Below are 144,179 nucleotides of genomic sequence, written 5' to 3'. Positions count from 1 at the left end.
TGGAAAAACATGTATAATTATCATTCAAAACTGTGTTCCGAATGTGACATGGCTTGGCTACTTCAAATGCTATGTTGTCCTTTCCTTCCTTTGGAAGTCGTTTATCCTGAGTGGATTAGATCTGACTTTGTGATGGCGATGGTGCCCGACTCTGAGAGTGTGGGCTCGAAGCACGGGTGGAACTCAATCTAACAAAAGTACTAGAATCTGTACTTTACTGAGAAAGTGTAACCCACATATAACATATGTTACATATGACCATTTTCTAAGTGGCATTGGGTATTCATTGCACGTGTATGTTATCACATTTTAAGTCCAGAGAACTGTGACGTCATATATTCTTAACAGATACTCCTTTGTCTGGTATCATATTCGTTGATAATGTTTATTTGAAGTTAAACAAAGTTTTTTCCATAAACTGAATAAGTACCGATTCCCCTGCTGAATTTGGTCTTCACAGAAGTCACAGCAGCCTGATATATTGTGCAATAGCTGACTAACAGTTTGGTCACTAAGACGGTATAGAAGGCAACGTTTTCAATATGTCTTGTATTATGGAAGTGCATAATAAGATATGTTCCATTTTGTTCTTTTAAGCTGACCATAAACTAACATTTTCACTAGCATGTAACTGATTTCATACAGATGTAAATATATACTCTGCCTCGGTCGATGTTGCTACATGAAACATGTCTGAAAATTGATGAGATGAAATATCTTTTTACTTGCTATTTGACAAGCCCTCTCAATTCATTCTCAAATACTTGTGTGTTATTTGTTGGTTTCTAAGATATATGACTCCTCGTCTGCTTTTACTTGCCCGACCCCTGATTCCCGGAAGTCGTTGTGCCCTGTTTTAATTAACCATACTCATACAATTTATAGAGTGACATGGATCTATGAAGTGAACAAAACAATAGCATGCAAAATATAGCGTTTGATGACAATTTATCATAGATGGTTGGTTGTTAAACGCCGCACTCAGCAATATTCCAGCTATATTGCAGCGTTCTGAAAATAATCAAGCCTGCATCAGACAATCCAGTGATCAAGATCATGAGCATCGATCTACGCAAATGGGATACGATGACATGTGTCAACCAACCGACCCCGACCCCGTTAGTCACATCTTACGACAAACATGGGTTAGTGAAGACCAATTTTAACCCGGGTCTTCACGGGTACTATCACAGATGAGTTCTATTGACATAATTCATGCACTCTTTAGGAAATAGTTTTAGTGATGGGTATTGACATTCTCCTACATATTGGTAACAAATGAGCATTGATGAATTTTCAAAAATACAAATGATTCTATCTTGTGGGTCATGATGAATGATTCAAACAAGATTTTAAACAAACACATTTAGTGTCAGTAAAATATTTTGTAAATTCGTACAATTATTTAAAGTGGATTTTTTCCAGTTGCTATTACGTCATCATTACAATTTGAGTGATGCATATGGGTCCTAGTTACAACCAGTAAGAATATATCAGATATATGGAGTGATTTAAAGAGGAAGCTTAATAGTGCTAAAAATGATGCCTTCTGCATACACGTCAGTATTACAAATGTTCCCAGATAGATAGATAGATGCAATTTAGTTCCTTGATACGTTTATGTCGAAAATATCGTAATCATAATCCTTTATGCACATGTAGTCTTCTGTGGTCGCCTGTGTTATTCCCTAGTTATCTCGACCACTATTGTGTTATTCTTACGTTATCTCAACCACCACTGTCGTATTCCGACGTTATCTCGACCACTATTGTCGTATTCCCACGATATGTCGAAAACTATTGGGTTTTTCTTACGTTATCTCAACCACCATTGTCGTATTCCTACGTTATCTCGACCACTGTTGTTTTATGCTCACGTTATCTCGAAAACAATTGAGGTATACTAAAGTTATCTCGACCACCCTGTGGTACTCAGATGTTATCTCGACTATCAGTATGGTATTCCCTCGTTATCTCGACCACTGGGGTTGTATTCTTACGTTATCTCGAAAACAATTGAGGTATTCTAAAGTAATCTCGACCACCCTGTGGAACTCAGATGTTATCTCGACTATCAGTATGGTATTCCCTCGTTATCTCGACCACTAGGGTTGTATTCTTACGTTATCTCCAAAACAATTGAGGTATTCTAAAGTTATCTCGACCACCCTGTGGTACTCAGATGTTATCTCGACTATCAGTATGGTATTCCCATGTTATCTCGACCACTGTTGTTGTATTGTTACGTTATCTCGAAAACAATTGAGGTCTTCTAAAGTTATCTCGACCACCCTGTGGTACTCAGATATTATCTCGACTATCAGTATGGTATTCCCTCGTTATCTCGACCACTGTTGTTGTATTCTTACGTTATCTCGAAAACAATTGAGGTATTCTAAAGTTATCTCGACCACCCTGTGGTACTCAGATGTTATCTCGACTATCAGTATGGTATTCCCTCGTTATCTCGACCACTAGGGTTGTATTCTTAAGTTATCTCCAAAACAATTGAGGTATTCTAAAGTTATCTCGACCACCCTGTGGTACTCAGATGTTATCTCGACTATCAGTATGGTATTCCCATGTTATCTCGACCACTGTTGTTGTATTGTTACGTTATCTCGAAAACAATTGAGGTATTCTAAAGTTATCTCGACCACCCTGTGGTACTCAGATGTTATCTCGACTAACAGTATGGTATTCCCATGTTATCTCGACCACTGGGGTTGTATTCTTACGTTATCTCGAAAACAATTGAAGTATTCTAAAGTTATCTCGACCACCCTGTGGTACTCAGATGTTATCTCGACTATCAGTATGGTATTCCCTCGTTATCTCGACCACTGGGGTTGTATTCTTAAGTTATCTCGAAAACAATTGAGGTATTCTAAAGTTATCTCGACCACCCTGTGGTACTCAGATGTTATCTCGACTATCAGTATGGTATTCCCTCGTTATCTCGACCACTGTTGTTGTATTCTTACGTTATCTCGAAAACAATTGAGGTATTCTAAAGTTATCTCGACCACCCTGTGGTACTCAGATGTTATCTCGACTAACAGTATGGTATTCCCATGTTATCTCGACCACTGGGGTTGTATTCTTACGTTATCTCGAAAACAATTGAAGTATTCTAAAGTTATCTCGACCACCCTGTGGTACTCAGATGTTATCTCGACTATCAATATGGTATTCCCTCGTTATCTCGACCACAACGGTCGTATTCTTAAGTTATCTCGAAAACAATTGAGGTATTCTAAAGTTATCTCGACCACCCTGTGGTACTCAGATGTTATCTCGACTATCAGTATGGTATTCCCTCGTTATCTCGACCACTGGGGTTGTATTCTTAAGTTATCTCGAAAACATTTGAGGTATTCTAAAGTTTTCTCGACCACCCTGCTGTACTCAGATGTTATCTCGACTATCAGTATGGTATTCCCACGTTATCTCGACCACTGGGGTTGTAGTCTTACGTTATCTCGAAAACAATTGAGGTATTCTAAAGTTATCTCGACCACCCTGTGGTACTCAGATGTTATCTCGACTATCAGTATGGTATTCCCATGTTATCTCGACCACTGTTGTTGTATTCTTACGTTATCTCGAAACCAATTGAAGTATTCTAAAGTTATCTCGACCACCCTGCTGTACTCAGATGTTATCTCGACTATCAGTATGGTATTCCCATGTTATTTCGACCACTGTTGTTGTATTCTTACGTTATCTCGAAAACAATTGAGGTATTCAAAAGTTATCTCGACCACCCTGTGGTACTCAAATGTTATCTCGACTACCATTATGATATTCCCTCGTTATCTCGACAACTGTTGTTGTATTCTTACATTATCCGGACCACCCTGTATTATTCCTACGTTATCTCGAAAAACTTTCTGTTATTCCCACGTTATCTCGACCACCATTGTGGTATTCTTACATTATCCGGACAACCCTGTATTATTTCTGCGTTATCTCGAAACATCCTGTGTTATTTCCACGTTATCTCGACCACCAATGTGTTATTTCCACGTTTCTCTACCACCAATGTGTTATCTCCAGCACTGTAGAGATATTCTCAAGTTGTCTCGACCACGACTGTGGTGTTTTCTCATCTCCAGCACTGTTGTAGTTTATATGCTGAAGTTCACTGAAAGTACCAGCTCACTATAATGATCTTACTTCTCATTATATCATAGCATTTCTGTACCATTATTGTTTATATATTATTTTATCCTGTCCTATGATGTCATCTGTATTATTCCCATTGATATATTTTGCAAATCCGCGTGATCCATTAATCATATTTTTAACACCAAACAAACTGTAATATAGTACATGCATATCAATTATGACGTAGAATATCAAAATCATGGCCTTAATATCACATTTTAACCTCTTTTCCTTATTCCAAACCGGACATGATACTAAGAGCAATGTTCAATACAGGAAATGCAATTATCCATCGTATTATCTTGATATTGCTTCAAGAGTTTACACTTTCATACTCTTCCATGCTATTTTGGTATTATATACTACCCATCAAAAGTTTAGAGTGAGTTAATATTTAACGTCACATCGGCAATATAAAAGTTTAGACTCACTAAATGAACTCACTATATGTTATGTATATATATATGGTTCCATCTAAGATGAATTTCTCTACAACTTGGGGGAACAACCTTATGCAGATGATGTTGCAAGGGGATCATGCATCAAATTGCTCAAACGCATGTGCAAATATCGTACATGTGAACAGCTGGGTTTTGGTGTTGAGTTTTGTTAAGAATTCGCCAATTTTCACTGAGTTTTCTCATTTCATTTCGAATTTGTTTTACAATACAACAGTACCTTTGAAAAGTATGGAATATTTTGCAAAATCTAGTTTTGAACAGTTGACTGAAGTAAGTGGCTACATTTACACTAGTGAGTCTAAACTTTTGATGGGTAGTATACATGCCTTTTATACTATGACATGTCACTGGTTGGGCACCAAACGATCACCTTTCGCAAACACCTGGTGTCCTCACTACTTGATTGTGATTCATGAACACATGCATGTGATATAGTCGGAATCGTACTCCGGACACAGTAGGTAGATATTAGTTTTGATAAAGGACAAGGATTTGTCTCGTTATTTAACTTAAATATGACTGCAGGGAATCAGTTGTTTTGCAATCTAGTTATTATGGCAATGTGTGATTTGGCATTTGCAGATACAAGAGGCTTAATTTGTCATGATCCTATGATCGTGGGTTCAAATCCGAGAGTAGCTTCTTGGTCTGTCTATAAGATTGTCATGACCTTTGGTGTCTAAAGTGTTAACGTTTGCCAAACTTTCATCTAAAATCCCATACCACATCAAACTGACAAGTCAGTCTAACAGTCCCTGAACCATATTATATTACATTTCCTCATACGTTTCTGTAACGCAAATGGTGTTTTAGATGTTTCTTTGGTCTCACATCTCACTGGCACACCCTTTCAACTGAAACAATCACGGCTGAAAGGAATGGCACCATGATAATGATAACTGTCTTTAGTTTAACAGAACTCATTTAAATGGCAGACTCAAAATTCAAAATTATAGATAAAGAGTGAGTCTACAAACTGACAGGCACTGATATAAGTGAAACAATGTTCATTTTGATTCCAAGGATACCTCAATCGATTCTTTTATTGTTCTTTCTTTATTAATTAAAGACTTTTATGACATCTTACCACAATGAAAAAACGATGGCTATGATATCACTTACTTGAACGTCAGTTATGTTTTAATGAGATGCCACCTACAAGGTTCACAAAGTCTTTCACAATGCTGGCTAAATCATTATGAATGTCAGCAAGTAGCAAGTGTGTTTTTCGGGGCAAATTCAGTTTAAAAAACTATAAACAGAATAAATCAGAATTATTAAATGTATTCATTTAAAGTCTTTAATATTTTGTTAATAATATATAGATTTTAAGTTAATCTACACCTATATATATAACAGGTTTATGATGTCAACAACTGTGGCATATTTCAATCACTCATGGTACCATTCTGTTCAGTAGTGTGTTCATTATATTTAGTATTATCAGTTTCTCTTTGCCCTGACATGTTGTCTTGCTGTAATTTTAAGGCACTTGTAAGTCCTATGCACAGAAGTGTGGTGCAAATGTATATTAAGAAATACATTAGATCCGTTTCCCCACTAGAACCACAAATACCACGTTAATGCTTGCAAAGCCTGTGAATTAGTTCGAATTGGTCTTCAGCAATCCATGCTTGTTTAAGAGGCGCCTAAAGGAATCGGGTGGTCAGACTCGCTGACTCGGTTGACACATGTCATTGTATCCCAATTGCGTAGATCGATGTTCATGCTGTGGATCACTGAATTGTCTTGTCCAGACCCGATTATTTACAGACCGACGCCATATAGCTCGAACATTGCAAAGTTACACAACAGACAAACAATAATGCTTTCAAAGCTTCAAAGATTCTGGTGGAGTTTTCGAAGATTTAGACACAACAATGACTTCAGATGTTGGTTTCTTTCTCTTCATATGAGCGTTTTGCGGGATTAATGTTGGTTTACAGTATTGGGTTAACATGTGAGATGAATCATTTGTCCGTTTCATTTCAGAGATGTTTTATAAATGGTTAATGAATACTCATGATTGGTACTAATACAGGCAGTGCAATGTTTTTGACAAATCATTAGGAATCAACTCAGGAGATATACTTTTATTTTTGCTTGTTTGATGTTTAAAGCCGCAATCAGCAATATTCCTGCTATAAGGCCGGGACATAAACAGTTTGGGTTTTGTTTAATTTGACGTAATCTGTAGATAAGGTACCTCATATTCTAACTGGATTGCATCAAATGTATAAATAACATACTTTTCTTGTTTTACAAAAGTCGGGTTATCTACGATAACAGAAGCGTTTTAATAAAGGGTGTTTTCTAAGAACGTTTACCCTGATGGTAAAACTGCTATTAAAACATGACAATATATCGCGATGTGATAAAATTATTTAAAAATAACGAAGATAATATAAACAACTCGGTGTGTATGTATGTATGTATGTATGTAGTATGATGTATGTATGTACTAGTATGTATGTCTGTATGTACTAGTATGTATGTATGTCTATGTCTGTATGTCTGTATGTATGTACTAGTATGTATGTATGTACTAGTATGTATGTATGTATGTATGTACTAGTATGTATGTATGTACTGTATGTATGTATGTATGTATGTACTAGTATGTATGTATGTATGTATGTATGTATTAGTATGTATGTATGTATGTATGTATGTATGTATATATGTATGTATGTATGTATGTATGTATGTATGTATGTCTGTATGTGTGTATGATGTATGTGTGTATAATGTATGTATGTATGTATGTATGTATGTATGTATGTATGTATGTATGTATGTATGTATGTATGTATGTATGTATGTATGTCTGTATGTCTGTATGTATAAGTGTTTCTGTCTGTGTGTGTAATGTGCTATCGAACTTCTCCAAAGTAATATGTTACTTTTCACACTGCATGTTTTTCTTTACATACAACTTCATATCAAGTTTAAATTCATGTTCATAATATTTGACACTACAACTATTCAAGTCAACGGTTTAATCAGTTTCACATTTATTTCAACTGCCGAAACATCTCGTATGGCATGAAGGAATATTGCGAATAATAGATAAGAGTGTGTGAGTGAGTGAATGGGTGGGTCCAAAGGTGGGTGGGTTAGTGCGTAAGTAGGGAGAGAGTGGAGGGGGGTAGAGAGGGCGAGATTGGATAAATATTGACAGTGATCACATTGATTACTGCAGATTACATTACGTGTAAATATCCTTCTGTTCTCTCACTGGTATAAGCATTTTTACAGGCATTTACACTGGCATGTGACGTCTTCATCATGTGTCTTGCAATACTTGTCAGATTTTCTAATTTTTCAAAGTATGACATGTGACATTTGTTTTGTAAGAGCGCCAAAATTTCAAGTTATGCGTGTTATTTTTACGTTTTGAATATAAACAAAAAGTAAAGATGAACACAAGGACTCAAACACGTATAAACAATATATGTTAGTATTGGACGCTGAAGAATTCATTTTGTGTACAGTTAAAATCCATGGAATTCCACAATTTACAAATCACATTCATTCAGTGAGTGAGTCAATATCTTTACACAGTTTTTAGCAAGATCCAAACATATTTGACCCATGTTGGGAATAGAACCCGGGAGAACTCTTTACCCACCAGACAACCTCGCAGCACTGCTGATAAATTAACCGCGTTTCCAGTTTGTAATAAAATAGGTATGCATTTGTGTCCATTTCGTCTAGTTTTCAAGTAGAATTGTAAAACTGGCCAATATTTTCGTTTGCTTAAACTTCTGACGGTTCACTCTCTGATGGAAACTTCAGGAAATTAGAGACTGGCACGTGTCTTTACCGTCAAGTATTGCAGCATGCCATCCCTATTAAACTTGCATTATATCTCAGCGGGTATTGAATTGTAAAGGCAGTAAATATTGAACGAAGGTTTACAAATACGTTCACCATAGAAATGACCAAATGCAAAGTCTGTCGCTTTTAATGTATTTTTAAAAGGTTAGACCTCCAGTGTGACATCGAAGACCTATCGAATTTGTGGTTAGCACAAACGAGAAACACGCTTAAGTTGCATGATGTTATGCGCGAGTGCTAGCTTGCACACCGGATGTTTACACGCAAAATATAAACAGGGTAATTGATTTTGATGTGCCAAAATGAAGAAATTTCCCTAGTGTTTTATTCCTTGTGCTTTATTCAAGGAGATATATATTTTGTCACGTAGCAATCAGAGGACGAAACAAATGCCTACAGTTTAAAGCTGCATGGTTTATAGATCGTTTCATTCATGGAATAGGTGAAACAAATGTCTCATTGATAGCCTGTCGAGAACATATCTCCCAGTTTGAGGAGTTATGTATGTAGTTTATGAACATTATTTTCTTTCGAGGGCGATGATGGGAAGTCAGTATCATTTGTTGACGGCAAAAGTCTTAATCGAAACTTATATTTTGAAAAATGACATTTGTACTCACATGGGTCGACAGGCTCGAACTTGTTTCCGCACTCCACGTTGATGAACTCTCTACATCTGTTGATGTTGGCGTCAAACAGTTGCGGGTAGCGACATTCGGCGACAAACGGTTCACCATGCCTCCATTTAGGGATGAGAGCTGTCTCTGTGCAGTTAAAGTACCAGTGGCAGTTCTTTGGGTGGGGAATCAGCTTGCCGTGGTTTGTCCTGCAGGGGTGTCCTGGAAAATAACAGTGGTTTGTGAATGTGTTTGCATTTATTAACGGATTCCTAAATCAAAGTATAATGCCATATTTCGAAATATATTCCAAACTGAATAATAACACTTAAAGTAATCCTCTGACAATTGTAATACGTCGATTGTATGACTGAGCTCATGACAACCACATATGTACATGTGATGCATGAAAAAAAGGAGGAGAAATTATAGGATATCGTACATGTTCATCAGGGAGAAAAACAAGATTTACATATGTACGTGAGGGGTATATACAAGATGTTCAGGGAAGAAGCGACATCTTATTTTTTCTCATCTTTGACGCTACTGAAGAAATGATTTAACAAAAACCTCACAGCAATACATAAACAATCGCAGCAAATGGCAAAAACATTCGTTCATGCCAGTTTTTAAGGTTTCCCTGTCATTTTATTCGTGACTAATTGTCGTGTCTACTCGGTATTGAGAAGTTTACATTTCTTGATCTCGTGATATTATCTACAGCGGAGGTGTTGACAAACGCTGACCGACAGACGAATCACGGGTACAGTCTGCTGGTATTATGGCATGCTCAACTTTCCGTGAACACCTGGTGTCATCACGGATTTCCAGCGATCCCTACATATAAATTTCACCAATATTATACCATTTACACACTTTGAATCAATTTGGGAATAAACTCGAGACTTTTCTTTGCCCTTGTCTTCGTTGATGGACATTTTAGAAGTTGAGTTGATGGAAAATGATGACAATTTTTATGGATATACAACTTCTTTTATTGTGAAAGGTGACGTTTCGACGTAGATTCTAATGTCATCATTACTTGACAACGAAATTAGAATCTATGTCTTCATTCTTTGCCGTTGTCGTTTTACAGAATAACAGAAGTTTATTGTATTTCCGGGCCAGGAGGTCTAGAGTACACTTTAAGATGTAGTTTAAGATGTTAAATACATTTTCAGAGTGCTATAATCTTATGATACTACCATATGCACTACAGTACACAATGCCATTGAGAATGTGGTCAAATGCAATTTGGGACCACGCCCTCCCAGCAAAGCACAGACTCCAGCACCCCTGCCGGGTCGAGTCCAATCCAGGACCCGGACCTACACCCCACAGCCAGGCACCAACCGCCAGCACACAAAGTCAGCCGCGCACGCAGGGGTGTGGGCCCGAATCCCGTACGGGACCCAACCCAACAAAAGCACGAGAATCCGCACCCCCACCAAGCGGGCGCAATCCCAAACACAACATATGTTACTCTACAATCTTGATCTGAATACTTTATACAAGTAGGTGGCTAAGCGGAGTAAATAACAATGTTTAACATATCTATTACAATTCATACCGACTATCATTAACCAAAAGCTTATAACTCTTAGCTGTTGGTAAATAAACAGGGGATGGCGTCCACATTCGCCGAAAGTTGCCAAGTTGCTTGTGCGGTAACCAACTCTTAAAATGAATTTAAAAAATGTTGTGTGAATAATTTCTAAAACTTTTCTTTCTTTTGTTCCCCAAATTTCCCAACCGTACATTAAAATTGGCCGTTGTCGTTTTATATCCAGTTCGTATTACACACTGACGCATCAAACAGTAACAGTGGACGATGGGATGGGCTGCTTCACCATACCTATATATGTGTGCTGACAAACACTATGGCTAATAAGCCCTTTCTATCATTCGTAAACGTTGCTGTTTGATAGCTGTTTATATGTATCCAAATATTCCCAAAGTCCATATTTATTTACATTTACCTTAATGGTGAGGCGTTTTAGTAGGCATGGCGATAAAAGAGATAAAACATCATAATGAAATATCTGACCTGCTTATAGTTCTGAAAACACCCGATTCTTACAAATATACAACTATGAATCGCGCATGAGATGTCCATTACGGTCATATATATCAACACAGAATGGTTCCCTCATTTATTTTATTTTACTGTTCATTAAAACCAAACGTATAACAAAATAGAATTTAATATACGTGGACTATCTTTGGTGACTGTCTTTGGTCAACTTACTTTTAATACGTTGATAGCACCACAATGTTTAGGTCATTAAAGTTGTATTGGTGTGCGTATGGTATGTGTGTTTGGGGGTCGGGGGTGGGGGTTGGGGGTTGGGGGTGCATATAAATGACATATTTTGTTATCATCGGTATATGAATTATAAATGCAGAAAGATTTAAGTGTGCTGCTCGCATTTTGTTGTGGTTTAGTTTTTGTTTTGTTTCGGTATATGCAGGGAGGGGGTGATGGTTGGGTATTTGTTAGTTTGTTTGTTCGTTTGGGGTATAGCATCTACTGGGCGTTGTCGATTGATTGTATTGATGTACCGATGTACCGATGCGTTATTCGCATCCAGGGATGAATTGGCGGACACGTGAGAGGTATAGATCAGTTGTATTCTCTGCCAGATGTTTGTACCGAACATTCTAATCATGTCTGTGCTATGCAATACATCAGAAGATGGCATGGTTGGTCCTGCAGTCCAATGTGCCGCAAATCGCTGTGCAGAATGTTGCTCCTTAGGTGTGCATGAAAGCCCTGGTTCGAATAAGTTTGCCCTGATTGTGTTTCTTGGTTTGTCAGGACTATACCCTACCCATAGTATGAATTGTTCAGGACATCAACCTTACACGCCCTCATATAACTGACCACTCTCCTACCCAGAGTTCCATGCGGCCAGCCAGCATAGTACCTCTGCCACCGGCCAGAAAGATGTGACGATTCGTCACATCTTACACAATCCATTCAATATTATGTATATATTTCTTAACTCTTTTATTTTTGACGAGTCTACACATCTAATTGAACGGTTCAGTTTCACTGAGAAAATATCCCAAAACATGTAACACTATTTCGATTTGCGTAGCGATCCTTTGTTTACATTGGTTGTACGGCTCCACGTGCTGTCATCGAAGCCGACGGAGTGCAAACGATGCCGCCAGTTTGATATCTAAATATGTACTGTCATAAACCTTAAAATCGCAGTTGTGGAAGAATATATATGTAACAATGTAAAACATTGTGAAAAGCGCGCCGAAAAGCTGGCGTAAGGCCAGTCTCTTCATATTGTGAATGTGCGCGTTTGTTTACAAACAAGAGAACAAGTCCGGTCACGTGATATGCAAATTAGCCTGTGGCAGTGATGTTATGCTAAGTCATCACTGCGCCGGAGTGTGAGAACTGACAAATTGTTCGAAGAGGAGTTAAACCCAGCTCACTCACTCACTCAACATATTACAACGATATAGCCATGATGTTATACATGTCTTTAGATGCGTGGTGAAGGCTTCACACAATACATAGTACCATCACTATTCGATGGTGACTATTTGGGACATGCTTATTACATAGTTGCACGGTGGATTCTGCTTTTAGCAAACATTACTTGCGATTAAGGATGGATAACAATATGTGGATTAACAACTTCTTTATTACAATAATGAGAGCGACGTTTCATCACTTGCTTGATAACGGCGTTAGAACCTGCACCGAAACGTCGTTCTCACTGAAGTTGTTCATCCATATACCGTTATCCATCCTTACTGCCCCAACTTCTAAATGCCTCTCAAAGAAGTTACTCATGAAGATTATTGCAAACATGCTCAAACAGTTTATATAAAAGTCAATCAGCTTTCAATTTTATTTCGTTTCATTTCATTTTATTATATCCTACGAAAACAGATAATGATTCATTTTATTTCATTCAGGCTATGCAAACTGCATGACTGATTCCCAAAATATTAAATCTTTAAGATTCAGGTTCAGCGAAAATGCTTGGTGTTTCACATCAGATCTCCTCAATAAGTACACAACCATGGTTGTTTGAATATTGTATCTGATTTCATTGTGTCTTTACAGCAGGGGACACAGGTTAGGTCACAACCATGTCATACGTGAATAAGGCTTTGGTTATGTGGCAGTCAAGTTTCATGTCTGTGAACTGTAAATATATTGTGTTTATCAATCTAGAAATCATCTAAATATAAAAATACACAACTACAAACTATAGAATCTACACTAGCCACATCGTCTTCCATCAGTTGAATGTTAGAGTCTCATTTCTGGACACATGCTAAGATTTTTGCAAACACCAGGTATCATCACTATTTCACAATGAACCATAACCACATGCTTAGGATATAGTCGGAATCTTAAAATGGACTCTACTTTAAGCAGGGGTGTTGTTTGATTATTAAGCATTATAGCGAAGGGGAAAATATAATGTGATAATATCTCCTTTATTGCCAAGCAGATTTGCAATAATTCGACCGTTCAATATAAACGATCTAAATTTTTTAGAAGAGAAGAAACAAATGCTATATCACTGGTTAGAATTGTGGTGCACATACTTTCAGATCAATGACTGGAAGAGTCTTTTCTATAATATGTGTCCATCACTCATATATCAACATATCTTGTATCAAAGATTCGCGTTTGTGGTTGAACTCACACTCTGATATAACTCTTCACAATTATTTTATTGTTATAGGAATGACAAGTCTTTATGGATGATCAACTTCTTTATTGAACAATGGTGACGTTTCGGTATAGATGCGTATAAGGGTTTCCGCTATTGTACAATAAAGAAGTTGATCATTCATAATAACTTGTCAGTCCTATTACTTGCAACTTCTAGAATGCCTCTCAAACAGTTTGTTGCATTGTTGTTACTTATAAAAATTGTAGAATTAAGAAAAGCTAAAACAAAGTCTACTTGGTACAGGAAAACAAACACACCAACGTGAGAAGCAAAAACCTTTGACCCGTTTTTCCACTAAAAGTGACGTGTTTGAATAGGGGGTCCAACTGGTTGGGTGGCACATGCCTACCCTTCTCGGGGACATAGAGCATTATCTCTAAGTTTTAGATATCCATTAAATAATTATCTCCTTCTACTCCTATTTTGCTTTTACTCCCAGTGGAAATTTCGTTACACGTCCTGATATAACTGACATATTGTTCGAAGAGGCGTTAAACCCAACTCACTCACTCCCTCACTCAGTATCTTACAACGCTATAGTCATGACGTTTTAAATACCGATAGATGCGTGGTGAAGATTACACACAGTACATTGTACCATCACCGAATTTGCTGAGTCTAACAAATATACATCCGTGAGTTTTATACAAAAATACCAGTTATATGCAAATAGTCTTCCTCAATTGTCAAAATGTTTTACCGAAACCATCAAGTACCGTAATGTTATCTTGCATGTGTGTCGAATGTACGGTTTTCACGAAGGATTTATCACGTACGTAAAAACATTAAAGCTCGCAAATCCTGGTTGTTCATCACCACGTGGGATGCGGAGGAAACCCACCACGTTGTTTCGTCTACACATAGACCTGGGCCCTGGAATTTGTATAACCGCAACGGCGTGTTTGCATTACTTTTTGTCATGAGCGGTTTGAGGAAAAAAACTTGTTTGTTCTTCAGCTGAACTACCGTGTGACCAAAGAGCTTTTTCCTGAATCAGGAACGACCCCAACAAATGTCTTCCAATAGGACATGATTTATGCAAAGTGTGCAAAGACCGACTGCTATTCATCCTATAAAAGGTTGTACTGCGAACGCGAAGACCATACATAAGTGTAACATTTGCAATGATGTTTATGATCAGAATCAACCCACATATGGTGTCTGTTAGTAGTTTAACTTCATTCTAAGATTGTTGTAATGTGTGCGTCTGCATATATTTGGCATCAGTGCATTTATAATATGTGTTTCGGGACGGTAGGGTAGCCTAGTGGTTAAAGCGTTGGCTCGTAACGCCGAGGACGATTCCCGACATGGGTACAATGTGTGAAGCCAATTTCCTGTGTCCCCCTCCGTGATATTGCTGCAATATTGCTAAAAGCGGCGTAAACCCATACTCACTCACTCACAATGATATGTGCTTCAAAGTGTTTGCGTGGGACAATTGTTCTTTGTTCTTCAAAGATTTGAATGTCATCGCTAATCCCCAGAGCTTAACGACACTGATTAGCATGTAAACATAATAGGATCAAAAGGATCAACTTAGATTTCATGGACTTTACTTTGTAGAAAAGTTAATTGGTTGCACGTACGTTACTGTCGAAGACTGTCACCGTACATAATAACATAACTCTTTGAAGAATATCGCTATATGTTCAATGAGACTACAGTATTACAGCAACCACAGAGGTTAAATTGTTTAATCTTTATTGGTTTTTTCTCCTTTTAGTCGAGTAACTTAATGCATCATTACGTGCATGTAGATGATTATCTGAAAGAGTGAGTGAGTGAGTTTGATTTTACACCGCTTCTAACAATATTCCAGCAATACCCCAGAAATGGGCTTCGCACATTATACCCGTGTGGGGAATCGAACCCGAGTCTTCGTCGTGACGAGCGAACGCTTTAACCACTAGGCTACCCCCACCGCCCTTATCTGAAAGAACTGTCTTATGTTGTAAAAATAAGAAACAGTTGTTTTTAATTTAAATTATCAATTCAGAACACGCCAAATATTAAACTGTGATGATTTTGTCAATATGCATTGACTAACCACCATTCCACCAATAATTTGAGCTCCATGATGTGCATGATGGTTCCCTTACAGTAAATACAATATAATTACATTGCCCGAGTTTGTGCAAATATTTCTCTGGTCTTGCACCTCAATAGGGTTAAGAGAGCGCGACCATATCATTACCACACATTGTTGTAGTGTAAGTAAACAGCCAGACCAGTGTTGAAATAGCGCTATATGATTTATGATTAACTATTTACATTCATATCTGTAACAGTGGTTCCTGTAAACAACTAATAATACTGAGGTTCTCGTGGAATGGGCTAATCTTGTATGACCTGAATGTTTAAAGGTAAGGTGTGACGCTCCCTAAATCCTTTGATGGAAGGTAAACAATCTGTATTCAAGAGATCTCTGGACAAGTCCAGTTAGAGGCTTAACGGCGTATAGTTCTAATGGTTGAAGTCGAAGAGTCAATGACCTTTGTTGAACATAGAATTTGCGGATAACTTACTTTATCAGAACAATGCATTTTCTTCCATGGAACATTACTACGCCCTTGTAAGTTACACACGGAACAGTATTTTTGTAAATTGTGTAGCTTTCATAATGGGAGTGTGCTGTTCTTTTCAGGCAGTGGATACTGAAGTAATTCTACCGTTTGACATTCCCTAATAACGGATGTTTTGTTGGTTAAAACCCTACCGATTCAGAACAATGAGAGCTAATCCGTGGATTATGATATAGATGAACGTTAAAAATGTCACATACAGGCGCAATGAATTTCTTTATTCAGCCATTCAAGTACTCTTTATGAGACAAAAGAGAAGACTTTGTTTTTAATATTTACCAAATTTAAACTATGTCTCTGATTAAATATGTAAATGAAAGTTCTATGTCACATTTTATTCTTTTGATATATATCAACAATATGCAAGTTCTAAGCAAGCATATTAGATCCCCGTTTTCGAATATAGTGGGATTCGTCAGAACCGCATTTGCTTGAGACTAGTATGTAAGGCCAATATAGGTAGCAGTCGGATTGGACCCAAATGCTGGATCGTACATTTGTTGCAAGGACAGTCAAGGAGAGGAGTTCGGTGTTGATAGGTCCAAGCATATTTAACTAATTGAACGGACGCAGAAATGTCTATAATGTGCAACGTGTATGCCATTTGAATGTGACAGATACGATGAATGTGTTAGAGATGTGTTCATGCATGAAGCACACAGAGGATATCATACGGACAGACTGTCATACTGACACATTTTGCTTAGACAGTAGGTATTCGATTCTAAATATATACAGACTCGAAAATTACAAACGTAAATAGCAAAGAATGACCGTAACATATGTTATATTTGGGATTACACTTTCTTAGTAAAGTACAGATTCTAGTACTTTTTGGGGTTGAGTTCCATCTGGGATTCGAACCCACACCCTCAGAGTCAGGCACCTAATCGCCAGCACGGTGATCGGTTCGATCATCTATGTCACTGATATCACCCGGTGTAAAGAGCAGAAGAGTGATTTCTGAATGTATCCCCGACAATAATGATGAGATGAAGACTTGGCGGAAAGGTAAGGATGTAATGCTCTACGTGTAGCATCTCTCACAAACGAAGTATTTGTTTGTTGCAACGTCTATCAACACTCCTGACGACTACGACTGCGAACAGTGAAGTCCGGAACAGTCAGTGTGTGAGTGAGTTGGGTTTTACGACGCTTTTAGTGACTGAGACTAGTTTTACGCCGCTTGTAGCAATGTTCCAGCAATATCACGGCGGGGGACACCAGAAATGGGTTCTTACACATTGTACCCTTGTGGAGAATCGAACCCGGGGCTTCGGCGTGACGAGCGAAAGCTTTAACCACTAGGCTACCCCACCGCAATAATCCCAATACGCCTGAACAACAGTAATGATCCTAATATATCTTCACAATGATTAACACCATCGGGTTACAACACCAACACCATACAACACCAGGATATTCATCTATGGCTATATATGTGTGTGAGTGTTTATGTATGTGTGGCCTTGTCTCTGTGTCTGTGTGTGTATTTGGTGTGTCTGTGTCTATGTGTCTGTGTGCGTGTGTATTATGATGATTTGCGAGAGAGGTATTAGACTACGTACAGTATATATGAACGTACAGGGAGTGTGTGGGAGAAACTTGGTATGACTAACATAAAACATCTTAACACACTTTCTTAATGTGGACATAATTCGATCACATTCATGTCCCCTCTTTTCTTGTGTACTCAGAGGTTAAGTACTATGTTAATCTGAAACCTTAATTAAAAAAATGCCTCATTCGAAAGAAAATACCACCTTATGAAGGAAACATTTTAGACTGCCTCCACGACAGAGGAAAACCTTGAAGATGAGTAGGAACCTACATAACAGATAATACATAACAATTGCCATCTCGTCTATAAGAAAACATGTTTATCTCCACCTTTTTCATGTGACATTTCACTCGCCGCTCATCGAAAACATAACTTTTCTCAGGCAAGTCGATATGATAAGCATGTCATTTGACAAGAAATCCAAATATTCTCTATATACATGAGACTGAAGTTAGGCTAATGTTGTCATAAATCATCACTTCCGTGGTTTAGGGTTTGGCAAAAGCTCATGCAGGTTAGGGGAAAAACAATCGTCAAGCTCTGACCTGGGACTTGAAACACTGTTTGCCGTGCATATTCTCTATTAATATGATATCACTTTAACATATTGTAATATGCATATATTGTAATCGAATATAAACATTCCCAAATTCATATCTCATGACAAAGCAGAGTCGACTTTATCATAAGAGTGTGTTAATAAATCACTATCAAATAGTGCTGATAGGTATGTGTCGCTCAGCAATGGATGGAATTAATAGAAGAGAATAATTTCTTCCTTCTCCCCTATCGTTATTTAGCTCTGTCCAAGGCAAACTGTTATTCCGTAAATATCATTGCGGAAAAATTCCACATTCCTTAAGAATCTAACACCAGCCATCGTCTTGCGGTGGGCCATTTTTAAAAGTCTGCTTTTGTGAAGAATGGTTTATTTTTGCAACAATACTACGCAAGCAATGTATTGATATCGTCCAAATACTGAGAATATTTACATTTTCATGAGGAAACTGCTAGCTTAAGGGAAAAGGTATGTCCCTTGACCTTGATCAAAGTTATTCAAACAAGCAGGACGAGATTGATATCTTCTTAGTTGCTTTCTTTAATCCTAATCCATAGGAATACCTTAAATCTGAGCGATCAGCTGTTTGTCGTGAAATTCCCCACTCTACGACAACTGAACGAATCAAGCCTAGCAGTAGACACGTGAGCCTGGCATTGATCACATGGGTTAAATGATAATACGAGCGCTCAAACATCAGCCGTGGTCAGTGTTTATCCCGCGATGTGTGGACTGAAACTGCTAAATGACTTAGCCAAGACGTTGTGTAAAGTCCTACAACAACCAGAGTGATTGGTCAATGCTTGATGTTGACAGTGAGCGAAAGACGGGTTCAAATTAATCAATCTCATTGCAGCACAGGAAGTTCAAATCTCATCCAAATATTTGGTGTTTTCATTAATCAATCAAACTAGTTGACCCCTCAGTTAAATATTTAGGCAATTCATTATTACCTGTCATAATAAATATGGTTTATAAACACTAAACATTCTTCCAGTGGAACTAGCTGGACTGGGTCGTGTTCATTACCGATTTTACAAACATGTTCACAAGTGTAGTAGTATGCTATACACAAAAATCTAAATACAACCAGACCATGATATTCTTCTGTTTACATTATAAGTTAGGTTTCCAAATTGATGAGTATAACGTTGCTTTGAATAGTATCTCACTATGTCACGTTGTGTGAGTTTAGTGTGAGCAGACAGCCCAAAGCGATCCAGTGGTAGGAAGAAGTCAAAGCGATGCAAATGAATCTCAAGATAGTGAATCCACGTATAATATCAAAATGAGTGATTATGGGATTCGAACCCAAGATTAAAGGATCCCAGGGCGGACTTTTGTTCTGCGTCTTAATCTGCTGGATCACTCTTGTCGATTTTAAGATGGAAACAGTGAGTGGAAAAGTGTCAAACTTGTTTCTATGCCACATTGAACAGTGTTTGTCATGTCGAGGTCTTTCCGCTCAAAGTAGGAGGAACACTTACACAGGTACTGGTGTTAGACACTTAACAATGTGGGGAAACTAAAGAGTATATTATACTATAATAGCAACAGTTATACGCATGGACAATATGAAAAGGAAACTGCCAGGCTTCATTGTATTCTTTGATGAGCTTCAAAGTGTAATTATCGTCATTTACTCCAGATTGTACTGATGGTTGTTATAAACTACTGCTTCACATGTTTGAACTGATGTTTTTGCCAATCGTACAATGACAAGAGCATGTTGCCAAGTTGATGTATTGCTGTACACGGCTCTTTCTTTTTGCACATTTCATCGTTTCCCTAAGTGATTTCATTCACTGTGATATCACGATTTTTTTTAACATATGCGCATTCATCGGCTTCTAAAAAGAAATTTCGTATTCACACAACATTTTCACTGAAGAACCTTTTCTGTATTACCGGATCTGGAGATTAAAACGTGGACGACAAATATCATTCATCAAAAAGGTAACAGGATATGATTCAGACTCCATTAGGATGTAACAATATAGAATTTGGCAAGAATATAACTTGCATGAAAGTGCTTGAACCTAGCAGATACACTTCAATATATTTTAGCAGAAATGATAACATTCAAATCATAGAAATCAGGAATGCTTCAAGATCACAAAAATGTTCCTCATCCAACGATGGCATCCTATTGTTTGTTTCTTAGCGTCTGTTGGCATCTTCTCCCTCTGCAAAGAAGCTCCTAGCTGTAACAGGCAATGTTGACACTGGCCCACGATAGCGGTTTGGCACATACATGGACACTATTTCTAGCAACGTGATACATTCTCTATAGATTCAGTCTGGATTAAGTGCTCGATATTAGAAAACATAAACATTTTCCTAATGCCTCAATCTGTACAATTATTTCAATCCTTTAGCCTTGAAAATCAGGTGAAAGTGTTTTCAGTGTTCCAAAGCTTATTATCAAATATTTGTCAATGTATTTAATACATTGCTATCATCAACTCACCTACATTTAAAGTATAGACATGGAATAAGATCCAAATAAGCACGTAACCTGAACTAAGTATATTGGAACACCGGTGAACATATCATATGTGCTATAATTTCCAACAAAATATGTTTGGGTATTTTTAAACAATTGTTCATACGTACTGCTGAATAGGTTTGTATACGTCGTTTATCTTGTCCAAACAATCGAAATTTCAGATTACAGTTTCTTTTCCTTAATCTTTCCAGGTTCCTCTCGTGTTGTTTGAAAGACATTTTACTTTCCATTTATTATATATATAAATAGATTGCTGTGGTTTCCGCTATCACTGCGATATATTCGGAATTCTATGAGTAAAATAATTACAAACAAGATTTAATTCATCAAGCATTACTTGTGCCATTAATCGTACACGGTACCAAGTTTTAAAGGTATTCTGTCTTCTCCGAAAGACGTAGTTGCCACTTACATTGATTCCCCCTTAATAATTGCACGAGTTAAGTGAGCTGGGTATGCAACTATCATTAAACTACGATGTTAGCTTCTACGTAGTTATCTCTCATGTAAACAAAGATAAAGTTAAATGTAAACAAAATGTATAGTCATGTCATGATGATATTTCGAGGGGGGTAAACTCTAAAATGTTTGTTTGGTCATTGAGATCACTGAAAACACAAATAATACCGATAATGATGCTCTTTTTCAAACTATAACTGAAAGTAGTTAGACTGATATATATGTATGATAGTCACCAATCAGGAACGACTAAGTCATATGAATAAATACTAATGAGAGTGCAGTTATGTCTGTAATGAGTTACTGATGATATGGTCATATCTTGTACATAGAATCATGACTGTAGGTAGCTAAAACTTTCACGTATCTCAAGATTAAACTCAATGCCGCTCTTTGAAACTACAGTTTTGCAGCAGTATTTCAAAATGTTTCCACGCTATTATGTTGGCTTATTCATCAAAATGGATTGTACAAATTCTAATAAAGGATGCATTATTCGTGAATCATATGGGATGATGAATATGACCATGAAAGGTGATTTTAAATTGACACACAGCTTTTACATTTTAATGGAAAAGAAGGATGATAAAAAAGGCGCCCTGTATTAGCCCTATCGATGCTCTATTCATGTTGGAGTTGTCGAGATAATCCACTCGCAGAGGCGCATCGGCTTCTTTTGGCTGGAGGGAATATGTGACCTTGAATAAAATCCCTCACACTTGGCAGTCTTTCAAATAAAGTACTGGTTGGTGTATTGATTCAAGTTCTTCCAAAAAAACATCCGCCTTGTAAAACTTTGCTTTTTGGCAAATCCTACTCAAGTTTCACATAATGCAGATTGGTGGAACAGAAAAATGAATAACTAGTGTACACAATACGTTGTTACCAATTGATCGTCTTTAGTCAAACATCAATGGTCCGTTTTAACATCTGCAAGATATTTTTTTTTCAGTCATTTTAAATTTTATTCAAAAGTTCTTCACGAAACCCTAAAGCAATTCCAATGAGCATGTTACCTCCCGAATTTCATATTCTTAATAAGATCCCATAGGAATTACTGTGGACATTTGACTTCCCGAATTTCATCTTAAAGCGATGCCTTTGAAATTTGACTTTCCGAAATATATTCCTTAACATGACCCTAAGGAGATTCCTGCGAACAACCTCTTTGGATTAACTCCGTGCTTCTCATTTCCCAGGACAAAATAATGTTCTCTGCTCTTCTTCGTCGCCGAATATCACGCACGGTAAACATATTAGAGCGACACCGTTTGCTGTATACGTTAATGTAAGTATTGACATAAGCAATCGGCCCCTATCACCCGATCACACACGTTTGGCCATGTGACTAAAGTATCATATCACGTGTGTTTATAAGAAATAAACGTTCAAGAAGAGACCATATCATTTGCTGTAATGTCCACACCATGTTGATTTTATGACCACTCTGAGAGGCACAGCGTCTTCAAACACGGAGGGTCCCTTCCAACAGCAAACTCTGTTTGATTTTGTATGATGCGAGCTACTGTGTTTGGTTGACAAACATATGTCAATTAATTACAAACATGCATAGTTTAGGAAGACACAATTATGTTTATCCGGTTAATCATCAGTTTGACATTGTTGAACTTGAATTTTTTATACAGCTCATTAGGTACATTAACACAGACTTGACGTGGCTTGGTGTACTTAGATGAAAAACAGCATGATATTGTAAGAAATGCCGCGTTCCTTGTAAGTTAAAAATATGGCCCGAAAGGAGCACACATGCATGTGTTGTTGTGATTTGTGTAGTTATCGCCTACATAGACATTAAACTGTTGCTACCACGCTTTAAGTATCATAATTTGTGAATATTAAAGCTGGTTTACTGTTAACATCACATTTCCAAAGTAGTGATAAGTAAATTTCAGCTGGTATTCAGTGTTCATTTCTCAGTTGTTTTCAATACCAAATTATTGGCATCGAGAATATGATGTTTGCAGCAGGTTCAATTAATCTGAATATATATTTGCCATTTAGTGCGTGGGGTTCCAGAAAAGAATATTTTTGTTGCATGAGACGATTCAACCTACCCGTTCGGCCTGACTCGTGGTTTGTTTTGTACAAACTTAATTATATTGGCCATTTAGTGCGTGAGGTTCCAAAAGAGAATATTTTTGTTGCATGAGACGATTATTATAGGATATTTTTTTATAGGATATTATCAATCTCCCTGGGGATCATACAACTCTTGCAGCCACTAGACGCACCGAGTTACTGTGGCTTTCTCATCCAAACGAGGTGCCCATTCACAGCTGGGTGGACTGGGACACATAGTCACAGTATTTTGTACAACTTCACTGCACATTGCTGTACCCGCAACTAGGTGTTTGCACGTATTCATGTGGCCACCATCTGGTCATATACCAACGGATTCGTGTGTTCTTTTAAGTGCACAGGGTTGTGTACTGTACACTAGGGGTTGTGACAACACGGAAAGAGTCTGCACACAAAGTTTACTCCATGGTTTTTACACCCGGTCACAGGTGGGCTCGATCCCGGCACCTCAACCTCGCTGGATCAGTAGCCTGGCGCCTTAGCCAGCTCGCCCATCGCGCCTCCCAACCTACCCGTTCGGCTTGACTCCTGGTTTGTTTTGCACAAACTTAAAAATTATTTACAGACCTTGTTTAAAAGGTGGGATTACACTTACTGTGGCGTAAAATAACAAACTAGTGCATTTCCCGATTTCAAACCAAAGTTAGGATTTGGGGTTATAATATGTCTCCATCAAACCATGCTTGTCTTATTGCGTGTCATCCTACCCGAACAAACTATAGCAGTCACTGAACAACATATCAAAAAGAATGAGTTTAGTTCGAAGCTTAACGATACCAACTTGCAATTATATAGAGTCTCCTAAACAATGAGTAGAAGCGTGTAAATGTCTTGTGAGAATAGAGATATATCCACTTTTCAAATTTCTGCTCTTTCGAAAGATTTGCGAACAAATTGTCGATATGTGTGTAACTGTACCAAAGTTAACAGGTTCATTGCTTCTAAATTGATATAGTTTTGTCAGACATTCTTTCAAATGGTATGAAATACAAATAGTAGTTTAACATCATTCTCTCCGGGGTACTCCGACTCTTCTTTGTCTTATCATATGCCTTGTCAGATTGGCATTGAGAATATTAAATGTTACTTTCTTTCAATCTGATTCAGCCATTTTCCCCTGCATATTAACTTCACTTTTTGAACAGATAAACAGATGCGTCCGTCCACAGTGTGCTGACTCCACAGTATTTTAACTGATACAATATACGAGATACTCTGTCACTTGTTCAGTATGGCTGAATTATTGTAACATTTGTCATAGCTCTATTGCACTGAAATAAATATATACGGCAGTCTTCATGTCATCACATAATTCGTTTGAAGATAGAACTCGTTCACGGTGGAATAAGCTTTCTCTGACGTACATTTTGTAGATTTGAGGTAAGCCAGTCAGAATGTTAACAGCATTGGAATTACTATCATGAGTCAGAAATACATTTTCCTACTGACAAAATATGATGGACGTCTTTTGGTGGTAACATCTATGGCATGAACTTTTATGATTTTGTTTTCTCGCCTCTGGGAAGGCAAACAAGTGGTTGATATTATGTGTGATGTCTCTCCGCTAATACCCGCAATCAGTCAAGTGTAACTACCCCATCACCTGAAATCGGCAACATGGATAGGTTACACGGGACCATATATAACCATGCTTTGTTCCGGGGTACTGATGGAATAATCATAAGGGTTCAAGCAGAAAGAGAGGTTGTTTTCAACAAGCATGAATATCCCATGTAAGTGTCAATCAAGTAAACTGATATTTAATCATTTGGAAGTGATTCTAACCCGCGGGTTAACTGCCTGAGCTCACAGAACTACTCACAGAAAGAAGGAAGTTGATAACAAAACTTGAAAATGAATATCGATGCAAACATCAATCAAATCAATAGGTCTATTCAGTAATTCCTACCTCTTAACAGCTTCTCCAGTTTGCTCGCTTTGTGTTTGTCTCCTTGTTTTTGGGTGGTTCTCAGCCATGCACGTGTGTTTTTCACGGTTGGTAGTGTTGTCGGAGTTCTGGATATTGTAGTGTAGCGTCTTCGTGGAGATTTCCTGGTCGGCCATGGAGTAAACGGGGTACGCTTGGTCGGTGTGTGGGTAATGGTGGTTCTCACCGTCGTAGTCGTCCTTGGTGTTGTTTGCTGAGTTGTTGGTCTCAGTGATCGGGCTGTAGTTGGTCTGTACCATCGTTGGGTAGATCGGGGTCGCACAGGTCTCATTGTTCTTCCCCTGGGGCGAACGACTTTCCTTGTTGGCAATGGAGGGTTAGTGGTATATAGAATCATTCTCGGGGTTGTTGGTCTGGGTGTAAATGGTGATCCTCTGCTTCTTGATTTATTTGGCCTTTTGTGTTTGATTTCGTTGTAAACAGCTTTGGCGTTGATGTTGGCCTGAAGCGTCTTCTGTCAGGACTTGGAGTGAATGGGGATGTTTTTCTTGGACGTTTAGTAGCTCTTTCGGGTTTCTTAGTGATCGTGGGCATAGTAACAGTAAATTGTACGGCTCCTGTGACGGTATAGCCGGGTGTCACTAGTTTGTTGGTCTTCTTGGGCATGTCAGGAATGTTATACTGAGTTACATAACTTTCTGTAGATTTAGCACGCATGGTAACGGATTTCGATTCCTTGGTTGTTAAAGCAATTGGCTGAGTACGTATCACTATTGTATCAGGTTGCTTTGGTGCTGGTACATATTTCGGACCATTGCAGTCGTCCCAGCGAGATTTTTCCGGAACGCAGTTTTTGCAGCATTGCCCCAAATTTGACCAATAGGACATCTAGGCATGGCTAATGGTTGTCCGTAGTGGCAAATGTAGTAGATAGAGCAATCGTTAGGATCTCTTACCCATCGTATGGCATCCGTTCCGGGACATGGGTACTCGGCACTTTTGGCATCAACAGCGCAGTAACATATGAACATGACAATTAGAGTCCACAGTGTCCTGTTAGGGAACTCCACGGCCCCAGCACACTTCATCTTTCCAGAAATATTAAAATCCAGTTATCAATTCTTGAGATCAACACCGGTTTACTATATCCAACAGATATTCAACCTTTACTGGACGCAAGTCAGTTTTAGTCCTTTGACGTAAGTCCAATGAAGATACTCAAATAGTGACAGTATCTGTGTATGTAGACGCTCTTTCAAAGGTTGGAGCAGAGCAGTGGGGAAAGAAGCACGTGGGTGCTCTCACGATGGCTGTTGAGGTTATGGTGTGTTTCTGGTGAGCAACTGCTTTAAGAGGGCCCGACAGCCCCTGGCGCATTGATTGGTTGTCTTCCTGTGCGGTGTACACACTCTGTTTGCAGCACGTTACGACCCGATGTGTTGACCAAGTATCGACCACAAGGGAAAGCTTGCTTTCAAATGCCGCTTGTCTCTCAATAGTGCTTTAATCGGTAAATAAATACATGTGATCCGTAACCAAACATACCTTTTTGCAAGCGCGGCAATCCTGACACACGGGACAGTAAAGTAAAGGATATAATTACTGAAGCTGCAAATCTAATTTCGAGCTGGAGCTTAGAACAGTAGCAATGGTGATCAAGATTAAGCCTGAAGATTAAAACTTAAAAAATAAAGGGTACTGAGCCATAAAAATTTAACGGTTGCATGAGTGCTGGGGCGATTAGGAAGAAATCTATATCTGGCACATAGCCTACATTTTCATAGGATCTTACAGGGAGAGGATTCAGCGGTTTAAGACAGGCTATCTGGATTGAAGTCCCCAAGGTCTTTACTGTCCGATTCGCACAAAAACGTGATAAACACGGGGATTTTTATACACTTTTGTTTTCCATTGACCTTGTACATTTGAAGAATTTATCAGTGGATTATATATTACGCTCGTGCTCAGAAAACGTAATTCCCATTACACCAAGGGCAAACGGTTAGTACTATCAAAGTTATAATTTAAAGACCTACATGTATTCGATGAAACTTATTAAGTCTGTCATGACAATTTTACTGTTTGTGCTGATCCTCTTTACTCCAGACTATATGTTTGGGTTTTTGTATAACTCGTTACAATATTAAGCATATGCTTCATTTATATATTTAGCTTGTCACGCACCCAAACATTTGTATCGCATCAATGTGCAACATTTCAACATCCGTCAAGAGACCATTTTGGGAAACGAATCAAAAGAATGACTACCCATTTTGTTGTAGCCTCCTCGTTCATTTCCAGTAAATAATAGTTTGTAACATTGATTTCACGGCAGTAATTTTCCGGTTATCAGCAGTTAATCTTCCTGCTGGGACTGTGGAATGTGGTTGCTGCTTTGTTCGTGTTACGCAACAAAGAAAAATGACTCACAGAGACAGCCAAAGTTGCTTAACAAATCAAAAATTACTGACGTTTACCAGAACATTTGGTTGTTTCTTAAGGAGTGTCGTCCTAGTGCATGCCATGAATGTTGGAAATGCGTCGTTGTCGACACGTTCTTCCTGCCCAGACCAACGCCGCATGAAGAATCGGTACTAAATGAACTTGTGCTACAAACATCGGGTTACATATTATACGTTATGTATGTTATATAATATTTGTAATGTCTTATCATACCAGGATAGCCACCCATATCTATATATTCCTAACTAGATGAAGAGGCATAAGATGGACAGGAAATGGCATGAAGAATAAAACTGAGGTGGCAACTGTGTTCCCAAGTTCTTCCGAGTTCCAAATGCCCATCCCTAAATAAGAAGGTGCATCTACAATAAGGAATTCAAAGAACTGACGATAATGATTCTAATTCTGCTGATACGGAATTTACATGCTACGACAATCCAATAGTTCCCATGTTTGTTTGGACACCTTTTCACCAATTGCCAAGTCTTGGCTATGGCTGCAATTGTTTTTGTTGGTTGTTGAAGGATACATATCCATTTGGTGCAGTCAGGAAAAGATACAACCACGATAGGTTCCTTGTGGCGTTTCTTATTCCCCACAGAGGAAGAACTGACAGAAAATTTACATGTTTCAAATAAGGAGAATTGTAAAACTATATGAGTGAATAGTTTGTTGGACTTTGTTCGCAGGATGCCATATCAGTATGTGTTGTCATAATTATTGTTATCTTGTGACACCTTTGGTGAATATGGGCGCCGTTGTGTAGCAGACAACAAAATACATCTTAGACCCTGTTGTTTGGTAAGGTTTATGAAGCTCTAGCTGTCAAATATTATAAAAACGCAACCTATATGCACGTCTCAATCATTCTTCTGTGTTCTTCATTTTTCGAAATGTTCTAATTTAAGATGGAATAGTTGGGTTGCTACCTTCAGAACATTTCAATTGTCTTATGGAATTACAAGCTTAAATTCTAAGTGAACAACAAATGATATCAACATCACATAATAAAGGATAGTCGTTTCAGATCTTCCATGTACAAAAATAATTGTTTGCCGATCCAATCTTCGGGGATATTTCATAGCGTGAAGTCGTTTCCAAAAAGACGTTCCTACATTTCTATTTTCCAGTATTTATGTTGCACCTTTTTTGCATGCAGCAAATGAGTTTAAGCTTTGACTTCATACTTTTCCTCTCTTTAGGACATATATTCTTCTCATGTAAAGTTTTAAGCCTGTAATATTTCTATGAATATTTCTAATTCCCCGCAGTGTAATTTTTAGAACTATTTCGAATCCCCCTCTAGTCTTAACAATGAACCGTATTTTGAGGCACCTTCAAACTACTTGGCAAAGAGATAGGAACTTAACTTTGAGGAAGCCACTTTTCGCTAAGCTCGTTTACAATCTCATTTGTCTCATTTCCATGATTGTTTGTTGTTTGTCATCCCCAATTCCCTTTCCCATCACTCACCCCCGGGCCTGGTCTGTGTAAACAGTCTGATTAGCCCGCGAATTTGAAGAACTCAGCGTACTCACGCATTGAAAGTTCTTTTCCGATTAATTGCAGCTTACCATTGTCACCAGTGGGGCTCTGCCACTGATCTACGTAGGTAAAGTGACAGTCATCCTCGAGACATGACGCCTTCTTTGGCCTTGATACCAACACAAAGAACTAGAAAACATCTTAAAAGATGGCATATTCCATACGTCATTGGTTCAGTATTTGCAACCAATTGGATACATTGTGAACAGCCACTTTAAAAACCCAAATGTTGTGTGGAAATTAGATTGCGTGAGAACACATGATCGACTTTCCGCATATATAACTTTATGCAGTAGAAAGGCCAGAGGCCCATGTACAATATATATTACAATACAAAAGGTATGATGTGCACAATAACTATAACATATTTTTGTATATTCACAATAATAATGCGCTACGTCGCATACCTTATTAACAAAACGTTTTCGATTTTATTCATTTCCTTTTTCAATAATGCCCTTTGACGTATTAATTCGATATCCTAACGTCTCTGAAAACGCCTACCAGGAAGAATTTCATTTTCTGCGTGTTGACATAAACGTATGACGGCCTATTGTTTTATTAGTAATTACATGGCTGATGTTTGTCCTTGTTGCAAACTATGTTTCGATTATCCATCTGGGGAAGTCGTTATTCTGGATTCAAACGTGTCTTATTGCATTATGCTTTACGGCTGTAACAGAATGACCGTAATCCACATGTTAACACAAGCATATCGTGCTTGCTGCATCTTCGATAAGGCGATACCTCAGACTGTTTCATGAACACGATGCTAAGACACAATCCATTTCCAGGCACCCATGAAAAAATACAACAATTTTTTAATTAAGAATTGACTTTTGACTGTGAAATTATATTTTCAATGTGATTTCGAAGTTTTAGTATTAATACACATCCCCATGAATGAATATGTCATACATAGTTGTGCTGGGTTCCTGTCCTGAAGGTATAAAGCCACATTTTAAAGACGATAATTGAAGACTGTTATGTTAACTGTTTGCGTAAAGGCTTGACTTCAAATCAAATCAAATATTAAACTGATCCTGCCCGCAAAAAGAATTTGACATTTTTTATGGGAAACGACACACCTAACTATGCAGTGAAATCTTTGAGAAGGGTTGGGAGTTACATTCGCAATTCGAAACAAAGATTGTTCTGTTGTTGGTCTTTATTGCTTCATATCATCCTGCGTAAGACCGCATTTCATTCGCGGGACAGGTCAGTTTGCAATGAAATCATTGTGTCTTTCCAAATTAAATTCATTGAGAGTTTAAAACTCCAGTCACATTCAAACGCCTTTCATATCAAACTGAATTATCAGATCTGAGATTTGAACATAAATCTATGTTTCACTCACGGATATACGCATTCGTCCTTACGAAAGAAAAAATGAGCACAAAAGGAATTATTGCTCATACTAAATTTACAGTATGATCCTTACAGCTACACGCTAAAATCCAGTGTGATTTTTCTATGCATATAACGAACACTCCCATGACCGCGATACATGGCTCGGCACGATGAAACGTTTTCCCCATCGATCCGTTATCGTTTAATGAACTTGCAAAGGTCAATGGTAAATCATTTACATTCTCGGTGGATGGAGATCCCACGTCTGCTATAAGTTTGTCCTCATGTAAATACTTAATGTTATAGTGTGTATAGTCATTTGACCCCAGTCAAATAATCCTATATTTAATCCGCCCTGCGTCGAATGCGACCGATGGCAAATATAGTTTGTTTAAAGAGAAGAGGAGTTGATTGTTCAGCTTCACGTGGGGAATGGACAAATCTCAAAATCATACACGTGGGTTGGTTTTGTCATTTTATCATATATAGAGTTTGCATGGAACGTTTGGCCAATAGCATGGCTGGTTGTTGTTATGTAATGAGAACATTTATATGAAGATGGCGCAATTGAAAACTTAGCAAGAGACATTCAAGGAGTGCAAAGTGTCTTGAAAGCATAGAAACAATGTGCCCAAAATACCTGCACTGAAAAACACCCGTCTTTGCTATTGAAACTCATCAGATAGGTGTATATTTTCAGTCTCTTCACGAATTGTATTAGCATTATGATACAAATTATTCTTATCAACCTTCGTAAGAGCTGAGTTACAGATGTTGTGAATGTTTTCAAAACACATCTTGAGTCATAGCTTTGAAATACTTTCAAGACATTCTTTGTATTTTTTTGTGGACAAAGTATCTTAAGCTCAGTTTGATTGTTTTCGTCGTGTCTCGGTTTAATCTGGTGCATTGACCTTAGACACAGGTTTCCATTGACCAGATTCGATCACTTGAAGCTGATCATATATCGCTGTATACTGTTGACTGAGTTCGTAACACCCACGCAGTCGCTACATCTTATGTATATTTACTGTAATGTTGCAATAGTCATCATGATCAGACAGAAGACTGTTGTCTTGTTCCTATGCAATATTATTGAAACACCAGTCAAAACCTTCTTGATTAATAGTTACAAATTAACTATTCTGTGAGTAATCAGTTGCTTAAACTTTCTCTATGTTGTTATTTTGAGCTAACTGGGAAGCTTGTTGTTCAGAACAAATGCCTCGCTGCGTAACCGGCATCTGAATGGGACGTTGGATTGACAGTTTGTGATCGTCACCTTGCAACGTGAATGATGGAGATCCTTGCTTGAAAACATTTGCATTTATACTTGAAACCGGACCAATTCATTCTTTGGTGTTAATGTATTTGTTTGCAAAATAAACGACAGCGCAGTGCATTTTGCAGGGTGCATTTGCAGTGCAGTCAACGTTATCGTTTACATTTTTCACACCTTTCATTTGTCTCCTTATTGGGATATTTTATCCGCAATATTTGACATTCATATAGACATCTCTTTATAACATGGATCAGTTATAATGGACTGTGGACTGTCTGAAAGATGCTATGTGGTTATTTTGTTCTAACGTTAATGCTTTATGTTGTGAATCTGAAAGTGTTAAAATGAGAGAATTTGGACAGAGATGTGCCTCCTAAAACAACAGCCATACTTGGACATGACCGGTTAGGGAACTGAGATAATTATATCCCAAGACTACTAAATACTACAAACCAAAAAAAGAAATTAATCCTAAATGCCGGGAACTGTCTCGGCGCTCCAATGTCAAAGGGGATTTAATTTCCTCGTGTTGGTGTGAAGCATGTGCGCGTCCTGAAGACCACAGGGGAAATGCCTGTGGGTTAGTCTGTTTGACTGTCCCCAACCTCAGCTGCATCACCCTGCTTTCACAGCGAAGGGGAATTAGTGTCTTCTTTGGCACCACTTCAAACTCGGAAGGTGAACTTGGCTTCCTAGGTCAACATACTTGGCCATCATGCCTACTTGGTAATTGTTAAGGAAACATTATGACCATTGCTGGTCATGCAATTCAGATAATATTTGCAGTGATATTAGCTTTTATACGGCAGCTTTTAGAAAACATATTGATGAGTGATCACAATGAACACTGTGATTATGTATTTCCTTGTGAAAGAATTTATCAGCCTAGCTATTCAAGCATTTCCTATAGCGTAAGCTAAATCTGTGTTTCCATGTTTGAATTTAGTAAGATGTATATGATCATATTTTCTGAGACACTTTATAATATTTTATCAAACACTTTGCAAAATTGTTTTTGATTTACCAAATGCTGCTTAACTGACACATTTTACCTACTGACCTGCGATTAAAGACGTTTCAGATTTTTGTTGCAGCTGAGCGTAATAAAGTTACTGTATTATTCAGAACAGCCAGCTTTGTTTTCTAGCAATACAAACAAGAATTCGAACAAAGAGGAGGCAGATGTACACGGAGATTTGAAAAGCGGTGTGAAACGTTTAGCTTGGTAAAGACGACGATGATTTCACTAACTGAGCGAAATAAAACATTGTTGAGGATTATCGTCATTTTTACTACTATTTCAAGCTGACAACCAAAGGACAATGGTTCTTTTTTAACAAGAATCAATAGTTTTGTTGGTTTCTTGATCTTACGTTTTGTCGCTTGAGGATCGTTTTCAGGTATAAATGTGAAAAGTATTGTATTCACATATGTGTGTATGTATGTATGTATGTATGTATGTATGTATGTATGTATGTATGTATGTATGTATGTATGTATGTATGTATGTATGTATGTATGTATGTATGTATGTATGTATGTATGGATGTCTGTCTGTCTGTCTGTATGAAATGTACAGATAGATATATATCAAGGAAAGGAAAGACAATACAATGCTTTCTCATCCAATCGCTCCATTTCTGTCTCCCCCCCCTCTCTCTCTCTCTCTCTCTGGCACTCACTCAAACCCAACCGCTCACTCTCTCATATCTCTTATTTTCAATATTCCTTCTTGTCATATGAGTTGATAAGATTGTAGAAATATATGTGAAACTGGAAAATTTACAGTGTCAAATAAAACGATAATAATGTGCACTTGATACGAACCTGTGACTTCATAAAATGGAAAGAAAACATAATTCCAGTGTAAAGTAACACAACTGTATCGTGCAAAAGATAGGTTCGATAGCGTATTATAGCTTAAATGGAAATTATATTCTATTGTCTTTGGGAAATTAATATCTACAGTTTTATTGGTTTTTGTTTTGTTTAGGTAAGAAAATGGAATAAAGCATTTACTGATCGTTTTGGATTGTTTGTATTAATTATAATATAATTACAATATCGTATGTAAGATGAATTGGTGGCCTCTACTTTAAGCAAGGATGTTGTGAAGTGAAAAATATAATTTACGTTGCACATGGGATAATAAATCCTTTATTGCCAAGCATTTTTGCAATTACTTTGACCATAGAATATACACAATCTCACTTCTTCGGAGGAGAAAGAAAATATGTTATATCTTACGGGTTAACATATGATATAGGACAATATATGCACGTATGTAATAAATTACTCATGATCTCTTGCCGTTTACATCACAAATTTCACACTGTGTTACTTACATGAATGTTACGAGTGTTGCTATTGGGACAACGTAGGCTGTTTCAAAACATTCCAAAGCGCATATTTGAAACGTTCAAGATGGATTAGTTAATTAATGTTAATGCCATATTTCAAAAATAGATCTGCTTGACATCTTTATGTCGTAATTAACAGCTCAATGAAATATGACACATAGATGCAAACTCTTCTTCATATTAGACTGTAAGAATGAGATTAGAACGGCACTGCGGTTGAAATTTCGATGATTTGTTTTCTTTGATAATACCTTGCACTTTGCAGACACTATTCACTTTTATAAGTGTTGCTTGATTTCAACGTTCTAGCGAACGTTACACGTATTTGAAAATACCATGAACCTGCCGTGCTCCCACACCGTTTAGAAGACTAATCCGTGGCACACATATAATATATCGCATGACCCTGTTTAGAAAAATACTCATTTCAGGCAAATAAGTTCATATTTACACTTCCTCTCGGTATGCAATTGCTAAGTTATTGGTATTTGACATATGGTGCAATTTCTAATCCACCTAGAAATAGGTACAAGATAAGGAGATGATGGTGTCGAACTTCATACACTTCATAAACATCTCAATACAGATGATCTAGAATAATACAAACCCTAGCACCCTATTATTTGTTGACATTATTTGTGTGGGGTTTTGTTTTGCTATTGTTGTGGTGGTGGTGTTTTGTTTTGCTTATATACAGTCATTCATTTATATATTGTATTACTGTCAACTAAAATAGTTCTGTGTCAAGATATGAATTTATTGTATTTGATATCTATGAGAATACCACGACAATTAAGCAAGAATATATTATATCTTGACAGTTGTAAAAATTACATCGTAGACAAACAAAATGTTTTGCAACAAGAAATGAAACCAAGACGGAATTTTAAGCCAGGGTTGACACAGGTGGGAGAAGCATTGATTCTGGCCAGCGTCTGAACTCGGTGCCCTGGCCATCAAATCAAACGTCATTGTCATCAAACATAAAACAAAGTTAACAGCTTTGAAGAATCTAGCGATGTCATTACCAAAACAGCAGCAAACACGGACCGACCGAAGACATCATGTCACATATCACACGATTTGAAATCAATAGGTACATCTATGTTTACAGTTCAACCAATCCAGTTGTTAATTCAAAGGCACTCAAAACTGTACGATGAAATAACAAGAAAAATGCCATTACGTATTATTACACTGACAGTGCACGAAAATTGAACAAAACTAGAAAATGTGTTTGAACCATTCACAGGGGTATTCGCTGTTACATTCGTAAGGCTCTTTCTTCATGTACAAAGGATTAGCAGGTTCGACCGTTAAGCCTTTGTTTTTAAAAATGGGATTGAAACATTGCTCCAATCTGCAAGCAGCCCAAAACACTCGAGAAACCACCACCGTTTTTTAATCAAAGACGATGTTCAGATTTATGGCTTGTCCTAAATATTGTATTCGAGGAATTACCTAGATTTGTAGTTTTTGGGTGCACGTTTATACAATGTGAAATCCCTAAATCGTAAAGGTCGCAAACCATGGTATTAAAATCGAAGACCAACATTCACATAACAAGAAAATAATGTGTTAAGTCCAATAAGATTCTTATTACATTATCGCCAAGGTCGTGTAAATATTTCATTCTTATTTACTGTATCGAATTAAGAGTTTGAAGAACAGCGTATTCTTCTCTCGAACATAAAACACTTTTACTCCAAAACAATATCCGCTATCCAATGCCAAGGAAAGCCGAATATTTGGGACTGAACAAACAGATCATGTCAAATAGTATTGGTTATTAAAAAGCATCTGAAATAATATTACTTTTCAAACGTGACAACGACATATCAGTCCTGTTTGTTTTCGAGAAATTATCTCATCCAGTTTGGAATCTTGTTGCGTTGAATCATGTCCGCGGGATATACTTTCATCAATTTCAGATTCCGCTCCTAAAGCACATGTCTGCACTCATTTATTGATAGCCAGTATCTGTTCTGTGTGTACATGTTTTGTCCCTGTTTGGGTTCATTCTGATACAGGTGTTCAAAACATCCCAGTATCTTCGTTTTGCACATATTTGCCCTTGCTGTTCAGCTCCAAATCTTGACTTTCTTTAGTTGTATAATCATAGAAGTGTTCTGGTGTACATGATATGCTTGTAATACATATGTGATAACCTTAATTGGATCGATTTGCAGAATGACCATACTTATGTGTGCTACAAGGTTATCTCTGTTATTTCAAAAACGTCCAGATGTACGTAATTCCTATGAGTACCCTTTAAGAAGATTTACAATGTTGCGATAAAACATACCCTATATATTTCATTTCATTAGGTTTTGCTAAAATAACAAATTAAAACTAAATTCTTTAAACATTGTGGTCTCCTTTTAAACACAATATATGTATTCAAATAACAGCAATGTCAATCACGTTTAATCGAAATGCACAAGCTTGCAATCTCGGACAATAACAGAACACTACATAACATCGATGAATCTACGGCAGTAATCAATATTAAAAAGATGTCGTTGTCTGTCTCTGTTACCAAATGATTCTATTGAAATCTTACTCCCTCCCCTCTTCGTTTCTCCTCGGGTTTTGTTGGGTTTTTTTTTCAATACAAAAAAACTGAATTTGCTGTCAATTCAGAAATATGCTGCAAATGGTTGTTATGCATTTGACCATCTTGCTCGATAGGTTTCTTCTGAAAAACGTGACGGTTTCGCCGAAAACATTTCACAACTTTATGCAAATCTTAGAATACATATCCTTCTTTTTCTGTGGCTGAATTGACGTTTGCGTGTAAGGAAAATTCATGCTGTTGTTTTTTGCCCTTTTTATGGATCTTTCTTGTTGAAGTTATGTTCATGGTTTTCGTGCTGAGTTCGTTTTGAATTAGTTGTGTCTTTAGACAGACATATATTCTTACTCATCTCTGCATTTTTTAAATCAAAACAAATATATTAGACCTACCAAACACATCCTTTTCACGTTCGCACAAATCTGATACTTCATGTATGTTCAGAGGTCATACCATCATTCGCATATCTAGCATGCAACCTGGCCGCGATCAATGCCAGGTCTTAGATATGAATGCTAACATACAGATTTCGATGTCTGACCTTGCATACTAAACGTTTATCATGGTGGATGTAGTGGGCATATCGCATGTCCTTGGTGTAAATTTGTCTGGTCAACAGTGAGGTGTGGGGTCAGCCTGGTCTCTTGGCTTTGTGGTGACATTTGGATACAGTTTAACACTCAGCCGTTAACTTGTACACATGAAACTTGCAACGTGATAGGGTCAAGTGTTGTACACAGAGATTTAATGGGATTCATAATTAATGTATTAGAGATGACAGTCTTTTGCTTCTTGTGCTCGATTTTTGATCAGCATGTCATTTCAAAATTCACTCTTTCTTACCTTCTTTATCATTGACATCAGTGGAATGCTATATTTATACTATTATGTGTATACCATGTGATAGTTAACCTATCTATACAATGTCTGTTTTGGATCATCCATTCCTTATTGGTTAGTTGCCAAAACCGCTTTAACATCTAAATTACAGGACATTTGATATGTAAATATATTTATTTGAATTTATTTATTTAATATATGTTTGAAATAGCAGTACAAATATACAGATGACAGCTGAGTTAAATATATGTGTCATGGTGAAATTAGCTATTTCCACTAGATTCCATTGACCAATATTACATCACTGATATGTATGCCCATGCAATGTGGTATGTCAGATAGTTTGGGGGTTTTCATGCTAATACCTATGTCAACTGCAAGTTTCATGTAACCCTTCGTTTTTACATCACCAGCCTGAACCATATGTTACGTCAACGCTTTCACATTCCCATGTGAACCAATATGTCAGAGAGTTATAATATTATAAAAGTGATGACCTCACCTGTTCTCGGTGGCCATAAGGGAACTAATCTGTTCTTCATGGGCACCTAACACGTGACTGCAATATCAAGCCCACAATTATAAATGTTGATTGAGCAAACATAACGAAAATTCTACAATACCATACAGCGTCGGTAAATATCAGTGAGGAGGGATCGTGTGTTTGTCCTTACAGAATTAGCATTTCTGGACTCCAGAGAAATATCTAGCATTGTTTATGTGATGTTAATATAGTGATCGATCCCACACGTCTAAATATAACCGTAGGCTAACAGACTGGGACTCCGCATTGAAACGATTTTTGCGCTCATAAACTTTGTCAGTGTGTGTTGTTTGATAAATTATTGTCACAAAAATCACTTTTATTCATTTATCTTCTTTTTGGGGTATGTTGTTTCTTGTTGTTAAGAATACAACATAACGTTGTGCAATTCAGTTCCTTTTATACACATTTTTGAGAAGACAATGACAAGATCTGAATCATGAGCTTGTTTACACGTTCTAAGCCTCTCCCAAGAAATGGCACTATACGAGATGTTAAGTCACATATGCTTGATGTAAAGCAACATCGTCGATGCATATGTTTACCTTGAATGAAGTAAGTCATACGTATACCAACTGTGTTCCAACATATTTTCCATGTACTCCAGAAAAACAGAACAGACATTCAAGAAATGCAAAGCTCGCATTTGTCCATCGAGTAGTCAATTAATCTGTGACCCTCTTGTATGACCGTTAATAATGATCTGTCCATGCAGCGTCTTTTACAAATGTTTGTGTATCATCCTAAACAAGTACATGCCTCATACGACATCTCAAAGTAATCAGATGTTTTTCTATGATTTTGTTGATGAAGGATTAAACTTTTCATGTGGTTGAAACGTAATGAACAGTTAAACAAATCTATGACTGACACTGGAACATCTTTTTTTTGTTATGTAAATGTGAGCAGGGATTCAAAGAGCAACTGGCAACGTCTTTTTGTTGTTGATTATATTTGTCAAATTATGTCATGACTGTTAACAGATTGGTTTGATATCATTTGATTTTTTCGGAGGACTTTTAACAGACAAATCGGCAAATCTCAGTGGAGGATTGTTCTTTAGATTTAACACAAACAGTTTACAGAATACAAAAGTTTTCTGTGTTGATATTTCAGCCATTCTGCGAGGTCCAATAAACAACATTAAACAGTTGGTTTTGGGTCCCAAGGACAGGTTATGCATATCGTTAATAATCAAACATATGTACATTCAAGGATATATCTTGGTAAAACAGAACATCACATTGAATCTTGTGCGTTGTCATATTTCAAGGTGTTAATATGGCAGTTTATGATCAAAGTAATATTTTGAACCAGTTTTCAAAAACAGAAAACTTTTATACTCATTTTATATAAACACATCACATGGCTTCTTATTGCCTGCATTTGTAACGTTTTATCCCTTCAAAACGGGAGTCGGGGATTTCAAGACACATATCTGATGTTCTTAAATATTTCTGAGAAAAAAGTATAAAATGGCCGTCTGCTTAAAACTTAGAATATCACGTTTGTCATTACTCGAAGTGGCATATTGAACAGAAACCTTCTCAAGCACAGCGTTCACATAAGCTTACACAAGTTACACACATATTGGTGCCAGACGGTATGCTTGTGCATGTGTTTCCTTTGACAGACCACAAACACGTTTGTTGACCTGATTAGGACCAAGGTTACTTACATCTTTCTGGAGTGATGGAGTTTCCCCACTTCAACTGGTCAAGCAAGGCCACTCTTTGAGGTCGCCCCCTACATCGTGTTATTATTAGCACCTGTCTCTGTTTGAATTGATGCCTCGGGGTCGAATCATCAAATTCCAGAAACTCGGCACTACTTGTCCATCAAATGCGCATATGAGAGGAATGTCTGTGTCTGTTGACCTACAACCCAAGGTCATATAAGACCACGGTGCTTCTGTGATAGACATTATTGATTGATTCCTAAGGTGTTATCATTGTCCATACTCTTAAGAAAACACAAACGATTAGAGAAACTTTGGTGAAAATATTTAGCGCTCTTATTGAGTACCAAATAAGTTTTCGGGTTTCCGAGTGTTATACATGTAATGTGTCTCGGCATAGCATGTGATTTAAAAAGTATGTGGGTTGATGCATTGATCTTTTACACATATAGACCTGATATTCTAAAAGGTTGAACTCCACGCACCTTAGAAACAAACGCATTGAATTCAAAACTTGAAAAATTGGACTTTGCGCTGTAATTTGACCATGAAATTCAAAGCATTATGATGATTTGTTTTCGAAATATTGTCATAAAATCTAGTGTTTGACTTCGAATATTCCTTTGTGTAAATTGAATTTGATAAAAAAAGCCTGTGTCTCCTTTTATACCTCAACTTGTTTGCAGAAACAAAGACATTTGTCGAGAGCTTTTTCACCACAAATATCAGTTGCGGAGTGTTGATCAAATATTCCATATTGGACTATTGTTTCTCTGCAAAACATATTGAAATATTAAAGGAACCATCAACTTCCCAGGAATTCATTATACGGGTCAGTGGCTAAAACCGTCTCGAGCGGATCATACTGAAACTGTTTACACAATCTCATAATTGAAAACATCAAATGTACATGGGAAATATCTCTAGCCCTATGAAACTTATAATACGTTATATTAAATCGGCATGTGCATTCAGACATATGTTAAATGTGACATTGTTTTACCATGTAATCACCTAATATTTTGGTAATGATACTACCATGTATCTACATACAGCTTCTACAGATGGAATGAATGCATGTTTTGAATAGTACCACTTCTGGGAAAGCTATTTAAAACATAATTTTTAAAACAGTAGGAATACTGCAGGGCTATATAAATGTCTTTTTGAAAATAATTCTATAACAGAACCATAATTCAATTTAAAACCATTGAATATATTGCAATAAATATTTATTAAAATAAACAATATTTTCATAAGATCAAAGCGGTACAAGTACTCAAGTAAAATACATATTGGTTTATGTGATGGAGATACAAGGCATTGACAATGTGAAAATGATACAAAAACAAAATTTTGGCAAGTGTATTCGATCTCCAAACCCCATCACACAAGTGTTATATTCATGAAATTTTGTTGACTTGTACTTATTCAGCCGACACTAAAGAATGACGTAGGTACTGTATTTTCCTGGACAGTAAACGGGTCAAGGATATAGGTAACAGTCGTGGATAACAACAAAATACGTCTGGAGTTGAGCTGTCTCCATCTCAAACACAACATGTATGTGTCAAACAAAATGAAGGAACTTGGGCCTCCAAGGAGGATACCGTGTGAAGGAAATATGGCCAGGCAGACACCAGCATCACCACAGTGTCTCGAAGATGCCCGGGGGTAACGTGGCTATTGACACAGACTTTTGTCGGGGGGTCAAGCCCTCAGGTCTTCCTGGAGGCGTCGAGCTATGCTATCACACGGTTTAGAAGTGCTTGGTGTTTGGTTACCTGAAACGTCCTTTTAATGAAGTGTAAACATGGTAATTAGGGGTCCGTGTTAAGAGATCTTATCTTGAGGATGTGATTCTTAGTTATTGTTTCCTTGCGTACCGTTGTATTGACAATACTGTTCATGGTTAATGTCATGAGTGGTGACTCTATACATTTTGTTAAACGAAAAGAGTGTCTGTATGAAATAGAGTACCCCAAACATATATGAGAGAGAGGAGGATATATTTTACAATGTTCAGATAACAAAAATAATAATTTAGTATAAAAGCTTAAGTGTCTTTTTTCACATTTTTATCCTTGGTTTGAAAGGGCACATTTTAAAATAATTCATTATTTGCGCCTTAATTAACAACGAACTAAAACAAATTAAATGTGCAAGGAAATTGTCACGGACCTCAACTGAGAAATATTCCCGGCGTCATGAATTCCAAGCGGCGTTTTTCACCCTTCCTGCTATTCTTGGCGTTCTAATGAGACAACAGTTGTGGTTCTGTATATTCATGTCACCTTATGTTAGATATGCGGAATAGGAAATTGTTGTTTTCGTGTTATAGAGCTTTCACTTTGATATCGCTATGGAAGATTTAGACGAGTGCTCTTACACTGCCCTCTAAAGCCATGTAAAGCCTATGGATGATAAATTTATCGCTTCTTTCCGCAAGTACAAGATGCCGACATTGTCTGTGTCTCGGAGTCAGAATAAAGCCTGGCGCTGGGCAAACGTTGTGTTTGTTATTGGTATGATTCAGTTTTGTGTTTCAGTGTTGGACTGTACAGAACCGTGTGGTAATCGTGGCTCATAATGTGGTTCTGCTTAAGCAGTATGTATTAAAGTGATAGTGAAAACAGGGGCATTGTAGGATCTTATGCTTATTATCAATGCAATTGTTCCGATGATGCTGAATTCTTTTTAGAACATTTCGAGAAACATCGAGTTAATATTCACATTTACAGTTTTTACTAATCCAAATCCGTCTCCTTCATCGAAACGGGGATGGTAGGTAGTAACTTGCAGTCACTGAACAACGAAGAAACTGTAGCCACAATATGAAGTTATCATAATGGTAAATACACTCGTTTCACATAAAACCTAATTGATTCGTGTATACGTGTGAAGCTAAATCAAATCCGGATAAATGTCAAACGCAAAAGCCGAAACATCCTACACCTTTTTTCTACCAGCAAAGTCAGAGATAAACGGAGATAGTCCTCAAGACAGGCCAGGTTTGGCAGCTGCTGGATAAGGTCTAATCGGCAGATCATAAATGAAAGGCGATGGTTTCCTTACTACCTGGAGGCGTTTCCTATACACCCATGTAGGTAAACGATGTGATTCGAGGGGAAATGCTGGGTTAAAATTTGGCCATATATTTTGTAATTTCGTTGCCAAGTGGGGTTTGGAAAGGAGCCCAGTAGATGCAAAAAGTAGGTTGTTTTTTGTATTGATGGACTTTGAAAATCCTCGAGGCGGTCTTGGAAGAGAGCTCGGGGCGTAATAACCGCTCCTACCTTAACGGTCATATTTCCCTCCCTTGGATTTACTGAATTTATCGTTCAAGCACGATATTGTGCGGAACAGATTAGAGTTTTTCGTCATCAGACATATTGACCAGTTTCGTATTTGCATGAGATTTATACCATACAAACTTCAGGAATGCAACGCCCAGTTCCGGGGCCTTGCTGAGAAATAATCATGATTGGAGAAGAATTAGCTATCATTTCACAAGACAATGTTCTAAATCGTTACAACGTGTAAACAATAGTTACCAGAATGTGTTGAATATGTTATGAAAGAGCTAAACCTCGTTGAGACGATATTAGTTTATATGTTTTCGGGATCTTTTCAGGATACGAAATAAGAAGAAATTGTAGATTTTATATACTTAGCAATACATTTTAAAATCAAAGCAAGAACAATCTGTTCAAAGAATCCCGTGACGTCAACGATAGGAAATGCGCATTGTCAGATTGCAACAAACAGATTGAGAGACACGTTCTGTACTTACACGTTGTTTCTAAAGACTATGGATATGAAACAGTCACGATCAAGTTTAAACGTTGCGCAACGTCAATGTGTCAAGGTCAAGCGTACCCGTTGACTTTTACAACATCCCTTAACGATACACAACACATCATCGTCAAGAGAATCAGTCAGATTTTATTGGATGACAAAATGGCTTGGATTAGCATTCTTCTGACAAGATGAGACTGTTTATTTAGTAATTACAATGTTAAGATATGAACTTCAACTTCAACAGAGTTAAAGAAATAATGTCAATAACGCACCATTTACTTAATACAAAAGCAGAGTTATACTTTCAATTTATTTCCAATCGAACATTTCCACTGACTACAGATATACGTTCTTATCGAGATCTTCAAATGCTTTCTTGTATATTTATTTAACGAACATTGTAAATATAAAACTATTGATACATGTAACGGTGTTGTGCATGATAGTTATGGTGTGTTTGTCGTTTAACGCCACAGTCGGTAATATTCCAGAAATATGACGGCTGTCGGTAAATATTCCAGTCTGGACCAGACAATACAGTGATTGACATTCCGATCATCGATTTACGCGGTTAGTATGAAATGGCATATGTAAACCAATATGTAAACCCGATCCCTGTCGTCGCCGCTTAAGAAAAGCATGTGTTGCTGATGATTGTTTCTAGCTCTTATTGAACTTATTACACTACAACTCTTTGACGTCCTCGCACAAATATGTACACATACATACGCAATAACGTACCTACGCGAACCTACATGCACATGTTTATCCAAACACTCACATACATGCCAACATGCATAATTGCATGCAAAATGCCCCATACTATTAGAATAATACAAACAACACACATATACATACATAAATATATATACATACGATGCACTAAAAACTGCACGCACTCTGCTTGCGCTTTGTTATACTTTGCATACTTTCCATTCACGCCATAAGAATAGATACACAAAACACATTGATATAAGCACTTTGACAAAAGTGAAGTTCTTCTATACCATGAGATGCATTTTGGAAACAAGAAGAAGGTGACATTGGGAATTTTGCATAAATAAACATAGTCTTCTTTTGGGGTTTTCTGCATGAAAGCATCATCTATATTCAGAGCAAATTTAAAAACGTCGTACATGATATCCGAGTAGAGCGGGCATGTGATGGGGAATTTGGCTTCGTCCTCAATATCCAAGGGACAGTGTGCAAGTATATAATATAGTGCAAGTCAAGACGCAAAAGTACTGTCATTAAACAATCTTAAAAACTACTATATGAATATATCTATGTATAATTTGTCTTAACGAGATCGTAAAAAGCTTGTTTCATAATTCCTATTCGGAGATAACTTTTCCAGATTGTAAAGGGCATTTACGTGCTTTACCATAAGAAGACATAGTGTAATGAAAACAAAAGAAAAAAGTTTCATATTGCAAGCTTTACAGCGATAAGCTCAAATGTAAATATTCAAAAGTTTGTGACTGTTGAAAAAGCAGAAAATGTGTCATACTCATATTTGAAAATGGTCAAGTTGCTGTTCTGCAGCCTCTATACACAGGAACCTAGTCTGCATCTTCTTGTATAAACAATAGGATCAAACGCCTAAAGTCTGTGTGGTCCAGAAGGTGGCTCAGTCTTCACCATTGCCTCGACCAGTCAACACAGTGAACAATAGGGTTACTTTAACAAGGAACTTGAAGAAATTATCCAAATAGTTTTTCTTCGGGAAGTCCTGATGCTAGGAAATAGATACCTTTTAACGATTTCGCACCCTTTGACATTTTACTGTTTATTTAATGTTGTTTAAATTCCTATTTTTGGTAGCTAGATGAGACATTTGACCTGTTCGCGCTACCACAATGACAGTCCTAATTGGCACAGCCATGGAGTCGCTCTGTTGGAATAGAATGCATTTGTCATCACCTTTGAGATTATTTTTGTATTTCCTGTTTCCAAAGTAGTATTTGTTTTGATTGGTGCTTTTGGGTGAACATAGTTATAAAATGTCACACACAGTCGCTTCTAGAATCATGTCCAGTTATTTCAATTATCCCACTTCCGAAATGAATAGATTTTGTTCCTCATGTTAAATTGCTGCTTGGCATGGACTTGTTAATCCTGGTCAGTGAAAAGTAGAATTACCTATACTTCTCGGAATAACTTCATCTGCAGGCTCCTCTATCAGTTTGTTATCTACATTAAAGATCAATGACTAATTGCACGTGGCAATATTGTTCAAGTTAAAAAGCGTTTTGGTTCTGTCTTTTCCTCCTTACGAAAGCATTGAACAATTGCTGTTGCATGTGTCCAAGGAATGTAGTAGTAAAAACGAAGTTTGGTTCTTTCTAGGGCTTAGTGAGTCAGCTTTAGCTTTTGTCATTGTTTGATATCACAAATATGAGAATCCCGTCACCAGACTCCCTGTGGGTTGGGTTGAGGAGCAGGTGCCTTGTACAGTACACTAAGGTCAAATTGTCTATTCACCTGGTGCAAATCGAATGTAAAGTTCTTGACGTCTGTCATATGTAAAACGTGTGTCTGTAACCTTTCTGAGCATGGGCGAAGCTTGTTTGTGTCATACATTGGTAACAAGGAAAGGGAAGCGATGGTGGCCTCATGAAATCTCTTTTGTTGAAATACACCAGTCTATATGATTAACTGCATCCTCTAACACCATTTGATCGTATTACACACGGTGCAGTTTCTTTGTTTCCTCCTCGGGATAGACTGTTCACCACTTAAAGCCTCAAATAACGTCATCACCGCGACAGGCTTGTTTCTCTAACATTTCATCCCCCAAACTACATACAGTGTGAGAATGCTTCATTCTGAGCAATGTAGGATGTGGCCGTTTCCGCCAAAGTCAGTAACTTCCATTGCATATTCGGGACTTCTTACCAGGTAGATGTGACAGAAAGGAATAGTTCCTGTCATGTACGGCGAGACGAATCAAGCCGAAAGTGTAAAAGATTTTTAAAAGAAACAAAAGCTTGTGAAAGACAACAAGGTGTCCCAAATGACACATTTTTAGATGGGATACGACGAGAAGCATCCGTTTGATATACCTTCTGCTTCTCGTTTCTGTATAGATACTAAAGTTACTGCACCAGATAAGTACGTGTTTGTGGTATCATTCCACTGGAAGAAGCGTGCATTACAAGCAGGCGTTGTTGACTTAACATAAAACATGTTCTCATAGCTTCAGCTCTGCGGTTTGTATTTAACACTGCTTGGAGAACCGAAGTGCAGAAAAATCGAGTTTCACATTTGGATTATAATGTCTTCTTCCGCTCAGCACAGCTTTACACGGGAAATGAAAAGCGAGCATTTACAAACATCACCCCACGGTAGTATTCAAATATCGTTATGAAAGTAGAGTCTAACTGTAAGAGCCGATTTTTGTTTTCTGTACACACGTTAGAGAATCAGAGAGAGAGACAAGAAAATATTGTGCAGTATTCCTGATGATAGTTAGACATGATCTGATCTTATCGCGCTTTACACGCTTAGTTTATTAAGAAATAGCTCGATATGTGGCATTAATTACACAAAAGATTATGCTTTGAATATTGTAGAAAAGTATTGATATGAATATACATGTTTGTTTATTTCTTAAATAGGCCTACAGCCAACATGAAAAACATACATCATACAATCATATTTTCGAAAGCGCATTGCATTGCCAACATTTTACCTCCCCACCCCCACCCAACCCCCTTACAAAAACCTTACGTGACAAAAGATAGCACTAAAACGAAAATAAACGTTCATGGATAATTCAAGTTAAAATTTTGTTTTACCAGAAGTATATGACAAACAAATCTGGCTAAGTTGAAGGTTAATACTTCAACCTTGGTTTGTAAAAGATTTATAAACTTCATCATGTTTGAAGACTTGTATACATCCAGTAAATAGCGACGTCTATATGGCAACAGGGATGATGTGGCGCATGGAGGCGTTACGTTATGGCTCTTCGTTGTATGTGAGTGGGAAACAGAAAATGTCTTAGATGAAATCATTCAGATCATCCCACAGCACATCATCAGATGTAGTTTCCCTTGACTGAGAAAACAAACATTGGTATATCTGAACCAACTGTTTAAACAAAAATACTTTTAAGAAATGAATGCAAAATGCAGAAAAAGATATGTGTAACATACATCTGGAATACATATCTCGAACGAGGTTCACCATTGTCAGCTGTTTTCTGGTTAAGCTATGTTAAAGAACAGTCAGATATATTCAACAACTGAATATACATTTATAGCGTACGTAGCCAGCATACAGTACAACGCCTCAGGTGTAGGTTTACAGAAACTAGGAAATATATTCAACAACTGAATATACATTTATAGCGTACGTAGCCAGCATACAGTACAACGCCTCAGGTGTAGGTTTACAGAAACTAGGAAATATATTCAACAACTGAATATACATTTATAGCGTACGTAGCCAGCATACAGTACAACGCCTCAGGTGTAGGTTTACAGAAACAAGGAAATGGAATAATGACACATCATAAACATTAAACGAAATCTACTGGTTATGAAAACTCAATTAGTACGTATTTCAGTTCATCACGAGGGACATGTGATAGTTTGTAAAAACCAATAACTGTGAAGCAGAGCTCTACGCTGGGACAGAGCATGACCTTCGGAGGAACAATGTGAACAAACTCGAGTGTACACAGAACATTCCGTGTGTGTAGGTAAATCCCCTCTAAGACGCAGAATCTTCATTCACATGCAGCAGGTAAGTATGACGTTATTCTCTCAAACACAAGCGTTCAAAGCACGATTTCAAGTCACAATGAGTGCTCCATAGAAACGTTCATAAGGGGAACGGAAATACAAATTTAACTAGCCCACTGTACTAATACGGGATAGTACTAATACTGATAGAAGTTTCAAAACGTTGCATATTATCATTTTCATTATCAAATTATCATTTTGGGTTCAAGCGTTTTGCAACGGATATAAATGTCATGCTTTTTGCCACTTCAAATACGAACATGCTATACCGCATCCGAATGCCATAGTGTTTGCGTAAGTAGCTTATTTTAAAGAGCCCGATATAATTTACATTTTTCAAATAAGGAAATATCAATAGTGCATACAATGGTTTGGGCCTGTAATGATGTTTTCAATTCCATGTAAACACACTTGGCTATAAAACAAAATTTCGGTGCATTTAAAGTTTCTAGAGAGGTGTCAAATGTGCGCTCAATAAAAAAGTTCAATAATAGGCCATTCTGACTCCGTAAAATATGGACATTTCGATATAATACCAGCCTAAACATTTGACATAACAAGAAACCGGAAAACTTTATGAAAGAAAAAAAGGATTTATTTACAGATCCATTTTTCAACACGATAGGAAGCAACGATAACAGAAAAGGTCTCCATATGAAAACACTTGCTAAGTATGTGATCATTGAATTGTTTGAAAATGCCAGGAAAGGCATACACGGCGCTATAATCTTCTGTCAACTAAGAGGCAAGTGGTCATTGTGAATTCTTGCCATGGTGCCATCATTTCAAGGTCGCCTATGAGGAGAAGAAGGAAACATTTAAACCTACGTATTTAATGTCGGGATTAGATACATCAACCAACTTTTGCAATGGAGGAGGGCAACTTTCTTGTGATGTTGTGTTTAACAAGATTAGATCAGAGAACCGCAGATGTTTAGGAGCGCTTTTTCTATATTTGATGTGGATGGACATGAAGGTTTAAAATGTTGGTGGTTATCTTTTTCCTAGCTGTTTACAGAATTACTTCATTAAGTCTCGAAGTGTGTATGTTACTCACGGCGAGACAAAGTAAAATATGACCACATCACAGTCATTTGGTTTTGGTATTTGACTTGTTTCTCATTGAATGTTTATAATTGTTGTTTTTTCTATACCGATGAGCCACCGTGGAAGCACTGTGATGACTCAAAGGTGCCAATCATTGACAGAATAATAGCATACCACCAATGTATGTTGATTTAGAGCCGCAATCATTTAATTGCTCAGAAAGGCCTGTCAATATTTACTATGATCCGTTTGGCGGTTAAGCTTGGGCAGTTAATGATTTGTTTTAGGGGTGAAAGGGTTCTGTAGAGATTTTCAAAAATGCGTTCTTCCCCCCATCAATAGTAAATTCATTTTCGTCATTTCAACACGTTTCCATTAACAGTGACGGCCAAGTCATCACAACAGCACCAACAACGTAAGGATACTAACCACATGTATGCAATGCATCATCACTCAAAGAAAACATTGGCATCGTGAGTGCAAGGACACCTGTAAGAAAAGCAATTTTCTTTTGATAATTCAGTAAAAAGAGGGCATATTGATCGTGTGAGTAATTGGAATGGGTTCAACACACGTTTGAACAGTATTTCAGTTATATTACAGCGTATTCGTTTAATGTTCAGTGAGGTACATAAGAAGATATTTAGGTGGATGTGGTTTAGCACTTGACATCCACAAGCTTGGAAACCATCGAAACCATTCATGTTTTATCCTAACATACCCACTAGACGCCATAAGGGAGAGCTAGTTGCGACGCCTATGACGACTTTGCCAAACTAGGAAAGCTTAATTGCCGACATACGCTCTTGAAATGTATTGGTCGACCTTGACAACCAGTTGATTTATTCAAGAAGAATGTGCAGTGACTAAGCAGGTTCTTCATATAATGCCTTTAACAGAATGCATGTACACAACACATGACACGTGACAAGGAACGTACAAATACCTTATTATGTCAACACAGATAGACTAAGTATATGTTTGCTTATACTTCAGTTGAAATAACCTATCCTTTGTTTACAAAATAGCACTTTGTCCACCTCCCAAGTTTCAATTACTTTTGATCGGTATATGAAACACTTAACGGGGTGATGGTACAATGGGTACAATGAGCGATGCCAGTTTCTGTTGTTTCCCAGACCCTATGAGTTACAGTTGTTTAGACTACAAAATTGCCCATATGAGTATCTCTGCATAACGCACTTGTGGGTAAATAAAATGACACAGTGATTCAGAGCCAAATTTACATTCATGTTTGTATTTTTTAAATTTTGACATTCACGAAAATGTGAAAGTTCAAATGAACCTCCATCAGCGATTTTAACATATTCTGTTGCAATTCTCATATAGACAAAAGAATATTTTCTGCAACAATATTTCTTCATTTTCGAGAATGCCATGGGAGGGCGGAAATTGCCAATTTATTCCAAATATGCTAACCCTCAAGACAAAAGACACGTAAAAGGTGAGACCACGGTCCACCCCATCGACAACAGACTTCTTAAGGAAGTTTTTTTTAAATCCACAAAAAACGTCTAGACACCCCATGTGCATGCTGTTTATATCTTGTCTTTACATAACATCGTCTGATATAGAAGCTATATTAGGCTGCACACCATTGATTAGGAGCCATGATATGTTGCAGAACAATGACTGAAATGTTTGGGAGATTTTAAGCAGGGTTAGAGTATGTCATATTCCCAAAGGGTAAACACGTCCATCGCCCGGAATACATGTTTACGCTGACAAAGAAGAGTCAAAAAGCCCCCCACTGTTTGACAAGTGGACATTCATAATTTTTGCCCTGGTTTGTTCACCACGTGTGAAAAGGACGTCGGTTTTTATTTTCATTTTTAACATGTATGGGGGCACATTCACGCAGAAACACTATTGATGATACTTACTGATAATCAGCTTAAAGATATCCAGGAGACAATATCATTCAAACACATAGGGGTTTAGCCTCCTCTTCTGGTCGGAAGAAATGATTAAATGTGTCTGATGGCCAAACTCAATGACTTTGTTGATTGCGTGGTATCGTATATGACAGCTTCAGAGGTTCCTTATAATATCAATGACTTGTTTGGCTGGTCCAGACTCGGCCATCTATCGGTCGTGGTCACAACTCTGGCATAGTGTTGAGTACTGCGTCACACAACCAACAACAAATAATTTGCAAGAGGATCAGGTTTGGTCGTTTGCGGTTTCTATCATAATATATTGACAGCATGGTTCCTTTTCCATGCAGTATCGCCCTCAAAAAAATACTACGTAAATACTGAGTAATACGTAACCGATATGTTACACATATTCCTTTCTCAGCGAGAATGAATCTTGGCATGCGTAGAATGTGTTATACTTGTATTGGTACCAAACATATGTTAATGAGAAGCACCAGTAAAGAAGGACGAATAGCCTCCATTCTGAAATATATGGATGGAATGAATGATTGAAAGATATTCGCCGTGAAACAATGATAAAGTGAACACAACACAGAAGTAAAATTATGACCTTTTTTAATCTTCAATTCTATTTGGATAGCTCAAACATACTCTTTATCAACATCTTAAGTTGCTGTTTGATACGAATGAGCGTAATTATTATTCGCTTGGCTATATACAGCCTGATATAACCATTACTGACAAATCCACTTTGCGTAAGTATTATGCAGATTACAAACAGATTTTGATGGCAGAGATTTAGTTTGCAACACCTTGGATGGGGTATCCCTTCTTGCCGTGGACCTGACAACAATTTCTTCTTCTCCTGCAAGAACATTACATAAAATCGCAAACGCCATGACTTTTATTGTATGTATTCAGATGTCTTTCAACACCGCACCCGTTCATGTATCCGTATGAATTTTATTAATAATGATTTTACCTTCAATGCAAACGGTGAGATTTTTTTTTTGTTATCGATGACCACAATACAGTGTTCTTCCTAATCAACTTGCCATCGCCATCGTATACTAGCGATGTTTAAATCTAAAACGCAAAAGAAAGAGAATACCCGGTCTTGACCTTCCTCAGAAATGGATTCGCCAAAGAGCAAAATAGCTGTGAAGATCATATATAAGGACCACTGATAATCAGGTGTTCATGAAAAGGCAAGCAAGCCCTGCCGCACCCGCCATTTACACAATTTACGAAATATAGTATGTACATGATTATTGAATCCATTCGTTTATTTTGTGTGATTACCAGGTAATGTTTTAACCAGATAACAGACAATATATCCTACAATCCACCTCATTGATTACAATTCACAATAAAACATTTAGTCATGCTCTCTCAACAAGTGAAACTGTTGAGAACCTTTACAATTTCCAACCTTCCAACTATGTAAATATTTCAGAGTAACCTTACGTAGACTCTTAGTGACTAGCATCTGTGACGTCAGAAGTGATAGATCATCCCAATCAGCCGCAAGTAGGCGACAGGTAAGTAAACAAAGACACAAGCTCGATCGTTAAGTCACTGTTCCATCGCAGCATTAGCAGCATGCCATGTCATTCCTTGCTTTGAATGTACGCTCTACTCTTGCTTTCAACGTCATTACTTTGTATTCATTTGTGCACATCCATTCAGTTTCGAAAAGGTTCTTGTCTTTAAATATTTGATAAAGATACTTTAACTCTAAAAAGCTTCGGATGACGTGTTAATCTACTTCAACACATTGTTGCCGGGCTTCGTCTTTCTTTGAACCAATCAGGATCGCGTGTTCATGAATTACAATGTTGTCATGTGCATTTGTAACCTGCTGTGAATGTTGAAGGGAATTTTTATGTCAACAGTTAACACTATACTCTGCTTGAATCATTCGATATCCATGTGTTCATTAAACAAAAGCAACGTACAAACTGTTACATCAACATGAGCATATCAAATAGTTATAATATATGTGGTTTCATAATCTTTAACTCGTATGTTATACTTTACATTCCATTGTCGTTTATTTTTTTCCTGAACGTGTATATGGTTTTCTTCAGTCCTCAATCAGAATCAAATTCTTTTGAGCACAGAAGCATAATAAATTACGTATGGTCGCCAAAGACGAGTCACGAACCAATTAGACATTTATACTAATATTTAACCATATCATGGTGTAAAGTGCAACGGGGCAGGTTCTGTTCCAGATGCTAACACCAATGGGGATGGGCTGCACCAGTGTAATAAAAAAATAAAAGTACATTGGTCAGTAAAACCCTTTCTTGTCACCTATCGGATGACATATGCTACGAGATAGGAAGTAAATAGCTTTCCTCGCGGAAATGTACCGAGAAACATTGTCATTTTCTTTTCTAAAACAGTAGTGAATCAAGTTCCAGTTAATTGAATATTTCGTTTATTTGTCTATCTACCGAGTTCTTTACAAACGACATGAGTCAAAAATAGACCACGTCGCTTCCACTTATAGACCAGAAAAATATTTCCTTACTTCATTTAAAACCTTTAAACCAACTGCACGAAGCACTACAAGGCAACGAAGGTGTTGTTTCACTTCCTTCTTCGTGGACGCAACGCACTTAATGTAATGAACAAATAAAAACATTCGTTTGATTGCAGTGGGCCACGTTGATGCATTTGATTTAAACCCCGCAACTACAAAGGGGCCATTTCTTAAATGTTCACGTCAAATCGTTAAGACGGAAATTCTGTGCAAAGTATCTAGTCTGTTTGGTTAATTCAGTCATGCACACTTTGTGCTGTCTTAGGGGATTTTTTCTCAGCAGCGCAAAAGCAGGAACACTGGGTTACGTAAAGTCGGATGGAACTCAGAAATAGCTGTAACCTTTAACACAATATAACTTAGAACCTTGACAAATTTACAAGCGACGAAAATCAAACGTTTTCATGACTAATTCAGCCAATTTTCTCAATAGCGTGATTCAATTATATGTAAACAAGGTAAGAAGTCGCCGATGACATATTTTAGTATTTTAAACCGATGAAATATGTTTTCAAGAATTCTCTTTTAGCTAGTTGGATTATGAAATGAGACGTATGATTTACATTTTGGCATTCACACCGAGATTTGTTAGTATGACTAATAACGCTCAAAATATGTCCAATATAATTAAGATGATATAGCTATGTATCTTATGACAATTAATGAATGCAAATATTATGCAGAATGTTTGTTTGTAACACGTGGAGCTGTTTAATTAGCTCTCAGACCCAGTCTCATCAAATGCTGGAGTGTACAGTCAATACAAAATGATCGATTGAATCAACAAACGTTGGTCGCTACGTACGTGCTCGTGCTGCGGTTTTGTTTCTCTTTCCGCACAGAGAACAATGCCTATACCTGATACATATATTCAGCATATTATATATTATCCAGACATATTGTCTAATTACGCCTACGGTGTTACCCGTACGTATTATTCAGTTGTTGATGGATGAATGAAAGAGAACTTCATAACCTTTCTGTAACCCATTGTTTCCTTTTGCCTGTCGACTGTGCATCCCGATCATAAGAACACATTGATCAGTGGTTATCATTTTCATCAGCAATCAAGCTTATGCTACCGCGAAGAAAAATATTTGTCTTCTGATTATATCTTTTGGCGAGAAGAGTCACTGTTCTTACAAAGAAGACAACCTCTCAAGACTATTGTTCATGAAAGTTAATATGTCCATTTTGAAACTTTTTATTTGCTAAATGCTCTATTCAAACATTTAAATTTCTAACATGTTTGTTTGGTTTATTCATGTTTGTATTGTCTCTGTATATGTGTTCTTGTGTAGGAACCATTTATGATTAAATCTTGGTAATCCAAACGTCAAAGAGATGGTGTTAAACAAATTGCACAAACTAATGGTCTAAGACAGATCAATGAAGGAAGAATGTTAAGTTGTAATTTCTTTCTTTGCCAAGTTCAACATGTAGATATTGCGTCAGTCACTACACACAGTTGAAATCCTCCTGCATGTATGTTTGGAGGTACTGCGAAATGCCTGAGCATGCATGTGCCATGGATTTAAACAACACAAAACCTTTTGGTGTGGGATTCACATTAAATCGTTTTGTGTGGCAGCACTTTTTGTCACAGACATGTTTGCCAAAGGACTTATCAAGGACGACTATCCCATGACGGACACATCAAAAAGGTTCTGAGATGTGAATGGATTGAGTATACTATCATTTCAGTTTTACGAAGCACCTAAAAGGGATTGTAATATTTCGATGCAAATATATGGAAAGTTATATCCATCTTAACTCTCACTGATATACGAATTATACCAATAAAAAGATATGAACTCTGACGTGCCTCGGCAATATAAATGTGTATAGAATTATTTTTATCTCCGGGTGACGATTTGGTCATCTTAAATCGTCTAATCGTGCCTGAACCGTATCTGCACTCTTGTCTAAGATAGTTTCTCCGCTTGTGTTGATCTACGGACATATAGACCAAAGGATTTCGGGATTTTAAAAATGAGTATAGAATTACTTTTATCTCCGGGTGACGATTTGGTCATCTTAAATCGTCTAATCGTGCCAAATCCGTATCTGTACTCTTGTGCAAGATAGTTTCTCCGCTTGTATTGATCTACGGACATATAGACCAAACGATATCGGGATTTGAATATTCAAACATTCTATTAACTCATTTATAGCTCTTAAATAATTGTCTTTATCTTATGTCCTGATTCTATGCACGCATTCATGACTAAACTGATGTCAGGTGCAATTTCCATATATTGGTATTTGTTTCAAGTGAACATTGGACTTCTTTGTGCATGAATTTGTTACTGATTCCACACATGGTGCAGGATCCGATCACCTTTTCGTGAACAGCTGGTATCATCACTATTATAGTCATCAATAGACACGTGTTAAGTTGAATGTATGGGGAAGAGAGTTTTGTGATTGTGAAAATGAATTTGTCGCTTTGCATGTACAAATGCAATCATACCATTCACACGATTAATAAAGTAATAACTTTAATACATAAGTGGCATCAGTAAGTAGTAACAGTAACTAAGTAGTCGCCGTTTATCTAAGTGAAAACTTTCTAATGTATGCATCTCGTTTATTACATTATTTAAGTCACAGCTTAACATATAAATAGTCTCAGTGTATTTAAGTGGCAGCTGTATAGATAAGTAGTACCAATGCATGGGGTTTTATGCAATGACGGCCTCTTCTCAGCCTTTGGAATATCGGATGAAATTGATAAGATTTCAACCAAATCTATTTTTCTCATATGATCACATTAGTGTGCCTGTTTACGCATGTCTACACACAAAAAACTACAACTGCATTGACGTCACAATGCAATGACATTTCCACCAACCTCCTCATAGTGGGGCAGTTAAGCCAAAACATTGTGCACTTTGGGTGAAAAGCACCAAACTTGGCATATACATGTATATTGAACCGTTCCGAACATTTCTGGCAAAACATCCAAGATGGCCGCCAAGTTGGCACAAATACAATCTATCCTCAATATATCACAACTATCTCGTCACATTCAGTATATTATTCAGGATTTATTGAAACAGTGATGTATATATTCCCAATTTATTACGCAGCGCCACCTGGTGGTGAAAATCCAAAACGGACGCCAAAATTACTTAATTTTCAAATATTGCCTTGTTTGACTGCATATATGGATATTAATTTGTAAGCTACATATTGAGAATGTTCAGCATCATTCAACAAGTAAGTGTTGCATTATGTATGGTTGTCCTAACGAAGTCAAAGGTAGAATACGGCAAAAGCCTCATCGCACAAAAGTTCCAATACATGTTTTATGTATTACTTAACAATGAAACACTCAGATGTACATCCATATAATATTTAAAAGGCATCAGAACTTAATTAAGATCAAATACTGCCGCCTCTTCCAATATACAATGTATATGGTATACACATCTATCCCACAACAATGTTTTAACGTTTTAATGTTTAACACGTTCTGGCAGAATCCTGAAGACCCTTATCCGTGGACAATGAAACTAACAATGGAGCAAGAGATTTCGACTTGGGCAAGCGTAGGTGTTTACAGTGGTCAAATTTACCTTGAATGTCGAAGTAATCGCAATGTTAAAAAGTGACATTTAGCTCCTTGGCGTCACCTGAAAGAGAAACAGACACGTGAATTGAAAAGAAAACATTTCCAAGCATTTGGCTTATCCAGCTGTTTTCATCGTTTCAATAGCAATTTGACACTGAAGACGATTTTACAGATTGACGGGGGTCAGGTATTCGAAACTTTAATCCGTGATCAAAGATTCGATATATTGGTGGAAATGAGGCCAATAGAAGCGAACTTTGTCAGGGTTTAACTGCTTGGTGTGAAAATCCTGGCATTGGTGTGTTTAAAGTACTGGTATCAGCCACGCAAAATAACATGCACGTTTGAGCACATCCAATTTTGGATTGAGCAGAGCAAGTGTTCCAGGATTTTCAACATGTTGCACGGTGCAGTTGTTGATATTTTCAGATGGATGAGTAAAAGAGGACTTCATAACCTTTCTGTATCCCGTTGTTCTCCTGATTGTACAGGGTGTGCACTTCCTATCAACGAACATAAAAACATCTTTTTGCATTTCGGTGAATAGGGTGTTCTCCTGCCATTCGTTTTCTCATTGAATGCCACACATTTTTAGATTAAGTCAATATTAGTCACGTTAGTCGCTTTTAAAGATGCGTGATTAAACCATACTTAGTAGTCAATGTGTGGAAGTAGATACACGCAAACGCTTGTTTTTTAGTTTATATAAGGAAATTAATTTCTTTTAGGTTCTGTTTTTACTTTTGAAGCTATAGTTAATATAGATTTTAATGAACTGATATATTTCACCTTACTATCACCAGTAACCGACTAAATGATCAACACAATTATTACTCTACTTTTCAAGCCTGACTGCATTTAATGTAAAATCCTTAAGTTGTGCATTCGCCGCAATCGTTTGGTGGAATTAACGGGCTAACAAGCATATTTCGGATTTGAATCAGCTCATGAGTGTGAACACGCCCTTTGATCGTACATTGATTTCATTCCAAATATAACTTTATCTTGTCTAATAATAGTTTCAGAAGTTGCCAGTCAAAACATAAATATATTTCAAACAACCAATGTTTGTATGCAATAACCTTCAAAGTTACTTTGACTTTCACCTACTAGTAGGTAACTGGTATATAAACAAAACTACAAGGCCGTAAAGGGGACATAACAAAACCACCTTAATAACCCCCGTTCTAACGGATTTGATTGTTTCTTCTACTTAATCAATTGCGCTGCTTGATCAAACGTCTAAGTTTGACAGTTCTCAGCCAACCGTGAGGTTCCATCTGCAAGTACTACACCTCTAAGTGTTACTAGGGGGTCACCGCTTTCCCCAAACCCCTATGTTACTGACCTCGTAGTGTCCTAGTCGTGTACGCTGCCGCTGGGTCTGATTCGGTTTGATCATGGGCTTAGCATTGTCAACACCATAATGTGCTCAGCGTCTAATATCTGCATCACGTTGGGGGCTTCTCCAGAATCAGTGCATGCCGTGATGTAATTGGAGTAATGTTCACATGTTGAAACGCACTTTTTATCAATTCTTATGTCTTCCTACCACTAAAACTTTAACACAGACTACATGTGACGGTACTTAAGTTAGCAGGATGCAATGAAGTTCTCTTTGCAGGGGGTCAACAAATGACTATGAATAAACAAATCATAAATACAAACCTATGTTTAACCAAACGCCGGTAAGGAACTGCCATTTATGTATTGGAGGCCAAAAGTGTACAATACCATTGTGAAATACACTCTAAATTCTGAACCTCAGATCTATATGTTTGTTACAACAAATGATATCAGATACACACCAACATGGGGTACGTCAGTCCCGAAACATTCAAAGGAAATATAAATATTACCAGCTGTTTTAAATGTAGTATTCTTGTCATTTTAATTTTGGCTAAATTTGACTTCAATCGCCAGCGGCTGAAGGGGTGATATAAATCCAACTAGGGTCCATGCATGTAGCAAAAGTACTGTAAGTCCCCATGGTCCCTAGTTTGGTGATCTACCTTCAGTTGTTGGCGATCTATAGCCAGTTTTTATATTGTATTGTCCAAATAGTGCTATTAGTTTTAATTTTCCACACTAGTTTTAGTTGTAATTGTGATATTCTAGTTGTTTTACTGTCCTTCGTCAACAGGTTTTTATAATATACATCTATTCCATTTCAATGTCACATATGTTCTCGTCACGATATGGCTGAAATATTGCCGATATGACGTTAAATAATAACTCACTCACTCACTCACTCACACCAACATGGGATAATATAAAACTATGAGCAGTGTTAACATAGACGGCATATCTTACACACTTCTTTTTACAGACACGAGGGCAGAAGTGTCTCAGTCGCCTTGGGGTGCTGAAATTAGCTGCACGGAGTTGCGTTATTGGTTTGTCAATACCATGCATACACTTGTTGAAGGCCAAGATGTACATCACTTGAGGTTGTCCCATACATTCATTCATAAAAGGCTGAATAACTGTTTAAATCTCACTCACTGACACCATAAATATTCATGGTGTTGTTTTTTGTATTTGAACTTGATCCCTGATTTAAAACTATCACATGTAGTTGTAATGCTTGCAATCAATAGAAAGCCATACGCGAAGCCAAGATTAACAGAGGCTTAAAAGAGTGAAGGAATCTCGAACGCGCTTCAGCCTACACGTAAAAACATTTGGAACGGACATCTAGCATAGATCGGCATTTGCATACAGAAAACATAACCCATCCAACATATTGGTATTTCATGCTGACTACGTGATGTTAACGGCTATGTGTCTTTAAGTGCATTTTTATCAATTTTGTTATGAATTTTAATCTTGTTGGAAACAAACCTCTATGTATGTTTTATCCGCTTCAATCATTAAAAATGCGTTAGACTTTTGACAAAACAATGTTGATTCTTGTAAAGTGTAAATATACGAGGCTATATTGGTAAGGAGGTTCATATTCAAGCTCACATGGAAGGAGTGTTTCGAGTTGGCGGACTTCTTGAGCAATGCCTAGTTGTTTTCTTTGAGATAGTGGCCTGTCACATCAACAAGAAATATCAGTGATGAATTAAGCAGTCATGCAGGATTACTTCTATATAGATCCCACATAGATCCCACACATTCTAGTTCTTTCGAATTCTAGGTATGTAAAAGTCCTGGTTGACATTGAGCTGTGCTGCGGCTTGACATGCAATATCCAACTTCGTGTTATAGACCTTTAGCATAGGCTATTCACGCCTTATATAAATACCATGCCATGTGTATCATGCATATCAATTTTGGACTTCTTAAATTGCTAATAATTGTTACCTTCTTTCCTCAGTCAAAGTTTACTTACGTTAAGGTTTCCAGTCTATGTTAGACTGTCCTTGGTCAACACGATCTGGCCATCAATATGAGACGGTCGTGGGGTCGACATTTTGAAACATACCAAAATCCATTCAAAAACACAAGAACGAAATATTTCAAACTGTGCCCTTGAACCTGACGTCGGCCGACAGTCTAGGTGGCGGGTGATGATCAATGAAGATTCCTTGAAGTGTTGCATCACATTGAGTCAGTAAACATACTGACGAGTCAGTTTGCTCTTTGTCATTGCCTCTGACACCAAACTGACAAAGGTTTGTTCAATATCCTTCACTGCTGAAGCTATGATTTCGAGCCAAGATCCATGCTTCGAGTTTGTCTCCGACAGTAAAAACGTCGGCCCTGATTTGAGAACATATGTTTTGTTTTCTTTGAAGAAAACGTAGGAATGGGTTGTTACTATCGTCTTTGGCCAAGGTCTGTATCGTAAGATAGTTGCAATTTTGGGCTGGTCTTGTTCTTTGATGGAAGGCTACCTTGGTTCTGGACAGATTCCTTTGAGGTGATGGAACTGACTTTCCGAATTCAAGATCCATGTTAAAAGATGACTTCAAAGTGGTTAAACCTTGTATATGACTTCAAGAAGGACACTGGGAGATTACACATACAACTATGACTGCAATCAGACTGTTCCCCCTGGGGACGTTTTTTGTCGTGAGTGCCAAGAAACGAGGGCGAGCTGATTTCTCCATCATAATTAGAGTATACACCTTTTTAACTGTTCAAAACAGCATAAAACCCATGCTATAAGTATGTTTACCGGCTCTTGATTTCAGGACGACCTAGTTCCTCTTTTTTTATTGCATATTTCCGAAGATTAGTCTACACTTCTGTAACAACTGAAAACTGAGACAGGTGAAGTAGCGGTATGTTGGGAATTCGTTGTCATATTGATGTGCACGTTAGTTCTAACGTTGAGCTTATAGGATTAACTTAGATCAGAATGGTTTTAGTGGACATCAAACACTATTTGAGTCATAGTAATATTCTTTGCATTTAACTGCAAAATCAACTCGATGGGAAATTTCAATGCAAGACATTGAAGAAAATTCCTGAAAGTACTAACTTTTCTTCATGTTATTACCTTTCATAGCACAATGAAGCCAACAAACAACACACCCACACCTGTAGTAACATGATCATGAGCCAAGATCTGTATCAAACAATATGACATATTCTTTCCTCATATGTAACCTGGATTGAGCAATATTATGTTTGCAAATACGGTGACATGTACATATTGTTTGTTGTGTCATTTTTCTTACGTCAGAGAACAGAGCCGGTCACAAACCTTAAGCCAACATATACATGCTGTCATAACAACTTCACATTTGGCTAGAGTTTTGGCCATGATACAAACGGCAAATTTGTGCTACAACCGGTAGTTAGAACAGCTTGTGTTCAGAGGATTTGGAATGACATGGGCGGGTTGGCATGTGCAGTGTATTCATGTGCAGTGGCAACCACTGTGTAATGTTACGCAGATGATGGCTACAGTATTTGACGACACGAGGGCTCTGTTTATAAAATTCCTGCGCAGATGACATGCAATAGGCGGCAAGATAGGTTTGGTCTTGGATTATTCTGAGTACTCTGTCGTCTAGCTTTTAGACAGTTGATGCTCACATACCTGTGTAAAGTGTTTGTACAGATATGACGTAAACATGACAAATTTCAAAGTATTTCAAATACTGAAAAAAAACCATACTGAATGTGTGGGAGCAGTTTGTCATGTCGAATGTATGGAAATAAACAATGATATGCAGTAAATTGCTTAAATGATACTATATTGAGTGTATACGTCACTGCTATGTACAGTGTTTGTCCAATTGCCCTGTCGGCAATGATTAAGTACATATGAACTGTTTCACAAAGTATGATCAAACTTCCAAAATGTAATATAAATGTCAAATAAATACTGTCTAAGACCACTTTACTAATCTTCCCAAATGTAACATTGGCGTTTTAAAAGGAAAATCCTCTTTTCATCTTAAAACAAACAAAGGCGAACGATCGTAATTTTGCAGCAAATAGAGTTCTGGGAAATTAATGCTTTTATTATGAGACGTTAACCCATGCTAACACATGGCTTTGGTGTGGAGACACGGGAGCACATCCTGCAATGAGTAAACTGTGCAGGGATTAAGTCAGCATCAACCCACGATTTACAAGAACATCAACATCCAGCAATTGGTCTTAACAAGATGTCTTATACATGCATGAAAGAATTCCAGACCTCAAATGTGTCTCAAGGTTGAAACCGTTGCCTGGCACAGCAGCATTTTCATAAATTACAGGGCACAGGTTTATGTTTACAGAGAAATCGTTGGTTGAAAGGTCATGGACAATTTCCGTTTAGGAAATCCTATGCCCATTTGAGATTTGAAACAGGTAATTCCGGATTCTCACCTGTCCCAGATTCATTTACAGCCTTTTGATATTGGCCTTGTTCCTATTAAAAGTCTTTCCCGCTTCCGATATGGCTGTTCTATTTAATCTGTGTTTGTAGGACGGGACTGTTTGTATAATGTTATGGTAACGTTTAACTGCGATGTTGTTTCTGTGCAGAAGACAACAAAACGCCGCTCTGAGTATTCTTTGAAGGATTTGTGGATTTGATTCCATGACACATTATAGAGTCTTGCCCGTAATATTTCAAATGCTGTGATTCTTCACGCAACGTTTTTCATGAGGAGTTTCGAGGTTCAGAAGCCTGTTGAGTGAATGTCGTCTATGATTAGAATGTCAGATTTCAAAGTTTTATTTTCCTGCTAAGGTATATCAAATACATTATGGTGTACGTTTCTGTTGAACATTTTAACAACGCTGTAAATATCCATTGTTTCCGGAAATATGAACTTTCAAATTCCGTAGTATTTGATCACAGAATGTCCGGTAAGCCTGTGATCTTTTCTTTGTGTGCGTGTGTGTCACATTATATAGGTCATCCCCAAGTTCAAGGACAGGTTAACGATAATTAGAACTGGGACCTGTTTTTCAGAGAGTGAGGGACTGTTGCATATAATGGAAAGAAGGTGCACAAAGAACAAATACTACTGCACTTCATTGTGTCTGAGGGACAGTTTAGCGAAACATTTTGCTGCCCGTTGGTTAACGATAACATTCAGTTGTATTTGTTCAGTGACATGTATCTTGGTCTCCAACATTTTAATAACATACATGTTAACTATCATATTCCCTTTGTCGTTTCGGAAGTGACACGTAAACTATTTGATCGTTTTAACTCTTCTTTGAAAAATTCTATTTCAAATGCAAATGTACAACGAGCAATGGAGGTAATGTAAGAACATATGCTACCTTTAAGGATGAATATCATCCTGAATTTTATTTATTTAGTCACATGCCTTGCTCTTATAGACGTGCTTTAGCACTTTTTAGATGTGGTATTGCTCCTCTAAGAGTTGAAACTGGACGTTATAATTGTACTCCTCTAAAGGAAAGAACATGTTTTTACTGTAATGATTTTATTGAAGATGAATGTCATGTTTTACTGCACTGTCCACTTTATTCTTTTGAAAGAGGTGTCCTTTTTAGTAAATGTGAGCAGCTTATTGTGAGCTTTTTGTCTTTTAGTGACTTTGATAAGATCCGATTTTTACTGTCCAATCCACAGGTGTCTTTTAATACAGCCAAAACCTGCTTTTTTTATCATTCGGCGTCGACATGCCCTTTTATACTCTTAACTTCGTACTGTAAATATATATTATATATCCTATATTCTTTTAGTTTTGTATTTTATATGATATAGTCTCTCATAAGTCTGTAAAGATTGGCTCAACGTTTTATTATTCCCTTCTATGTACATATGTATGATGTTAAGGTGAGACTCAAATAAATTATCTGTCTGTCTATCTGTATCACCTTGCGATACATCTGTATAACAAACAAGGTGTTTTAATTGAGGATAGCTATTACAAGCATTAATTTAACACAAACAGGCAGAAGCTATACAGGCCTAATTCCATGTTGAGCCCTTCGACTGAACTGAGCATAACCATAATATCAGTGTCAAATCATGAAAGCAAATGTTAATCATTCTGTTAAAAAGTTCTTATTGTCACATTTGCTCTCAGTTCTCACATCCTGACACAATATTGCTCACATTAGTGAATGACGTTCTCTAATGTCTGATTACGTTTGATTATAATTATGTTATTCTGCCAGTCACGAGTGAAATTAAACTGTCTCGGGTATAATGTGTACAGATATGTCACTTAATTCCGTATAATAAAACGGCTAATTAACTTCTGTTGTGGACAAGATGTCTGGATGTGACATTCAAGGGTTTTGTCTCTTTAGATCTCATAGTAAAACATACGACTCCTGTTGTGGATCAGATGTCTGGATGTATCAGTCAAAATGTTTGTCTCTTTATGATCGCATATTAAATGATACCACTGTGTTGATGGAACCACAATCTAATTTACGTTAATTACCTCTGAATACACTGTGCCTTTTAGAATGCAGTCATAGGTAACATGTGTTACATCTGGAATTACATTGTCTCACAAAGTGTGTTTTGGGGATTGAATCACATCCGGGACTCGTACCCACACACTCTGAATGAGACATTAATCCATTTTACTCAAAGTCAGCCATTTAACACACCCAACCCAAGATACCAGATATAGCATGTGCTACAATACCTTTCTTCGGCCCTTAACTTCAGAAGTCTGCACATGAAACCCAAATGTGTATATAATTATGTCCTCACTTACAATGGGAAATATATATACTCGGCGTCATCACCCTTGGTTCTATTATTTCTGGGAAACTTTTCTTTACATGTGCTACATATCATTTGACCCTTTATTAGTGACGCCTAGTATATACCCAAAGGTCCCCAAAGTCAGTGTTAGTCATCGATTGGTTATAAATGATATTCACAATGTCTCCAGAGACAGCAGAGATAGAGCGAGGCACCTAATCGTTAGCACACAAGTCAGCGGTCTAACCAACCCAGTCTCCATGGCTTATACCAGAATGGAAAGTCTGACAATTGGTAAAATAACTTTGTGTAACCCTCTGACAAATGTTAACTGAAGCTGATCCTATTACCAAAGGGTTCGAATCCCGGATGGGACTCAACCCAAATATATTCTTGAATCCGTACTATGGCAATAGCCCAAATATAATATATGTTACATTTGAATATATTCTGAATGGCATTGTGCATTCTCAACAAATATTGTCGCGAACAAAGATACTCTAGAAGGCCACAACCTATCCCCTGAAACTAAAGTAAATGTGTGTATTTTATTACAGAGTTCCTCCATATAGATGTATCCCCATCCAAAGTATACTGTTCCGTAACAGTAATCTATTGTTTCTTTTACCAAGGAAACAAGAACATTAAGCGTTAGTGCTGATGATCACCAGTCACGTGTTTACAACTCTGTCAACACATCACTTAAAAGTGCGGGGTTTTATGTAATCTGTGCAAAGATGTGTCGGTTCGGGTTGAGGGTTTGCCAGTGTCTTCCTGTTCCCCACGCCGGAGGGGGACGGGTCGAAGGGAGGGGGAGGTACTGGGTTGACCCCCTGTGGCTATTAAGGGCGATTACGCGACATCATGCAAACAAACTCAAATAATGAGAGAAAGTGTCACGATGGTATTGGCACTCTTGTTTTATTGTCAACGCTGGTGTTATATGTTTTGTGTTATCTGCCGTTATAATTCATTGATCTGGTGAGTTCCATTGCATCAGCGTAAGAGATAACGTTTGTCGTTTAGTTTCCATCCCATGATAAAAGTTCAAGTAAGTTGCAAAGGTTTGTGAGGACAGACAGACACTACCACACACGTCATGAGTTTAGTTCTGTTAAGTATCGTAATACAATTACTCCTACAAGCCAACTGTGAACACACTCGACCGACTTGACTCCCAGTTCGTGCAAAACACAGTTGGGACGGGGATGTTTAAACATGATACGTATGGGGACAAAGCAAATACAAGCAGTCCGACTGAAAGCTGTTGCGCAATTGTTGCATAAGGAACCACGACTTGCATAAGGAACCACGATGCACTTGGAAGTTACATCCCATGAAGTTGTATGAGTGCAGCTGTACTCTTAGAGGTCCGTTTCCTTTAATGGCGATTAACGTTTGAGGGGTATTTGTCCAGCAGTCGCATGACTTCCCCTCATCTACCTGCAGGACACAAGTTCATTCGCTGTTTTTCATCTGGGTCGGTGATCATACTTTCGACACTGATGAAATGTGTCACTCTTAAATTTGCATCACATATATTAACCAAATGTAAAAACGTTATACTTTTCATATGGTATCTACATGTGGATGAAATGTATATTCTTTATTTATACCGAAAAAATACACGTATATTATACTTTGAATATATACCAGTGACATTTATAATACACCAACGCAAGTATGCACCCAGGTTTCACGGAACAATAAGATATGGGTTATTTGATCCGATGTATTTGCTACCGGTACCATACATGTGTGTTGGTTTTCAGTGTAGGCGACAATTTCAGCGGGGCGTTCTGATCTCTATATATAGAGATGAAATGTGTACATTTACATGTGTATGAATTTGTATATTTAATGATGAATGCGTTTGCGGTCTGTGTAACGAATATTTGTATTCATATCTTTTCCATTTGAGGAGAATGTCTTAGTTACAGCTGTCCATGTAGACAATTTCGCTTTCTATATCTTCATAAGACCTATGTGGTGGTTCCCAATATCTATATCTACTGTATACCAGTGCCAGTATCGGTATCTGTTCTTCACTGAACACCCCTGGGAGTTACCATATCAGTATATACATCTCCTAAAGTTTCATGTAGCCTTTCCCAGACCCCTGCCTTCTCCATATTTATGACAATAATTGCGATATGACAAAGCACATCTTTACATTCGTTTCATTCTGATATAGATTTACACGAAAGCTAGAGGTGAATTGTGACATATCTTGTGAATAATGCAACTAAAATACTTTCAAAGAGGTGTTAAACTACCGACTCACTCACACGCAACTGTTACGGCCATGGGCGAAGTATCGGTATTTCTAATGCAGTGTATTTACCTTTTCTTTCTCTTTAGAAAAGTAACAATGACATGTACAGGTATAATATATAATATATTGTACTAGTATTTATGTACGTATTCCTGTGAGGCATCGTTATCACACGCATTGGAAAATAGCTTGATGTGAATAGTTCAGCATTTCTGTTGCCATCATTTTACTTCAAGAGCTGGGGCAGAGCTGAAACGCAGCAATGAGGAGATAATCTATTGATATTTTAGAAACGAAGGATTCATATCAAATATATGATCACTTTTCTATTCTGACATGTTGAATTCTTCTACTCAGGCCATAATACAATCTACCAGTTTCACGAGCAGGCACTTAGTGTAATCTCTATCGTAGAAATAAAAATCTTGTTTATTACTTCCTCAAATGTTTCCTCTGAGCAAATTAAGTTCATTCACGTTTCTTGTCGCTTAATCCAATAAACAGACGAGCATTAGGCGCTAGATCGGCGCGCTAAGCTCTTTTGTTGTAGAACCATGTGCCCTGGTTATATTTGAAGACCACTTCCTATTTGCTTGAGAGACGTAATGGTGTATCCCAAACCAGCGTAGACAACTGTACCTGATGACAGGTGACATGTGCAGCATTTTGCCAAATTGTCTAAATAGCATTACTCGGTATATGGACATTCGTATATCATTCTTCGTATGATAGATAGCACAAAAATCTCTTGGGTTTTACAAAGAGTCCAAGACATACATATCCTAATGTATGTGGGTTTTCTTTGCAATTGTTATGAAGTCAAAATACTCTATAGTTGTGCTCATTTCATCTATGGACCCTTGTTTTATTTAAACACCAAATGTTTTCATGAATCCAACGGTTTCTAACAGTTCAGTTTAAATCCCTTGATCCCATTCTGATGCTGCATTGTCTGCATGGCGGTAAAAATATCGTTTATTCAAATAATAGTGCTGACTATTTTACACCAATAGCATTGAAAGAGATACTTCAGCCTGCATTAATAACACCAAAACTAATAATACAACAGTTCAGATCGGAACAAAACCATAGTCAACAAAATTTCCTCTAAAATACTTTGCCCCATGTCACTGCGCCAAATACTCGGCATCTTATTTCATATAAATACCCAATGGTATTTGGACAAAGGGAATGTTTTGGACATAGTTCCAAGGTCAATATCCATAATGGGCGATATGAAATTACCCATTCCCATGGACGATAAGGCAAAGACCACAGGACCAAATCTTTAAAGCGTCCTTTAGTTTCCATTTCCAGCGAAGGATAAGAGCCTTCTTTAAAGTATCAATGTCAAAAACGTGTCTGGAAATGTGTGCCATGGTTGGTGATGTTGTTGGTCATGGTCAGGCCGTATGACTTTGTGATGGTGATTTGTACCTGAGTGTGAAACCTGGCAGCAAATACCCAGCTTGACCAGTATTGATTTCAGCCGTTTTTGACCAGTGGTCCCCAACGTGCCTGTAAACACCATGTTGGAAACCTCAGATTTACAGCTGTTACAAATTAGTAATACATGCAGTGACTGAACTGACCGAAACCTTTGAAACATGCAACTGCCTGGCGTCTTCAAACATATCACTTCTGTAAGGACATATATGTCATTCATTTTGCGTCATGTTATCATGCATATGAACTGACTGGCATGCGTCATTTAAAGGATCTTTTGTTCAGTCAAAGTTAACGTATATGCGATTGACATTTTTTTTGTTTCTAACCAAATTGTTTTAAGAGAAATCCAATTGACCATCTTCGTTGAAATAATGATATTGTTATCTGTCAAAGTGACTGCTTATAGAGCTTTTCTCTTGAGCTAAATTATATAGATAGATATATTTAGATCATATATCAGTATGCATCCATTCAGTCACAAAATATGTATTTTCAGATTTTCTAGTTTTTCAGAATCTAATGAATGTGAAATGATTGAATCGCAGACAGCCTTAAACTACACGAGAATCTATACAAAGTCCTTCAAAGGGGTAAATAGACAGTACGTGTATGATAGACTATAGTACAGAAACAATTCAAGGTCACCAGATTACAAGCTGGAATCAAGGGTGTGGAATAAATTAGAGATTAGTGTTAATCTTAACAGGATGAAGTGGTCAAACACGTCCACGCCCATGGACTTAGTCTAAATATGATATGACAAATCAGTGTTGAAAAATGTGAACGAGCCAATCCTCCGATGGATTTGGTTGAACCTTCAAACACCAAAACCTTTCTTCTGAATTATACCGATGAAGCCTTTAGTCAACATAACTGGAATGTGAGTTGTAAGTTGTTGTGTAGTGATATGTTCTTTGTTACTGAATGAAATGAAACATAGATCTCCGCATGTTGTATGAATAGGCGAATCACGAAATAAACTGGGTTTTTCTATGAGCAATATCCTCTAAATAAGGCATATATGTTCCACAAAATGACATTGTGAAATTATTTGTTGATGTTCCCCATAGTTCTGTTAAGCCTGCATAGCTCAGACATATGGCCCGCCTTACTGAATTCTTGCCAAACCATAACGCAGGAGCCTCATCAGTGATGCTCCACAATGGTCCTATGTGGTCAGCGTTAAGTTGCTGACAAACAATCTTCACTCTAAGTGTTATAATTTACAAAAGACACATAATACCAAATACAAACATTTCCCGACGGACATGGCTAACACATAAAATAGAACAAAAAGAATTTGAAAATGTTCCAGAAATGCAATCCCACGATGAGCCTAAAGTCTCGCGACACCAAAATTGTATGCTTTTTTCTTTTCAAAATGATCCTAAATTTGTCCTGAAAAGAACCCCACGAACATGTATTATCAGCGTAAACACACGTTTTCTTCAAATCTAGCTTTTTAATTCTTTAGAATTTTATATGGATTACTCTTTTTGTCAAAGAGGTAGTTGTATAGCTAATACTATTGGTGTTTGTCTTTTCCGAGGAAAAATGACCATCTTTTGCCAAAGTTTAAAATGCTGAAAAACAATTGTCAAAGTGACCCAAAGCAAAATTGTTTCCATGGAGCGGTGTTTCTTCAACACAGGAAGCAATAGTTTTGTAGTGATATGCATTAACATGCCATACTACTTCCCATCATAGTAGCATGCATATTCAATGCGTACCGCATGCACGTACACGTAGGATGTAATTAAAGGCTCAGCACCAACGTTAGTTGACAGTATCAACTTCAAACTGGTTGGGTGGGTCTCTGACAAATATTTGTCAACGTTATTCCTTCCGTACTGAGACTACAATGTCTGAGCATACGGAATGTTTTCATTAGACAGGCCCTTAATTGGGAAAAGTACATCGATGTTCCTGTAATTAAATGGCGTGGATGTGTTTAGAAGGAACTTCATTGTGTAAAGGGAATCTGCTAAATAGTTTACACGTTTACTTGGGATTCGATACGTACACATGCACTTAAACTTAAGGAGGAACTATGCATCTGTAGAGGTTGCATCATATTCTCCCTCAAAACAATAATTCCTAAAAAGGTTTGCACATGTTTCAAGCGATGATATATTTTAAGTAATGTATGCATGCACTTCAGTGAGACCTGTCGTCTTGAACTCAGCAAAAGCAAATAACAGCTAAAAAAGCTTACATAAGAAACTCTATTTAGGTTTACAGGAAAAGTGGATTATTTTACGTCTTGGCGCCATTTGTGCAGATTCTTCAAAGGAAAGGATTCAATGAATGAGGGAAGCCGCGAGTATAGATGTATACAACACTGTTCTCAATGCCAAACTTTTTGCTACCCTTACAGCGAGGGTCATGATATGGACCGATGCGGGTCGTGCCTTGCTACTTTAGTCATGTTAAGTATCTCTCCTTTGGCTGAGAATTGACCATTCTGTTTTTGTTGTGTTGATAATGTCTGCCGCCAGGAAACTCAAGGCAACCGACGTAGGGTAATCTGCCATTGCGGCCGAACGTTTAACATTGCACTTGGCTTCCTGATTGTGTGAGGATTAAATACACACTGATGTAGAGCCTCGGTGTAAGATATTGCCAAATTATTCTTAATACATATTACAAGATTTTTAATATTTTTACGTGTGGATTCACACGCTTTCATTAAACTTAAAAAAATACATATGACCAGAAACACAGGAAAGATTATTTTGAATACAATATCTTTTTGTGTCATTTTTCTTCAAAGACTTTAAGTTTTCACGTTAAATATTAAATGAATTTTAAGATTAAACGTTCTTTTACGAAGCTCCTGAAGTGACATTTGCGTATCAAAAAGCTACTTATAATATCGTTATAACGACTTTCAAAACTCGTTATAACCAGTCACAGTAACACTCACTAACCTAAGTGTCCTTACATTTTATACATCACCATAGCTAGTTCATAGTAAGACACAATATTCTAATGTAAGGACACTTAGGTTAGTATGTGGTACTGTGACTGGCTGTGGTGATGTATAAAATGTAAGGACATTATTATTTAAAAGTCGTTATTACGAGGGATTTATTATTTGTAAAAAAATATATATATATTCTTTTCTATTATATCTTTACCTATTTTTTTGGGGGAGTACGCAGATGTCCATTCAGGAGCTTCGTATTTTTCATATCTACTATTCAACAAAAAAATATGTGTTCTGTTGCGCTGAAAACCAACATGCGCATCTTAACTGATTATGTCAATTGTGACACCTACGACACATTTTGGGGAACGTTGCTTAAGTTTTAACCTGCCGCAATGGGGGGTGCCAAACATTACACCAATGCTAAGATCTTAATCGTATTTGATTTACAGTCGCGGCTGGTTTGAATCCACGTGATTCTGAGGTCGATCCACTGTAATCCGCGACAGTTAGAGATGTCAATATGCTTATCATTTTGCCCCTCGGGATTTAGCCCGGGACGGTCACGTTGGGGGTTTAACCACTGCACCGCCAAGACCCAGTACCGGAGGGTGACCATACGTCTATGATTCATTAAAACATACAGAGATATAGATTATTGTTAGTGTCACAAGTTAAGTATAGATCGTAAAAACATATTTGAAAGACATAAAACATACTTAACAACTACCCAAGTTTTGGCTTATGAAACACTTTACACGATAAAACTATACACAATAGATATAAAAATATATATGTATAAAATAGCAATGGCACATAGTAAAAAAAAATTAAAATAATTGTAAGAATCATAAAATAATTGACTAATCAAAATATACCACATTAACATGATTTAAACCTCTATGGTATATTCTAAGGTATTGCTACCACTCTTTGTTTTATTAGACAAAATTCCCTAATTTCATTTGACACGGTCAGTACGACAATACAATCGTATACTGTTTATCATATGCTAATTGTACAATTCATACATGTATCAGAAATACCCGTATTATACCAAAGTCCTGGCCAGTACAAGACCCAGTAAGTGTACGCAACAACACTAAGTGCCGATAGTCCTTTGTATATAAGTGTACATAAGATTGTATCATATAATTAACCACAATTGAAGTTATAGCCAATACATTGGCCTGTATGATCACCAAGACGCGTGACCCCCCAGCAGGTAAGGGTTAAGCCTCCTTACCCACATACTTTACTCTCACTGGGGAGAGGAGATATTTCACACCTGCAGTATCAAACACTGGTAAATCTGCGTTCAAAGGCAAATTGCTAGCTAAAAGAAATCCGATAGAAGTAGAAAAAGACCTGGTTCTTGTGCCTACACATACACAGTGGGTGCCAGTCAACAGTCAACCAACAGTTGCCATTCACAAGGTGCCCCAGCCTTGGTGTAAAGACCTTGTATCAATGATGCTTATTTACCTGTTATCTTAAATCAGTCCACGTGTTCGAGTCTTTGATGTTGCCGACCAGGTGCGAAACTCTTCATTACTGAGAATATTGCTTTTGATCATGTAAGTGTCGTGCCAAAATAACACAGAGTATTTGATGCAATGTAGCTCATCTCAGATCTGTTTAATTTACGCATATCTCGTCCCACATTTCCATTTTTACTTGTAATGTTAATCTGGTTGTTTTCCATTCCTTTTTCGTCTTTTGTGTAATTCAAACCAGCCATACTAAAAGAGCCATTCAAGCGATTTTCAGAAAATGGCCACGTTTAAGTAGCACCTTCACTTTGCATGGTTAGTTTTTCCCCAGAGTATGCCTGTGAGAGGGTTTGTAGATCTGATCTACGTACAACAGACTTCAGTACCTGGGGTCGTGCCCAATTGATGAAATCTATGACGCTATAACGCTTCAAGGTTATTTTATGAACCGTTTATTTGTTACTTTGAGATCATTTTGAGGCGTTCCGTAACACACTTCTGAAAAAAATAATTCTCCAAGAATGCATATCTATGAATCACGAATTTAAACTAATTGTAATTATTTTATATTTGTGTAAGTAAAAGCATAAAGCGGCATCACTATTGCAAGTGTGGGTATTTGTCAAAGAGGTCTCAACTATCGAGGCTTTACCATGATGATTGCATATGTTGCCTTAATCAAAACCAGTCTGAATCAATGTTTAAACATAGGAAGTGTTAATTATTTTTATGTTCTGATACATATATTTGTGAGTGCACATAAGGCAAAGATAAATGATTATGACAAAATGATAACCTCTGTATGGAATTTTCAAACTGGTATATCTAAAACTGTTGCAATGAGCATTCCACACAAATGCTACTTTTTCAATTCGTGTGGCTGCTGCACTTTTTATTAAGTCCGTTTACAATACTTTGTCTTCTTAATTACCTCAACGTGATCCACGTCCACTCCTTAATTCCTTGCATCTGTTCGCGTTAAGGTGCCAATTTGACAGTGGTCAGGTAAATAAAACCCACAGTTTAACTGGTGTCCCAAAAGGATCAAACACAGGCTCTTTAGAAGTTTATTTGAGTAAAACAGAATCTATTTTGTTAGTACTTGAAGCTTAGCTGTTATGCAAATGTCTAACGGGATGGATTGGGACAGTGGTAGTACGGGGACATTTAGAAAATAATTTCATTATGTATCTTTCAATATAGATAGAAGCCCGACTTGTACACTTGCACCCAGTCACACGTGATCGTCCTGAACTTATATGCTGGGAATTAACTTAAGCCAATATTATTGTTTTAACAATTTCAGATTCTCCGGTGTGATGAAACACACTTAAAGTACATCGCCTTATTTGGCAAACGTTCAGTAAAAATGTTTCAAGCGTAACTTTGGCTAAGCAATCAATCTTGGATGTATTTCATTTTTGCTTTGAGATAATTAAACAAAACTGAATCAACTTTTGAATAGATGAAATTATGTGTGCGCTTAGAGAATTCATCATTATATTTACCCATCTTGGCTTGGTATTTGAACTTGTTTAAAAGACTTTTTAGCGACCTAACCTTAAAAGCGACAATGTATTTGTAGAAGGAATTACGCTAAATTTTCGTATCTCACTGTATTTTAAAAGCATATAAAATGCAGACAGTCAACATTTGTTTTGGTCATTGTGTGTAACATCTCTACAGCATTCCAGTATTTATGTCCAGACTGAATAGGTTCTGTTCAGCAATTATTCGGCACTGTATTTGATGAGGCGTTGGCTGATGAAAGGCTACTTGCGATGTATGTATAGTCTATGCGCAGAGACCAGGCCTACTGTGCAAGAAACATATTTTATTAGAGGGTCTTCTGAACTCAGAGGTCTTTCAAGGTGAAGACACAAAATAAAGATCAGGCGTGCTTTAGTTTGAGCCAGTGTAAATTAGCGAGAGAGCGAGAGCTGGGGGAAGAGTCGTGTTTGGAGCAGGCGAAGCCAGATGTTACCCGAGCACGGATTAAAGTGTTTCACAGGGGTCTCTTTAAAGTCTTCATGACGACTTCAGTCATTGCTACTGGTTCCTCGTATTAAATAAATAATAAATAAACTAGTCATTTGTATAGCGCACGTTTCCAAGAAAGATTACTCAAGAGCGCTGATCACTGGTAGGCCTTTGTAAAGAGATGCGTTTTGATTTTGTTGCTGGAAGAAACTGAGTGTGGTACAGCTCCTGAGAGAGTTCCACAGAACTGGCCCTGCTTTCTCAAAAGCTCTATCACCAAATGTTTTTGTTGTTTTTGGAACATCGAGCTGCATAAGATGAGCTGAACGGAGACATCTTTTGGGGAAAAGCAATTAGAGGTTGAAGATACTGGAACCGTTTGCTGCAGTGACCTGAAGACAAAGGTCGGGAGCTTGTAATTGATAGGTAGCCAATGGAGCCTCTTTAGAACTGGTGTTATGTGTTTATATTTTGACACGTGTCAAAAGCCTGGCTGCAGTATTCTGGGCACCTGTAACTTGTCAAGCTGGTTTTGTTGGATCCCATGCAGAAGGCTATTGCAGTAGTCTAGCCGAGATGTTACCATGGCATTGACAAGGACTTCTGCGACTGAGGGGTCAATATAATTGACATCATTATCCTACACTTTCACACTACGCATGCATATTAACATATTGGCATATTGGCTTACTGGCATACGAGCATAGTGAGATGTTGGCACACTAGTCCGACGTTTCAGCGAAAGCCACAGCCAAGCCACATTTGGGATACGTGGGTGCAGTAGGGTAGCCTAGTGGTCAAAAGTGTCACGACGAAGACCCGACTTCGATTTCCCACATGGGTACAGTGTGTTATGTCGTTTTCCGGTGTCCCCTACAGTGAAATTGCTGGAATATTGCTGAAGGCATTGCTACAACCTTACTCACCAACTCACGCACTCACTCACTCTTGGATTAACACTTCATAGACACCTACAGTAGTGTCAGTAGCCGATTCTTAGAATTGATCTTCAGTAACCCATGCTTGTCGTAAGAGGCGACTAACGAGATTGGGTGGTCAAGCTCGCTGACTTGGTTGATACATGTCATCGTATCCCAATCGATGCTCATGCTGTTGATCACTGGATTGCCTGGTCCAGACTCGATTATTTACATATAACAGCCATATAGCTGGAATAGCGGCGTAAAACTAAACTCACTCACTTATTGGTTACAACGTTTCTTGCCAGGCTAGGATGTACAATACGTCGGGTTCCACTCTGCCGTGACATTTCTGAAACATATGAAAGTGGCAAAACCGCAAACTTCACATGTTGGTTATGTTTTTCTTTCTCATTACAATACGTACGGATTGAGAAATGAGCCTGCTAAAATTGCCCAGGAATGCAGTACGTGATTCTAAATGTCGAATGGATAGGAGCACCTACAAGTCCTATGGGCTACTGCAGTTATTGCTCACTGGCAGTTTTACCAGATGTTTAACTCAAACTAGTCTACATCTCAGTTCTATGACTCTGTCATGTCTGCAGTACAATATATTGTCTTATGATGAATACTTTGGTGTAAAGAATCGAAATATCACCCCTCCAAACAATCGTTCTGGCTGTGTGGCAACTTGCAACGGAAGGGCGCAGGGGAGATAACTCGTGCCTTACGTAGTATGAATTTTACGGCACTTCAAGAAATACGACGTCCATGCCGTGTCCCATTTTATCATTTGTTCTCATCGTTTCGTGCATTGTATACTTTAAATGTTAGCTGTAATTATCACAAATGTTATTATATAACCGTTGTGGTTGTTTTCTCTCTCTCACTCAGAATGTCTGTCCCAAACTCTATCCCCTGAAGTTTCGTGAAGTAGAAGGTGGAAGTTCATTTTCAGTGTATGAAGCGTCATGATTATCTCCCTTGTATGGCCTGACGAGGCTAGTTGGATCTGCATGTGCTCGCCTGTTAACATACTCCTTTAGTCCAAGTCTTATTTTTTGTTTGTAAGTGTGCGTGTACGTGTGCGTGAGAGCAAATCAGGTGATTTGTAAGTTGCTAACTGTTCAGTTATCGCTTTAAATATATATTTTTAAAGCAGACAATCTTTGAGACATGTGAATTACCTTAGTAACTTACTACTCATTGACGGATGCAGAGGGGAGGTTCATGGGTTTCCAACCCCCACCCCCACCCCACCCCATCCCCCTTTGAAAATGACTTAAGACCACATTGAAGATTTGTTTTGCGTTGGCGGAGCAAATGGGGGCGTTCAGGGGGTACGAACCCCCTGGAATTTTCAAAATTCCTGGATCCGCCCATGTATCTGCTACTATTAAGTTGAAAATATACATAACCTTATTCATACATGTGTATGACGGAGTTGTATGCACACCATCGCTTCATTTGGGGCATGACATGCTAATCAAATGGAGTAATATTATATGTTCCATTGACATTGTACATGCAGCAAGTGAATGTCTGACACAGTTGTGGGAGTAAATAGAACAATTTAAGAATACAAATCAACACCACCCAAGCACAGTCATCACTACTGTAGAACTATTTGTATGCAGAGTAACATTTATAGTCATATATAGAGATATATGCCTCTGCATATGGGGGTGAAGGTAACCTGTAATCATTAGTAGGTGGTATGTTAGCTCTCACTCACCCCTCCCCCGCTCCCCCTTCCCATAATTTTTAAGCATAATTATTTCATACTCTTATGTACAAAATTGCTGGCACACCCCCCACCCCTACAGGTGTACCAAATATATGCCCCCCACACCTCCCCATAACAAAGTGGAACAAAGTCTCTCTCTCTCTCTCTCTCTCTCTCTCTCTCTCTCTCTCTCTCTCTCTCTCTCTCTCTCTCACACTCTGTGGAGAGCTCTCTCTCTCTCTCTCTCTCTCTCTCTCACTCACACACACACAATGTGAATGTGGAGAGCTCTCTCTCTCTCTCTCTCTCTCTCTCTCTCTCTCTCTCTCTCTCTCTCTCTCTCTCACACACACACACACACACACACACACACACACACACACAATGTGAATGTGGAGAGGCGGACGTATAATATCGGCGGAACTCAACAAAAGGATATGACGTCACAATCTTTCCAAGGTCGTCAAGGTCAACATAATGGCCGGCAAAGTGTTACGGTCGCTCTTCCGTACTAAGCCATCCACTGTAAGTTATTTTTGTGAATTTGTGTTTAAGAAAAAGCACATGGGGCCAGAAATCATTATATTGTTGGGTCTAATATCTTTTTTACTACGTTTTAATGTCTCCGTCGTATCTACAATGTCAGTGATCTTGAATGAAGCTGTCTTGTTGCAGACGACGCAATGTCAAAAAGCACATGTATAGCACGTGGAAATAGGATGGTCAGGGTTATAAACGGTTGGGGCAATTAGAAGTTCACTACATGATTCGACCTATAGTTTTGTTTCACTTTCCTCATGTAGAAAAATCAATGAAACATTCCCGGCCAAAAATATACGCCACAAGTGACTCAAATCAACAGGTTAAGCTATAAATTCTAGATCTAATGTGAACAGTAAAAACCTTTTCTAAATATTCCAATATTCCATGTTGTTTAAGATAAGTCCAGTATTGTGCATGTGCATGTCCTTGCTCAAATATTTCAGAGTAATGACGTAAAATATAGGGGCAATCATTCATTTGCATACTACAATTCAACAGTTGTTGGGAGTGATATAGAGCCTGTTGAGAACATGATTAAATATCCTGGTTGACAGCTTACCTATTTCTAGAAGGAAATATTTCTTTGAATTGCATTTTCGAAGCAAATTCATGTTTAAACACACTGCCCCATCTATTTATATAGTAAAATTGTATGTAAACCATCGCCAGTCACATGACTTACATGTCAGCACTAATTTTTAATCATGCAGGATGTTGCTTCGTGTTTGAGTGATTTATGATTTGTCAGCTCCAAATTCATGTTTGTGGGTTTCATCATTTCCATGTGGCTAATAGTCTTTAATGGGGCGCTGTGGTGAAGCTGATAGTGGCCTAAAACACCTCAGTAACAAGTAGTTCAAATACAGACCTCATTTCACTCGTCAAATCTCTGCATGTGTACAGTATGTTGTGTGATGTAACATGATAACTTGGTTTGGCAAGGGAATATTGTTAAACTAATTTGGTTTCTTCAAACATTGTAAACGTTTGTAATATTTCTACAATGTTAACTAATGGAATGTGGAATTAAACATGACCACTTACACACCCTGATCTTGTAAGTTGGGATTATTTTCAGCAGGTACCAATCTTGACATATGGACTGGCTGATCCCACTAGACCATAAGAACCATAACAAGTTTTAGTTAACTGAAGCTTCAGACCAGTGGATAAAGCTGCAGACTGTATGTCACTAATGTGAGGTGAAACTAGTTAACCTATAGCGTATTGGAGGTTAATATAGTTTTTTCACATCTGTTTTTGAAGCACTGGAAAAAATGCCATTAAATAAACCAAAAACGTTATATGACATATTTATGTTAGCATTTAAGTTCAGTGAATTACTGAAACCTTGTTTACTTTGCGCTCTGTTATGAAAATGTATCAAATCACAGCAATGTGTGTTGTTACCATGACTACAGCCCTCTTTGATGATTCCAAGAACTTTATGTTAAAGGTCACATGCAACGTAAAACACAACTTTGCAGATTCTGATACCTTTCGGTATGGACTTACCGAAACAAATCATCAAAAATGCAAATTCAACTTATAAAGTTGAAAAATAACGCGATGAAAAAAAACGCGCGAAATCGTAGTTCAAACGATTCACTAATTTTTCCCCAGCGCTTGGGGGAATTCAAGTGGTTTCAACAGCTGGGCTGCCCTCATAGCACGTGTGCAGTGAAATAGGTTCGCGCAGCTTGGAAGCGGGTTGTCCGGTGAATACTCGGTGAAGGCTTTGGTGTGAGCTATTTTTCTAATGTTTTGTTGATATTTCACAGGCGCGAGATTTGTATATGTTATGACAGTAGATTTAACTGTTTATATAATATCATTTGTCCTTTCACCACACGTTCTTCTTACCGAGTCACTTTCTCAGTTCGATACTTAAAAGCAATGTCATTATTTAGCGTTGACAGAATTTCTAACTGTGATATAGATATGTCGTTGTCACAGACAAAACTCAATGTCTGTTTTATTGACACCTATGTGTCTGCCTGCCTGTCTGCTAATGACCATATTCAATACACAACTGCAATCACAGACCACATGTAATTTGAACTTAACACCAATCAGGCTATACACCATAAACAAAATGCATTGATTTATGGCCCGAGTTCGGTCTCTGTCACATTATGTAATTACACAGACAGGCAGGTGTGATACTTGTAAACATGACATGTTATGATGTCTGTTGATTGCAAAATGTTATACACAAAAAATGAGCATGTATTTACAAAACTCAACATCTCTATATACACACACAATGAGCCATGAGGGCATCTGCAAATGAACCAGCCGTTACACTTGAGTGCACACCCACCCGCTCTGACTGGGTTCGGTATCCCGGCTGCTTCGTTTCTTGGGAAGTAAACCCAAGTACACAATATTGCACTTTTGATTTGCGATTGTACGCTTATAATTTTGTTTATATATTTTTTCATAACCAGCAATGTATATTATATGTCATGAATAAGTGATAATTGTGTTGTAGTTATGTTTGATTTTTTGGTTGCATGTGACCTTCAATGCGTAACAAAGTACAAAGATGTTATAATGGTGCTGGGAATAGGTTTTACAATCATGATGGATGATTAGAACATATCAACTGTTCAGTCATGGTAATTATTTTGCATTCACCATTCTCTGTGTTTTAATAAATGTTGAGCAAAACTAGATCATGCCCTAACAAATACACACACAAATTCATACTTCAACACTATATGTTTTCAATGTGACACTGGCCTGAATCTCTCTTTTCTCGAAGTACGTGGAAGTAAGTCATTATTAACCTTCACAGAAATTATGTAGAGGGTAATGGCGAGGCCCATTATTTTTAAGGAATGCAGAGTTACGAGGATATTACCCTACTTAAAGTACATTCAAAGTATTGGTAATATTTCTGTTATCAAAATTAAATGTCAAAATGACAAAATGAAGTCTTAAATTTGAAACTGGTACACATCGCTCCATTCCTGAAAGGTAATGGAGCGAGCAGACAATGGAAAGACGTCACAAATGTAATTGAACTCAGGGTTGAAAGATGGGGAAAATCTTTATTTTTCCTTATCCTGACTCATGCTCTTTTGCTTGTCTTCTTCTTCTTGCGAACATAGTGGAAACACTTGTATCTCCTTAATTGAAGCTCCCTTCAATGTAAAATCACTAATTGGTACTCACCACGAGTTGCTCCCCTTTAATCCCTCTGGCGGGAAAGGTGTCGCCACCTTATACCTCGTGCTTCACTCTCTCCTTCTTCGCCCAGTGAGCAGGATGCGAGAGCGCCTGTGTCTCCTTACACTTACACAACATATCCTTTGATATTTCTTAGTTTATTACCTCTTATAGTTTACTATAGAGGTATAGCTAGTATCCTTCAGTAATTTGTATTGATTATTTATCGTATTTCTACTGTTTATTCACGTGTATTCGATTGTTCAGCTAGTATTACGCTGATGAAAATCTGTACTATTTGTAGATTACGCTTTTCTGCCTCAGATCCGCATGTAATATGCCCTAGTTGTTCTACGCGTGTGCGCTTTGATTCACGTTGCAGTTATTGCATTAATTTATCTAATTCTGCATTTAATAAATATTATCTTTGCGTCTTAAGACGTGCTGCAGATAGGTCACGCAAACAAGGGCTAAATATGGCTGATACTCCAGATACTCCATCTAGTCAGCTGCTGGCGATCGACCCCTACCGCCTGGTGTTCTGCTAGAGACCCCATCGAAGAGGGGCGTGGGACACAGTCCGTCACCTCTAAGAAGCTTAACCGCCTCCCCAGACATCCCGTCATCGCAGCTAAAGTCCAAGAGGGCCTCGACGTCTTCTCAACGCAGACTTCGTACCCCCAGGGCAGCGTCGACATCCAAAGGAAAGTCTACGAAGACAGCGAGAACTTTCTCAGCCGAGATCGTTCCAGCCGAAGAAATGGGCCTCTACGATGACCAGCCGATTATCATCCCCGACATACGGCACAAGAAGCGACCGGTGTCAGCGACAGTGACTTCAGCAGAGATCTCCATGCAGCCTGATGCCTCTACACTGATGTCAGACGTTATTGCTGTGGACCCCATCATTAACACCGCAGAGAAGGCTCAGACGACGTCGTCGCAGACCATCCCTGATGACCTGATGCAGCAAATTATGACGATGATGGAAGACCGATATAGACTGCAGAAGCAGGGACCGAGCCTTCGCGAAGGCTCCAACGTAGACAGCACCCCAGAGGCACCCCCCGTCAACGTAGCAGCCAGGACGATGTCACCTTCGCGAAGGAAGGCACGGACCACCTCCACGAAGGACCTAGATGTACAGCCTTCGCGAAGGCCTTCGCGCAGGCGGGATAGATTATCACCCTCGTCACTTTCATCCCAAGATGTGGACTCGGACCATCAGACATCACGAAAGCCTTCGCGAAGGTCTTATCGTAATTCCCCCGGACCGGACGCAGAGGAAGCTTCGCGAAGGCATTCGCGAAGGGCAGCTGAATCCAGATCATCATCATCTAGAAGGACATCGAGGGACTACACAAGAGCTTCGCGAAGCTATCAACGTTCTCCTCACAGGTCACCGAGAAGATCAACCCATAGACGTAGATCACCTAGACGATCTCCTCCTCGTTCATCACCACGTAGATCACCTTACAGGTCACCATACAGAGCTGCACAAGCATCGCCGGACGTAGAGACAGAAGCACGCAGTCCAGAGCAGCACCAACCTCTCATCAATGATGATGGTATAGAGGATGATGGAGGAGTTATTTTCTCCGATGCTGAGATACGGTATTGGATGGTCAATAACCTAGATCTCTCATCACCATCTAAAAATGGCAATGTGGCGCAGACATATCTGATGAAAGAAGACGATGCTGATGCTATCACACTACCACCGATCGACCCGATTGCAGCAGTCCCACAGAATCTAGATGCAGCATTCCACAAAGCCACGAAAGTTCAGACACCACATCTACCAAACTTTCATGCCAAGAAGTTCTCCACGCATAACATGGACCCCTTCTTCAAAGCTCAAGACATCGATGAGAACTATAAGTTGATCAACGGCGTCAAGTACAAGAATTACAAGATTGATGATCTCAAGTTAGTCCAGATAGAAACCATGACGAGGCGTTATGTTTTTGGTTTAAATAGATCTAGAACGATCAATGAGACTCTTATCACCAGATTTCGTGATACGACTTCTGAGGATGATAGAATGATTTATTCTGCCTTACTTATGCAAAAGAAAGACCAGCAGTTCCTAACAGATCATCTTACATCTATTTCAGCAGCACTGACCTTAGCTCGTCGTCAAGGCCTCCTCGCTTCCTGCAACTGGGGTGAGAACTTTACAGCCCCACTGTATACAGCCCCGTGGTCTTCAACATCCATCTTTAACGGAGAAATAGACAAAGTTTCCAAGGAAGTCACTAAGGATTCCAGAGAAGTCCTTATGATTAAATCGATGGACACACTAGCCAGCGTCATTCGACAGACTTCACAAAGATACTAAATTCACGGGCCTACAGAGAGCACGAGACAGGAAGATAGCCAGCTCTAGAGGAAAAGATTCTTTTCGTCGCCCATTCGGCAACTATAGAGGAGGATCAGGAAGAGGCAGGACACCCAGAGGTTCCCGCAACTATAAACGCTGAAAGACAGGTTCGGAACGACTGGAGTCTTCCACCCCCAGCCGTTCCAGTACAACCATCTCAAGTGGGTGGACGCCTCCAACTATACTGGGAAAACTGGGGAATGTTACAAGACCCTTATGTCTCCAACATTCTTCGTCACGGATTTCATATCCCACTAAAGGCCAAGCCTCCGCTGACAGTCAACCCTCACAAGTTCGACTTACAGGCACAACAACTACCGAAGTTAAGAGAGGCTGTTACATCACTCCTAATAAAGCAGGCCATAGAAGTACTAGACCAAGACAACATAGAACCAGGTTTCTACTCCCCAGTTTTCCTAGTTCCCAAGAAAAACTCCAAGGAGAAATACAGACTCATCTACAACATGAGCTTTTTCAACAAGAACTATCTACGCAAACCTCCGAAGTTCCGCATGATACATTTACCTCAGTTACGGCAGTTGATTCCTCATGGACTACATGGGCAGTATCGATCTACAGGACGCTTACCTGCACATCCCGATACACTCCAAAGCCAGGAAATACCTACGGTTTACTTTAGACGGGCAACATTACCAGTGGAAAGTGCTCCCATTCAGAATATCATCAGCCCCTGGCTTTCACAATGAGGATAACGAAACCCGATTATCACCTATCTTCATCATCAAGGGCTACGAGTCGCTTTCACCTCGACGACGGGATACAAGTAGATCAAGATCCACAGCATCTCAAACTACAGTTAAACTACATCATAAAGCTACTAACACAGCTAGGATGGTTAGTAAACTTACTCAAGTCGGACCTAGTACCGTCCACAAGACCTACAGTTCCTAGGCATTCGATTTATCACAAATCTCAACCGTATCGTCGTACCAGAAGACCGTTGGATCAAGATCCAACAGACCATTCCACCAGCTCTACTCTCTCCGTTACCACTTCGACAGTGGCAGAGCCTCTTAGGTCTCCTCACATCAGCCCAAGACATGACAGTCAGAGGCAGGTTACAGTTACGTCCCTTACAGGTCTTCATCAATGCACATCTCGACGATTTACCGCCATTCAGTCTACCGAAACATCTCAGACCTCATCTACTATGGTGGACAAAGAAATCGAATGTCTGCGAAGGGATTTGTTTAGCAGAGCAGGAATTCAAAACCCATCTATATGTGGACGCGTCACTTCAAGGTTGGGGAGCTCATCTCGCCAACCAGACGACATCGGGATTATGGAACCAACAAGAAAGCAAACTCCATATAAACATCCTAGAGATGAAAGCTGTAATCAACGCCATTCTACATTGGAGCACATTTCTACAAAATGCGCACCTTATGATTCATACCGACAATTCCACAGTGGCGTTCTACGTGAACAAGCAAGGCTCAACGAGATCACTGAACCTTTTGAACTTAAGCTTTCAACTATTCGATCTAACCCACGATCTAAATCTACAGATCAGAGCAGTTCACATTCCCCGGAGCCAGAAATGTACTAGCAGACGCGCTCTCTCGGCCTCATCTACCATCACCGACAGAGTGGATGCTCAATACGGAAATATTTGCACAGATAATCAAGCCGTTAGCAGCGCCGCTAATAGATCTATTCGCCACAAGATTCAACAATCAGCTACCGACATTCGTGTCACCAATCCCAGATCCACAAGCTTGGGAAACGGACGCTCTAAGTATATCATGGGAAGGCCTCAACGCGTACGCGTTTCCGCCGCCAGCAATAATACCTCAAGTATTACAGAAAATCAAACAAACACAGAGTCTACAACTCACTTTGGTCGCGCCCTACTGGCCGGCCAGAGTATGGTTTCCCATTCTAATTCAAGAAATCGGTCAACCAATATTAGAGCTACCCAAGCGCTCAAACCTGTTAATACATCCACACACAAAACAGGTGCACGGAAACCCAGAAGTTTACCAACTTCACGTATGGACTGTATACAAATGTGTTTAAACAAGAGAGGATATTCTGCCAGGGCGGCAAAAGCGTCACGCTTGCCTTACGACACTCGACTCGTAACTTGTACGACGACAAGTGGCACAGTTTCGAAAATTATGCAGCTAATAAAGGATTTACAGCGAGAGATGCTTCACATCCTCAAGTGGCAGACTATTTGTGTTACCTGCGGCAAAACAAACATTTAAGAGGTTCGACGATATCAACATATCTTGCCGCGCTTAGCTCTGTGATCACTATGAGAACGGGTGTCAAGCTGACAAAATCTCCAGAGTTACTGGCCTTACTACGTGCTTTCGATTGGAGGACCAAAAGCGGAAGTTCCACGCCCCAGCTTGGGATCTGAATATAGTGTTAGAACACCTCACTAGTGAGGCCTATGAACCTTTGGAATCGACAAACTTTGAATTTCTCTCACAGAAAACACTAATTCTGCTATCTCTAGCCACGGCAGCAAGAATATCTGAAATTCACGCTCTGGATTACGAGAGGATACAGTTTGATGACAATCAAAACATAGCGCACCTGGGATTAAGATGGGATTTCATCGCCAAAAATCAACTACCAGGTCAACCAGACAGGTTATTCCATGTACCAGCGCGCTATCCTCGATTCTCGGATCACAAGATACACAAGACTTATCACTGTGTCCAGTCAGAGCTCTCAAAGTTTACTTACGACGATCCAAAACGAGGCGAAGATTTCTCAAAAGATTATTCATCCCCTTATCACCAACGAATCAAACAGAAGTCTCGCGTACTACCATATCTATTTGGATAAGGACTGTCATACTTCGCGCCTACAAGGCAGCAGGCTTGGACCCACCAACAGCATCAAATCCGCATGAGATTAGGGCACTGGCTTCCACCCTCGCCCTGCACGGTAACTGTTCATTGAACACAATTATGGAAGGATGCTTTTGGAAATCGAACATGGTGTTTGAGAATCACTACCTGAGAGACATCACCACAGAAGATGTCTCTGGCATTCACCATTTTGGCCCTTTGGTCCTCGCTCAACAGCTGACAGTCCCTCGTAGGCGTTAAATATTACCATCACAAGTTTAATATGTATTATATACATAATTTAGCTAGCTTATAACTCTAAGGAGTTCTAGAGCTATGTATATATTTAGCTTAGGTTATTCACCCCTAAGTATATATTGACATTATGTTTAGTTGTACAGCGACTCTATCAGAGTCACTTATATATATATATAATATATGTAATGGTTTTTCAGTATATATCAAGGTAATACCCAATTATGGCATTATATAACCTATGGTTTAAATACAGGAAATATCCTAAGTCAATGCCTTCATGAAGTTCCCATACCGGTTATTACAGTTATATTTATACAAAATCACTAATTATAAATCCAAAGTATTCTATTACTCCCTCCTCCGTTCCGTAGGATTCTACAAGCAAAAGAGCATGAGTCAGGATAAGGAAAATATGTAATTTTTAGAGTAAAATTGATATTTTATACTTATCCTGACTCATGAGGTCAGCCCTCCCATCCTCCCCACATAACACTTTGGATTTCCCCGTAAATTCAAGTGTTGGGCTCGCAAAATCAGGAGAGAGTGAAGCACGAGGTATAAGGTGGCGACACCTTTCCCGCCAGAGGGATTAAAGGGGAGCAACTCGTGGTGAGTACCAATTAGTGATTTTACATTGAAGGGAGCTTCAATTAAGGAGATACAAGTGTTTCCACTATGTTCGCAAGAAGAAGAAGACAAGCAAAAGAGCATGAGTCAGGATAAGTATAAAATATCAATTTTACTCTAAAAATTACATGTTTTCAATAATGCAAAATTGTGTTTTATGAATGAATGTTTTAGTTTCATATATATGTTTTCATCTCCAAGGCAATAATATGCATAAAATGTTTAACATTTATTGATGAAACTTTGTAAGTACATCATATATCATCAAATATAAAGCAACTTATGTTTATTTTAGGGGATGATTGAATGGATCAGGATGTCAGTCTTGGATACCTGGTAGCTACTTCTCAATGTACCCTGACAGACTGGGACATTGCTCAGAATGCAGTATTTAAATACAAGCAAACAAAGCATCAAATTGAAGACATATTTTGCTGTTTTGCTATGGAATTATAACTTAATGTTTTGAAAAATGTATATGTAACATAAAATAGAAGTTCATTTTGGTAAGTAATCATTCAATGTTAGTTACAATTACAAGCTTCAGGATAAAAAAAACACCTTTGGTACAATTAGGTATGCTTTCTCTTGTGATACGTACATGTTTAAAATGGCACTATCAGTGGCTTTGGACACAGTAACACCGCTAATAACAATATATCTTTGTTTGCAGAGTATATTTCAAAGCACCCCTGGGTTGAAACATTTTTCCAGCCAGGTATGTGTGAATTTCCTTTCTATCAGTAATGATTATTATGTATGAATTGCCTTTCTTTACATCAGCAGTAACAGAAACATTTTAATTTCAGTTTTAACTTCTCTTGTCTGAATGCAATCCTTGTTCTTTTAAATCATTACAACAGTTTTATATGCTGTATCAAATTTTATGGTTCAGATGAGACAAATAGACATCCTGTATAAACGAGTCTGAAAGTGGAGCAGTCAGCCTTTAACTAAGCCACAACAGTTGTCACTGTGATTTATCCATCAAGTTAGAACTATTGATGTGATATAATATGTATATAATGGGCACAAATTATTCATTACTTTCATGAATAGCAGCAGAAGCTGGTTGAGGTTCACACTCAAGTTTCATGTTTGGGGCACATACCTGTCCTATGTGTCATTTTATCATTCAAACCTGGTTTCCTTATGTTTGGGTGAGATCAAGCAATATCTCCTGGGATATATCTGCAATGAAAGTGCATCATGATCCTTCGAAAACCATGGTTTTGAATAGGTTACCATGACTTCTCATTCAAATGACACCTCTAATCTTTCTGCCATGGAAGTTGTAATATACATTTGCATACAAGACACTGTTTATTCATTATTTGGGGCGGTGGGGTAGTCTAGTGGTTAAAGCGTTGGCTCGTCACGCCGAAGACCCGGGTTCGAATCCCCACATGGGTACAACGTGTGAAGCCCATTTCTGGTGTCCCCCGCTGTGATGTTGCTGGAATATTGCTAAAAGCGGCGTAAAGCCGAACTCAGTCAGTCAGTCAGTTATTCATTATTTTTTTGCATACTAAAACATTTAGAAGAATGGTTCTGGACGATAAGTATATTCCTCTTGTGAATCATTGATATGAAGTTCTGGAATATCAACATTCACTGTTACAATTGTAGATCTCCCGAGCGTGCCTCAGAGCATAAAGCTTTTATCATATTGTGTTAATACATTTCATATCAAAAGATATTATGCTTGTATAATAGAGATTACCTGTAAATGCTGATGCAGTGTTCTCCCTTGTTTTAACCAAAGTTCAATTTATTCCTAGGTTCAAACTGTCACACTCATCCCAGGAGATGGCATTGGACCAGAAATCTCTGATTCTGTCAAGCAAATCTTTGCTGCATCAGGGGTAAGTCCTTGAACAGTCACTGACTGTCAGTAAATAATGTCACAACTAAATTCATTATTTCATTGAATGTTTATCACTGCAGACAGCAAAATACCAACTATATCATAAATCAAAACCTGGCATACCGGTGTAAAAATCAGAACCATATAATTATGGGGTTTTTACATCACTTATTTTTTTTGCAATTATTCAAGTTACTATTAACTTTTCTATTCTTTTAAGAAAAACAAGCAAATTCTGTTTAACATTGAAATTTGGCTAAAGTTCTATTAAATCAGGTTAAGCGTGCCACATTTTGCAAACTTTGAGCTCCCTACACCCAAACATTATTACCAAGAGACCCCCAGTATTCATAGTTCAATAGACCCAGGTTAAGTTCCTGATTACAGCTGTAATTAAATCTTTTGATAGGCTCTATTATCTGTTTAGAATTGATGTTTAGCCTGTATTTCTGACATGACAGTGTTCTACAATTTGTTTTTTATTCTTGCCAGGCCCCAGTGGATTGGGAGGAGGTCGATGTTACTCCAGTCAAGGGACCTGATGGCAAGTTCCACCTTCCCCAAAAGATCTTTGAGTCAATGGGCAAAACGAAGGTTGGACTGAAGGGACCACTTGCTACACCCATTGGAAAGGGACACCAGTCACTTAACTTGGCACTTAGAAAGTAAGTTAGGCTAACACTTCTGAATAGTGTATGACATTGACCTGAATTTGTCAGTATTACATATGGCCATTACATATATGAACCTGCTGGTTCTGTTGGATCTACACAAGACACAATGGTCCTGACCAAAAAGGGTATTAAATGCATTATTTCACTGTACAATTGGGATACAAAACCAGCCAAGAAGGTGACCACTGCACCAAGCTAGCTTGTTTAAGTTGCTGGTTTTGTTAGAGTTAAAGTCAGTCTCTCACTGATTTCAAAAGTTGTACAAACTTAAATTGCTTTGTTCCTGCCCCAAATAACATTAGACCTCGAGGACAATTAATGTCACTGGTTCTTATGAATATATGCAGGAATTGAACCATTGGACCAATGTAAGTATCTACCACTGATCATACTGATTATGCCAGTGTTACTAAACTGATTGTCAAAATAGACCTAGACACGTATCATCAGGGGTGGAAATAACCCATTGCCCAACGCCCCGAGTCCAGTGTTTTTTTTCTGTCGGGCAAGCAAATTTGTATATCACACTGTACCGGTGTCCAGTTGATGTTCCAATGTTAATTATGTTGTTTATTTAAAAAATCAATAAGAAAACGGCCGGTATATTGGAAAAATTATCAGGGCAAGTGATTTTACATGTGCCACTGTACCGAGTACACTAGCAATTTTAAAGTTATTTCCACCCCTGATCATACATGTTCTGATATTTGTAGGCATAGCTCATTTTGTCTTTCACAACTGCCCCAACCTACCCATGCCCAATTCAGACTGGATTATACTGAAATGAAACAAACATTTTATACTTTATTTACATGCATCCATCATATACATGTATATGATCAATATTCTGTGGACCTTACTAATTATCAAATAGATTACTTCAGTTAACTTATGTCATAAAACAGTTTATGGTTGAACTTCTTTTCAATTTTGTTGGGGCAGTGGAGTAGCTTATTGGTTAAAACGTCCGCTTGTCACGCTGAAGACCCAGGTTTGAATCCCCACATGGGTGCTATATGTGAAGCCGAATTTTGGTGTCCCCTGCTGTGATATTGCTGGTGTATTCCGAAAAGCGGCGTAAAATCTCACTCACTCACTCCAAATTTATTCATTCTTATTTTGTAAGCCATAGTTTAGAAAAGTTCTTTTTATTATTATTAAGATAATACCATCAAAGTTTATTGGTTATGGGGTTCTTATTCATTCCTCTTGGATTTTCTAATCCAAAGTTTACACTAGTAAGCAACTCATTTGATTCTAGTGATGCTTGCATATTCAGAAATTGACTTTGTTTCAGAGCTTTCAGCCTGTATGCTAATGTGAGACCATGTCGCTCTATTGAGGGGTTCAAGACACCGTATGATGATGTCGACATTGTGACCATCAGAGAAAACACTGAGGGAGAGTACAGTGGCATTGAACATGTTGTAAGTGAATGAGTAGCTTTCAGCTTTCTTTCATTGTCCCCCTTTAACTCACAGCTTTGCCAAGTGTTTGTCTTAAGTGTCTTATGGGTTGGTAATTTCAGACTGTTAATAAAATATACAAGTAGTATCTGTAAATGTATTGGATGCCTACAGGACTTGGTTTGGACAACTCACAAGTTGCAATCCGATACATGCATTGTATCTCTATAGTGAGGTCAGGATAAGCATCATGATACCGAAAGAGTCACACAATCTGTTTTTGAAAGGTAGATTTCAGTAAGTTTTATGAAGCCAAAATATTTTTGTTCCATGTGACATGTTTAGAGGTGGATAATTGTTACATGATGACAAACAGGCAAACAATGAAATTGTTGCAATATTCACTGAAATATTCTGTGCACATCAGGTAGCATACTGATAGCTTTGTGATGCATTATACATCCTCCAGGGATGGTCATGAATTATCCCATCCCTGCTTTGACAAGACAAGGCCTGTTTGCAGTGTGTATGTTCAAATCTGAAGAGTTGTCTCCCTTATTACATTCTGTTGTATGGTTGTGTGCTTTGACAAGGAACCAGGGTTCGCACAGGTCATGGAAACTTGGAAAAGTTGTGGAAAATTAATATTACATTTCCAGGCCTTGAAAAGCTATGGAAACTGGGCATATATTTAAAAAGTTATGGAAATTTAGTTCATGTGGCCTTTAATTTCGTGTTTAAGTACTGGGCCCTTGCTTGCCCTGTCATGGAAAACTCAGAAAATAGCCTTGAAAAACCATGGAAAAGTCATGGAATTTAGGGTACTTTCAAGTGTATGAACCCTGGGAACTGATTTGATCAATTTTGGTTTTGTTGATGTTCTTGACATTAATCAAGTTTACTACACTGATGTTTTTTTCCTTGTATTAGATTGTTGATGGAGTTGTACAGAGCATCAAACTTATCACAGAACAAGCGTCCATGAGGGTGGCCGAGTATGCCTTCAAGTTTGCCCGTGACAATGATCGAAGCACAGTCACAGCAGTGCACAAAGCCAACATCATGTGAGTTGGGAAAGTTAGCTAGAAATCTTGGGCTATGAGGGCTATTTGGGGCCAGTGAATGAAGTCAATATGTCATTACAACAGTGATCACGTGACACTCACAGCAGTTTGATGGAATGAGGCTACAGGGATATTTCCGGGTGTTCACAGAGTAGGGCTGGATATTGCCCTGATTTTCATATTGCGATATATTGCAATAATTTAAGAGATATTGCAATACATATTGTGATATATTGACTGGAAGGACTCTGCCTAAGTGTGTACATCATAAATTCATTTTAGCTGTCTGTGTGCGACATCATCTTCTTAGTTGCTCCCTGTCCCCATTATGTATGGCTGTATGCCAATGGTTTACAAATAAATGAAATGATATTGAGCCTTAATGTAGAATGTTTAATTGAAGTACTGCATTCCAACAAAGTTTTGCTAACATAATGATAAATTTAATAGAAATAACATGATTTTCATCATCAGCGCTGTTTTCTTCAAAGGAATGCACTTCAATGCAGTATGTAATTATTGTTACTGTATGTCAGTGATTCAATCAGATTCAACTCCATTATAAACATGTATTAACATGAGCTATTGCAAAATGAGAAGACAAAAACATGATTTAGGTGAACTGCTTGAGCTTGAAATCTCATGTGACATCCAATAAGTAAGATCCTTGACTAGAATATCATTATACAGTCCTACAAGTTTTTTTAAGATTTTGGCCTTTATAATAAATTGATAACATGTATTCCATTATAAAACAAACAAAATGGTCACTCAAAGCCAAAGGCTCTGCTATTAAGTCCAAATAAAAGATTGGTCAAATCTTTTAAGGGCATTTAGAAGTTGAATGCATAAAGAAAGCAAGATTTATAGATGTCACCTTCTTTATTGTGAATAGTACGACATTTCGGAGTGTATCCTTGCTCCTTTATGACTCGATGAAGGAGCAAGCATACACTCTGAAACGTCGTGTTATTCACAACAAGAAGTTGACATCCATAAATCTTGCTTTTTTAAAAAGATTGGTCCATTTGAGGCCACTTGATTCCTTAAAAAAGATGGCATAAGAAACCATTTCGAACCCACAAAACTTAAAGCATTTGGTAGAATATTTGGCACTTTTGGAGCCACTTATAAAGACACTTCCACTTGTAAACTGTTACATGAAACCAACAGAAATGAAAGTATATTTGGTACTTTTAGAGCACATGTTGTTGCTATGGCAGTCAAGGGCAGATAATACAAAGGGGACTAATTCTCAATGATCCAATGATTGCAGATTCTGAACCATATTATGATAATCGTATCGCGAGATACTGTACCGGTATATACCGGTTTACCGGTCATATTGCACAGCCCTATCCCAGAGTGTACATTCATTAATATGTAATACATGTATGTAAAGTTTATTTGAATTAGAAAAGTAAGATGGTTTGATTTTTGAAAGTCAAACTAAAAGACTTGCTGACTAGTCAGTAGTGATGATTAAACTCCTGGTTCACTTCTCTTTTTCAGGAGAATGTCAGATGGTTTGTTTTTTGAAATGCTGTCGAGAGGTAGCAGAGAAAAATAGAGATATCAAGTTTTCTGAAATGTACTTGGATACAGTTTGCCTTAATGTAAGTTTTGCAGTATTTTAGGAATCATATATATATTGTCAGCCACAAGCATATATAATAATGGTTGCTCTAGATTTTTGCATGTTTTTCTTCTGTTCCTTCTCTCTCTTGACATATATATAAGACAGTTAAACTGCTAAATCTGAATCAGATACATGCTGCTTATATGCAAAACATGTTATGATTTCCCGTAATTAACAATCTAGTTCAGTAATGTAATATTTTGACAGTTTATATTCCTTGATGGCATATGACAATGTTCAAGAATAGCTGACAAGTTTGAAAATCCTTTAGGTCTGTGTTGTTCATCATGAACACTGACAATGGTATCTTTTAGCCAACGATTCCATCATACATTATATGTACGAGACGATCCTCCTTCATTACAGATGGTCCAGGATCCAACACAGTTTGATGTCCTGGTTATGCCAAATTTGTATGGTGATATTTTGAGGTAAGGATAGATTTCATTTCATCCAAGCAATGCAGTTGACAGCAAACATTATAATAAAGGACTCTAAAATCAGATGTTGTTAATGTCTTTTCACAATATTGACGAAAACTGTGGTTATGCTTCCAGTGACTTGTGTGCAGGCCTTATCGGTGGCCTTGGAGTCACACCAAGTGGAAATATTGGATCAGAGGGAGCTATTTTTGAATCTGTGAGTTTGTGTTATCATCAGTGTTATCAATTTTCAAAATGAAAAATTTAAGTGGTAAGGTAGTTTCAATAATCATTATGTTATTAATTGTTTGGTCTCCATTCTAGAAGATGGTGTGTCAATAATCAAACATAGGACTTTATAAATATCAATTTTTTATTGCCTTGAGTGATGTAGTTTGTTACTGTGTAAGAATCTACACCAAGACATCACTCTATGCAATAAATAAGAAGTGGTTATCAATAAAATCATATGCTTCATCATTATATTATTGATTAAGAAAGTCTTTAGATATAATATGTACAGAACCAAAACACTCAAGAAGCACTCAGTTAATTATTCCCCTAATTTGCTGATTTCGTTTCATGGAACAAAATATGCAAAATATTCTCATACAACCAGTTATTGTAAATTAATGAATTTGAGGGGGTAAATATGATGCTGTATAATTCATTGAAAATCACAAATCTATTTACCTGCTGGGTTTTTTTTGCCTGTAGTGATGTTGCAAGATGACTTACTTAGTGGATATGTTTGTGATGTAGAGAATAGCGAAAATGGTTTTAGTATTATATATTTGGTTACAACATGAAGGATACAAAGGAAGATAGCTGTAAATGTAATACTTTTCTGGGCTTTTTCGGCATGATCAGTCAGATCACTGAATCCTTTTCCAAACCAATATTTAGTCATGAAATTGAAACCAGTTCCCATGACTAAAGACTGCTCTGTGAATCATGATGGCAGGTTCACGGCACAGCTCCAGACATTGCAGGGGAGGACAAGGCCAACCCCACAGCCCTGCTGCTCAGTGCAGTGATGATGTTGCGACACATGGACCTTGGAGAACATGCTCGTAGGATAGAGAAGGCCGCCCTTGAGGTCATCAGTGAAGGAAGGGTATGTCTAATGTCACACCATTTCATGGGTTCAAGATTTAGCAACACACTCTTTTCCTTAAACGTTAATTGGTGCATATGATTAGGGATTATGACCGTGTGTTTTTTATGTTGTTTGAAATATGAATAAGAGCATCAAATGAGTCTCTTCTCTTTTTGAAGAAAAATCCCTATGCTTGACATTAAGCTGACAAGTAAGTGACAACTCATTTTATCATTGAGTGTGTGGTTGAGACAGGTCTCCCCTCAGGCTGCGTCACTGAAGCTGCAGTATTTGCTGACTTCTTCATCAAATAACTTTCACCGATACAGACATTAAGGAGGGATCCTTGGGGGGAAAGATAGCTTAGTCACATTTGTATTGAGATTGGCTTCTTCAAATGCGTTGTCATTTCAGGAATTATATTGATGATAATAATAATGAGAATATTTATAACGCGCCTTTTCCAGGCTAGATATCCTGCTCAAAGTGCACATTCTGATCATTATTACCCCGGATAACCCAAGCTGCCTGTTGGGCTCTAGAAGTCTCATGACTTATTTCACTGGGTACCCATTTTCTGCTGGGTGAACAGAGGCAATTCTGAACAAACTCACTTGCCAATGGTGAGATCACATGTATCACATGTGCTTCGTTGTGGGGCAGGACTGAAGTCCTAGAAACTGTCAGGAGTCAAGCTACCAAACACTGTCACCCATAGAAGGACTCTCCGCGCCCAGTGTTGCTTAACTTCAACTGATTGTGACCTGAGCTCTATGCACAGGACCACACACCACCACCACTTGATTAACTTGATATCCATGTATAATCTGTGATACCTTGAAGTGCATGTAACAGTCTGTGGCCTTTGTCACTTGTCCGAAGCCTATGCTTCATAAAGTTTCTTTTTATTTTGAAAAATCATCATGCAAATTATACACTACACCATATGCAAAGACTTAGATATGTTGAAAATTCGGTGAAAGTACACCTTTGTGCTGGTAGGCTGAAGTGTTTTGGACATAGATTGATATCATGTATATTACTTGTCAGTACAATGGTATACAAACCTACAATACTAAATAACATCTTTGTTTTGTCTCCCAGGTGCTGACAGGAGATTTAGGTGGAAATGCCACGTGCTCTGACTTCACAAAAGAAATCTGTCGCAGGGTGGAGAGCTCAACATAAGACCAGGCTGTGGAAGCTTATGTACAGCACAAATTACAATCTCAATTTTTCCCTTGTTTAACTTTTCTTTGTTATTTATTATATATTTTTTTTTATTTTTATGCAAAGTGGAAGTTACAGATGTGTATGGTTCAAATCTTGTAATGTCATCGACACCTGTGAACGTTTCCTGTGTGGCATTTGCTAATGGTGTAATCTGTCTGGTAGGAATTGAAATCCTTCACAGATGTCAGGTGTCCATGAATGTTAATGTTAGAGATGAAAATTCAAAATTCATAACTTTATGAGTGTTATTTAATACACAGTATGTTTGCAATTTGAACATTATATGTTTATATATTTGGGGCATTTTTTTGCAATAGACACCTTGTTATTGTAGCAATGTTGAATGAGTGTGCATTGAAATAAATATACTTATATCATATTTGTGAAGGTTTATTTCAAATGGTATTTCCCTCTTGACCTCCATCAGCTGCAGGATAACAGGCTGATAGAGGTTGGGAAAATGCTTCTTGTCTTCATAAGAACACATTTTGTAACGAAAAGCAAACATACAGTATGTTGGTAATTCATGCACATATCAAAAATGGTTTCTTTGCTGCATATTGGTGAGACAGACACAGAAAGTCATTATCAGGCTACTTGTTGTAGTTTGCACTGCACGTTGAAACCCTCCAAGCTTTCTCGCGGGTTCAACTGATACTTCTGTAATCTACGACATAGGTTGTTTCTGTTCTGCATTTTGTGTTTTCTGGATCATGTTGACCACATCATGATGTAGCCAGATTTTGTTACAGCTATGATGTAGTAACCGTCTAAACTCAACTCCAGCATATTTCTGATACTGGGCATCTAAGATGTGTGTTATATTGAGAGTGAGGCTGTTGCATGGATCCACAAAGATGCATGAACTTCTGATAGGTCATATACTGGTTTTACTCTGGCATGTCTCGGAGTGATGTCCAGATGAGCACAGATAAACAGTTTCAGGTATGCAGTTTCTGATTTTGCAACAGCCTCTGGTTTAGTGAGTGTGCCATGCTAGAGTAGAGAACCATGAGATTATGGAAGCAACTGTCCCACCGCAGTTGTGTTTGACCTTTACGTCAGTGTGTATAGTTGTTACATATCTTTAATTGATCAAACATAGATGTATATTAGCATAATATTGTTGACAATAAAATAAGTTGTCATGAGCTTTGTAGTGCCTTGTTTGTGAAAACAGTTGCCATAGGTTGGGTTGAAGTGTAGCAATGCAGTAGTGCAGACAATGCATGAACATGTATATAATTATGTATATCTGTTTTGTGTGTGTAATAAAAATGTCACAGCTGGGAACCAGCCAATCTTAGAAGTTTTTGAGCTACAACTAAATCCATACTCTTATCTTAGTGTCAAAGTGTGGAGCTTTCTGGACTTCTATGTGTACACAAGACTGTGGTAAACAACAGTTAACACTAATGTATGCGCAGAAGTGAATTAGATATACTAGTATACTGAGAGAAACAAATAAAGGAACACAGGAAAATTCAAGCATTCCTTTAATGTTTTCCAGTTTTCATCACCAGCTTTGAATAGTGCTGTGGGAGGAAATCTGAGAATAAATAAGGAATACTGCATTGAAATGGCAGTGGCAGAAACCAGGCCTACTGGTTTATTTTAAGAAGCATGTTCCATTACAACATGTGGGGCATGATGGGCGAGCTGTCTAAGGCGCCAGGCTAGTGATCCAGCGAGGTTGAGGTGTCAGGATCGAGCCCAACTGTGACCGGGTGTAAAAAACCTTGGAGTCAACTTTGTGTGCAGACTCTTTCAGTGTTGTCACAGCCACAAACAGTACACAGTGTACAGTACACAAACCCGTGCACACAAAAGAACCCACGAATCCGTTGGTATATGACCAGATGGTGGCCACTTGAATATGTGCAAACACCTAGTTGCGGGTACAGCAACGTGCAGTAAACTTGGACAAAGTACTGTCCACCCAGCTGTGAATGGGTACCTCGTAAGGATGGAAATCCGCATTAACTCTGTGTGCCTAGTGGCTGCAGGTACGTAAGTCCCAAAACTTTCAGTGTTAAATTTAAGCTTACCAAATTTTTAAACGTAGTATTTTTGTTCTTTTAAAATTCGGCTAGATTTTCCTGCAATCGCCAGATGCTGAGGGGATGGTGTAAATCCAACTTGGGTCCATGAAGGTAGCAAAGGCACTGTAAGTCCCCATGGTCCCTAGTATGGTGATCTACCTTCTGTTGTTGGCGATCTATAGCCCGTGTTTTATATTGTATTGTCTTCTTGGATTAAAATGTTTTAGTTTTACATGCTAGTTTTAAGTTAAGAGATGTGATACTCTAGTATTTTTACTGTCCTTTGATGACAGGTTTTTACGTTATATATTTGTTTGTTTTAAAATTGACATAAATGAAATTGTTCTCATCACGATATGGCTGACATATTGCCCATGTGACGCTAAATGTTAACTCACTCACTCACTAGTGGCTGCAAAAAGTTGTATGATCCCCGGGGAGTTGAGATTGATAATACGATGTGCCGGTGAGATTGACGTCCAATGATCGAGGGGAAAATACCAGCGCCTTCAGCATGTACCAGTTGCGTGGATGCGTGCGCTTTATAAAACAAAATCCTATAATAATATGTCCAGTACAGCAATAGATGGGTATCATTCACAAATACCCCCATGCTCAGTGACATGCTTTGTATTTGCTGGCCTTAATAGCAATCGACAATTCAACACCGATCAGAACACAGATTTGATTATATTGTTGTCCCATATACATCGATTGTTGTTATCTTGCGGGAGAATTTTGTTTTTCACTTTACAGTATTTCTGACCCGTGAAGATCCATGTTAGAATTGATCTTCAGCAACCCATGCTTGTCGTAGGAGGCAACTAGCGGGATAGGGTGGTCAGGCTGACACATGTCATCATATCCCAATTGCATAGATCGATGCTCATGCTGTTGATCACTTGAGTCCATGCCCCAAGTTAATGTGATGTCCTAGGACATAACCAGGTGAACTGTCCATCGTTACAGTCCAAAACCGTTACAGTTAAATGTCGTCCACGTTTCCACATGTTAATGCACCTGTAATATGCACATGTATAATATACAAGGCATTTGTAACTACTTTTCTTTAATGGTTTTGACATGGTTATGTTTATATGATATTGTCTGATACAGGTCATACAGTGATTGATGTAACCAACATCCTCACAATCAGTATGGGTACAATGCCGGCGCTTGTGGGCCACTCATGTTCATGTATGTGTCTCGATGTTGTTGTTGTTGTTGTTGTTGTTGTTGTTGTTGTTGTTGTTGTTTAACGCCAAACTCAGCAATATTCCAGTGGCGGTCTGTAAATTTGTAAGTCTGAACCAGACAATCCAGTGACTGACACCATGAGCTGCGGTCTCTGTAGTTGGCGTATGATGACATGTGTAAAGACAATCAGTGATCCTGATCACCTGTCCCCATTAGTCGCCTCTTACAACAAGCATAGGTCGCTGAAGATCAATTCTAACCCGGATCCTATAGCGGAATACTGCTGAGCGCGCCTTAAAACAACAACCAAAGCAGAAGCAATGCTGAATAAGTTACTGGGCGAGGCGGCTGTAAAATATGGTAGAGACGAGAAAGGATCCTTTCGGAACAGCCATATCGATTAAGATCTTACGCATATGAATCCATCTTCTGCACTGACAGGAACGGATGTGTTAAGACCGAAAGTTCGACAGCAGGTGATCGGTCGAGATCGACCGCGCGTCTGACAACGTCATCTGTTATGTCCAGGGTCAAGGTGAATGACACGCGTGTTCACATTCCAGCGTAATCATAAGTGACTGCGCATGTATATACATGGATATACATACTGTAGATACCACAGACTTAATCATGCCGGTATATAGCTGTCAGGTACTGAAGTACATGTGTATACAACAGGAATATGAAGTAATATTGCTTGAGTGTTTGCAAGTTCTCTTAAGTGACGTTTAAGGCGATATATGTCAAAATTAAACTGTGCTTTGTCGCAAGGTTTAGTTATTCACTGGTGGGGTGTTCAGTTCATAATCGTCGGATATATATATGACGAGTAACTATAAAAACATTTTCAATTTTAATAATTTCATGAAAATTAATATAGGACTCGTTTTACCTTTGATGGGTACTTCGGCCAGATGTGCATAGACCTGAGACCATAAATTTATTTATTATATGGCCTCTGCATAATTATGTGAAAGCAGTTCTGTTCAACATCTCGTGTGAGAGTAATATTAGTATTCCTACACATTATTTATGCACATCCACGAACGTCGTAAGGTCTCCATCACATACAAGTGATTGTTTGGTGCCTTCAAGAAAACAGCTTCGATTTTGTGACCAGTTTGTTTACAGATATAGCTGATGGAGAGATTTCTGTTTTGCCGGCGGCGAATGCCTCGACACGAAGAACAAATTTGCAGACGACAACATGGTACAAGAAAACAACTGAGGGTAAAGCCAGGGGGTCGTAATATGGTCCTGCCATTGTTCTTTGATGGGGTCGTGTGTTTGCCCTATGTCGTCTCCCCATTACTGAAGTTTTTTTTGTAATCACAGCCTTACTCCTCAACGTTGATTTCAATGTGCAGGAGACAACGGTAAAACACGCGGCAGTTTCAATGTGTCCCAGAAGACAATATGAGTCATTGTTTTCTAAAAGAATTAGAGAGATTGGAATTAAACAGAGAGATGAAGGAGAAAAGGATGGATTTCTGACCAGAATGATGTCGTAAATTTTATGTGTGAATTTATCGAATGTCCGCAGAGCGTGTGTGTAGTTTATTTGGCGTTCTGATTTAGGAGATGTTTTATAATGTTTTTGTTCAGTTGTGTAGATCTGCCACGCCCATTCATTTGTGCTGGTATTACACCAGAGTATTCATGCCAACATCACACATATGTTGGTTGTGCACGACGGATAGCAAGTTTCCTGTGTGTACATTATGAGGAACAAATTATATTAACAAGACATCTGTTGTATAAAATGTAGCTCCGGATCTTACAATCCGATCTCCATGATCTGCGCGTATGGACGAAAACCGAAAAAGCTCGGGACATTAAATTCGGTGGTGACGGCGGGTGAAGATCACTTTCTTGTTTTCCCCCGCAGTGATATTATTTAAGTTATGCTAAATGCGGCGTCAAAACATATTCACTGACTGTGATCAGGCCAAATCAAATTGTTTATTTGCGTGCGATATAAAATACACCTATATACACAAAGAATGCGATATAGGGGAATAGTTTGTGCGAATTGTTCTATTTTTTCTTCGAATCGTGAATGTCTTTTGTATTTCTCGTATCTTTTGTATGAACTCGCCAGTATACAAAACATCCCATAAGGCGTCCGTTTGGCTCAACATAGTTCTAGCAGGACACTTTTATGAATGTAGATTTGATTTTGAGACTTGGTTCATAGAACGAAGAGTGACAATAAATTAAGTACATTTTATGGCATCTAAATGTAACGCGAGAAAATCATCTGTAGTTGACCCTGCCTTTATCAAAAGACGGACTTGTTTCCAAACATTGTCCCCCAAACCGCAAATACGGTATGCTCTTAGATTCCAACTAGGGAAATAGTTTGTTATGGACTGCTGAGATTAGGGTAGACATTATGAAATAAGAATTATAACTTTTGCTGTTCTCTCTGAGAGTGAATGCATATGTTTTTAAGCTGCAATATCTCCAAGCAACCCAGTTGTGCGTTTCACACATCATACCCATATAGGTATAAGCTGCCTGCCGATATTCAGTATTATTGTATATATAGATATACATTTATAAATAAATGTGTTGAACTTATTAATGCACAAAACAGATAATCCCGATAGTTGTATTTGTGTGACAAACCTGCTGTTTTAGTAAATGCTTGTGGCTATTGTCCATAACGACATTCCATCCTTAAACAGCATTTACCTTGTGTCTAGATCTGAGACAATCAGTAGGTCAATATAAACCAAGCTCTGCGAGTTAACGCAACATATCCTCCAGTCAGTAACAAAGCTTACATATTTATTGACAACAACTTCTTGTTAAACTGTATTGCAGAGAGCGACGTTCCGGTGTAGATCGATGTTTCTATTCACTTCAAGCTTGATAACAGTGTAGGAATCAACACAGAAACGTCACTCTATGCAGTAAACAAGAAGTTGTTGTCCGTGAAATTGTACCCTTCCTTTTGAGAATACCGAACAAACAATATCCTTACTCATGTATGTGATACACAAAATCTATATTTATACAAAACAGCCATAAAGACGGATTTCACATTTCAACTCCTATTTATCAGTCTCTGTTTCAACATAATCAAGTGTAACTGATGTCTCGCATTAGCTTAAATAAAGCACTGGAACCAAAACTAATAATCGGAAACATTTTGTACCACAAGTCTCCAGATTTATTATGCGTTTGTAACACACTGGTGATGCATATTCCTCTGGTATATTTTGAAAATTCAAGTCTATTGAATTATATCCTTATTGGGGCGATGGGGTAGCCTTTAGTTGTAAATACCCGAGTTCGATTTCCCACATGGGTGCAATGTCTGAAGCCCATTTGTGGTGTCCCCGTCGTGATATTGCTGTAATATTGCTACAAGCGGCGTAAAACCATACTCTCATGCATATCCTAATTGCACGCAGCTTTGTTTGAGGTGCAGGTGTCAGATCGATGGAGCGGCTGAGGACGTACCACCAGTGCACGAGGACATGTAGGGCTCGAATATCGACATTTTAATTAACAGGGCCATGTTTTGTCTCCAAGGTAAATTATCGAAGAGGCCGACTTGCACCCTTAAGTTGATTTTCTCTTAATTGTATTGCTCTGAACTGCTGTAAATGTGCTTTGAGACTTTGGGGTGTTTCTGGAGGCATCGAGCGTTCTGTGGACAATTATATACCGCTAGAAATTAGTTAGGGATGTTGTTGTTAAATAGTCGACCTTAGTAAACAGTGATGGCATGCCATGCATGTACTGTGGGAAGTAAATGTGACATGTATATGCTGATACGCACGCACGCACACGCACAGGCAAACGAATTGTCCCGGATTGTCCCTTGAAAACAGTACAGTGGAAAATGGGTTGTTGCAGAGGTGCAACCGGTTTTCATGTACAGTCGAATATCCCCTGTGTCCATCGGAAAAAGAGCGTATGCCATGGTGGGAAAATGTTGTTCGGTTGAATCGATGAAAAAACTGTTGCAACAGTGGTATCTTTATTCAAATGCATACATATATGCAGGCCAAAGAAACATCTCTGATGCTCTTTCTGACTGTTATCCTTCAAAAAAATGCACAACAAAACGTCTTATACCAATTCTAAAATAATTACAATGGTCGATCGGTTTATGGGACGGGGTTATGGACAAACAGAGACTTCGATTCGAAAACGATAAGGATGTGATTATAGTTTACTGTTTCTTTGTTTATTTTGTTGTTGTTTTTCTCGATGCAGCACGCGTGGCTATACACGTCAGCAGTTTCCAGTGCCCTGCTAGTTCACTGCTTCATCTCAAAGGATCGAGTGCGACGGGCCGTGTGTATCGTCTTTCAACGACTTTCTGTTGATGCTCAGATTGCTGACATACTATGGGTGATACCACCATCAGGTTATGTTCCTGTAAAAAAACAAACATGTCTTGACAGATACGGGCGGTGCACATCCAGATCCTTCACCGTGCAACCAAAGATAATATTGATGGAATACATGGTGTCGCCACCAAACCTATACGTGTTTGTACCAGGGAGATTTCACTATTTTCTTAAATGACTGTCAGGAGTTTCCGTGTAGACAATGTATTTGCAGTATTAACAGAGGAGATCGAAGTGTAAGTGTCCGACTGTGAATATCGTGCTGACCAATCAACGTTCCGAACGAATTCCGCTGAATCTGGAATTCGAATCTGACAATAACATATGCCCAATCAATGCACATCTATTGTTAAGAAAATGTCATTGCTGTTATTCGCTCACATAATACACCAATATATACTCATGGAAATTAATAAGGGAACATATGAAAGTACAAGTGTTCCCTTATTAATTTCACTCACCGATCAATACATATCTTGTGAAGAAACCTGGAAAAGAACTTCCATGTGTTCCTTTATTCGTTTCCATGAGTATAATATAGCAAACACCGCTCATCACATCTTCCCACCACACGCGAAACCAACTGCATCACATGCTTGCACCACAACGAAACCGTGGCGGATCGAGGGGGATGGAGGCACTATAGTGACGCACCTTTCATGGTGTGTGCAATAAACAAGGCAACTGAGTTTTGCAATAAAAAGGTTCAGTTAAATTTCTTTCGGTTGTTCTAGTTTTTACTCCATTCATGCTTTGAACATAATCCCATTGTCCAGGAGCGAGTTCCCAAAGCGCAAGTTCGAAAGGTTTCTGGGGCAAATTGTTCCCTAAGTTGTTGTCCAGCATATTTTTATACTGCCCTTGCGATAGGCGTTACTATGGTTACATGCTCGTGGTTGTTTGCAGTTATTGTCACAATAATTACATCACAGTAGACAGCAACTTATCTTTATTTGTATGTTCGTGAAGGGGTGCCATATGCGTGACATATATAACGTCAAATTTGTTTTTTGCTGTGCATATTAAACGTGAGGAGTACGACAAAAAATAGAAATAAGATGAGGTACAGCTATTTATGTTGTGTTCCAAATCACATCTTGTTTTTTCACACAGAATAAAAAAACAATAAAAACAAGTGCGTGCAGACACATCTCCTGGTTGAAGTAATGCAGACCACTGTAAGAAACACCTCCAGCAGGGGTGTGATTGTATTAGCGTTACGGATCTGTTATCTATAGAATCCGAGAAGGGACATTGTCGCGTTGTCGCATTGTCGCTCTCTCAAAAACAAGTAAAATGAGGCAAAATAAACCAAACGCGACAAATGGGCGAAATGTCGCGTGTCGCGTTTTGGTGAATTTTGCCTCATTTTGCTCGGATTTGAGAGGGCGACAACGCGACAATGTCCCTTCCAGGATTCCATAGTTAACTACAAAAAAGGGAATAAATCGATATAAGGAAACTAACTCGTTTTCTTCCTGTCATCTGTAAACTACATAGTTATGACAAAACTTGTTACTAAACTGCAAACACTTCCGGGCAAAAGAAAGTATCGCTTGAATCTTGGATTTGACCATGTCAAAATACATCACCACCATATAACCATCAGACCTGTTTGCTTTTCTTTACACCGTAGAGGCGGTGGGGTAGCCGAGTGGTTATTTAAAGCGTTCGTCTCGTCACGGCGAAGACCAAGGTTTTAATCCACACATATGTAGAATATGTGAAGCCCATTTCTGGTGTCCCCCGCCCTGGGCCCCGTTTCACAGAACTCTCGTAAGCCTAAGATCTCGTAACTTTTCTCGTAGCATTCGTACTCCCTATGTTAAAGTATAGGAGGTACGAATGCTACGAGAAAAGTTACGAGATCTTAGGCCTACGAGAGCTTTGTGAAACGGGGCCCAGATATATTGCTGGACTATTGCTAAAAGCGACGTAATTCCGTACTCGTTCACCTCTCTGTATGTTTATGTCTGGGGAAATGAAAGTATCTTCACTGTGAACTTACATTTAAATACAGCTGGCTCTTAATTTCATTGCTTCATTGACTGAGAATGATACTACTTCACTACTTTTTCTATACCTAAATTTTGTTAGGATTACTTTGAACCCCGACCAAACATGGCCTTACTCTGTACACTGTTCACACGACAAGAAGTCTACATTACCCATATGTTATGTATGTTACGGTATGTGTGTTATTACCCATATGTTATGTATGTTACGGTATGTGTGTTATTACCCATATGTTATGTATGTTACGGTATGTGTGTTATTACCCATATGTTATGTATGTTACGGTATGTGTGTTATTACCCATATGTTATGTATGTTACGGTATGTGTGTTATTACCCATATGTTATGTATGTTACGGTATGTGTGTTATTACCCATATGTTATGTATGTTACGGTATGTGTGTTATTACCCATATGTTATGTATGTTACGGTATGTGTGTTATTACCCATATGTTATGTATGTTACGGTATGTGTGTTAAAGCCAATTTCATGTAATTATTACATACATAACCCTGGTCTGCGTGTACTTGCCTAAATGCCTGGGTAAACAATCCGCGCATCAATAGCATTGATGTATTAGCTGTGTGTGGATTAAACAGCTGCACCAGATCAATAGATATTTACAGACATGAGTTCAAAAACGTATTGTATTTCTCAACCTGTTAGCCGGCGACATAAATCGCCTCAACGATTGTACCAGACGTTTACACACGTCATCGGAATATGTCACGTGACAGTTAGTCTCTAGGCGAGATACCTCTCATTTGGTTTAATTCTTGTCAGGCGTGCTGGTTTGTAATTAAATTGTAGTGTTCAGTTTATACCATGCTTTAATGACAGCATGGTTATATGCTGAAGCCTGTATCAGTAATAGGTTGCAGTGTTAGGTTGTGGACCTCCTTGAGAAGAAGGAGGCGTTTATGTTATTTTATACTTAGCGACGTTTCAATGCATTTATCCTATAAAAGGCTGTTTGAACTTGGTGTTTTTCTGTGCCCTATCAAACCAGAAATTACTGGCGGTAACGGATATTATTCTTTCGCTGGACATTAAAAATATCTGATTTCACATGAGCAGACAAAGCCTATTTTACGTATGTTATTAATTCTAATTACTATTTTGATTTAATTCGAACTGAAATCATAACCGTTAGATCTATAGTATTTAGTTAGATACGTTCCTAAAAGATGGCTCGATATATATAAGTATGTAAGTATATATGGCTGTGATATATATAATATATGTATGTAAGTGTGTATATATGTGTGTGTGTGTGTGTGTGTGTGTGTGTGTGTGTGTGTGTGTGTGTGTGTGTGTGTGTACATCTGTGCTTTTGATATCATCTGGCCAACGAGTTGAAAACTAAGAGCCTTTCAGTGTGAAATTATTACTACTAGGTCATACTAGCGCTCTTTCGTGAAAATGCATGTGTTTATGGATGACTATAAGTTGGATTGGAGGACATTACTTTTGATCAGTTAGATTTTGAAATTTCCACGTTTTCACCTTAATCAAACAGCTTTTGGGCAAGAGGTGTATGGCTCTTTGTAATCTTCGCGAAAGGGGGATGCCCAATTGTACCTCAAACGTTGTGTAATATATACACCAAAGGCTGGAATTACTAGAACATTACTCCACATAAAGGGAGAATTGACTATTGGAACGTCACCCGGTTTGTCATATCGTGTCATGTAGATAGTGACTCGGAATGTTTTGCATACACTTGCTGATGTGTCAGTTTCGCCTGTTGTGTTGCTGGTTCAGCGGCTGCTGGGGTATAATGAACACATCAGAGCAAACATACATCCAAGCATAAGTTAAACCTCTCGGTCAATTCTTGGTCTGACCAACCCTGCAGAAAATCCGATTCGTGTTTATAAAGAAACAGTTCGCCAGATGGGGAGCTTAATTGGTGCCGATAGAAATGCAGAATTCTTTCTAAATGCCTTATTCTTAAATTTCGCTCATATGTCATGAAATAGAAGTCCAGCATTCCGCAGATCGTTTTCACAGTAAACTTGAGATGGCATTTGCTTTCATGTTGGACAAATGTGCCCTGAACCTCTGAAGATAGAGATGAAAATGTATCTGGCATGACGTTTTTCCCTCAAGTATGTGATAAGGGTTACAAGGTTGAAAAATAGAACGTTTTTTTATTTAAACAATGAACTTCTTTTCTGAATTATAAACATCCAAGCAAGTCAGACACATGTCTACCTGTCACTATTTTGTACTGCCATGGTGATATCTTTGTATGTATTTGTGGACAGAGTTAATTTTAGAATATAGTTGTTAATTACAGCACATTTGTTTGTTTGTTTCACACCTAGTTCTTTAACGGACTGATTTCCAGTTAACCTTTTAGTTTCCGCTTGGAAATCAACCGGTAACAACATTTTATTAAATAAAAAAGGAAAACCAGCTTCTCTCTAAATCATGCTTCAAGAGCTCTCAGTGGGCTATAGCAAGCCAGCTGTATGAAACGGGTACACATTCATACATATACCTGTACCTATACACGACTTCTGACAGCGTTGAATAAGTTTCATAGAATGATCAAGTACCATACATAGTTCACGTAGAATCTGTAGTCTGATGGTGGAGACGGTTTATATCAAGTCTGAAAGAGCATCAACACACTCTGAGGTAAACAAAGACCTTCAAGTATACATGTGAATAAACATTACAGGGTGTAAGTCCCGGGCCGCTCGGCAGGACGCTAATTGGTATATTCTCTCAAGACCAAACAGAGCCGTCACGCAACACATACTTCACAATATGACAACAATCACCGAGTCCAATAAGTTTGTTCTTGTATGTCATCAGATAACGAATCTAATCTGAATTCCTGAAAAGATTCCCCACAAGGTAAGGTATAGGGTTACGATGTTATGAAGGAGCAATTCCTCTACCAGAGTTCACGTGCAACAACAGTCATATACCCTGCACTCACGTTTCACAATAGGTCCAACTCTTATCAGGCTATTTGTTCGGGCAGGAATCCCACGTTGGTTTAAGGACTAAGTGTTCAGCAGGGTATTTTCTTGTCGCTCTGCACGCCCAGGACAATTTGGACGACTTTTATTGTTCTCGCTTGTTGTGGCGTTTCTGTGTTTGTAAACAGTATTCAGTCTTAATAAGGAAACGTTTGAGGTCGAGATTTTCCAGGTCGAGGTCGCATATTTATGTTTGATTTTTGTGGCAAAGTGTACGGAAACATTAGACATGACCATTCACATTTGATATACCACTTGTGTATATTCAAGGGTTACTGTAAAATATTATACCGCACTTTAGGGTAAGGGTGGAAACACAGTAATTTTGAGACAAATTGATATCATGATGAAGAAGACTTACTTGATTTTCATGGTAGCCTATAGTCTGTTTCACAGTCCCTGGACCACATTATTTTCATGGTAGCCTATATTCTGTTTCACAGTCCCTGGACCACATTATTTTCCCTACTGCCAAGACCTCGATGCAGTGCTAAATCCCTAAGTGAAGCAAGTGTAGATTCCCATCTGCCTGGGGTTCCTTTTCAATTTAAATGGGTTTATTTGTTCGCATCAAAAGTATATATATTAAGGGACTAAGCGTTAGTCAAGGTGGCCTTCTAACATATTAATCTAATCGAATAATCTCTGGCATGTTCAAATTGGAATGTTTGTCGACAAATTCTGTAAATGTGATAAAATAGCTAAAAGCATAACTTTGTTGTAAGGAACTGGTTGATTCTTCTCCTGCCAGTGGCCGATGCTCTTCATGCCAGAATACCAATGTGGACATGTAGGGTTTCAACACAGTCCTGGAGCGGCAGCTATTTATATGCAGTCTCTCACATGCTATTTTGGGTTCACGATAAACAAACAATCTTCTTGTTTTAGCTCGTGTTAGGCAATACTCGAAAACCATTATCTGAACATGTTTACATGACTTGAGTCTCTATGGATATATCATCAAGGGCGATAATTATTTACAGCTTCCTGTCTTGGTGCAGAGCTCTCTGGAAATATATTGCATTGGTATCCTCCTTTTTGTACTTGAAATGAACACTGCATCGCTCATATCAGAGACATGTTTTCATTCTCTATGTTTTGTTGGTTATTTACCGCCTCACTCAGCAATAAGGCGGCGGGGTAGCCTAGTGGTTAAAATGTTCGCTCGTCACGCCGAAGATCCGGGCTCGATTCCCCACATGGGTACAATGTGTGAAGCCCATTTCTAGTGTCCAGCGCCGTGATATTGCTGGAATATTGCTAAAAGCGGCGTCAAACTATACTCACTCACTCACTCAGCAATAGCCAATGTGCCGGTGGTCTGTACAAGTATCGAGCGTGGATCAGGCAGTCCAGTGATTGCCGTCTTGAGTATAGATCCCCGCAAATGGGACATGATGACATGCATGCATCAATTAGTCAGCGAGCAGGACCGCCCGATCCCGTTAGTCACCTCTTACGACAAATTAGCACAGTCATTTCTGACGACAACCACGAGCTGGTGAAGACCCATTTGCAGTTTCAAAATTTGTAAGACACTTCGTACCTATAAACTTCACAAACCGAATATTTCTTCTCCTTGCTTAGGGTTTACAAATCCAAACATTACATGGTTTATAGTTAAGGCAGCGACACTGGAAGCTTGACACATCATAATATTGCTTTTGTAGGCAGTTAAAAGCATAAAATGCTAATTACATGCCACTACTGTTACATGTTGAAAAGTAAGGATTTGTTTTATAAATTTTCATTTGAATTGAATTATTCCTGAAAAAATCTTTGAAAATTTGAAGTCTTCAAACAAGTATTCTTGAGCTAAAACATCATTTGTTCTGGCAGATTTCTTTCATGACATACAATTACATTCTTATTTATCAGAAAAAAACAGAAAAAACAAATGGAAAATGAAAATATTTAGTATAATATAGGTGGAAAACATTAGTGACATTACATACGAAAGTAGTGATTTTTTACACGAGACGAAGTTTAACGTGACTGCAAAATTCCATCTCTCTACACAGCAAACAAAAACAAATACAGCATATCAACTGAATGAACTATAATTTGAGCAACACATAACCTGGTTTGTCGATTTTACATACCAAACACCTTCACAATTAAGTGTCCCTACAGTTACCTACTTACTTACTTACTTACCTACCTACCTACCTACCTACCTACCCACCCACTCACTCACTCACCACTCACCACCACCACCACCCACCCACCCACCCACTTTACTTCACTTACTTTACTTACCCACCCACTTACTCTACTCTCACCTACCCACCCACCCACCCGCTTACTTACTCTACCCACCCACCTACCCTTACTTACTTTACTTACTTTACCCCACCTACCCACCCGCTTACTTCACTTACCTACCCACCTCCCCACATACCTACCCACCTACCTAGATACCTACCCACTTACTTACCTACCTACCTCCTTACCTACCTACCTAGATACCTACCTACCTACGTACTTACCTACCTACTTACTTACCTACCTACCTACCTACTTACTTACTTACTTACTTACTTACTTACTTACTTACTCCACCCTGCGTCCTTCATCTCTGCTTCCACAGATCTTCTCCTAGTCTCCTTTGGACGTCCTCTGTTTCTTTTTCCTGTTGTCCCTACCTTTACAAGTATCTACATACCCGCTACAGCTGAAACCAAGACTGTGATTGTTGAAAGTAATTACTAAAACTTCATTGAAACAAAATATAACCATTTGATTGAATGTGTAAGCAAAGCAGAAACTGTATTGAGATAAATGTGAGTCAAAACTGACACTACCATTGGTCATTTCTGTGGGGAATCGAACCCGGGTCTTCAGTGTGACGAGCCAACGCTTTAACCACTAGGCTACCCCACTGCCCCAGTAACAACAGTAACAGATACAACATGAGATGGGGAAAATGACGCATCTTCTTTGTAGACATTTCTGTAGTCTTTCAAAACTGCTGGCACGAAAAAAACAAGTTTAAGTAGTTGAATCGGGTTGCTAGGGACACGTCATGTCATCAAACTATATTTACAGAAGTGACAAGTTACAGAAGTTTTTGATGGGCCGTTAGCTGGTCACAAACCATCGGGTAACATTTGACTCTTCAAAGCTATTTTGAGGCACTTAACTATACTGAACCACAAAAGAAATGTCGCACCGTTAGCGGTTTCTTAAAGCACACACTTTAATTCACTCTAATTAACAATCAAAAGGGAGGATTGAGTTCAAACGTGACAATTCGGGAACGGGAGTTCACACAAACAAAATCACCAAAAATGGTACCATTAAGATACCCCAAAGTCAGTATTGTGTGTGGCATCTATGGGCATCGATGAAAGCGTTGCATCGTCTGTATATGGAATAAATTAGCCGGTTGATGAAGGCCATAGGCACTATGGTCCATACTCCATAGTGTGAAATGCCAGATCGAGTCCACAGCAGTTGTCGGCCTTGGGTGGAGGTCATTCAGTCTTCTTTGAATCTAGTCCCAAAGGTGTTCTATTGGACTCAAATCCGGACTGTGTGCAGGCTATTGTAGGGTTTGGAGAGGGGTGGGGATGGGGTGATGTGTGTGTGAGTATTCACTTGAAAGGAAAATGCGTAATGATAGGCGGTGCATTTGTCAGTTAAAGCCTAGTTCTTCCTCTACGAGTTGTTGAATATACGTTAAAGGAGAATCCGAACGAAAACAAAACTTTTGATATATTGTAAAGGATATTCTAAGAATTACCTTCCGTGATTAAAATTGAACAAAAAGTCCGAAAATAGCAATAAAAACACAAGAAACGTACTCGTATTTCCGCCTTTTACGGAAACACCCGACAGTTAATGAGCAGAGGGGTATCACGTGACTTGACGTCATAAGTGCCTGTTGCTGATGGCTGCCTCTTTGATTTTACCTCACAACTTAACAGTGTCCATGGATTCTTAAGCAGTAAAAGGTGTTCCTGATGTCATTTCTGAAATGTATGTTAGTCCGTATCATTACGATCCGATTTTACATCTTGCAATACAATCTTCCAGTGAAGATGAAGAAGAAGAATCAAGCGAAACGGAAGCACCGCTTGAGTTCAAAATAATTTTTAAAATATACCATATCATTTAACAAGAATACTATTTCACAGCAAAATGTGATACAGTTCCAACCAGCAAACCCACCCCTATAAGTATATGACCAGTCCCTAAGAATGATATTTTTTGCAATGTGATTGCAGTTCCTTTTGTGTCAAATAGGTGACTGTATAAGGTGTCTGGGATTTAAAAACACAATAATTATGCTTCAGACGAGGGAAAATAGAAATTATCTGCCTCAAAAATTACACTGGAGTTATTTGGTTGAAAAAAGTTTAGGATCCTACTTCTCATTAATAACGTAGAAAGTCTCCACACAAAATCCCAGCCTGGTCGAGCAGAGATAATATTCGCGACGCAGATAAGTTATTCCCCGAAAACTGGTGAATTATAAAATACTTGTCAGGACAATGTATGTTTCCCCTGTGTTTGGTTATGGAAATAGTTATGGTACTCGGCCGTAGCCTTAGAATGGCATCTTGTCAACCAATGTGAACACAGAACAACTTTCACGGCACACACTACTGACAAATAGCGAGTCTGATGCCGACGTATTTCTGTGCACTTAAGACCATTGTAGGTTTAAGGGCACAACAGACGTGCGTAATTGGACAAAATGGAAAACAATGAAAGCAACAAGTACTTCATGATTTGCCGTTGTATTCGGCAATGTTTCGGGTAGTCTGCAGCATTTAGGGCTCCAAACCCAAAAGAACGTCATAGCGAAACATTTTCAAGCTCATGTGAAATCTCTTACTGATTTTGATATCTAAACTCTGTCAAAAAAAGAAACGCAACCCCTGTATTTTAGAGATTTTGATCTGAAGTTTTAAGACGACACAGCATTTTTATTATTTAAGACAGAAGTCTGAAATTTGGCAGAATAATAACCAAGATGGGCATGTTTAAAATTGTCATTTCAAAAGTCATCTCACAGACACCAGTTTGTCACCAGGGGGGGCGTCTTTCTCAGTATCTCGTATGAGCACCACGAGCTGCAATCACTGCACGGCATCTCCTTGGACAAGAACGGATAAGACGCCGGATTCTTTCCTGGGGAATGGCTCTCCACTCCTCCTGCAGTGCAACGCCGAGCTGTTGCAGCGTCTGTGGCGGCGGCTGACGTTGACGTACGCGTCGACCCAGAGTATCCCACAGGTGTTCAATAGGGTTGAGGTCTGGTGATTTAGAGGGCTATGGCAAGACATTGACGTTGGAATTCTGCAGAAAGTTCATTGTTGCACGTGCAGTATGAGGCCGGGCGTTGTCTGGTTGAAAAATCTGTGTCTGTTGGTCAATAATCGGGAGAAGGTGAGGCTGTAATACGTGGTTGATGTAACGTTGGGCTGTCAGGTTCCTTCAACGATCACCAAGTCTGATTTCTGGTTGTATGAGATGGATCCCCAAACCATAACGCTTTCTCCGCCAAATCTGTCCCCTGTCGGACGCAGATGGGCGCAAAACGTTCATGACGTCTCCTATACACACGTTTTCTTCCGTCGTGATGTTGCAAAAAAGAAAACGGGATTCATCAGAAAACCAGATGCGCCTCCAGTTTTGTAAAGTCCAAATCCTTACGTTGTTGCACCACCTGAGTCGTCGGCGGAGATGTAGGGGCGTAGTACAGGTCCAACAACTGGTCTACAGGCACGTAAACCCGCTTCTTTCAGACGGTTCCTAATCGTTTGAGCTGACACTCTCCTCAAACCTGGTATTTGTGTGGCAGTCACGGTTGGTAGGGCATGCCGATTACGCAGGTGATGGACCCGGATGTACCGATCTTGAAGGGGGGTCGTGATTCTTGGCCTTCCACTTCTCGGGCGATCGTTGGTCAAATTGAAGTTGTTGTAGCGGCTCCAAAGTCGGGATATCGTTGTTTTGTGAACATTTAGGTGCCGTGCAACAGTTCCAAAACTTTCTCCGGCTTGAACACGACCAATGGCGATATTTCGGTCGGCAGCACTCAATCGTGGCATTTTTAACACAGCTTTTCGGCGACAAATGAATGAATATAATACGAAAGCACATGGGCTTTTATACACCCATACATTAACTGCCATTTTCATGATTTGCATGTGTTTTTTTTGTGCGAAGTCACCATGAGGGTCATTTCATGCGTTGTGACGGAATAAGCAATAAAATACACTTATGCGTACAAATGCAGTTGTTTGGATGGTAATCTTCATTAATTACGTGTATAATTTCAATACATTCGAATAACATTTAGTTTGGAAGCAATAACTTCATTCAAACGAATTTTTCATATCTGAGGACAGGGGTTGCGTTTCTTTTTTGACAGAGTTTATCTCATGGGTACCAGTGGAACTGCCCCAGCTACAAAATGCCCCAGCAAATTTGGTCATCCATTCTAAGTTGGTCAAATTTATTTAAAATGATTAAATATATGCCGTAAATGCATAGTTTTTGTCAACTTTGATATTATGTTCTTCATATTATTAAGAAGTAATATTTCTGATAAATGTTCCATCAGTAAACTCATAACTATGTATATACTTTTATATGAAGAACATAATATCAGAAAAAGGTTGACAAAACTATGCATTTATGGCCTATATTTAATCATTTAAATAAATTGAGGCATTTTAACTGCCCCCCTGGGGCAATTTGACCAAATTTGCTTAGGCAATTTGCAGCGGAGGGCAATTCGACTGGCAATCGTACTTGATTTAATGTATGTTAAAAATACCACTGACAGTAAGCTGTAACAGGTAATGATGGAGTAGAAATGAATCTCGTGGGTAATTCTTCCTTCTTCAGCCTAGCTTTGGGATTTGTATGCCCCATGTGTGCTTGTCTTTTTTCATATGCGTCAGACTCGGAATGATCGGACCATTTCTCATGTCTATGTCTGTCTCTTTACTTGGAAAACCGAAGAAATGGTGGCTTTCCATTGTTCCATGATTCCGTGCATCCCCAGGCAACAGAATACACCATCGTACCATTTACAAAAACGACAGAAACAACACGATTTGTACTACTGTAGCGCTTGGTCTTTGGGAATATGGCGGACTCCAGGCACATTTGACGTCACGGTCACGTGGGTTCCAGCGAAATATGCATAATGGCCGAAGCTGAGATTTACAGAAACTGTTTTCGCGATTAAAACATAATTATACATAATTTTTAATTGAAAATTTGGGAATATGTTTCTGATGACTTTATCTTTCACCCAGCAAATTATTGCAATTCACTCGTATTCTCCTTTAAGTATAATGTTATAATGTTTAAACTTGTGCTGTGGCAGAAATGTTTTAACGTTGTTCTGCTCATTACGGACACAATATGCAAAATGTCGGCGTGTTCTGGTGTCAACGAAGGACATCTCTGAATGATCGTGCTTGCTCATTTCAAGGCTGGTAATGATTTATTGTCTCGACGTAAAGTTAATTAGCACTCAGTAAGATGGTCACATTCCTTCTTGGAGAATTGGATGTTTATTAGGCGTTTCCATCGATTTACATGTTGGGCAATTAGAGGTGTTCATGGGGAGTTTCAGAGAGTGTCGCCGGTGTTCTCATCTGCGCTTAGACGGACAGAAGGATGCGACATTACTGAGAGTCTGTTTTGGTGATTTGTTAATGAGAATGCGATGATTGTTCGCCATTTCTGTCCCCTAATCTGCCCTGTGGACGTTGAAATATGAGCCCCAGTACATTCGAGTATCAGTACGTCCTTAAATGAGTGACCCGTGAAGGTCCGGGTTAGAATTGATCTTCAGTAACCCATGCTTGTCGTAAAAGGCGACTAACGGGATCGGGTGGTCAGCCTCGCTGACTGGGTTGAAACATGTCATCGTATCCCAGTTAGGTAGATCGATGTTCATGCTGTTGATCCCTGGATTGTCTGGTTCAGACTAGATTATTTACAGACCGCCGCCATATAGATGGAATACTGCTGAGTGCGGCGTAAAACTAAACTCACTTACTAACTCACTCTTAAATGAGTGAGTGAGTTGGGGTTTACGTCGCTTTTTTAGCAATATTCCAACAATCTCACGACAGGGGACACCAGAAATGGGCTTCACACATTGCACCCATGTGGGGAATCGAACCCTGGTCTTCGGCGTGACGAGCGAACGCTTTAACCGCCCCTAACAATATTCGAGACCTGGGATGTAGTGAGCAATCGAGCGTTGTTGTATTCCAATATATGGACCAGTAGTAGTTGAAACATACCAGTTATAGAACCCCATAGTTTCTCGTTCATTGCGGCAATGAGTTATTATTGTTATGGATTAAAATGTTACATCTTTATCCAGGAAGCAGACATTTTAATGTGCATCTCATCTGCGTGAAATCAACCATACAAATCCATGCGCTATGAAGCTGCAATGGTTACCCCCTGACCTACAATGAACTCGTCCGTGTGACGTCACCTCCTGCTAACTTCGAACTGCGGAAACTTCGCCAAGAGTTTAAGCGAGTTGGTGACACAACCACATCAGAAGTTAAGATAACTTTCCTACAGATCTTGGATTATTCATGACACAAGAAGTAAGTATAAAGCGCTGTCTATCTTGTAGCGACATTCTAGCAGTGTATTTGGAATGTGAAAGCGGGAATGTCAATCGTGGGACGTGTACGACTACGAGTGAGTTTGATAGTGGCCACGGAAGGCTGTGGTCTGTCGCCGATATTTCTGTCAGCGACAATCTTACAACTTGAATGGCAAGCATTTGTACAATTACTTCACGCTGTTTCTGTAAGGAAATACCATTTGCGCTATGTCGTTAAATGTTTCTTTATTTCCGGATGTAAGTTTATTACGGACTTCTTTAGCACAGCCTACTCGAGCGTTATTGAACTTTATCCCATGTTAAATGGTGTGTGACGATCACTCCCACCTTCAGGCTGTAGACAACATGTGGGTATTTGTATCGATTGTGTTACAATGTGAATATTGACTGGCTCTTTGATAACGATATCATTAGGTCAGCGATATGTATCAGATGTTGAGTTAACCTCAACAATGTAATTTATATCGGTTCAGTGACTCTGTTGTCACAAAACATCCCTGGTGAGGTCAATAAGTCAGAGTGATATATTACACAAGTATAATTAGACCTGATCAGGAAAATTATTTGAAATGGCCTCCATCCCCCAAAACTCACTCATAACAGTGAGATGGCTCTACAGATTATCTAGAGCAGATAGAATTACTTACATGAACAGAAATGCAATGTGTTGATATAATAATGATAATATGCTTACTGTGTTCTGTAGATGCTACGTGTACATTACTTATTGTGTATGTCAGTTACAGTGTACTGGTCCAATGAATAGCTGCCCTTACACCCAAATGATGACTCAAATTTTTAAGGGAATATATTAAGAGAGACCACATGTACAAAGTAAAACAAGATGCCTTCTTCGATGTCTATGAAACGGAAAGATTTAACACAACTTTGATAAGTGCTCAAGTTAAGGAAATCTGTCATGCAAGTATTAATGGATGGAAATTTGTTGTACACTATATATAGCCTTTCCTCCTTGGGTGTTAATTATTTTCAAGAGCTGTTGGGCATGGTTAGCTTTCAACAAATAAATATATTAATTGTTTGATTCTTGACAATGAGGAAAATATTAGAATGATTATAAGTGTTTTGTTGATTGTTTCCTTTTCAAAGAGTGACCATGTTTATTTACAATAAATAATGGAACATCAAAATCTTGTGAATAAAGTGGTACAACTCAAATAGACCAAATTTAAAACCATATTATGTATGACAAGAAAGTAGTCACTGTACATATCTTCCAGGGCACTCCCTCGTCTGTACTGGATCAGTTTCATAAACATGGATTGCTATTTGGAAAGCTGTGTAAAAAGGGGGGAAACTACATATTTGTAAAATCAGTTAATTTAGTTTTGAGGGAAAGTAATTATATTGCCTACACTATCAAGCCTGATAGCAGTTAATGAGTATTTGAGCTACTTCACTGTGGCATCAAAGAGTGTAGTAAAGTGTGTTAATTGTGTCTGCTGAGCATCCGTGAGTACACAAGATAATGACATTATATACATGACTGCAAGGTTCAGTGCCTGCTGTACATATGGACAGCTTCATTCGGTGTGGGGGCGGTGGGGTAGCCTAGTGTTTAAAGCGATCCCTCATCATGCTGAAGACCCAGGTTCGATTCCTCACATGGGTACAATGTGTGAAGCCCATTTCTGGTGTCCCTTGCCGTGATATTGCTGGAACATGTCTTTAAACTAAACTTGCTTACTCACTCATTCAGTGTGTTTATGCTGATGTGAATTGTCAGAAAGAAACTTTACATGAACTTTGATATTGTTTTACAAACAGTAATTTCATGACAGGTTGATAAACTGTTACTATTTCACATGGAATATCTGTAGGTAAAACAGAGACTCCTTATCCTTGATGTGAGCTTTAGGCAGGAACATTTTCCAGGATTTCATAATGTGACTTGTTAACTGAAGTGTGCCTTAACCTATATGCTGATATGGCCACGTATGACATGGCTAAATGAGGTTTATTGTGTCAGAAATTTTGAATCATAGATGTTTTTTCAGGGTAAATATAACCAGGCCTTTGGCAGCTTGAATCACTGTACAGTGAAACTGGAATGTTAATAGCTGTTTCTAATGGCTCAGAGAGACCCAGCTATTTAGTCAGTGATCAATACCTTGAAGTGATCAGATACTGATAAGAAACCTCCTGTTTTGGAATTTGTAGAAAGGTGGCACTTAACTGGAGAACATGTCTTTTATTTCACGAAGGCCTGGCCAGACACAAACATATTAACAAATATTAGTTACTTGAATATTATCTTTTTGTGAGTGAATGACGAGACAAATGTGTCATTCCACAAGACATAATTCCGGATACACATCCAGAATGTGTACACACGTCCCAGCTTTGCTGCACTGAATACATCAGGATACCTTGTCACGGGTACAAGGGGCGCTGGGGTAGCCTAGTGGTTAAAGCGTTCGCTCATCATGCTGAAGAACAGGGTTCGATCCCCCACATGGGTACAATGTGTGAAGGCCATTTCTGGTGTCCCCCACCGTGATATTGCTGGAATATTGCCAAAAGCTGTGTAAAATCAAACTCACTTACTCACAGATACACACGCAGTATCTGTACACGTCCCAGCTTTGCTCCACTGAAACCATCAGGATACCATGTCACAGATACACACACGGTATGTGTACACACATCCTAGCTTTGCTCCACTGAAAACATCAGGATACCTTGTCACAGATACACACACAGTATGTGTACACACATCCTAGCTTTGCTCCACTGAAAACATCAAGATACCTTGTCACAGATACACACACAGTATGTGTACACACATCCCAGCTTTGCTCCACTGAAAACATCAAGATACCTTGTCACAGATACAGACAGTGTCTGTACACACGTCCCAGCTTTGTTCCACTGAAAACATCAGGATACCTTATTAAATTGACACTAGCATCAGATACAGCGGCTAATTATATCATGTTTTCACAGCATGTTTGTACACAGAGATCTTCCAGCTTCCTGATGAATTTCCTGTCTCAGGAGATGACCTAGTTAACAGCCTGACTTTTAAGTATGTCACTTGATAATTTCTCCTAAACAGCCATTATTCTCAGTTACTGATAACTAGATTCCCATGTACACTAGAGGTGGTTGGAATATGCAGCCCCAGCTGGTTGTAGTGTTGTGTACTGGCTGAACTCAGGCTGTTCTGGGTGCATAGGCCCAGTAAATGGGGTAGAAGCGTGAGTCATGTTTAGTGCTGTTTCTCAACATGTAAAGAGCCCATTGTTTCTGTAGTGTTTCAAAATGGTTTTGGAACATGCTGTTTGTGGAAGCTGTACATTGGAAATGAATTTGTTCATGAATGTTCTCTTTGAAATAGCATCTAATCTGATATCGAGATGATCAATGTAATTTTACTGAGACAGCATACCACTACTACTTTAAATCCTTGGTAGCCTTGTGAACATATCACATTGAAGATTTAGTTTTTGTTTTCCTACTTGGTACAATAGGTGACCCCCATTCTTGGTGTCACCTTCATGATGTGACTGAGATATTGTTGACCACAAAGCAACTCTACAGCAATGTTAATTGCTACTTGCATGCAAGCCTGGGCTGATTGTGTAACATGAATGCTATTCTGCACCCTAGGGCCAGCCAATTTGAATGAGTGTACTTTCCAGTCTATGTTATCGCTGATCAGTCCAGTAAATGGTTCTGGTTAATTCACATCCCTGATGACTTACTAAGCATGGTTATCTCCCTTGCTTGGGTGACTTCATGTGACCAGAGAACAAACCAGCAAAGCTTTGTCTTTATGACACTATGAAACATCATTGGCATAAATCATATAGACATGGAGGCCTATACTGCATGCTTGTGTTGTTTGGGTGGCCATTAATTAGGATCTCAATGCAAGGATAATTCATTATTAGTTTCGATTTGAACATACACATGTATTTCATTCTCATGAAAAGGGGGGGTGGTGGGGTAGCCTAGTGGTTAAAGCGTCCGCTCGTCACGCCGAAGACCCAGGTTCGAATCCCCACATGGGTACAATGTGTGAAGCCCATTTCTGGTGTCCCCCGCCGTGATATTGCTGGAATATTGCTAAAAGCGGCGTAAAACCATACTCACTCACTCACTCATGAAAAGGATTGTGCACAAGTTATGACAACTTTGAGTGCCCCTCTCCCGTGGCCAGTAAGCATGGTGTCACATGTATGTACTGAGATAGATGAGGACAACTTTATGGGTGAACAACTTCTTTATTCAGATGACAACGTTTCGACACAGATTCTTGTATCGTTGTCAAGCAAGTATGATTCAGGTAGAAAACAAGGTTTTATATATGTATGTATATGTGTGTGTATATATACTGGACAAAATAATTAGGGATATTGGTATTTTTATGATTGATATTCAGAGCTCCAGATAAGATTTAGCTCATGTGGGTACTGTACCCACTGTATTTTTTGGGAGTGGGTATTATGAATGTTGAGTGGGTATTTCATTTTCCGTTACCCACTGCTTTCAAATATGTGCGTATTTCAGTCATTTTACTCACCTAAGTATTATGTCATTGAGTAAGTTTACTAAGCAGGTATGTTCTGCCTTATGTCATACCTAATCAATACTAAGTTAAATATAATGGAAATGATTTCATAAAAAATCACTCATCCTACACTGACAGTACAACACTTGTCCTATACTAACAATACAACTTGATAGCAATCGATGTCTTTTTCATTACGCAAGTGATTTTTATAAATATATACTGTACGCATTTGTTTTAAACTTTTTGCGTATCTAACATTTTAAATGCGCAATTGGTACGCAACAATTATTTTTCAATGCGTAATTGGAAATTTTCTATGCATATTTTACCCGGATACGCAGCTTATCTGGGCCTCTGGATATTTGATCAATGTGTCAATGAATAAATACATCATTATTCATAATTTCAAAATTTACACATTTCTGGTGTCCCCCGCCGTGATATTGCTGGAATGTTGCTGAAAGCGGCGTAAAACAGAACTCAGTCAGTCAGTCGGTCAAAATTTACATGTATCCCTAACTATTTTTGTCCAGTATATATATACCATGTTGTTTATTAGAATTTCACACACACACAGTATATATATATGTGAATTAACCAGAACCATATATATACTGTGTGTGTGTGAAATTCTAATAAACAAGTTTTTATCTAGCAAGAACATGACTTTGTTGATCCTGCCAATCTCTAAATGCCATTCTAAGGAGCGTCCAAAGTGTTGTTTTTTTGTAGTTCCATGAGGACAGACCATGACAGACAGGATTGACTTCCGTTTGTTTGGCTGGGGATTTTGTTAGTCACTGATTATTTTGTCCATGAAGGGAAGATGTACAGTTGAACAATACACAATTATAGATTTTGTAGAATGTTAAATCTGTTCATAGTATTTATTTTGACAGTATTATTTAGATAGTATCATGCAGGATCACCCTCAGCTGTTCTTGATAAGCTTGCTTCATGAATTCAAGGGTGAGGTCAAGATGTTCATGTAAAACACTCATGTTTAAAATTTTACAACTGGTAAATTGTGTGTTTTTTTCAACTCGCATGTGTATGTTCATGTGTATAGATGTTATTGTCTTAATGGAACCAATTTTTTTTGGGACTTTCCTAATGGTTCCAGTTATAAGGAAAATGTGGTTCATCAAGACGTTTTTGAAAACTTATCGTCATTTTGGCAGTTCCATGTTAGGGTAGTCTGAAGGGTTTTGTAAGATGAGAGAAATTAGTGGAAATGATCAACCCAAGAGTTTGGCGAGATCATGTAGATACTGATGGATTGCAGCTGACGGATAGTTCCAGGGCCAAGTTGTCGCTCGCTAATCTGTGTGCCCATTTGTACTCGCTGAGTCTGCAATGTCTCAATTAGCATAACATGCTCTGTAATGTTTCACTTAGTCACAGGAATACCTGCAATAGTGCTGCAGGCATCTGTTACACATCAACATGCTAGCCCAGGATTTATTGGAACAACGTTAGCTTGGGAAAATTGAAGAAAATGTTAAGATATGTCATACTGTTCATCGCACAAAGTGATTTGATTCTCAACTACAATATCAACTTTCCATTCAGCAACGTTGTATTGTTGTCTTCTAAAATTTATTCTGAAATGATATTGGAAAGCAAAACAATAATTACATTCTTTTGTAACACGTCCAGTGTGAATTGAAAGGCTGTCAAGGCTAGGTTTATGGTTGAAATTGGGGGAAAAGATGGTTTAAAGTGTGATCTCTGAGTGTTGGTAGTCCATGGGGTCTGGTGACAGTTGTTGAAATTAACATTAATTATTTGTTTGAATAAGCAGGCCATTTACATGGGAAATGACAATATTTGTTAGATCACCTGAACATGACATTCATGAATGAAATGTTGGTCATGATATCAATCATTAGTTTTCTTGCACAGATATGATTGTTTAGAGGGACTTTTGACCAGCCTTCTCTCCCATGTAGCGCAGTACAAAGCCATGTATTCATGTAATGTATGATACTGACATGTCCTGTAAGTCATGGCTGTTCAGTATTATAGTTACGAGATATGCCCAGGGCTCTCTTGTGATGAAATCTATGACCTGATACAGATCTACAAAATCCACTTCCCAAGCACTTGTAGTAATGAGTACAATATCGTGATTGATAAGTTTTACATATATATAATGAGATGGTTCTGTTTTGGGTTTTGAAAGAAAAAGGTGAGAGTGAGAGACATTAAATGAAATCTGAACATGCCTGAACCAACCAACCCCACTCGAGGACCTCCCTCCCTGGTCTTGAATGCACTTACTTTCCATAAGAGCTGCTAAGTGGAACTAGACTGGTTTCAGTCCCGTAGAGGTTTCCGTGCAAGTTGCTGATAAACAATGACACTAAGGAAGGAACATGTGGAAGTACTTGGTTTATGAGTCAAATGATACAAAATGTCCCAAATGATGAAAAACAACATTTTTGGAACAATTTATACCTGTAGGCCACATATGAAGTAAGGGGATTCTTTGAAGTAGCAAAACAGGAAATGTTTTTCTCTATTTTCCAGCTCTTTTAAAACCTATTTAGGACTTTTTTGTCTGTTAAATAGGTAATGATTCTGTCAGCCTGCTGTTTCTGTATCAGTATGACGTTTTGTAAAACAAACAGCACACACTCCTTTAAATGCTAAAGTTAAAAGTTGTTTTTGTTATTGTCACAAATTGTGACCATGCTAATTGGTATATTTGTGTATTTTATTTCAGAAAAATAATAAAATGACCATTCTTGAAGGGCACATGCTTCCTTGTGTTTATATACTATGTTTATGTACTATTTAGCTCCTTAACTTGATAGACGATGTTATTATGCCGAGGGCTTACAAAATTATGTGAAAATGAACCGTTTATTGAGATATGGATCCCAGAGAAAGAGTTTCATGTTATTCCACAAGGGAACCATTAAGTCACTTAATTTCAGCTAGAACTGAGAAAGATGACCATTGCTGGAACTGAGAAGGGGATGTAAATAAAATGGGTGTGAATGTTTTATCATATCATCTGGGGTCTGTATGAGAGATAATGGTGTCTAGTTTGTTGATATCGGAATCCATATTGTAGTGGATCTATGAATGTGGACGTGAATGAATGAAAGACAGATCTTTTCATGGGAAACTTGAGTCTTGGGCAAGTCTAGTAGCTTTCCGCTGTGAGATGTGAAACAGTTGTTATGGGAGGGTCCAGCGTGTTCACCTAAACAGACTTTTTCTGTTTTCATAGGACTTTTTCATCCTTGAGAGGATAATATATCTATTTAGCAGTGCTGGAGATCAGATTGATCTGGTTGTCAACTGCAGCTGATTATGTTCACAGGTTAGCAGTAGACTTTGTGACCTGAATCTGTGAACACAAATGGATTATGTGTTACATACTGGATTTAAAATTCATGTAACCAGGATCAACTGGTACACATATTACTTCCTTGTGTTTCCATGTGCTTCAAGGGGGAGTAATTCAAGTAGTGTCTGAACACTCACAGTATGGTCAGACTGCATGGGGAAATGCACAGGTATTATACCTACATGGCTGATCATTTTTGTAACGGACCAGGATATATGAGGTTTAGGAAGTAGATAACACTTTGTTTCCTGCTGTCCCAGACTTCAGGAGCCAATGGCATCACAGTGAATACTAGGAAACTCCCTTTGACATGGTCAGCCATTGTAATGACAACTCAAACATGGGAGGGAAACTGTATTTACACACCAAATATGACTGCACATAGAGCACATTGTTCATATAGACAGTTGGAAAGTTTGAATGAGGCCATGATTTGGTCAAAAGAATATTTATTCCCAGACGCTCATTGCCACTTGTAAGTGCTGCAACATATCTATCTCTGTGGTGGACTGGTTTACACAGATCTAGAGTTGCTCTAACAGTTCATGTACAGCCTACCAAGTATTTGTCCATGCTTTGAGACTTATATATCAGTATAACTCATCAAAGGTTTAGTGTGAAGCCCATTTCTGGTGTCCCTTGCCGTCATATTGCTGTCATATTGCTAAAAACGGCGTAAAACCATACTCACTCACTCATCAAAGGTTTAAATAACAATAGTCGTATGTTGATATTTGTGGGCCTGTGTCTTGTGTCCAGTGGATGCTCAGGGTGGTACAAGGCAGTTACCAATGTGTGGAATTATTTAAACAGACATCTCTTTTGCATTCTATATGTGACTTTGGAAGTTACTTGCATCCATTCACAACTGGTGTATACAGGACACCAACTTCAATGTATAGGATATCCATGAATCTGTACAGGCAGTAGAATGAAAAATTGGATTATAAGGACAATTAGTCTTCTTATAAATCCTACTCATGACATGCTGTAAATGTACATTTTGAACCAGTAAAAACATTTGTAATGTGACAACTGTTGGAGGCCCTGAGGCGTTCTTGCCAGCTGTTTTCCATAACATGTGTGCATGAACGCTGTGGACGATGCTGTCAACACAAGCTCTCCTCCCTTCACAGTGCCAGGGGGCCTAGCAAGCAAACAAGGAAGGGGTGACTGGGTCTTTAAGATGAAGTCAGTTACCAACTTCTGATTGTCTCGGTGTAAGTATGCATACACATGTATGAAGCTGTTCATTGTGTAATGTAGTGACTTGGGGATTATTAACTGAACAGCTTGGGAGGTAATTTGCATATTGCCCTGATTGTGTCATGAAATGTGGTTTGTTTTGAGCAGTTGTCCTAACTGCAGCATGTAGTTGCCCCTGACTGCTGCAAGTTTGTTGTGGCAGGGCGTGGATCCTGGATCCTTCTTCAACCAACTGGTTAACTTGCCCTGACTCAACTTTTGGAATAGTAACAGGTCACTATTAACATGGATTGTTAATAATTTTGTTGACGGTCTAATTGAAATAGTCAGTTTTCTACATGTTGTAGACAGCTTGAAATTTAGGTCACATACTTTCACTTTCGTCTTTTTCTGAATTTGCGTATATCATTTAGGAAATCACAACCATTTATCAGAACCACACAAATATTGTAACGCTCTATGTCAGCCACTTTTTATGATTAGAGCTGGTGAAGATGTTGTATCATTTTTCAAGTTATTATCTTACAACATAACAAACATGGTTGCATCATGTAAGTAAATGTGTTAATTTGTGTAAGTAATTGTCATGATTGTTTAATGTCTTCTTTTCATCTACTGAGCCTTCTGTAAGAAGTAAACTGTTTATACAGTAACTGGAGCTGGTTGTGGAAATACTAGTAACTACTAAGTGTTTCCAGATGTTGTGTGAGGACAACCCGAGGTAGTTTCTGGGACAGGCACAACCGTGGATCAAGGGATCAAAGACATGGATAGCCCAGCTTCCTAATCAGTGGAACCCTGAGCTGATTAACTTGTCAGAACACGTGTAGATGAGGGGAGGAGGAGGAACATCACTTGCACACTCAGTGAATCAGTCTCACACCATGTACATGTCATGGATGACTTCCTGTAGGTCGCTGAGGTCAGGGGTCAAGGTTCTATCTGTCGTAAGGACAAGACCACCAATGGTTCATTAAGCTTTTGACATCTGTTGGCGTTAAATCAAACACAACTAAAATAGGTTTTTATACCTTTTCTTCTTTTCACCAATACATGTTTTACAATAAATGGATAGTTCATAGTTCAATACACATAGTATCTAATCAAAATGGGTATGACAATTCAGTAGCTGATAGTTATGGCTTTTACAGCAGATGTATTATTCAGGTAAATAGGCAATATTCATGATTTTGGTGTAGTCACAAGTTAAGGACGAGATATATCTGTCTATATGATGTGTATTGGTTATAGCTCTTTTGATATATTGGAAATTTGGTGGTCGTTTTGAGAGTTTACATTTAAAAATGTTGAGTTTAGTTGTATTTATGATTAGATTTACTACACCATTTCACTTTTCAAAATAGCCAAATAGGATATGTAAAATCTAGTTTTATTCCTGTTTTCTCCTCGATCCACTCTTCTAGTTCTCTCCAGATATGGCTGACTTTTGTTCATTCGTATAAGATGTGTGTTGTTAATTCAGTGTCAGTTTTGCATAAGACATTTATTATTGTCCGTATATTTCATTTTATGTAGGAGGTCGTTTGTGGATAGTATTCTGTGAATGATGCTGTGTTGAAACCAATGTACTGTTTGCGTGTGCGAAAGGGTATATAATGCATGGTTTTCCATTCTTGTTCTGTTTACAAGGGTACTTGTGAGATTGTGCTCCCATTTCAGAATGTGCTTGCTGGTGTTAATGTCTAAAAATATGATCTGATTATGCACTAATCTGGGCAAGATGGTAGTATAGTATAAAAAGCTGTTCATATTGTTACATCTATATTTCTTTGATCTTTACACGCTTGTGATGTGTTCTGTCCAGGTTTATGTTTGTCAGTTCACTTCCTGTGGTATTATTTGGAAGAATGTTCCAGCTAAGACAGTAATCATAGATGTTTGGCATCCAGCCAGGTTCACATTTTATCTTTGGCTGGTTGATTGGTTTGATGTGATGAAAGGGAAATTTGAAATGATTCAGTATTTCTGCTCCTTTCACAAGTAGTTTCATGAGCTGGCTCATCCATTAGGAGTACATGTCGAACAGTTATGAGTGTGTCACTGTTCAATGTTGCACAGACTGAAGATGTTAACGTGTGTGCAGAAATATCCTTGCCTTTGTCAGAACAGCTGTGATTGTAGCACGTAAGGGCATCTGCGTCGGGATCTAAGTGACACATTTACAAGTCTGCGTTGGTATTGCTTAATGATACAGATGGACAGTTGTCAGTTTATTTATCTGTGCTAAACACAGTGGACACACAACAAACAATCATCACTTGTCAGCATCTCGATGAGGAAAACAGAAACAGTTGTGTGTATTTTGAAAGGACAGTTCATGAAAACATCTGTATATTGATAATGATAAATCTGTGTAATCATGGAACAGTTTGGGTATTCTCTGTTATCAGTGAATAGATGGCAAAAAAACATTTTTGAAATTTTGTGACACTTTGAAATGTCTTGGTATCAAGTTAATGTGAAATTAGATGCAAACACATGGGATGTAACTGTGCTTGCTAGTTGTTGACATGGTAAAACCCAAGTTTGCCAAAAAGAAATAAAACAGATTAATAGTAAATACTAAACGGTTCTTCAATGTTGATCAAAATCACTAAACACCAATAATATAATGAATATTTTCTGTTTATTTCATGGAAGGATTGTGATGTTTTAACCCCTTTACAGTTTATGAACATTTTTGGAAATACTTGTTTAACTTCAACCAATATTTGATTCAGAAAATTTTTAGAAACATTTCTGTCACCAGACATACATATAGTCTCAGATATTTTTTCTTTCAAATGTCATTAATTTGATAAATATGTAAATAATGATTGAGCTAACCAACATGGGAGTTTAAATTGAGATATTGAGTTTTCCCTTGTACAAAGACCTAACTGAAAAGTGGTGCTTCATTTGGCCATTGATCAGCCATTTTTGAGAATGTAATGAAATTTAGTTTGTCTGAATGCATTTGTATGGCTGTCATGTTGGCCATGTTGAAAAGGTTATTTTTTTACCACTAAATTCTGTGAATGTTTAGAATGTAATGTAGCTTGGTACATGTACAGCTGGTAGACACACAATATATGTTCTGTGTTTTTTCAGATGTGTTTTAAAGTTTGACAAAGATTTGAACCCAGTACTTTGGACCATGGGCCATATTCCTTTGTTATCTGTGATCTGTGAACAGTAAACATCATCACAGAATCAACTTGACTGATAAAGCTGAAACTCACCTCCTTATTCCTATCAATGATGACATCTCAATTTGTTCAAGAGGTTCAAAGCTGATTTTCCAAATTACCACTGTTGTAGCTTCTTTGATAAACCTTTGTAATGGCCAGTGCTTGCCTGTTATGTAATGCTGTTCAGGTCGGTAAAAGCACCTTGACATTCTACACATCTTCTGTGGAATTACCTGACTGAGGAAGCTGCTGAAGAATCTGAACTGTGGCATGTATGTTTCTCATTATCATCTGAGTATGATGACATGTTATTTGGTCCAAATCAAAGGGATTTTCCCGTGTTTTGTGAAACAGCTGAACAAATTATATGGCATTAAGTGAACAGCTGGAATTTGATGTAAACTAAATGTAATTGTTGTGCATTGCATCAATGTTCTAGAACAGTACATTCATTCTTGCAGATTTGTAGATATTGTACACATGGAGGTACTGCTTTTATAGTTGGTAATACTTTTGGCCTCATTATTTACTCTGTAAATATGGGAAAGCAGTGGAGTGAGCAACAGTGGTAAAGGGCACTCTTGATTAATATTAGAAAAATGTTGAGGACAATTTCAAAGTAAGTACAGTGCTGTGGGACTATCTTCTTTAATCTAGATTAGTTTAGGTTTCATAGACTCCACATAGAACTAACGTATGACTAACTTGTTAGTGTATTTATTTAATGAAGATATATTGGCGGCAGTGTTTTCTGGTGCTATCTGTAGAAGTCTTGAGTCCTGAGGATATCTCCTGAAACCTGGTAGTGAAGCCTGTAGAGTTTAAATGAAGGTATGAACCAAGGCTGCCACCAGCCTCCAGGAACTGGACCATCTATCAACATGGCACACTGATGCCAGTATTTACCATTCCAATCTCTCCATGTGGCCTCTGTGAAGATTTCGAAACTCGAACAAATTGCTCTTTATATGAACTGGGTGAGAACAAGAGTGTCTGCATGTACGCCTTGAATCTTCCCCTGAAATAATCTCCCCTTTCCGTGTTGGAAGCCTGTTTGCATGAAATGATTCATAAGCTAAATAAACTGATGTTAGAGATATCTGTACACACAAGTATCTCAATTCATGGGGTGGGAATCATGTTTATCCTGACAGTGCTGGGGTTAGTCCGAGTTTCACCCAGAACAACTTCTGACAACTTTCACTTTTCAGTTTGTACGTTTTGAAAGTCTTACGAGTTTTGACAATGATAAGGACTTGATATATTAGTTTAGATGCCAGATTAACTAAGGTACATAGTGTTTGTACATGTATTGATTTATTGTCTCCAATATTACACTGTCTGTAGGATTCAACCATGTTTAGTACAACTGGTATTTAACCTGCGACGTCAACGTTCTGTAGCCTGTAATCTGTGTACAAGTCACCTTCTGTATGTTGATTAGATCTTGATTTTGTACATCTGATCAACTGTAACATCTATATAATATGCCACAAGGCAATTAGTCAGTTGAAGAGTGACAATAAACAATATGTTACAACCAAAACATTTTTTCATTATGTTCAGTCAACAGACATTTATTCCTGTTTGTGAATTCCTTCTCGATCTCTGATGCCTTGTTTGTAAACACTTAAAGTAGTACCTACCTAAAAATATATTATTTGCAATATTTTCCAGATACCTGAGATTTTAAGATTGACAAAACAAACCCCAAACACTAATGTCCACAGGACCCTCAATAATTAATTTCCATGGTCCATGAGATTTAACATGTATTGTTTCACTGTTTCTGCAACGATTCCAGACATTCTGAGCATACTGGGTACACATTTCTGTGTCAGTAAGACCCTGATACAGTTTTTTCCATTGGCTTTACCCAATATGGAATAAAAATATGCATAACGTCGGGAAACTGGAACAAAGACACAGGAGACCCAGCAGTCCAAGGTAGAACAATTTGCTGGGCACAGTTTGCCATGTATATAAAACCAGACATCCTGCTGGGAAGTGAGTAAAAACCATTTGTAAAACTCAGTTCTGGCTTTCCCAGTGAGAAGCTGCACATGGTGGTGTTAATAAGACAATTCTGTTAATATTGTAAAGTAGCCTACTTCTGACTGCTTTAATGTGTTGCGTATTGACCTGACACGGAGTGGCAGAATATGCCATAAATCACCTATCTCCCCACCCCAGCCCCCACCCCCATGAATGGGGCCATGTTGACATACATACATCAGCTAATCAATACCAGCTGGCCTGGGTCCCTGCAACAGGGAGGTGGTGTAAATTACAGGTTTATAGCATGATGGCAGACAAGTGATGTTTGCCTAATCAGAGGGACCATCATCAAGTACGTCTCTGGGAATTTGATACTATTATCTACTTTAAATATGCCCTAATGTAACAATATGAAAAATATCCTAAAAACATTTACCACATGCTAGACTGATGATACTGAGTGAGTGAGTGTGGTTTTACGCTGCTTTTAGCAATATTCCAGCAATATCACTATGAGGGGACACCAGAAATGGGCTTCACACATTGCACCCATGTGGGGAATCGAACCCATGTCTTCAGCATGACAAGCAAATACTTTAACCACATGGCTAGTCCACAGCCCCACTGATGATACTTACTGTCGCATATGATTTATCTATTGCGACAACAGGTGTATTGGAATAATTTGTGTTATATTTCAAAGTATTGTGTTATTTCAAACATGTTTGTTTGTCTTATGACAGGTACAGTTTTAATTATTCTTTTCTTATTTGTGAGGTTGATATATTGGTTAATGAGGACATAAGCTGCTGTTGATGCAACAGATGACAAGTAGTTTTCTGGTATTCACATTCATTCCTGTAAACTTTGAACTTTCAGACTAATATTTCACAGAAAATGGGTTGCAGTGGACAATTCTTAGCAGTTGTAAAACAGTGTAATAAGTAAGTGTTTTGTAAAACAGAGTAATAAGTAAGTGTTTTGTAAAACAGTGTAATAAGTAAGTGTTTAGTATAACAGTGTAATAAGTAAGTGTTTAGTAAAACAGTGTAATAAGTAAGTGTTTAGTATAACAGTGTAATAAGTAAGTGTTTAGTAAATAAGTAGTGTTTAGTAGTGTAATAAGTAAGTGTTTAGTAAAACAGTGTAATAAGTATAAGTATAGTGTTTAAGTAAAACAGTGTAATAAGTAAGTAATAAGTAAGTTTTAGTAAAACAGAGTAATAAGTAAGTGTTTAGTAAAACAGTGTTTTGTAAAACAGAGTAATAAGTAAGTGTTTTGTAAAACAGTGTAATAAAGTAAGTGTTTAAGTGTTTAGTATAACAGTAAAACAGTGTAATAAGTAAGTAGTAGTTTTAGTAAAACAGTGTAATAAGTAAGTGTTGTTTCAGAAAACAGAGTAATAAGTAAGTGTAGTAAAACAGTGTAATAAGAAAGTGTTTAGTAAAACATGCCAGCATCATGGGGAAGGATTCTACAGTTGATATCTTGCCTATAGAACACCTGCACCAATGGATGTTTTTATCTTTATTGTTATGAATGCATTATGGATGAGATGTCTGATCATGTCTGTTCTGTGAAGTTGACACATTGTAATTGTTGAAACCTGTCTGTTCTGTGAAGTTGACACATTGTAATTGTTGAAACCTGCGTTCTTCATTGTGACTACATGTGAAAAGTTGCATTCATTTTTTTTTTTCTCCCTACTTTTCATCCTCGAGTATATAATACCTGGGGTATGTAATTTTCAGCTTGTCTGTCCATCCACAGTGATATTTTGTCCTGATCACACCTCTTTAACCAATAGGTATTGCTTCATGAAATGTTGCGCACACAGAGATAAGATTTCCACAAGGTGGCTACAGCCATTTGGGAAATGTTAAGAAGTATGTTCTTTCCATTTTCATGGCATGCATGGTTGTGCTCTATGTGTGTGCTGCCTGAGGAATTTAGGTCTGGTGGACATATTCCAGGTGTGTGCTTCTTAAGAATGTTATATGTGGTGGACATGTTCAAGGTGTGTGCCTGAGAGTGATATCCATGGTGGACATGTTCCAGGTGTTCTGCCTGAGAGTTATAACTTAGGTGGACATGTTGCAGGTGTGTGCCTGAGAGTTATAATTGTGGTGAACATGTTGCAGATGTGTGGTGCCTGAGAGTTAGGACTGTGGTGGACATATTCCAGGTGTGTGCCTGAGAGTTATAACTGTGGTGGACATATTCCAGGTGTGTGCCTGAGAGTTATAACTGTGGTGGACATATTCCAGGTGTGTGCTTGAGAGTTATAACTGTGGTGGACATATTCCAGGTGTGTGCTTCTTAAGAATGTTATATGTGGTGGACATGTTCAAGGTGTGTACCTGAAAGTGATATACATGGTGGACATGTTCCAGGTGTTCTGCCTGAGAGTTATAACTTAGGTGGACATGTTGCAGGTGTGTGCCTGAGAGTTACAATTGTGGTGAACATGTTGCAGATGTGTGGTGCCTGAGAGTTATGACTATGGTGAACATGTTCCAGGTGTGTGCCTGAGAGTTATAACTGTGGTGGACATATTCCAGGTGTGTGGCGCCTAAAAGTGGTATCCATGGTGGACATGTTCCAGGTGTGTACCTGAAAGTTATAACTGTGGTGGACATGTTGCAGGTGTGTGCCTGAGAGTTATAACTGTGGTGGACATATTCCAGGTGTGTGGCGCCTAAAAGTGGTATCCATGGTGGACATGTTCTAGGTGTGTGCCTGAAAGTTATAACTGTGGTGGACATGTTGCAGGTGTGTGCCTGAGAGTTATAACTGTGGTGGACATGTTGCAGGTGTGTGCCTGAGAGTTATAATTGTGGTGAAAATGTTGCAGATGTGTGGTGCCTGAAAGTTATGACTGTGGTGGACATGTTGCAGGTGTGTGCCTGAGAGTTATAACTGTGGTGGACATATTCCAGGTGTGTGGCGCCTAAAAGTGGTATCCATGGTGGACATGTTCCAGGTGTGTACCTGAAAGTTATAACTGTGGTGGACATGTTCCAGGTGTGTGCAGCAGCAGCAGCAGCAGCTACTCAAGCATCCTGACCCAGCGGCTGCCACTGTGGCTCGAACCCCCCAGCCCACCTCGACATCTAGCACTCCACGCATGATAGCTCACTACCCTGTGGTGCTGCAGACACTCTGACGATATACACAGAGGCCACACAACAGTAAGTACTGGGAGCCAGCCAGGCTGATGCTGAATCATCTCAACATCTCTTCACTTTAGACATGGCACGGTTGTAGTATGTAGTGACGATGAACTGAATTAAGTGAAGAGACCAGTATTGGTGTTGGTCATGTCGATATGTTACCACATTGCACATATTGAAAAATCTTCCTGCTCAATAACAATATGCAACATTCTCATTTCAGTATAAACACTGGCTTTAGACAAGAATGCATGCAGGGGTGGAAATAACTTTAAAGTTGCTAGTGTACTCGGTACAGTGGCACATGTAAAATCACTTGCCCTGATAATTTTTCCACTATACTGGATGATTTTCCTGTTGATTTTTTTGAATAAACAACATAATTAACATTGGAAAGTCAACTGGACACCGGTTCAGTGTGATATACAAATTTGCTTGCCCAACAGAAAAAAACACTGGACTGGGGCGTCGGGCAATGAGTTATTTCCACCCCTGGCATGCCCTATCATTAGATACATTATACTATGTGTTTAGGATATGAAAACATTTGCGTTTATTTTGACAACCTGTAAGTGATCTGTGAGTTGATACAATGAATTAATTCTCGTGAGTCTTGATGAACCCGGGGGTGGTGGGGTAGCCTAGTGGTTAAGGCATTCACTTGTCACGCTGATGACCTGGGATCAATTCCCTACATGGGTGTTTTAAGTGAAGCCCATTTCTGGTGTCCCCCACTGTGAAATTGCTGGAATATTGCTTAAAGCAGCATAAACCTAAACTCACTCACTCCTGATGAACCAGGTAGTTAATGTATTGTCTGTGCTGACATTAATTGAAAAGCCTTGTTGGTCACTTTTGTTGATGAATATCAGGCTATAAATGTTTGTGACTTGGAATAGAGCTTAAGTCTGTACCACTGTAATGTCCTAATTTTGATGCCAAATCACAAATTCAGGCTAATTTACACTGACGACATCTTACAGTTCGAGAAATATTGTATTTTTCTATATTTATCTACAACTAACATTGGCAAACAGAAAAATGGAACACCACCAGAAAAACCCATGGGACGTGCAGCTTGTTAAATATCAACATGTTTCAAATACTGCTTTAGATCACTGTATCTGACCAACTACCAGCAACACTCACTATGTGATAGTTAGCACCGGCCCTTATCTTTATCAAAACAACCATTTGCACTGGTTTCAAAGAACAGTAGCCCGCAGATCAATCGCTGATCACATGCGAAGTTCACATCTGCAGTTGTCAAGTGTGCACACAGTGTGATCTAAGAGAAGCGGGGACTGTCATCTGTAGATAGTGGGAGGGGTGCCAGAAGGTACCTTGTGGCAGAACCAGCGTCCATTTCACTGTTGACTTATGATTCATATGGATAATTTCTGGAAGAATTCTCCTAACATGTTCAGTCCATGCTCATTGTGGTTCCATCATATCCAATAATATGATGAAGAACCCGCGGAGTAATTTGGATTACTGGGCAATGTAAGACTTGATCTTCAGTAGCCCATGCTTGTCATAAGAGGCGACTAATGGGATCGGGTGGTCAGGCTCACTGACTTTGCGTAGAATGATGCTCATGCTGTTGCTCACTGGATTGTCTGGTCCAGACTTGATTATTTACAGACCGTCGACATTGCTGAGTGTGGCGTAAAACTGACCTCACTACAACTACTCGCTAGAGGACATTGACGGTGTCATGACTGAATAATTTGGGGAGAACTCTCTTAATTTAGTTCAGTGGGCAGGATGGTCTCGTGACTTTGAGTAACAGGCCTACCATACAAACGGTGAACAAATCATCAAAACTGAACTCATATACACCAAAACAGAACAAAAACCACCAAAACTGCAACAATATCCTCTAAAACCGAAACAATACATCTGTAATGGAAGACAAATCGTTTGAAATGGAAACAAAACTCGCATATCAGCTACAAGAGCGCGCGAGAACGGTCGCCGAGCGTACAAAACAGCATTCATAGCATCCCAACACGGCAGTCATAGCATCCCGAAACGGCATACAAATCGTCAAAGATGGCGGCGAGGGGAGACGAATAGGCTTTGGTACATAATTGTTTTTCGTCACTATGAATCTAATCTTGAAAATTTGATATCGGGATGTAGCGCATAAACCCCCTCTTGTAAGCTTCAAACCTATGTCCATACTTCTCAGTGTCAGGCTTGCAATTCTGCACAATGTGGTCCCTGGTTCGACCGAATAGGATTTCTTGTCAACATGCCGTGCTACAGTTTCTCTTCAGTTTTGTAAATAAAGTATTCATAGCATCACATTCAACATTACTATATTTTAGTGATTTAAAAAGTTTACAAAAACTTTGTTCATTCTCCCTGAATTGCATATCTAAGTGATAATCTACTTTGACTTCCCAAACTGCCTTTTTTTTAATTCTCAAACTTGTATTCACAGATTCCTGAGAGAGACGTGTCAGTCCTCTCGTCATCTGACATATTCTTCTTAGTTTGTATGTTTGTATGCCACCGCTTCACACTGCACGTATGTTCATGTTCTCAGACGAAGATCTTCTAGTTTCATCTTACTTTTATGAAGTCATTCAGTGAATATAGTTCTTTCAGATATCTCTGTGATACCGAACCTTCCGAAAATTCCAACGTTTAAGTGTATGCCATATAAAGAGAGAAGTTCAAAAATCGGGTAACATTGCGTTCTCATCAGAGAAGGAAACATGAACTTGCTTATAATTTCAACTGTGAATTTTGTGTCAGGAAGATTTTATCATTCTGCAATTTTATCTTATCCATGTACTTCAAAGTATTCCATGCAATCCCAAACATTTTACATCATTTAACAAAAAATAAAGCTTAACTTGAGGTACAAACATGCGTCCGTCTTTGTTGTTGTAAGTCTCAAGAAGTCGCCTCCTGTGGACTTGAAACAGAAATCCCTGCCCTAATCAGTGGATTGAGTTTGCACTCGTACACTTTAAAAATGATTCAATTCACAGAAAATGAACAAAGTTTTTGTAAACTTTTTAAATCACTAAAATATAGTAATGTTGAATGTGATGCTATGAATACTTTATTTACAAAATTGAAGAGAAACTGTTGACAAGAAATCCTATTCGGTCGAACCAGGGACCACATTGTGCAGAATTGCAAGCCTGACACTGAGAAGTATGGACATAGGTTTGAAGCTTACTACAAGAGAGGGTTTATGCGCTACATCCCGATATCAAATTTTCAAAATTAGATTCATAGTGACGAAAAACAATTATGTACCAAAGCCTATTCGTCTCCCCTCGCCGCTGTCTTTGACGATTTGTATGCCGTTTCGGGATGCTATGACTGTCGTGTTTGGTTGCTATGAATGCCGTTTTGTACGCTCGGCGACCGTTCTCGCGCGCTCTTGTAGCTGATATGCGAGTTTTGTTACCATTTCAAACGATTTGTCTTCCATTACAGATGTATTGTTTCGGTTTTAGAGGATATTGTTGCAGTTTTGGTGGTTTTTGTTCTGTTTTGGTGTATATGAGTTCAGTTTTGATGATTTGTTCACCGTTTGTATGGTAGGCCTGAGTTATATGGAGAAGAATGCTCTAAATAGTTTCAGTGAGTGAGTAAGTCAGTTCAGATTTACACCTCTTTAGCAATATACTCCAGCAATATCATGGTGGGAGACACCAGAAATAGGATTCACACATAGTACCCATGTGGGGAATTGAACCATTAGCTTAACCCACTGCCCCTTAATAGTTTCATTTGGTGGGCATTGAAGGTGTCAAGACTCATGATGATTTGGGGGAAAACTCTCTTAATAATGTAGTATCAGTTCATGACTCAATCTTCTTTTAGAAGTTTAATGCATTCTTGCCGATGCTACCTCAAAGCAGCTGTTTCTGAGACATGTACAACTGTTTGAAGGATAGACTTGTTAGTTGTTAATGCATGTTGAAAGCAATGTATCTTCTTCTGTGTTCTGAGAGATGTGCTCTGATGTTTCAGTGGCAGAGCCAGGGGCAGGGTTTGACTCCCGGGGAATGGGACTGCGGGTACAGAAGAACCTCCTTGGGAAAATGTCCAGCAAGTCCATTGCCAAGGTCTTCATAGATGAAACAACGGGCCGAGTGCTGGACAACACACACAGAATTATCAAAGATTATGCCAGCACAAAAAAAGAAGCTGAAAAAGTAATGAAGTACATTATCAAAACAGTTGTCAAAGTTGGGATTTTGTTTCGTAATGATCAATTCAACGCAGAAGACCTGAAAGTTGTTGAAAGCTTCAAAACCAAGTTTCATTCACTGGCCATGACAGTTATCAGTTTCCATGAAGTGGATTTCACGTTTGATGTGAGTTATCTGTGCAAGACATTGGAGGAGTGTAAAGCCTTGCTTCAAAAGCTCATAGCTCGGCATCTTACTGACAAGTCCAAAACTCGGGTGGACATTGTGTTTAACTTCTTTGCTCAGCCTGACCTACTGAATGCTGTTTTCCAGTCAGACAGTAAATACTCGGAGACGTTTGATGCCATAGTTAAAGACATGCACAAGATGATGGATGATGGCAACCTATAGTCCTGCACAGGCTGAACTTAGGAGCAGTAAGGGGGCAAGGATACAACTCTACATGGTCAGCCTTCTCTCAGGGACAGGTCACTTAGATTAGTGGGCAGGGAGTCTTTGTCTTTCAGTTTACTAAAAGATAAGCCCTCCTTTTTACTGTTCTTTTGGGTCACACTTTTTAACAATATTTAGTCTTACATAAATAATTTTCAACAGAATGGAGTAATTGCTTTTACAACCTTGACCTTCCCAGGAGTAACCTTGACCTTCCCAGGAGTTGTAGAAACAACCACTTATTGTTTTCATGCATAAATTTGGTGTTACCCTTTTGTTGACTGGGCCTTCTTCTGTTGTGCTGCCCACAGTTTGGCAGTATCCTTGCTTCCCTTGGCATAACGAGCTATTTTACAGTTGGTGTCTTGACATATTGTACAAAATCATGTGTACAGTTGATATGCTCCATTTTGGTTTTGGATATTGTCAAAACATTTAAAAAAGGAAGATTGCATATTTTACCAGTGTGTTCAACAGTGACTTATCAAAACAGTTTGTGCCTTACATTGGAAGAAATAAGTAATTACTAGAACCACAACAAGAATCTTGGAATAGCTGACAGGTCAATTTGGTATCTAGTGCTTTATAAGGCTGAAACACCTACAACTGGTTTTATTTTATGTCCTGGAAACCGATTTAATGTCTGTATGTCACAGCTAATCAGGTTATTTCATCAAGAGATTGGGACCATATATATTTTTGGATGGTATTTTTCTATGAAATGGAAATCAGATTCCTGCTACTAAGATTTTCGTTGATTTCATGTCCATTGTTCATTAAGAATCCCAACTATGTAACTAATTCTTCATTCTGCTGGGAGGGACATGCAATTTGAATCATTAATGTTGGTGCTCCAAATACACTCACCAGGCACATTGATTACTGAAGTATATCACAATATTGGACCACAAGGGTTTTTTTGACATGTGTAACAGCCAGTAGTCATGTCTGTCATCTACTCTGTCTTCCCTAGTCAAGCCAAAGGTTGCTGTGATGCAAAACATAGAGGGTACTACGGCAGCTAATTTGGAAGTCTGGTATGGGCAGGCAGCCCAATGTTCTATTGTTTTTTGAGGCTTGTTAGAATGTACTGTCTGATCTTTCCTGCTATGTGTTTATTCCACGTAAAGGCCAGAAATTGAAATTCTACAGCAGTTAAGGGGAAGGAGTCTGAGGATGGGATCTGTCCTGGCCCTGTCAGCAGTGTGGTCAGTAAGCCATGCACATCTCGTTTCAAGACTCTAGATAAAGGCGTTGTTGCTTGGCATACTCCAGAAATGTACCCTTGTCAAATCGTAATTCAGAGATATAACCCAGCTCGCCAGTGCCTAGCACTGGAGTCACTTGCATTGTCCATTCATCAGTGTGTGATACTGTTTCCTTTGTGAACATTATCCTACAGGACTCTGCAGAATGAAGAATCATGCTGTAATGAAACTATGTATAAAAACCACTGTCATCATTTGTTAACAATAATGTATTTCCACATTATACACACTTCACAAGTGAAACCAGTTTCACACCCTGTGATAATTTCGCGTATTTCGTGCCATGCAGAGTAAAACTACAGTGCGTGTTTGTAGTACTCAGTGCAAGCTTGATGCCACACAGTTTAGCTGACTTGAAGATCATATAGAGGTTTATATCTATGCAACACATATCATTCATTTCCATATGTATATGGGTCAGCATTAACTTTCTGGGACTATGGTTAGGAATATGTGCCATTCAGTATAAGCTAGAGAGCACCTGTAACAAACAAGGCAGGTATGTAAGGTTCTGCTTCAACACCAATGTGCCAATGCCTCAAAACTGTACTCATCATTTGTACATTTCCAGTTGGTGATGAACACTTTTTACTGTCCTGCACAAAGGCTGCTTGCCATGTTGTTTCCTGGCATCAGTGATGAAGCAACTGTGCCACTGCACAAAGGCTGCTTGCCATGTTGTTTCCTGGCATCAGTGATGAAGCAGCTGTGCCACTGCACAAAGGCTGCTTGCCATGTTGTTTCCTGGCATCAGTGATGAAGCAGCTGTGCCACTGCACAAAGGCTGCTTGCCATGTTGTTTCCTGGCATCAGTGATGAAGCAGCTGTGCCACTGCACAAAGGCTGCTTGCCATGTTGTTTCCTGGCATCAGTGATGAAGCAGCTGTGCCACTGCACAAAGGCTGCTTGCCATGCCATTTGTTTCCTGGCATCAGTGATGAAGCAGCTGTGCCACTGCACAAAGGCTGCTTGCTTCTGCATGTTGTTTCCTGGCATCAGTGATGAAGCAACTGTGCCACTGCACAAAGGCTGCTTGTCATGTTGTTTCCTGGCATCAGTGATGAAGCAACTGTGCCACTGCACAAAGGCTGCTTGCCATGTTGTTTCCTGGCATCAGTGATGAAGCAGCTGTGCCACTGCACAAAGGGCTGCTTGCCATGTTGTTTCCTGCTTGATGAAGCAACTGTGCCATGTTGTGTTGTTTCCTGGCATCAGTGATGAAGCAACTGTGCCACTGCACAAAGGGTGCTTGCCATGTTGTTTCCTGGCATCAGTGATGAAGCAGCTGTGCCACTGCACAAAGGCTGCTTGCCATGTTGTTTCCTGGCATCAGTGATGAAGCAACTGTGCCACTGCACAAAGGCTGCTTGTCATGTTGTTTCCTGGCATCAGTGATGAAGCAACTGTGCCACTGCACAAAGGCTGCTTGTCATGTTGTTTCCTGGCATCAGTGATGAAGCAACTGTGCCACTGCACAAAGGCTGCTTGCCATGTTGTTTCCTGGCATCAGTGATGAAGCAACTGTGCCACTGCACAAATGTTGTTTCCTGGCATCAGTGATGAAGCAACTGTGCCACTGCACAAAGGGGTGCTTGCTATGTTGTTTCCTGGCATCAGTCCTGGCATCAGTGATGTGATCAGTGATGAAGCAACTGTGCAACTGCCATGTTGTTTCCTGGCATCAGTGATGAAGCAACTGTGCCACTGCACAAAGGCTGCTTGCCATGTTGTTTCCTGGCATCAGTGATGAAGCAACTGT

General features: G+C 38.5%; 2 protein-coding genes and 1 long non-coding RNA gene across 3 annotated transcripts in view; all 3 read left to right on the top strand.

The window, feature by feature from the left end:
- Positions 1 to 10,709, top strand: part of LOC124263695 — a 26,400-nt gene extending 15,691 nt beyond the window's left edge. Inside the window, exons 4-5 of the long non-coding RNA XR_006894913.1 lie at positions 9,715 to 9,722; positions 10,621 to 10,709. This is a non-coding gene — a long non-coding RNA (uncharacterized LOC124263695). The remainder of the gene's footprint in view (positions 1 to 9,714; positions 9,723 to 10,620) is intronic.
- Positions 10,710 to 78,995: 68,286 nt separating this feature from the next.
- LOC124263263 (isocitrate dehydrogenase [NAD] subunit alpha, mitochondrial-like) lies at positions 78,996 to 98,319 on the top strand. The gene is given in 12 exon segments (XM_046697859.1): positions 78,996 to 79,127; positions 89,089 to 89,133; positions 90,197 to 90,280; positions 90,775 to 90,947; positions 92,254 to 92,383; positions 93,293 to 93,426; positions 94,939 to 94,969; positions 94,971 to 95,042; positions 95,432 to 95,496; positions 95,623 to 95,704; positions 96,452 to 96,604; positions 97,691 to 98,319. Coding segments are annotated over 12 exon segments (1,101 nt in total). The 5' UTR covers positions 78,996 to 79,079; the 3' UTR covers positions 97,775 to 98,319.
- A 20,605-nt stretch (positions 98,320 to 118,924) lies between these two features.
- On the top strand, positions 118,925 to 143,322 carry LOC124263252 (tumor necrosis factor alpha-induced protein 8-like). The gene is made up of 3 exons (XM_046697847.1): positions 118,925 to 119,043; positions 136,388 to 136,554; positions 140,539 to 143,322. Coding segments are annotated over exons 2-3 (573 nt in total). The 5' UTR covers positions 118,925 to 119,043; positions 136,388 to 136,553; the 3' UTR covers positions 141,111 to 143,322.
- Positions 143,323 to 144,179: the final 857 nt, after the last annotated feature.

The sequence above is a fragment of the Haliotis rubra genome, unplaced genomic scaffold (assembly GCF_003918875.1).
Source record: "Haliotis rubra isolate DU_JTF1 unplaced genomic scaffold, ASM391887v1 Scf120, whole genome shotgun sequence".
In the NCBI taxonomy this organism is placed as follows: domain Eukaryota; kingdom Metazoa; phylum Mollusca; class Gastropoda; order Lepetellida; family Haliotidae; genus Haliotis; species Haliotis rubra.
Note: the sequence above shows the minus strand (reverse complement) of the source record. Positions and strands in the feature narration are given on the sequence as shown.